Source organism: Solanum stenotomum, chromosome 3 (assembly GCF_019186545.1).
Source record: "Solanum stenotomum isolate F172 chromosome 3, ASM1918654v1, whole genome shotgun sequence".
NCBI classification, from domain to species: domain Eukaryota; kingdom Viridiplantae; phylum Streptophyta; class Magnoliopsida; order Solanales; family Solanaceae; genus Solanum; species Solanum stenotomum.
In genome coordinates, this window is record NC_064284.1 from 7,670,486 (window position 1) to 7,793,923 (window position 123,438).

At 32.0% G+C, this 123,438-nt stretch overlaps 13 protein-coding genes and 1 pseudogene across 17 annotated transcripts; 11 read left to right on the top strand and 3 right to left on the bottom strand.

Moving 5' to 3' along the window:
* Positions 1–18,923: 18,923 nt before the first annotated feature.
* On the top strand, positions 18,924–24,437 carry LOC125858600 (MADS-box protein EJ2). Of its 2 annotated transcripts, none has more exons than XM_049538427.1 (8): positions 18,924–19,290; positions 20,994–21,072; positions 21,845–21,906; positions 22,088–22,187; positions 22,867–22,908; positions 23,012–23,053; positions 23,203–23,348; positions 24,082–24,437. In XM_049538427.1, exons 1-8 carry the CDS (start codon positions 19,106–19,108, stop codon positions 24,164–24,166), a joined length of 741 nt encoding a protein of 246 aa, XP_049394384.1. In that variant the 5' UTR covers positions 18,924–19,105; the 3' UTR covers positions 24,167–24,437. The 2 variants fall into 2 exon arrangements, with proteins under 2 accessions (XP_049394384.1, XP_049394385.1); XM_049538428.1 differs by having other exon boundaries at positions 23,207–23,348.
* A 5,021-nt stretch (positions 24,438–29,458) lies between these two features.
* Positions 29,459–30,543, top strand: LOC125857857 (uncharacterized; annotated as a pseudogene).
* A 6,813-nt stretch (positions 30,544–37,356) lies between these two features.
* LOC125858599 (agamous-like MADS-box protein AGL8 homolog) lies at positions 37,357–44,381 on the top strand. The gene is made up of 8 exons (XM_049538426.1): positions 37,357–37,704; positions 42,942–43,020; positions 43,126–43,190; positions 43,276–43,375; positions 43,451–43,492; positions 43,660–43,701; positions 43,793–43,908; positions 44,020–44,381. The coding sequence occupies exons 1-8, from the start codon at positions 37,520–37,522 to the stop codon at positions 44,132–44,134; spliced, it is 744 nt and encodes a 247-aa protein (XP_049394383.1). The 5' UTR covers positions 37,357–37,519; the 3' UTR covers positions 44,135–44,381.
* Positions 44,382–47,832: 3,451 nt separating this feature from the next.
* LOC125859740 (uncharacterized) lies at positions 47,833–50,003 on the top strand. Its single transcript, XM_049539554.1, has 3 exons — positions 47,833–48,363; positions 48,512–48,597; positions 49,683–50,003. Exons 1-3 carry the CDS (start codon positions 48,027–48,029, stop codon positions 49,965–49,967), a joined length of 708 nt encoding a protein of 235 aa, XP_049395511.1. The 5' UTR covers positions 47,833–48,026; the 3' UTR covers positions 49,968–50,003.
* A 1,089-nt stretch (positions 50,004–51,092) lies between these two features.
* On the top strand, positions 51,093–56,433 carry LOC125858498 (hexosyltransferase GAUT11). The gene is made up of 2 exons (XM_049538287.1): positions 51,093–51,785; positions 54,587–56,433. The coding sequence occupies exons 1-2, from the start codon at positions 51,630–51,632 to the stop codon at positions 56,039–56,041; spliced, it is 1,611 nt and encodes a 536-aa protein (XP_049394244.1). The 5' UTR covers positions 51,093–51,629; the 3' UTR covers positions 56,042–56,433.
* A 1,423-nt stretch (positions 56,434–57,856) lies between these two features.
* LOC125860433 (flavonol 3-sulfotransferase-like) lies at positions 57,857–63,592 on the top strand. The gene is made up of 2 exons (XM_049540392.1): positions 57,857–59,022; positions 63,482–63,592. The coding sequence occupies exon 1, from the start codon at positions 57,902–57,904 to the stop codon at positions 58,952–58,954; it is 1,053 nt and encodes a 350-aa protein (XP_049396349.1). The 5' UTR covers positions 57,857–57,901; the 3' UTR covers positions 58,955–59,022; positions 63,482–63,592.
* Positions 62,320–63,592, top strand: LOC125860434 (flavonol 4'-sulfotransferase-like). The gene has a single exon (XM_049540393.1). It carries the CDS (start codon positions 62,362–62,364, stop codon positions 63,397–63,399), a length of 1,038 nt encoding a protein of 345 aa, XP_049396350.1. The 5' UTR covers positions 62,320–62,361; the 3' UTR covers positions 63,400–63,592.
* Positions 63,593–66,726: 3,134 nt separating this feature from the next.
* On the bottom strand, positions 66,727–69,428 carry LOC125860460 (isoaspartyl peptidase/L-asparaginase). The gene is made up of 4 exons (XM_049540419.1): positions 69,218–69,428; positions 68,257–68,490; positions 67,769–67,855; positions 66,727–67,354 (listed from the first exon to the last, which is right to left on the bottom strand). Exons 1-4 carry the CDS (start codon positions 69,377–69,379, stop codon positions 66,890–66,892), a joined length of 948 nt encoding a protein of 315 aa, XP_049396376.1. The 5' UTR covers positions 69,380–69,428; the 3' UTR covers positions 66,727–66,889.
* A 565-nt stretch (positions 69,429–69,993) lies between these two features.
* Positions 69,994–87,588, bottom strand: LOC125858507 (uncharacterized). 3 transcript variants are annotated; one of them, XM_049538300.1, is made up of 27 exons: positions 87,382–87,583; positions 85,801–86,541; positions 84,967–85,063; positions 84,749–84,846; positions 83,623–83,754; positions 81,124–81,192; positions 80,742–80,864; positions 80,511–80,660; positions 80,180–80,311; positions 79,971–80,050; positions 79,707–79,801; positions 79,532–79,599; positions 77,734–77,835; positions 77,580–77,650; positions 76,165–76,272; positions 75,998–76,073; positions 74,799–74,935; positions 74,562–74,721; positions 74,267–74,446; positions 74,054–74,170; positions 73,618–73,773; positions 72,159–72,326; positions 71,938–72,050; positions 71,710–71,833; positions 70,499–70,594; positions 70,349–70,411; positions 69,994–70,259 (listed from the first exon to the last, which is right to left on the bottom strand). In XM_049538300.1, exons 1-27 carry the CDS (start codon positions 87,538–87,540, stop codon positions 70,206–70,208), a joined length of 3,669 nt encoding a protein of 1,222 aa, XP_049394257.1. In that variant the 5' UTR covers positions 87,541–87,583; the 3' UTR covers positions 69,994–70,205. The 3 variants fall into 3 exon arrangements, with proteins under 3 accessions (XP_049394257.1, XP_049394258.1, XP_049394259.1); XM_049538301.1 differs by lacking the exon at positions 87,382–87,583 and adding an exon at positions 86,637–86,734; XM_049538302.1 differs by lacking the exons at positions 69,994–70,259; positions 70,349–70,411; positions 70,499–70,594; positions 71,710–71,833 and having other exon boundaries at positions 71,938–72,067; positions 87,382–87,588.
* A 2,105-nt stretch (positions 87,589–89,693) lies between these two features.
* LOC125860136 (protein BREAKING OF ASYMMETRY IN THE STOMATAL LINEAGE) lies at positions 89,694–91,116 on the top strand. Its single transcript, XM_049540039.1, has 5 exons — positions 89,694–89,824; positions 89,902–90,236; positions 90,347–90,466; positions 90,629–90,792; positions 90,903–91,116. Exons 1-5 carry the CDS (start codon positions 89,737–89,739, stop codon positions 91,045–91,047), a joined length of 852 nt encoding a protein of 283 aa, XP_049395996.1. The 5' UTR covers positions 89,694–89,736; the 3' UTR covers positions 91,048–91,116.
* A 143-nt stretch (positions 91,117–91,259) lies between these two features.
* LOC125860642 (protein MICROTUBULE BINDING PROTEIN 2C) lies at positions 91,260–96,357 on the bottom strand. The gene is made up of 5 exons (XM_049540640.1): positions 96,054–96,357; positions 95,801–95,884; positions 92,372–92,713; positions 91,758–91,976; positions 91,260–91,578 (listed from the first exon to the last, which is right to left on the bottom strand). The coding sequence occupies exons 1-5, from the start codon at positions 96,261–96,263 to the stop codon at positions 91,423–91,425; spliced, it is 1,011 nt and encodes a 336-aa protein (XP_049396597.1). The 5' UTR covers positions 96,264–96,357; the 3' UTR covers positions 91,260–91,422.
* A 3,039-nt stretch (positions 96,358–99,396) lies between these two features.
* On the top strand, positions 99,397–100,673 carry LOC125859837 (uncharacterized). The gene is made up of 3 exons (XM_049539668.1): positions 99,397–99,953; positions 100,070–100,377; positions 100,469–100,673. The coding sequence occupies exons 1-3, from the start codon at positions 99,612–99,614 to the stop codon at positions 100,578–100,580; spliced, it is 762 nt and encodes a 253-aa protein (XP_049395625.1). The 5' UTR covers positions 99,397–99,611; the 3' UTR covers positions 100,581–100,673.
* Positions 100,674–102,194: 1,521 nt separating this feature from the next.
* Positions 102,195–107,128, top strand: LOC125860541 (uncharacterized). Of its 2 annotated transcripts, none has more exons than XM_049540525.1 (6): positions 102,195–102,655; positions 103,361–103,461; positions 103,972–104,069; positions 104,948–105,153; positions 106,220–106,267; positions 106,784–107,128. In XM_049540525.1, exons 1-5 carry the CDS (start codon positions 102,253–102,255, stop codon positions 106,261–106,263), a joined length of 852 nt encoding a protein of 283 aa, XP_049396482.1. In that variant the 5' UTR covers positions 102,195–102,252; the 3' UTR covers positions 106,264–106,267; positions 106,784–107,128. The 2 variants fall into 2 exon arrangements, with proteins under 2 accessions (XP_049396482.1, XP_049396481.1); XM_049540524.1 differs by having other exon boundaries at positions 106,791–107,128.
* Positions 107,129–117,199: 10,071 nt separating this feature from the next.
* On the top strand, positions 117,200–120,493 carry LOC125858165 (rhamnogalacturonan I rhamnosyltransferase 1-like). Its single transcript, XM_049537852.1, has 8 exons — positions 117,200–118,117; positions 118,546–118,613; positions 118,741–118,829; positions 118,923–119,088; positions 119,181–119,470; positions 119,547–119,751; positions 119,839–119,996; positions 120,235–120,493. The coding sequence occupies exons 1-8, from the start codon at positions 117,775–117,777 to the stop codon at positions 120,488–120,490; spliced, it is 1,575 nt and encodes a 524-aa protein (XP_049393809.1). The 5' UTR covers positions 117,200–117,774; the 3' UTR covers positions 120,491–120,493.
* Positions 120,494–123,438: the final 2,945 nt, after the last annotated feature.

Genomic DNA, 123,438 nt, shown 5'->3' on the forward strand with positions numbered 1-123,438 from the left:
TATATTTTTTAAAAACTGAAATCGCTGCTCCAACAACAATTTCCTAAAAAAATAATAATTTCTTGTGTTAATTACATTGGTCTGCTTTCTAATATGGAACATTCTTTTTGATAATGCTAAATAATGTTCAAGTAAAAATTGGTCTACTCTCTAATTACATTGTCGGTGGTTAATTATATACTAATATTGATTGTTTCATGTGGTAGTGTGATTTTGTATTTTGATAAGAATTGATTGGGTGTTTGAGTTTTATATACTTTGTCATTTTTAATATTTAACCTCACAATTTTTATTTTTATTTTAACCAATGTTTTTTTTTTTTGGCAAATTTACTACTAGACAGTGTCTAGCGGTCTTTTATTAAACACAAAAAATATCAATATGGACAAGTACAAGCAAGGGGGGTTAGGCCTTACCTTACTAATCCTAATGAAGTACCTAACTTCTGCTACCTAACAAGCATGAAGAAAATAAGAGCTAGAGAGAACAAAGTATTTTTTTATCATCACAGAGTTTGTAATACACTCCATGATGATATTACAAATGAGAATGCTTAAATAATGTAAATTTACTACCAGACAGTGTCTAGCGGTCTTTTATTAAACATAAAAAATATCAATATGGACAAGTACAAGCAAGGGGGGTTAGACCTTACCTTACTAATCCTAATGAAGTACCTAACTTCTGCTACCTAACAAGCATGAAGAAAATAAAAGCTAGAGAGAACTAAATATTTTTTTATCATCACAGAGTTTGTAAAACACTCCATGATGATATTACAAATGAGAATGCTTAAATAATGTAAAAATATGTCAATCAAGAAGAAAGTTGAGTTACCAGCCTCAAACTTTCTATTACTAAAACATGAATTAAAAAAGATTGATTGTCCATCAAAAGTAACTTGAAGTATTTTTTTTTGTCTTCTTCTTCAAACCTGTCCAACAACACTTGATGATTCATACCTTCTTTATTGATTTATTGGATCTAGTTGAACCTATTGATACTGTCAAATGGTTTTGCTTTGCCTGTCGCATCAGTAGGTGCCTTGGAACAAACTCTTCAGTCATTTTACCGTCCCAACTATGTTGCCTTCCATGTCTTCGTTTTGCTTTTGTTGTTTCCACTTCTTTGTTGTTTAGGTGATATATCCCCTTCCCTAGCCACTCTATCAAAGCAAATGTCCAGCATATTTTGTCAGAAGGAAATAGCTCCTGACGGAGCGATTTTGCCCTTTTGGTTAAAAATAATTTTGATATGCTGTTTTGGTTTTTTAAAAGAAAAAAGTTACCCTTTTGACTCCGGACTCGAATAATGATATCACATGTAGTGACACAACTCCGTAATAAAGGTCTTCAGATCACTTGAATATTCTTTATCGACACGAAAAAACATATTAAGTGAATTTTAAACCTTTTATTATTATTTTGAAATTTATGATGGATATTTGGAATTTTATCGTATTTGTCCTTTCCGTTGTTGAAATCTTATATTAATTTTTAGGAGATAAATTACACTACGTACAAAGTTACTCTTTCCTTCGTCCTGTATTAGATAGGCACTTTTTATTTTACACGATTATTGAGAAATCATTAATAGATTGATCAACTTTACTATTTTGCGATTTGTTTATATTAATTAGCCTCTTGAAAAAAAAGAAATTTTAGATCTTCAAAATTTGTTTAAACTTACAAAGCCATATTAAATATTGTAGGGGTAAAATGGGGAAAAAATTAATTAATTCTATCTTGATTTAGTAAGTACTTCAAGTAAAATAAGACATATTTTTAGTAAGATGCCCGTCTCATTTGAAACAGAAGTAGTATATTTATGATTTCACAAAGAACAATAGTGAAAATTATGATTTAAATTATGCTCATCTCATATGAGACAAAAGTAGTATATTTTCACGCACACATTGCTTCATAAATTCAGTTGATATGAAATTTAAGGAGTACTAAATATTTTTATATTTTTAATATATAGGTCAAATATTAATCATTCCATTGCTTGATCGTGAATGCATGAGGTTGCAACTTGCACCAAATCAATATTATTTCATTTAGGGTACGTAAATTTCATTACCTAATTAATTAACTCTTTCATTCATTTGTCTTAAAAAGCATTGTCGTCAATGAGAATTATGGTGTTTGATGAACCAATTGGATATATTAATGTAACTTTATGATATTTATAATGTCTATCTTAAAGATATAGTTAAAAGGAGACTACCTAGTTTGACATGCATGCTTCAGAAATAACTAAGCTAATGACTAACGTTTAACATTTGTGCTTTAATTATATCCTCAACTAACTTTACATTCCAAAACCAAATACATAACAAAATCATGTTTTATTTGAAGAATTAAAACAACCCCACTTGTCTACTTTCACTAACATCCATCATTTTCTAATTGGTGTTTAATTTATTATATATAATTTTAAGATATTAATTTATATGAACTCAATATTCTCCATAGATAGTATAAATATATTACTCTCTCCATTTCAAAATAAATAAATCGTTGAGGCCAGGTACATTCATTAATAAAAAAATAAGTATGACATAAATTGAATATTAGTTTTTACAATTGTCCTTTTAGAGCTATTAATGAAAATATAATTAATTTAAAGCAACGTCATAAATATAAATATTTAACTATTTTGAAATTATCACCTAGAAGTTGTTATAATAAGGGACAAAAATAGAAATTTCAAGTAACTCTCTTCAATAGTAAGCAATTCACTTATTTTAGACCAAGAATAAAATTTTAACGATTCAAAATTGAACTTATTACTTTAAAAGTACAAACTAAGAGTTTGAGTGGGGTGAGTGTGTGTGGTGTGGACAATTCAAGGAAGGAAGGTCCCACAGTTATAATAAGTCAAAAGCAAAGAAAAGGTGCAACACTTGTAGGTTAAAATTTAGTCGCACTGATATTTATATCAAATCAATATATACATACATTGCTAATCTATATTTAAATATAAAGTTTGCTTGCTTAGTCACAAATAATTGATCTACATTTTTACTTTATTAAATTTGTTATTTGATTATGAATAAATTATATTATTTTGATATAAACATTGAATAGGAATAATTTGTTTACTCGAATCTAAGTATGCTATCTTTCCATCTATGTTGGATTATATTTCGTTGTTTTATATGAAGCCACGTCTACCCCAACCAATGAAATGGAGTTGATTTGTCCCTTTCTTTCCCTTTATGTGAATGTTCCCCCATGTGAGCATATAAATGTAATCAACAACCACAACTTCCATATGGTTATGAATATTCTACATCTCTATGCTACTCTTTTGATTAATTGAGATTCACATCGTATATGATCGGAGAGCATAAGAATCTAAGTTATAGGAGTGATGGAAATGATCCATCACACTCTCGAGTGATTTTACTATTTTTAGTATTCATTTTAAATGTTTGTACTTTCTTCGTCTTAAATTATCTGTTGAGTTTATGTTTAACGTATTGTCTTTTTTTTTTTTGAATATTTACTCTATTTATTTGTCATCAATCCATAATTAAGGTGTTTGTAGTCTTAAAAAAAACTATTTATTACAATTAAGGGTAAAAATGGGAAATTGATACTTAATTTTATCTTACACTTCTAAAAATATAAATAATTTGAGACATCTATTTGTAGAGATCACGACATATGATTTGAGACGGATAAAATAGTTTTTTTGGTTTATTGTGTGGTAAAATAATATCGGACATGCTAATTACACTACATTTTCATAGGCCCCATCTCATGTTACTTCTTCAATTCTTAGCAAGATTCAAGAAGGGCTTTGAATATAGGCCTAAATGTGGGTTCACCAAACTAAGATGCTAAAAGCCCAGGATCATGAAACTAAGCTTTATCATTTCCTGGGCCTTCAACATGAGAAACAAGCAAAGTAGGAGTAGCCCAAGTCGGAAGTGATAAAGGAAAAATTATCAAAATACACATCTTATTTTTATTATAATCTCTAAAATTTCCTACAATTTATAAAGGAAATACAAAATTCTTCTATTGGATACCTCACTATCCTCTTTCAGATACATCTCTATTTCCTCTCGGATACATCCCTATCCCCTCTCGGATACATCTAGTAGCTATGTATCCGTAGGTTTCCCCTATGTATCCGAGATCCTATAATTATGAGGGATTTCTGTAATATGGGGTAGAATACGGATAAGATATAATTAGATCTTAACACTATGAGATTTATGTAATTTTTACGTGATAACATATACCACCGAAACTTTCAGATCTCACAAAGAAAAAACTGATTTTTTTCTCTTACTTTCTTTCTCATTCGCGGAGCAAAGAAAACGAGTTTTGCCCTAGCTACCCGCTACCCTTGGGAAACCAAATGAGATGGGTAGTTAACTTACACAATCTTCATTTTGGGGCTTTTTTAGGTTTCAATTACTAACCTAATTTCTGGCTAATAAATTGTCACAAGTTGTTGGAAATTGTATATTGGTGTCAATTTCCTAAATATAACCCTAATTTATGGTCAATATAATCACTATATATTTCGTGTATAATAAGTTTTGATACACTATGGTATACACTGAATATATACCGATGATAGTTATAAATTATTACGGCTAGACGGGTAATCTTTGAAAAAATTGCTGCTAAAAACGTTAAAAATTCAATAATATCAACTGCTTGGGATCTCAAAATTGGCGAAAGGATCTATTCTATTCCTTTTCGAATAACTATACCTAATCCCAATTAAGCTTAGACTATATATTAAGTAAGGCTATGAAAGATAATTTTGAAAAATGACAATAATTAAGTAAATATCAGCCGTACATTAAAGGTACCATGAGAGAGGCAATTCATCAACTAAAAAAAAAACATTTCTGAGGAAATTGTAAGTAATGTTATAAAATGTTTTTAAAACATTGTTATATGTCGATGATCTATCGAAAATAACTTCTCTACTCTCACGAGATAGGAATAAAGCTTGCATAGACACCATCATTTTTTTTTAGATATATGTAATTATACTGAATTTATTGTTGTTGTCGAGTTAGGAACAATGCATATCACAAATTGAACTCAAAATTGTCAAAGGTGGTCCTATAACAAGTGACACCAATAGCTTCATCAGTACTAAACTGAGGGATCCGCTCACCTTATTGTAATTTCTACATCATTCTTTTTTTAAAAAAGGGACTCTTACGTAATAAATTAACAAGTTCAATGAATCACCAATAACATTACGCACCAATCACATAACAAAACATCACTCTGAAAATAAATTACTATATTTGAAACGAAAAAAATAACGATGGAGACACTCCTTTGAGAGGGAAAAACAAAAAAAGAAGCTAAATTAGAGAAAAATCAATTCTTCAAAAAATTGACTTACATCATTTTCCCTTTGAAAACAAAATGACGAGTTTGGACTGCATTTGACGGTGAATTAATCTGATTTTGAAATTTGAAAATTATAATTAATAGTGAATGAATTTCGTGGATGATTATGAAAATTGAAAGCTAAGCTATATATATGGCTGATTATAACCTGACATTAGCCTAATTAATAAGTATTAATTTATTTTTCCCCAATTTACTGTGTGGGGACTGTTATTAAGTTGATTATGATACTTTATAAAATGGGTTAAACAAATATGGTTAGTGGATATTCTTGTGTCGATGGTTATTGTTGGATCTAAGTCAATTTATGTGAACGTACTACCTTATTTTGATGTCATCATTTAATCATTTTACATAACATTTAACTAATATTAACACAATTATAACAATCAATTTGGGTGAAAATATATAGGTATTAAAATGTGAAAAACGTTAGGCCGAATTAGTAAGAGCAAATAATTTATAAAAGTGTGGGATAATTTTGTACATGAGCACTTAGAAATATAGTTTTGGATTAATTTGATAAAAGAAGATTTTTTTTTGTTATGTTGGATTCATGGACTTACGTTTCTACCTAAATATAGACTAAGTTCTTTCAAATATGTTTGAAAAAATTAGGTATTAAAATATGAAAAATGCAAGTTCGAATTTATTAGACTGAACATATTATGATATTATGAGCAAAAAATGTCATGTCGCACCTATGAGAGTGACATTTGTGAAAACTCATAGAGTTGATTTATACATATACACTGGATTATTATTTTTTAGATATATATTAAGATCCGTAAATAATTAAATCGTGGGATTCAAAGCAAAAATAAAATAAAATACATATCTATTTATTTGAAATATTCAAGGACAAAGTTGTTTTAAGTGTATGAAAGGTAAATTCTAAATAGTCTACATCAATAATAAAAAAATAATTAAAATAGGAGTAGAATTCTATGTGTTATCCTGATGTATATTAGGTCTTGAAATAATATGTGAAGCTATTTGTTTTTTATAATTTTTAAAATATACGGGAAAAAAAACTCGTTCATAAGTTACATGGCTTAAATCGACCAACATTTCACATCGTCTATGAAGTTATATTCACATGCATTCCCCTTATTGGGACCTTGTTAAATAAAGATAGGAAAGGTTTTTTATTTAGGGATGTGGCCTACATATATATAAATGTACCTAATGGGGGGACAATTTATAAGTGATTTTTTAGCATTTGGTTATATAAATTTAAGGGACATGCATGCATGAAATATATTTGGTGGTGATTTATGAGTGAAAAAAGATATCGAATGCATTTTAAAGTTGTTTGAAATCGACTATACATTTCAAGTTGTTTGAAATTGATTATACGTTTCAATTAATCGAGTGATATATGATCCTTTACATATATTAAAAAATAATTTAATATCATTCGTAGACATATAATATAATTCTCACAATATGTGGTGTTATACTTTGCCCTACATTGGCACAATATATGCGCCACGTGAGGGATTTAAAAACACACATTTCTTGTGGAATCACACTAGTTAGTTAGTTATATTATGAGGGTTGAGGTAACATTAACATAGATTTAGCTAGAATTCGTATATAGATTATGAATCAAATTTTGTAAATTTATCTTTAAAGATCATGAAATTTGATTTTAAATATTTTTGAACTCCCAAAAAACTAGGAGTACTAGCACGTATTTGGATTTTTGGGACTTTCACTCACAAATCTTTAAAAATAATTTCAATTAAAATGCATGTTCAGATAGAACTTTCAAAAATTCAAATTTCCACTTCAAAATCCATGGTCAAACATAAGCAATTCTAATACTTTTTTTGTTTCAATTTGTTTATCATACTTTCATTTTTAATCCATTTCAAAAACAATATATATTTTTCTTTTTGACAACTTTTTACATCGTTGTTTGAGACTACCAGATTAAACGATATTATGAAACATTCCACATATCTTTAATTTAATATCATAAAATTCGATATCGAATCAAAACAAGACAATCAAATTAAGAAGCTACTCCAATAAATAAATAGAGATCTTGAAAAGGTGCAAATCAATTAGATAGTCCAAAATTAGTGCCGGCAAAATGAGCCCATATTTTGGTAACCCGTCCTATCCATCCATATTTTAATGGGTTGGGTGAGTAACTTTTTACATGGGTAAAATATGGGTTGATACCCATATTAAATCCATAAAAATATGGATTAGCCAAATGGGTTAAGCTTCTAACTTTTATTTACTCAAAATTCATGATATCACTAAAAAAATTGTAACTATTCTTCCTTTTTATGTTCTTCTATAGAGCTAATTATTTTTCTCTATAATTGAAAGGTGAAGTCTTTGGCCCTCCAAAAATATACATTTTAAATGTACATTTCTTTTGTTAATTATAATTATATTTTATATTTGTTTAATTTTATATTGTATGATAAATAATAGTGTAAAATAAGCAAATCATGTATTAGTATTGACATTGCTTAAGCCTTATTAAAGTGCATTAAGCATGTTTTAGTCCTAAAATGCCACTATTCATTTACTTTGAAAGTAAAAATATTTTTCCCTTGTTATTACATAAATTTATTTTATATTGAAAAGTTAGGATTTTTTTTATGACTTTTATGATACAATAAAACTAAATGAAGCATTTTCAACATTTTTCATCTAAAAAAAGACTAAAATATTTTTTCCATGTTGAGTTTTTAAGTAGAGTACTATTTACTCATGAAAATATGGGTAAACTAGTATTTTACCCAATTCATTTGTTACCCAATCCAATTTTAGCCATATCAAATATGAGCAGATTGAATTATAACCACTTAAAAATAGTCTAATTACGCTCCATAGCTATAATTTGCTAATTACGATTCGTAGCTACATGTTATGGGGAGGAGAGTGGTGAGAGAGACTGCGAGAGGGAGGCGAGAGGCGAGCGACAGAGGCAGAGAGTGGGAGAGAGGTAAATTGTATACGTATATCGGTTAGATAATTGTTTATTATATATATGCATTTGTATATTCTAGCGAGAGAGGTTGGGAGAGGGAAGAGAGAGGCGAGTGAGATTGGGAGAGGGAGGAGAGAGGCGAGCAAGATTGGGAGAGGGAGGAGAGAGGCGAGCGAGAGAGGACAATAATTTGTATAATTCACAGGTACGTTTGTATAATTGAGTAATATAAAGTCTGAAATTATAAAAATATAATAAAACTGGAAATAACTAATTGATACAAACATAAACATATAAACTTTAAACAATTATACAAATTACAAAATATATTATACAAATTACATTATATAAAATATATTATACAAAATCCGAAAATAATATATTTATACAAACTTTATAAAGTTATACACAAAAAGATTGAATGAATATGATGACAAAACTGAAAAACCAAAGGAAATCATCGTCATATACAAATACAAACCATTGTATACAAATACAAATCAAACAAAAATTGTTAGTTGCGAATTATACATATACAAACGTGGCTAATTATACAAACTCGAAGTCAACCAACGTAATTAATAGTTAATGTTATTCGCAAGTGATAATTATAGCAAATTATAATTATGATAAATAATTAAGTAGTATAAATTTACTTAACCGCATAATTTTCTCATTACAATAAAAAAAATAAAAGTTATAAGCTAAAATGTCTTATGCTTATAACCCATAAGACTTATCCAAACATGCCCTAATTAATTTGTCTATTTGGAAACAGTGCAAATCAACCCACTTGAAAGATTCAGTTGACTGGAGCTACTTAGAAGTAGTACAAATTTAAATCATAAGAGAACTGTTATTGAGCTCTATGAAAAAATTTAAAAAGAAAATAAGTGTTCTTCCAGAGTAGTAGATTAATCAAATACAAATTATTGTTCAAAACTATTTTTCAAAATTAATAAACGAAACTATCATGTTTCGCTAAAATTACTTCTTTGAAGAAAAAAAAAACAATTTTCACAATAAACTAATACTAGAATTTGGTTTTAATTTTTAACTTTTGATAGAATAATTGTCAAACAAATAAATAAAGTTTCGAGACAAGTAATTTACGACCCATCGTTAATCATAATCCCAAATGGCGCAACACATTTTATAAAAGTGCATGGGTGGCATTTAATTGGACAAACTAGTGAAAATCTTTTGGCTAAATTTTTTAAATGAATATTGTAATATTTGGATATTTTCAAAATGAACTATTTAAATATCAAGAATGTATTAATTATTCTTTTTAAGAATTATCCTTTTTCTTAACGGGATTTTAAAATTATTTTTAAATCATAATTATCTCTAAAAAAAAATTAAAAAAAATTCATAAAGAATCAAAAGGATAATATTAACAGATTATCTTTTAATTAATATCATTTAATATTTTTCTTAAAAAGTGTTCTACCATCTCAGTAATTCATTTATTAGACTAAAGAAAAAATCTACAATTGCAATAATTCATTTATATTAGACCAAAGGAAGTACTTTAACATTTTTTCTTTCAGCTAGATTTCATTTTATTTCAATGTCCCTACTCCCTACTTTGTTTCCTTTTCCCATCCCATCATTGTTTCTTCGTTGTCTTTTTTAAAATATATTGTTCTCTTCCTTTTCCTTTTCTCCTTAAAGTTTTCGAGAACTACTCATCAAAAATCAAATTTTATTTTAGAAAAACAATTAGTATTAGTTTATTTTTAAAATTAATTTAATTGTTTCCCCTATAAATAGAAATGATTCTCACTTATTGTATTTTCATCTTTTAAAAGAAATGGAATATTTTTTCTCTATGTACCTTTGTCTATAATATTTTATATGGGTTAATACCTCATATGGTCACTCAACTATTTAGTCTTTCCTCGGAAAGTCACTCACATGATGACTTTTTAGTGAAAATTAAAAGTTGAATGACTTTTTGAGATAAAAATGGATAATTGAGTGACCATCTAAGATATTAACCCTATTTTTCATGTAGCATTATTGATACTGTGTTTTATTGTACTGTTTAATTATACTGTGCGCAAATGTCACTCAAAGAAGAGACCAATCAATATTCCTTCTTATTCATACGTCTAATCACATCAATCACTAATGTTTCTTTTTTTAAAAAAAATTTCTGTTTAGTACTTCAGAATATTTTCTTCTACTACTACTACTAAGACCCGTTTGGATTGACTTAAAAAAAGTAACTTTTAAAAAATAACTTTTTAAAGTGCTGAAACTTATTTTTAAAATAAGTAGTTATGTATTTGGATAAAGGCGCTGCAGTTGAAAAAAAAATTGTTGATGTGTTTGGCAAATAAGTGCTGGTAAACACTTTTTTTTATCAAAATGTCTGAAATACCCTTTAAGTTGTTAACATGATAAAAAGTTGATTAATTTAAGGTTTTTATACTTAAAAAAAAATTAAAACAAAATTAATTTATGTTTTACATCCATAAGTAATAATATTTCTCTATCATTCACATATTTCTTTACCACCTTATAAGAGGAATATAAATTCATATTTAAGAAATAATAATAATAATAATAATAATAATAAAATAATAAAATAATAATAGTAATAGTAATAGTAGTAATAATAATAATATAATAATAATAATATTTATAATAATTATTATAATAATAATAAACATAATAATAATAATAATNGTCTTTTTTAAAATATATTATTCTCTTCCTTTTCCTTTTCTCCTTAAAGTTTTCGAGAACTACTCATCAAAAATCAAATTTTATTTTAGAAAAACAATTAGTATTAGTTTATTTTTAAAATTAATTTAATTGTTTCCCCTATAAATAGAAATGATTCTCACTTATTGTATTTTCATCCTTTAAAAAAAATGGAATATTTTTCTCTTTGTACCTTTTCTATAGGGCTAATCCATCGGTGACCCACTAAACTTGGCACGAAGTTTCACTTAGGCACCTCAAGTGGGCGATGTTCATTTTAAACACCTCATGTAGGGTCTCGCTGTGTCATTTTGACGCTTTTTATATTTTCAAAATCGCATTTTAAGTGCGTACATCCAGACGCCTCTTATGTGGAAAAATAAACGAATTGGTATGTGACACGTGGAAAATTTATTTTATTTTTAAAAATCTCAATTTTACTTTCTTTTTTTCTTTCTTCCAGATCCCAAACCCCATGCCCCCACCTCTTTTCTTCTTCTTCTTGCGCCTCCTTCCCCTTCATCTGTTCTTCTCCATCAAAAAGGCAAGAACATAGGTTAGTTTACAAAATAAAATACGTTTTGGAGAATAAGGGAAATCATACCAAATCGAAAAGTTTTTATATGACATTTAAAAGAAGATGATTTCTTGTGCTACTATGATTGGGATTTACAATGAAGGATATGTAAAATAAATTTCTTTTTTTTTCATTGGAGGTTGTTCTTTATTTCTTTTTTATTCCTTGAAATCAATTTAATTTTCAATGGAGAAGGTAAGAATGTAAATCAGTTTTTCCAGTTGAAAGAAATTGATTTCTTTTTTTGTTCCCTTGAAATCGATTTTGTTTTTGAATATGAATCAAGATGCAAATTCGATTTTCAAAGAAGATGGAAGAATCAAAGAGTGTAACCTAGTAAAATATTGTAGAATTTTTTAAAAAAGTTGTGTGGTGATGGAGGATGGTTGAAGGTGGGGAAGATGGAAGGGAGAAAGCAAGGAAGAAGAAGGAGAAGAAAATATTTACAAAAAAAATTCAGAATATTTACAAAAAAAAATTCTGACGCGCTCAAAATTTGTGTAGCACATGTACTGTGCTTAGTCAGTAAAAAGTGTCAAAATGACACAGCGAAACTCTACATGAGGTGCCTAAAATGAACATTGCCCACTTGAGGTGCCTAAGTGAAACTTCGTGCCAAATTTAGGAGCTACCATGGGTTAGGCATTATTGATACTGTGTTTTATTGTACTGTTTAATTATACTGTGCGCAAATGTCACTCAAAGAAGAGACCAATCAATATTCCTTCTAATTCATACGTCTAATCACATCAATCACTAATGTTTGTTTTTTTTTTAAATTTCTGTTTAGTACTTCAGAATATTTTCTACTACTACTAAATAACCCTCAGATAATTCACTGTACCCAAAGAGCAGATTAGTAGTTAAATCAGATGCTTTAACTTGCTTTCTTTCGTTTTAATTTGTTTAATTTTGACTTAATATATAATTTTATAAAAAATAAAGAAGACTTTTAAATTATATGTTTATAAATTAAAAATACATAAAATATACCAAAATGTCTTACGAGTACAATTTAAATTATGTCACGTAAAAAAATGAAATTTAATATTCCCTCCATTTAAAAATAATCCTTTCTTTTTTGACAACACGTTAATTTCAATTTTCTGCATGACATATTTAAGATTACAAGATCAAAAGACATTTTGATATGTTTGACATAACGTTAAATATAGGATGATATAATTAATTTTTTTAATTAAATTTTGTGTCAAATTAAACTAGATTGTTTTTTTTTAAACGAAGGAAGTAATGTATAATTTCTCCTCATTGAGCTTATTGTGGCATCAAATCATAATGGGGAGATATTGGTGATGTGGTTTTATGTTTTATTTTCTTCTGGCCGATGAGTGTGAATTCAACACTTAACAGTGGAGTATGCACCGTTACAAAAGAGAAATGTCAACTTATTCCTTCTCGGCTTCTCACACCCCAAAAAGTTTTTTGCTTAACGTTTTGTCATAAATTTTAAAATATTTTTATAGATCAACGTAGTATTAAAATTTTAAAAAGTGTTCTGCAATAGTTTTTAAACCGTATTTTAATTTTTAAATAATATGAAATATGATTTATATTAATATATTCTAAAAATTATGAAAAATATTCAACTGTAGTAAACAAATATACTTCTTAATTCTAAATTATGCAGATCTTTCATTGAGGATATTCGTTAACACTTAACATTATAACAGATCATAACCCTATATATAAAAAGTTTGTAGAAAATCGTCATTTTTATTATGAGCTACATAATATATTATCCTCAAATTATAATATATTAAAAACTACTAATAACACAATTACTAATGATTACAATTCGTATAATTACAAATAGCTATTAAGATCTATATAGGTATTAAAATCAATAATAACAAAGATGAGAAACGCATATATCGACAACAATTTATAAATAAAGATATACGGACTCGCAAGATCGGTGTTGACAAATTAAAATGTTTGAAGCGAGACTGAAATGATTCAAATATTTGAAGAGAGGGAGCAATGCATAAATGCCCTTGTTAGGAGGTGCGAGAGGTTAGCGGTAATAAGTTTGATAAAAGGTAAAGGTAGATTGAAAAAGGATTAGATAGAGCTAATTAGAAATGACATAATACGTCTTCAACTCACTGAAAACAATGATCCTAAATAGGAGGGTATGAACGTTAAGAATTACCGTAGACCAGTGTTCTAGTTTGGAACCCTTATTAGTTATTTTTACCTTAGGAATATAACTATTATGTCAGAATTTTCTTATATTTCAATTTTATCGCCTATGTTATTTCTTTTACTTTGCTTCTTTATACTCTTGAACACTCATTGTGGTTAGTAAAATAAGTTTGATAATTGACATAAGAACTACTACCAAATAATGAAGAAGGAAAAAAAAAACTAATGTAATACGGTTTCTAATAGTACCATAAATGTTCCCTCTCTTTGACTTTCGTTTCATAGTTTAAGCATTTTAATGTAGATTACGATATTGTTTCCAAATCCCTGTAAATAGTTGTAAAGCCATTTATCTCCTATTGTTTGAGGAAATGATTCAATATAATAATTATTATTATTTTTGTTTTTACTTATCTAATCATAATACATTCACTTTATATCAAGAGAAAAATAATTTTTTTCATGATTTTTTCCTTCGCATTAATTAATTATTTTAAAATTATTTCCCAATACTTACATCTAAGCATCAGTTAATATGCATATTATAACAAAATATGTGTATTAATTATAAAAAAAATTAAAGACAAATTAAAATAGAACATTACTCTCTCTTCTCAATTTATATGATTTACTTTTTCTTTTTAGTATGTCTTAAAAAAATTAAACATTCCTATATTAAGTATTAATTTAACTTTGAAATATTCATTTCACCCTAAATGAAATATGATTTATTACCATACAAATATTATGATTTATTTTAGACCTCAAATTTTAAAAATATTTTTAATTTTTTTTTTTTTTTTGTATCAATTCAAACTTAACTTATGATTTATCTGAAGTGAAAATGTCAGTGAGGAGGTGGTTCATATCCAATAGTTATAAGAATGTGAACCATAGTTTACCCAAAAACAAAACGTCGTAAAAGAGATAAATACATAAGATAACTCGATGCTCGATCATCTCTGCCTTTTTAGCGTTATGTATTTTGTTTTGTCACCTAATAAAGTCATTCGTTAAAATTATAATCGAGATGAAAGTGAGTTTTGAGATATTAATAATTAATTGAGTGATCAAATAAAAAATCGATTAAAAAAAAAGTTCAAGCCAGAATTCTAAATGTAGTACTATCACTTCAACCATGTGATATTATGTGTAACTCACCTTCTAAACGTAATATTACTTAGGGAGGATTCTATATATTTCTGGCTTCTGGTTTCTGGCTTGAATTTTTTTGATAAAAAAGGTTGATTTCTTATTTAATAACTCAACTAATAATTAATATCTCAAAAATCATTTTCTTTCATCATTAGAATTTTAACAAATCCTTTTTTAAGTCCTTTATTTAGGGAATTCTCTATAAGTAATACCATGTTTGGTAATTGAATAAAATATAAGTTATTCATGTATATAATTAATACGATACTTGATTTGAAAATTTAAAAACTCGCATAACTAATTAATAAATAAATTATGAGCTATTTTTGTATCATCTTACCCAAGACAAAATGTGTAATAACTAAGGGTATTTTAAAAACTACAATAAATGGCCAGAAAATTTGGCCAGAAATTTTAAAAAACTATAATATTTTTTTATTTTAAAATAACTGATATTTTTTCCATTTTTTAGTTAAAAATTATTAAAGTTAAAAGGGTAAAAATATTTAAAAAGGTAAATTAACATAGTTAAAATATCATTTTGGCCAAATTCTGGCCAAATTTTGTGGCCAAAATGATTTTTCCAATAACTAATACTATTTCCGCCGCATATTAGTTGATCAACTTTTATTTTGCACGATGCTTAAGAAATCATAAATAAGAAGATAAATTTACTAATTCACCTCTTAAAAAACTTCTTGGAATTTACAAACTAATATGAACACTTTCAAAAATAATTAATTACAAGGATAACATAGAAAAAAATTAATTAATGCTTGTTTTTGTTTAAGTAATTAATATTGAACAATTATTTTTAATATAATAATCAATTAATATGAGATGAAGAAAATATATAATAATTAAATCATTATGCATATATAAAATAATACTACATAGATTTACTTGTAACTAATCGCGATATTACTTATTTCTTCATCACTATAACTAGAAATTACAACATTGGGAAGGGGAAATAGTAGGTAGGGAGAGAAAGGAGTAATAAAGTATCGACACGGAGACGGAGGGAAGAGTAAAAGGTCACTGTTTAAGGTTGTTGTTCATGTCCAATAGATATTACGATGTGCTGAAACATTAATCTACACAAAAAGCTAAGTATCTGAAAAGTACAAATTCAGTATTTTCTCCCTCCTATAATAGTCTTTCTGACTTTACACATTTTTTAATAAACTATAAATAGAAAAATAATTTTATAATATCTTAAAAAATATAATATTAGAAAAATAACTATAATTAATGATAAAAATAAATTAAAAATTACAATATAAAATTATCTATTAATTTAATAAAATAGACAAGTATTATTGAATATCTCTATATAATAAAGTGGATAACTGAGTATTATAGACTTACTAGCTAGCTCGTAAATCTGACTATAAAAGTAGGGTGCACTACTTCAAATATATAGACTTGTATTTTATTGACATAAAATTGCATGTACTGATGGTATAAAGTTTATTTAACAAACTATCATGTACTACTGTATTAATTTAGAGTGAGTGTGGAATACATTTTAGGGTATGAAGGACGAGTTGACTCTATTAAAAATAAAGGTAAATTGTTATTTCTATTGTTTCATTATATATGATATAGTTTGATTTAACATAGTGTTTAAGAAAAAAAAAGAATGATGTAAAATAAATGATAAATTATTACTAAGAGTAAAATGGGAATTTTAAGTTAAAATATTACTCCCTCTGTCCACTTTTATTTGTCATATTGCGCTTTTCGAAAGTCAATTTGACTAATTTTTAAAGTTAAATTAGATTACGTTAATTCGATATTTTTTTTAAAAAAATTAGATATTCAAAAACTATACGAAAAGTACTATAAGTTGCAAATTTTTGCATATCAATATGATGAAAATATACATCGTAAAATGTTGGTCAAAGTTCTTATTGTTTGACTCTAAAAAAGGAAACCATGACAATTAATTATGGACGGAGGGAGTACTAAATATAAATTATTTTAAAAGGGAATTTTAAAGTAATATGTCCGATAAATAATTCAAAATTGTATAGATTTACTCCTTTCTCTTATCGTTGTGGTTGTATTAGATCACTTCTCTCCAACTCTCTGTACATCATTTCTCTCAAACTCGTTAATGCACATCTCATCAGCATTCAATTAATGTTGAAAGGAAAAAGGATAAAAAATGCCTTAAACTATATGCTCTCAGTTTATAGTTTGACTCAAAATGTGTTTACCGTTAATATTTTGGTTCAAAAATGCCCTTAAACTATGCGAAAGGAACAAAAATGCTCTCCGTTTGTAGTTTGGCCCAAAAATGCCCTTGTCGTCAATATTTTGGTCCAAAAATGCCCTTATTGTTATTTAATGGGTGAGAATGCTCATTTTCCAAATAAAATATTTTATTATTTTCTTTTTAACACATTCCTTTTCTAATAATGTTTTTTAAATTAGCAAATGTTTATCTTACTTCAATTCAGAAAAAAATAAAAAATGAAAATATTTCTTATTTTATTATCATTATTTTTTATTGTTATATAAATATAAATTAATGATGAATATACTATGATCTTATATATATAACATATATTATCTATTGAAAGGGTATATGGAGTTATTCTATTTTAATTGATAAAATGAGTTTAAGAAGAAAAAAAAACTACATTGTTATTTGTTAAAGTGATTTTAGAAGAAAGAAAACAAGAATAGTGTTCTTTAATAATATTTTAATTAGAAAGAAGATGTGTTTAAAAAGAAAAATAATAATATATTTATTCGAAAAATGACATTTTTGACTCATTTAGTAACTATAGGGGCATTTCTGAACCAAATTATTAACTGCAAATTCATTTTTGAACTAAAATATTGACGGTAAAGACACTTCTCTCAATTATTGGAGCACTTAGTTCTCTCCAATTTTTGTTGATGACTTCTAATTAACATTTAATTGTTGGGTCACTTTTTCTCCAATTGTAATTTTTTTTGATGCACTTATCATTGATCTACAATTGTTGAATCACTCATCTTCAACTTTCAATCGTTGTTTGCTCCTTTTTCTCTAAGAATTCTAACTCTTGGAGAAAAAATTCTTTCACCTCTGCCATATTTATTTATACTTTTTTAAACTTGTACTATTTTTTATACCATCCTCTCATAATGATTATTTTTCATGCATATATTATTAACCTAATGTTTATCGTTATAATCATTGGCTAGGGGAACCGCACACCTTGATTGTTGCCGCCCGATGACAAAGATAACTATTTCGCTATTAATATTGTAGAGGTTCTGATACCAGTTTAAAAAAGCATATTTATCAACTCAAATAATCCTCTACTACTTTTAACACTAAAAAATTGCTAGCAATGCCTCTATTTAATTATAGTAGCATTGCAAAACCTAATTTAGCTTGAATTAGAGAATATATATTCCTAGTGAATTATTTAAACAAAAAATCCTATAATAATATATGAATTAAATAAATACCCAAATCAATTTTGACTTTAAATTATTCTATCGACATGTAGAATGTGCTAACTGAAATTAGCTTTGAGGAACAAATGCGTTAGTTCGTAACAAATCGATTTTCATTCTAGTTTTTACTTCAACATAAAAACTACATTTTAGAAAAGAACGATGTACTATGATACTCTCCGTTACTTTGCTCTTTGGTTTGATAGATATATGTGCTAAGTTCAGTGCGAACAAAGTTTGGAGTTATTGAGTCGCTTCTAATATTAAAATATATAAAATAACTGATTTGGACAATTAAAAATAGCGCTTTATTTGCTTTTTAGACGAGATGATCACACACGTCAACATAGTATTAAAACAAATAGAGATCTTGAGATTGAATCTAATTGACACGCAAATCAAAGAATCTTTTCAACAACTACTACAAATACAATACATTAACCTATTTTATTTTTTTTTATTTTAGCTTTTGGGTTTTTTAGTGGGGGTGGGGGGTGTAAATGGAAAGGTACCAAAGATAGAGAAAGTCCCAGGGTTTCCATATTTCCAACTCTCTCTTTCTTTCATTTATTTTAATTTGTACCCTCTTTTGTTATCCAAAAGTAGTTGAGCTTGTAACCAATAATCCCCCTTTTTTTTTATAATCTCTGGAAAAAATTGAAGAAAGATTTCAAAATGGGAAGAGGAAGAGTTGAGCTTAAGAGAATAGAAAACAAAATAAATAGGCAAGTCACTTTTGCTAAGAGAAGAAATGGACTTCTCAAAAAAGCATATGAACTATCTGTTCTTTGTGATGCTGAAGTTGCCCTTATCATCTTCTCTAATAGGGGTAAACTCTATGAATTTTGCAGCACTTCAAGGTATTTTATTTTATTTTATTAACAACAAAGATGTTTTTTTTTTAAACCTAAAGTCATTTATTACCAAAACCCTTTACTAAGTACTTTCATTAAATTTAAAATCAATTTTAATGCAAGATCTGAGTTGTCTTTATATGAATTGAATTATATATGTACCGTATTTTAACTATATTCATATAAGATCTTTTTTTTTCTGTCTCTTTATATAATATATTTTAACATTAGATTTTGAAAGATCTACTAATTAATATTTGTTTTTTCGAAATTTTGTGTATTTGGAATTTATTTATTTTGATTATTTTTTGTTTTAGTTGTTTTAAAAGTCTTTAAGATCAGAATGTTCTTGATTATTTTTTTAGGAAATTGATTCCCCGTATATAGAGTTGTTTTTTGATCTGTAGATTGATTTTTTAATGAGTTCCGATAGATTTTCGTTCAATTTTTCAATGAAACTACCGAGGGTTAATGATCAGATGATTACTCGATTAAGAGTTATTATTTGTAAAAAAAAATATATTTCTTCTTAATTTTTATATTTATGAAATGACTTAGTTTAGTGGTTATATGAAAAATCGTCTCAGATTATTGAGAATTAAAACTCAAAAATTCTGAAAACCTTACTATCAATTTTACTCATTACAATATTTTTACTGTTAAGATTTGATTTGCAGACAAGTTGTCATGTTTGACAGTGGCAAAAAAAACTGTTATTTTTGTTCTTTGATTCCCAAGACGGATGAGCAAAGGCTGCTTATTATGTTGGTTTCCAATAAGCAGCCAAAATTTAAAATCTTTTTGTAAAGATTAGAGAAATTAATAGAAATTATTTCCACCAGATCATTGTCAAAATTTGTGACCCAGAGTTCATATAAATTGGTAATTTTTACTTCTCGATACAACAACAATAAATTCAGTGTAATCTTATAAGTAGTATATAAAACGGTGATGTATACATAGTCTTACTCTTATTTTTTGATGATAGAAAGACTGTTTCTTATAAATCCTGACTCAAGTGTGCTAAGTAAAGTATATTTTGATTAAAAAGAATTACATTTTCACTTATATGTGTTGAATTAATAATATATTTTGTAAGCCAATAAATCTAAATAACATGAGTTAATCCAGACCCTTAATTATGCACCTTCATTATCAATTTTTTCAATCCTCTCCCAAGAACAAATGCTTCTCTATTTTGTGCACGAGTCAATTAATTCTTCCTTTTCAATAATGAAATATGGGATTTTTGTTTAGCACTGATTTTTCTGTTAGTTAATTGATAATTGAAAAAACCTCTTTTTTTTATGGTAATTAGTATAGTCTTCATTACATTTAAAATGACCTACCATAGAACTTAGGAATTTTTCTTCATAATAATGACAACTTTTGGTTGTGCAGCATTGCACTGCAAAGTGTTCCCAAAAATAAAAATAAAAACTATATATTTAATTGTTATAGAGTCACATGAAATTAATAGATGTTTACCAACCAAGATTGTGGTAGAGTGATAAGTATTACTTCCTCCTTAACCAAGTGATCTCGGATTCAAGTCTCCTTCGATAAAAACTTACCTTTGTTAGAAAATGTTTTACCTCTCAATGTGAAATTTTTCACTATAAATTCTAATGGCTTCAATATGGATATCAGACACTAATAGAAAAAACCAAAAAAATCAAAATAATAGATGTTTCATTTTGTTATTGCAGCATGGTGAAAACAATTGAAAAGTACCAACGTTGCAGCTATGCTACTTTGGAAGCCAACCAATCAGTTACTGAAACTCAGGTACTGCTTTACATTTCAATTTATTTGCTTCTTTTTTTAAAAAAAATCAGTTTCAATAAGAATGTATTTTTTTTATTTTTTGACAACTCTTTACTAATAAGTTATAATTTCCACATAATATATTTAAAGTCACAAGATTTAAGAACATGTTACATGTTTTAGTTTTAAACTACTATATTTAAAAATCTTCTTTAATTTCTTTAATATTCTTGTCAAATCAAAATCAAACAAATAAATTATAATTATTCATGTACTCTCTGATTTGTTCACCTTCTCTCTGATAATTTCATTCGATCAGTTCCATCTAACTGAAGGAAGAGTTTAGACAAGACTCCTAACCTATATATTTACCAAAAATATAAATTACATGGAAGAGGACATAAATCTTAGCCTCAATAACATTGTGAAGGTCGATAAAATCAACTTTTAAAGACATTTGAGTCAACTAAAAAGAGTATATATTCTGGTGAGTATCACCACATAAAGACTTTTTAAGGGGAATATCTCCTTAGTAGAATATTTCATACCAAATACCTTACTCTATTACCTTTAATTAAGGTGAGAGAATCCTATGAATTCGACGCCTTAAGTCAATGCCAGACAAACATATTTATCGCATTATAATCCTTGATATTTGTTAGTTATTGATTTATGATTTTTATTAAAATGACGTCGTTGTTTTCGTTTTTATTGTTATTTATCTCCTTAATTTGTCATCATTTTTCATTTTGACATTTCAACAGACCTTTTAAACCAATTATTTTCCTTATAGAATAACTACCACGAATATCTGAGGCTAAAAGCTAGAGTTGAGCTCCTCCAACGATCTCAGAGGTAAGTTTTGTTCACTATCCATGTCTTAAATTAGTGAGTATCATATTTTATTTTTCGAAAATCAAATTCAAACATTTTGAAATATAGTTTGATGTATTACTAACTTAAATACATTATCTAATATGGTCCGTAGGTATACCCATTGATTTAATTTGGTATTTTTTTTATGAAAATTACACAGAAACTTTCTTGGTGAAGATTTGGGGACATTAAACACGAAGGACCTTGAGCAGCTTGAGAATCAATTAGAGTCGTCCTTAAAGCAAATCAGGTCAAGGAAGGTAAATTATTTAATCTAATTATACGGAAAAGCACCCCCACTTTCAACCTTAAGTGACTCTGATTCATTTTAAATCCTTTAAAAATTACCTTGATTGCTAGCTCAATAGGTTGTCTAATTGATCCCACATTATTTTAATAACAAAAATTTACAATACCTTTCTTTTTATTTGAGTTTGAGGTAAAAATTAAATAGTATCCCCTTAGTTTCACACTATCAGATCATTTCAAAGATTTTTTTACAAGTAATACTCTTAAAATGTAAAATTTGAAATCTTAATAATAAGATATATTAAAGGCTACCATTGATCCTTGCAAATTGCAATTATGGGTAGATTGCGAATTAAACTATCTTGTCTTTGCTTACAACATTTATTTGGTTTATAAACTAATAATACATAAATCCTAACTTATAATTGTTTATGGAGGTGAATAAATAACATAGGTCTTATATTAAGAGAACTTAACAAGCGGGTTGAATTGGATATGAGCGAGTCAAAAACAGACTTAACAAAAATATATATAATATTCGATTTGTCTATATTTAATATAGAAAAAACTGAGTTAATCAACATATAATATGAATATCTATATTATCCACTAAAAATAGGTCGGATTATATGATTACTTTTTTTAGTCGTTTTGCCAATCGTATCCTACAACATTGTTTTTAATTTGCAGACACAATTCATGCTGGATCAGCTTGCAGATCTTCAACAAAAGGTACTCATTATAAAATTCTACAAATTTCCAATGAATAATAAAGGGAATAATTATGCGCGAGAAATTGATCTATTTGAAATTTACTATGAATTTTAATTTTCAGGAGCAAATGCTGGCAGAATCTAATAGATTACTCCGTAGAAAGGTAAAACCCTTTATGGTCGTGTGTAATAACTAACTTGTCTTATTTTTAAAATTATAAATCTCATAATTTAAGATACTTAGGTAACTTAATAACATAAGAAAGTTTTTATATTGACGATATATATTATTGGTGTTGTGTTTTTTTTTTAGCTAGAAGAAAGTGCAGCTGGATTTCCACTTCGATTGTGTTGGGAAGATGGAGCTGAACATCAAGCTATGCATCAACAAAATCGTCTCCCTAACACAGAGGGTTTCTTTCAGCCTCTTGGATTGCATTCTTCTTCTCCACATTTTGGGTAATTACTTATTATTATTAAAAATAATTTCGCTATTTTTACTTTTATTTCGATTAATAGATCAATATGCACCAAGGTATGGTCTAAATATAAATTAAAAAGTCGAAAATGATCTTAAAGCCCTGATAAAGTTATTTGGTACATGTATATACTAATGTAAGGTAATATATATCTTAATTGATAAATGGATGGACAGTATCATCCAATTGACACGAGTTGATTCAATAACAAATGTTATAAATAAAAAAAGGCAAATATAATGTCCAAATTGACTAATTAGGGACCTGCACTCTCATTAATTCATATTAAAAATTAGGTTTCTACTAGAAAACATGGAATTGGATACGAAATTCTTAGATAATTTGTTGCTAAATAGCTCTTAGCTATTTGAATTTTTATTTAATCTGTAGCTAATACATAGCTAAATGAGAATAACATGAAAATTTTGTTGTTTAGCAACAAAATTTTGTCCGTCTCTAAATTGTTATTATCTTGTAAGTGATCTTCAAGGACATCTCCCCAATCCATTCTTCCCGGCGCCTCTCTCAATCAAATCCATAACTTTAGTCAAAATAAATCCTATTTTGACTTTTACCTTCTCCATTACTATGTTCTCATACTCAGGAATACTTGTTGCAAATTCTATTTGTTTTTCGCCGCTTGGGTTGTGGTAGTGACAATTCTCATCTAATTATTATGACATTTGATTGTTTTTCTGTTTATCCTTTTCTAGGTATAATCCTGTTAATACAGATGAGGTGAATGCAGCAGCAACTGCACACAATATGAATGGATTTATTCATGGATGGATGCTTTAATCTAATAATTCGAAGAAGCTGATCCATGTTTGGTTCAACCAATATACAGTAATAATGTATTGCATGTATTATCCTTTTTGTTTTGTTGCAAATTATATTTACTTCAAGAATTATCGCGGCGATCGATTAATCGAGGACAATAAATGTAATGTATGCATAAGTTGCTACTTTAACATTTGAACCCTCCTGACTATGCATTTCTGATTGTATCACAATATGTAATTAATTGGAATTGTTGTATTTTTGTATCATTGAATCATATGTTTATCTTGTACTATATATCAATGTTGCACCTCCATGAATATTTCGAATGTGCATATCTATAATACATTACAGGATTCAATTGAGCGATGTACGTTGTGAATTATGATTGATCTAATTTTTGTCGAAGAGAAGAAAATAAAAGGTTTTCATAAGTGACTTTGGCCCTAGTTGTGGCTTTTTGTTATTTGTGGACACTTTGGGATTTGACGTCAACAACAAGGCTTCAAACAATGGTTAAGACGTCGTTTCAGTTTATGTGATACTGTTTAATTAGATATTTAATTTTTTACTAACAATGAAAAACTTTTGAAACTTATATCTGGTCTAAAACAAATATTTGGGCTTATTTGGTATGCGGAATTGTACACTAACAATCTCGAGAGTAAATATATAATTATTTTATCCTGCGTTTGATTGATGAGATCATGTATAATAATCACATGAGATATGTACTAACATGGTGGAATTAGTTATCACACCTACCATATAGAAAGCATGATAGCTAATTTCATCCCAATCCTTGAGATATTATTGTTTATCTCATCCTTCTTATCAAACAAGTCCTAAATATTTGTATGTCTACAAATTATATTAAAACAAAAAAAATGTATCAAGTTATTTTAAATAACTTAATATAAAAGAGTATCAACTAAATAGAAGCGGAATAAGAAAGATGGATAAGTTAATGCCATGGACAAATTAACAAAGTGTAAAGAAAACCACTATTTTATCCCCAGTACTTTAAATAGGTAAAGAATAATTCGAACGAGATTATGACGTTGGAATCTAATTCATTTGCAATCTAGGCATCAATATAATGGAGACAAGATATGCACTTACTTATCGACGCAACATTTGCGTTTAGAATATGTATGATTTAAAGTATATATCATTCAAATATAAGTAATCCGTCCAAATATTACGTCTATAAGCAATGTAAGCTTGCAATGAAAACATCTTAAAAATTTCATAATTAAGGAGTAAAGGAATTCCCTCCTAATTAACGCAAAGCAAATATCAGATTAGAGTGATAATTAAGTACCTGTCTTTATTTAAGTGCTACTAGCAAAATACTAATTAAAAAAAAATGTTTGAAACTTGGCTTCCAATTGGTTCATGATTGCCAACCACACAATTAATAGCACAAATAGTTTCTGTTATGTCTGCTCAAAAAATAGTATTGATGTATATAAGAAGAATTCACAAATTCTTCGAAAAAATAAAAAAATTCTTCTTAAATCCTTTTTTTGCCAAGGCATCAATTACTTGGTTTTGCTTCTGATACACACGTGTTTACTTGTTTGGGCTTTGCAAGGCCTATAACCCCACCTACTCCAACTAAATTTCACTTTTTTTCAACATCCTTTAGACATGAGATAAGATTCTTATTTCATCTTCTTCATCATCGTATCGAAATACGTATTAAATAACAATAATAACGTACTCATAAAAAACTTGATTGAAAAACTATTTTTAGAAAATGATTAGAAATAAATATATATAAGAGTAAAAAGCTTAATGAAAATATTGAAAGAAAGAAAAAGAAAAATGCTAATAGTATAAATATTGAAGAAGAAGATGTATAAAATAAATTTAATGGATAAAAAATTATAGGCAGAATGGTCTGGGAGACCCTCGTACTTGTCTCATTTTGTCACCTAAGCCCTTATAATCTAGACTTTGCCAACTAAACCCTCGAACCCACTGAAATCCAACATTTTAAACCCTTTTTTTGACCACTCAGTGGTGCGTGAACTACAAACGCCACATGTAGCTTTCCACGTCATGTAAAAATGCCACATAGGATATGACATGTTAAAAATAGGCTAATCCTTTTCTTTCAAACATTTCTTTCCTCTCTCCTTTTCAACTAGACCCTTCTACTCCCTTAATCCCGATTTACATTGTTGCTCACTGCGATTTTTTTCGATTTTGTTAAGTGTTTGAGTTCGCGTTTCACTCCATAGTTGTAAGTTTCTTGACTAATTTTCATTCTCTTTGTTTTGCAGTTGTGTTTTTGGTTTTTCATTTTGAATTTTGTTGTTTTGAGTTCTTGTTAGGGCTTAGTTGTTGTAGAGGTCGTGGTGTGATTTTAGGGAGGATTTTGATTTTTTACATGCCTAATAACAATTTGTAGAAGTATTATGCATTCAATGGCATTTGTCGTGAATATCTGTTGAATTTAGGGTTTTTTCGTATCTGAATTTTTTATTTTTTTTATCAATTGCGTTGGATTTCTTTCTTGTTAGTGCTCCAATTGGATTATATCAGATTATTATAGAGGTTTTTGTTGTGTTCCATAAAGAATTAGTTTAAAATTAAGTTTTTTTTTGTCGATTAGGGCTTTTTGGTCATTTAGGGCTTTTTGTCAATCATCTAATTGTATTTTCGTGACTTTGCAGGCATGGTAAGAATATGGGTTCAACAATTATTACACTTCAAATGCATTATGGGGGCTATTTTTTATCAGATCCTGAACTCAGGTATGCTAATGGAATTTCTGATCTTGAAAAAATAAGAATCGATATGGATGAGCTTCATATTATGTTTTTTCATAAATTAGCTAGAGAATTAGGAGTTGAACAAGTTGAAACCTTTGGGTGCAAAGTTAACAAAAGAGGTGGTTTTTATATGTTGAAAAGTGATGCTGATGTGTTAAGATTTATTAACAACTTAAAGGGTGGGGACTTTGTTGATGTGTATGTGGTACATCAAATTAGTACTCCTTTAATTGTTGAGGATCCTACTGAGGTGCAAATTGCCCAATTGCTTACTCCCAAAAAAAGTTAGCCCCCACTACCTACTGTTATAAATGTTAGGGCTGATGTGTCTTCTCCTCAACCATCTGATAAAAATGATACAAATATAAAAGAAGATCAGCAACCTAGTGTAGACAAGGGTAAAAATAAGGAGGCTGCTGCTCCTGAGGTTTCTTTAGAGGACTTAGATGACGATGAATGTCAAGGTCAAGGTAATGACTTTTCTTCCTACCACCTTCATACATCTGATGAATCTGATGTAGATGTAGATGCTAAACAATCTGATTCTGAGTCACTTTATGATGTTGATGAGAACATTGATGACTTAAGTGACTTGGATTCTGAGTTTGTTGAAGCTAGGAAGTCTAACATTGAAGAACAAGTTAATAAAGAGAAGGATGCTAGAATAAATGTAGATGAGATACCTTCTGGTCCTGTAGGTATAGATGCTGGTTTTGAAGATATTTATAAGAATAAGAGGGGAAGATATGAAGGAAAATTGGGTGGGGATGACCTGTATTTTGATAGCTCAGATCTTGACAGTGATATTAGTGAGGATGAAGGGGATCCTGTTGATTCTGATGAGGTTGTAGATCCACCAGCTAGAAATTCAAGTACAAAGGTCTATTTTGACCCAACTGCCAAAAAAATTGTATTTCAGTTGTATATGGTTTTTGTGAATAATGTTCAGTTTAGAGAAGCACTATAGACTTACTCTATTCAGAAGGGTATGAACATTAAACTTAAACCTAATGAAAAGGAGAGAATCAGGGCAAAGTATAATAAAAAGGGTTGTCCTTGGCATATTCTTAGAAGTATTGAGGGTAATACTGGAAATTTTATTGTGAAGACATATTTTCCTGTCCATAAGTGTTTCAAAAGAACAAGAAACAAGTTGTGTACTCCAAACTGGATTTGTAAGACTTACAAAGACAGAATCATGAGTGAGCCTAGCATCAGACTCCATTAGATTCAAGGCTTGGTACAAAAGGATTATGGATTATATGTTAGTAAAACAAGTTATAGAAGAGCAAAAATGAAAGTCATGAATGAGCATATGGGTGATTTCATAGAGGAATTTGCTAGATTGTATGACTATGCTGAGGAGTTGAAGTCTACAAATCCAGGAACTACTGTGGTTGTTGGGACATCCAAGAATACAATTCCTGGAAAAGAGGTATTCCAAGGGATTTATATTTGTCTTGGAGCATTAAAAAGTGGTTGGATTAAGGGGTGTAGAAGGATAATTGGTTTTGATGGTGCATTTCTGAAAGGTGTATGTAAAGGTGAACTGTTGTCTTGCATTTCCAAGGATGGAAATAATCAGATGTACCCTGTAGCATGGGCAGTAGTTAATAAAGAATCCAAGGACATATGGTCTTGATTTATCAAGTGCATCAAATATAATTTGGAACTGACACAAACTGAAGGTGAAGGACTGACAGTTATGTCTGATATGCAGATATGAGAACACTTTGTAGTATTTGTTTTACTTTACTATAGCAATTTCTATGTTACACTTATGTTCCTATTGTTTTTCCTTGGCATGCCTTTTTTCTTTGATAGGGTCTTAACCTAGCACTTGTTGATTTATTACCAAATGCTGAGATTAGATGGTGTGTTAGACATATATGGGCCAACTGGAAGAAGGTATGGAGTGGTGAAGAAAGGAGGAAGAAGTTTTGGTAGGTTGTCAGGGCTCCATTTGAAGTTCATTTACAATCAAAACTTGATGAAATGAGTCTGTTGGGAGAAGGTATTGTGGAAGCTTTGTTAAAGTACAACAAAAATGCATGGTATAGGGCATTATTCAAGGACCATAGCAAGTGTGACATAGTTGAGAATAATATGTGTGAGACATTTAATAGTTGGATCTTGGCAGCTAGATTCAAATCAATCATTACAATGTTAGAGGAAATTAGAGTCAGTCATGGAAAGAATGACTCAAATGAGGGAGTTTTCTGAAAAATGGATAACTGATGTGTCACCTATGGCTATGCAAATTCTTACTGACAATGCTGATCATGCAGCCATATGTGAAGTTAAATTTAATGGAGATAATGGCTATGAGATTAAGCATCCACCATATAAACATGTTGTTAATCTCAAAAAGAAAGTGTGCAGTTGTAGGTCATGGCAACTGAAGGGGATTCCTTGTGCACATGCAATTACTGTAATGCATTACAAAGATCTAGATATTGAGTCATTTGTTGATCACTGGTACAAGAAGGAAACATATTTGAAGGCCTACAGTAGGTTCATTCAACCTATGACAAACATGAAGATGTGGCCCAAGAGCACAAGGTCATCCATTGAGCCACCTGAAATCACTCCTATGCCAGGAAGACCAAGGAAAAAAAGTCTAAAGATAGTGATGAGCCTAGTAAGAAGAAGTTTGGAAAGGCTACAAGGAAGGGGAGAAAAATGAAATGCTCTTTGTGCAGGAATTTTGGACATAACAAGAAAAGATGTCCAATTGTTGTAAGTTTTGCTTTAACTTCTTCAACTTTGTTAATGAAATTTATTTTTATCAATACTTCTTAATTCAATTTGAAAAAATTTTGTATGTAGAAAAATGGCTATACTACTGGAACTGCAAGAACTGCTACAGGTGGAAGTAGTGGTGCAACTACTTCAGCTGCTTCTACAGGCGTAACTGGTGGGGCTACTGGTGGTGCCACTGGTGAAAGTGGTGGTGCAACTACTTCAGCAGCTTCTGGAGGTGCAACTACTGGTGGAAATGGTGGTGCAACTACTTCAGCAGCTTCTATAGGTGTAACTACTGGTGGAAGTGGTGGTGCAACTACTAAAAGACCAGCCACTACTTCAGCAACTTCTGGAGGTGCAACTACTGCTGCAACAACTACTGGTGGACGTGCTGCAAATATTTCTTTAAATTTTACAAGTGTTGCTCAACCAACAAGTCAATTTAGTACTCAACAGTCAACTACTAGTGCTAGTGGCTCAAATAAGAGTAGCAAAGTTAAAAGAGGCGGTGCAAATCCCGGATATAAGAGCCCAAGAACAGAGAAGTCAAAAACAGTTGGTTTTGGTGTGCTATTTGGAGCAAATGGTAGTGTGATTGAGAGGGTAAGTATTATCATTTAGGGACCTTTAATTTGATTCTATAGAATCTCTCTAACTAATATCATTATTGCCTTTTAACAGTCTGCAACTACTGATAAAGTGTTGCATTGTGCACTATTGAAGAGTTCAATGCCTACCAATATCGATCTTGGTTACAAACCCAATGGACTAAGGTGGAAGGGTGGAGCTGCAGTTACTCAAAGGCAGCTACAAGAACAAAGTTACAAGCGAGCCACTCAGTCCACACCAAGCACTCAAGATACATAAATTTCATAGTAAAGACTCATGTTTTGCCTAGCTAAATTCTCAATAACATTGTCTATGATACTTTTCACTATTAACTTAATTTTCAACTGTTGTGTTAGCTTGTTATGACAAACAAGTTATTTTTGCTTATGAATTTGCTATGATAATTATAAGTCTTAATCTGGATATTTTCATACATTATCATAGTACTCAAATGAACAAATCATCAATACATCTTAAATACAAAAGATAGAAACCAAATGACAACAATCACAACAACACTGATATCAATACTAATGCTCGATCTCCCCTGTCTTCCATGCCTTCTATGCTTTCCATGCCTTCCCTGCCTTCCATGCCTATGCCTTCCATGATCAACATTTGTTGATTGATTCTTCATGTAGTGTTGTTCTTGGTAGGTAGGATCAGCTATATCAGCCCATCGAAAAAATCCACATCCATTACCATTTGTGTATTTTTGACAGCCCCAAAACATTCTTCCTGGATTTGTTGATGTTCTTGACATCTTAAGTTCAGCATGAAGCCCACAATAGCAAAAACAAACAGTCATTGTGAAGAACAAAAAAATTAACGAGTAAGAAAAAGGCGAGAAAAATAAAATATAGACAAAAAAGGCCTGATCAATTATGGAGAAGAAGAAGAAATTTGGAGAGAGATAAACTAGTGAGAAAGAGAAGACATTTTGGATATTTGAAGAAGAAATTAGGGGAATTTGGGGAAGATGGCCAAAAATGACCGTTATTGGCTTTTTAAAAGCATCTCACGCTCCTAAACTGGGTGTAATTCACGCACTTGAACTACTTTTGCCACATGGGATGACAGGTCAAAAAAAGGGTTTAAAATGTTGGATTTCAGTGAGTTCGAGGGTTTAGTTGGCAAAGTCTAGATTATAAGGGCTTAGGTGACAAAATGAGACAAGTACGAGGGTCTCCCAGACCATTCTGCCAAAATTATAAGATTTTTGATATTTTATAAATTCAAATAAAACTCAATTTTTTATTTTTTTCATGATCAATGATGATTTTCAGTAAAAGAAAAATTAGATGAAAAAGTAAAAAAATCTCATAACAAAAAGGGATATTTAATTATGAACAACTTTCACATATAACAAACACAAAATTCATATTTGTATGTTATAGCAAATTTGCATAATTGTGCTCCATAACAAACATAAATATGTATATTTCGCTATACATATACAAAAGAAAGCAGTTGTATAATCTGCTTTGATATATATATATACAAAAAGATCAATTGTATAAAGTGAGAGAGGCGAGTGAGCGAGCGAGATCTGGGAGAGTGGTGAGCGAGATCTGGGAGAGGGGAGAGAGGGAAACGAAAATATAAGTATGTATACAATTTTCACGCATTTTATACATTTGCGTTTTTGTATAAAGTGAGAGAGGCGAGTGAGAGAGCGAGATCTGAGAGAGTGGCGAGCGAGATCTGGGAGAGGGAAGAGACGGGAAGAAAATATATGTATATATATATATATATATATATAATTTTCTCTCGTTTTATACAAACACAAACACATTTTATACAATTTGCGTTTTTTGTATAAAGTGAGAGAGGCGAGTGAGAAAGCGAGATCTGGGAGAGGGGAGAGAGGGAAATGAAAATATATGTATTATACAATTTTCTCTCGCTTTATACAAACACAAACGCACTTTATACACTTGCGTTTGTATAAAAAACGAGAGAGGCAAGGGAGAGAACGAGAGTGACGAGCGAGATTCGCCAGGAGAGAGGTGAAATAGCAACAGTTTGCTATGAGGTACAATTAAATCAAACTATATTTATAACATTTAATTTAAATTAATAATTTGCTATTATATACAATTTTCCTTTCAGTTATAGCTACCAAGTTTAGACATCCTTTAAATGCCTCTCATTCTTACTTGATTCGGCCAAGCAAAAGAATTTGTCAAAACTTATGATTACCTAAAAGAGATAAGGGCCCATTAGTGCAACTTGCATATAAATCCAATTTCTATTGGGCCCAGCCCACGTGAAACCCCTCTAAATGAATACTGTTACTACTGTGTAGTCGGGTAAGTCGAGGGTCTTTTTGAAACTGTTTTTTTTTTTAATTTCTATAAGATAGTGACGAAGGTTATGTATACTTTATTCTTTCGCAAATTCTTTTTACTGAAATTTCACTTGATACTATTGTTATGTTTTTCTTTTATAATTCTGCTTTATATATATTTAGTTATATTATGTTTATGATTTTAGATGATGGATCAAATATGTTAACTGATGCTTTATATATATATATATATATATATTTATTTTTTTTTATTTATTTTTTTTACTATATGTTGTGTGGTAAAATAAGTCGTTTCCCATTTGAGTGGAGACAATATTATTGAGTTGTTTACATTATTATTGTTCTTTTCCTATTTTTCTTGTTTCCCTTTTGGTGTATTTGGTGGTTATTATAATCATGACTTATTTTGACTTTAATATCATAACACAAACAAGGCAAGTTATATCCAAATAATGTTGATATTAAATAGGAGTAACATTTATGTTACCACTTTTGATGTGTCAGAATTTAATTACTCTATTTTCTTTGATCCAATTGGTGCAATGTTAAGTGAAGGGATTTGTACAATAATATAGCAAATTATTTATAAGTGTACAATATATATTTTATAATTTTACATAATATTATGTATCAAGTTTAAATATTGTTTTTTTTTTTTTTTTGCATACATTGTATATCAAATTGTGTTTTGGGCTTAAAAAATGTAATGTAAACTTTGGATTATATTTTGAAATGTAAGTTAGATAGGTAATTATGCTTTTATGAAATTTTTCATTTAATTATGAGAGAATATTAAGTTAGTAATATAAATAATTTGAGCATCTATTGTTAATATCTTTTTATTCCGAGACAAGTTTTTCTTAATTCCAACTTTGATTTTTTATTATTTTTTTTGTCAATGATTCGACCTCTAATTTTAAAATTAGAGGTAAAAATAGTTACCATATGAGTCGAGACGACTACAGGTATGTTTGGATTCTATTTTGGTGAAATAAGAGACGTGAATTATTATAATATTAGCTGCCTATTTTGTCATCGAAGTCTATCTGAGAAAAAGACAAATATTATAAATTCATGTCTTGTTTTGACTTTTTGATGTCTGTAATCACACTTTAACAATTTCAGACCAATTCCAAATTCAGCCTATTATTTCTGCTTTTTAATTTATTTATATTACCTTTGTTTAAATCTCGGGAAAATCGATAAATATAATCTCGAGTAATTTAAATAAGTGGAGCAATTTTGAGGGAACAACTAAATTTGATTTGATTATAATTAGGACACCAAAATTTACGCTTACAAATCATATACTTATTCATTAAAATATTTGTACGTTTCATTTTACTTGATTTTTATAATAAAAATAAATAATTTTATTTTATTTGTCATTTAGCAAATTAAGACAGTTTTATTGCTTTTTTCTATACTACTCTTAATATTAAATAATAGTGATTAAATTTAGAATTTAAAAATATTATTAATAAGATTAATTTGATAAATATATCTCTAATTAAAATTTTATTAAAAAATAAGTACAAAGGTCAAATAATATGAAACGAAAAAATCCTATTTAAAATTCAAGTTCAATATTTTCATTTGGTATTTCAAGAAAATATGTTATGAACCCAGTGCATGGGGGCCCTTAATATTAAGCAGAAACTATACAACTTCCCATCTTTTGTTCTGGCCTACTTGCCCTTTCCATACTTGGTTGCAATTCCAACTTATTATTTAAACTACTATTCATTTCACAATATTGAAATTCTTATAATAATTAGGAGTGGTATAGTAAAATTATCATATATTTATTATTTTTTAAGAAGTGTGTCACATTAAATATAGACAAGTACATGTGAATGTAATAGTGATGGGTGAACTAGCCGATGCCCAATAGGAATTTAATCTGATCTCTTCTATATACATAATAAATAATTTTACCATTCATAAATAGTGCTCATTTTTCGTCAATCCGGACCCCCTAAGCCCAAGTTGTCTACTACTCTATTGATCTACTATTAATTATGTTAGGTTCTTGAGAAGCAAAAATTACACGAGTTTTCCCTGTGAGGCTATGAAGCATACGCAATGTCAATGGTGTCTTTTAGGCCATTGTGATTGACTAGTGAAGTGGTAAGGAAAATATAGTGACGATCCACCACGTTATCATGTTACATAAAGTGTCATATGGTACAAAGTTACGTTGTTCATGTGGAGGATTTACATAGAAAAAAGACTAGTCTTTGTGGATGATTCTAGAGAAATATGAAAAATTTTCATGAGATTATAGAATTGCATAAAAGGTCCCTAAAATATTCTAGATATGTAGAAATTTCTAAAAAAAGGACATATGTAGAAATTATTATTTTCACTTTAGCCATTAGATGAGTAGTATAAATAAAGGAGCATCCATAGTAATTTTATCAAGTAAAAATCAAAGCTCTGATCTACAATACAATTATTTCTAGCAATTCTCATGAGTTCTCTCTATCATTCTCTTAGCGATTTCTAAAATATTAGACTAATTTGGCATAGCAAAATCGTGAGTAGGACCGACTCAACAAGATTGAGGGCCTAAAGAGAAACTTATGAGAGGGGTCCTAATATATTTTTTTCATCATATATACTTTATTTAAATCTACTTTTCTAGCTTTTTTAGATGCGAAGTCATTAATTACTGTTTTATGATCAATTTATTTTAATAATTCTTTTTTAATTGATTATATAGCTAATCCATTCAATCTCTCTTGAGACATTGCTGACCTTAAATAAGATTTAATCAATTTTAGTTTCAAAAAACTTATTTCGACTGCGGCAACGATTACATGAACTGTTAATATTATTCTATAAGCACTATGTGTATTTGGAAAATGATCAAGTCTTTTATTTGATTGAGTATTTTCATTAGATCATTATCTTCTACTTGTATTATTTCTCTTAACATTTTTTATTCAAAAAATAAATCTAAATCATCAATATCAGAATAACTACTATGTGNAGGAATTTAATCTGATCTCTTCTATATACATAACAAATAAGATTTAATCAATTTTAGTTTTGAAAAACTTATTTCGACTGAGACAACGATTACATGAATTGTTAATATTATTCTATAAGCACTATGTGTATTCGGAAAATGATCAAGTCTTTTATTTGATTGAGTATTTTCATTAGATCATTATCTTCTACTTGTATTATTTCTCTTAACACTTTTTATTCAAAAAATAAATCTAAATCATCAATATCAGAATAACTACTATGTGTTAAATAAAGTTCAAGGTTAAGACAATGTTTTTTTTAAATTCTCATTAATTAATGATTTCAATTTTTACTACTAAATAAGAAATCAATTGTTTTTTTTTCTTCTACCATTGCATTAAGGTGTATGTGTAATTTTCTTAGAAAACTATATGGTAAAGTGTTAGTAGTGAGAAAATTAAGATTGAAAAGTAAGTTTTTCAAAATAAAATAGGCATATGATATTTCAACTTTATAGTCGATTGGTGAAAGATGTGAAACATAAGAATAGGGATGGGAAGGTGTACAAATATTCTCTCTCAAGAAAAAGTAGACATAAGAAAAGCTATTCCTAGTTGAGTTTTTGCTAAAAACAAACAAAAAATTCCATCATTACGCCTAGGTGAAATTGAAAACCATTAACAAAAATTAAGTTACAATATAAATTGTACTATGTTCTTTCATTATTATCATTGGATTTTAACATGTGCTGCCATATTAGTCAAAAAGAAGTGATTTTCTAGTTGTTTATAATTATTCATTATATATTACATATAAAAGCTATGAGATACGTAATCATTTTCTTTTGTTCAAATATAAAAGAACAAAAGATCTTATTTCCATTATCTAGTTACCTAAATTTTTTAAAATTATTTTTCGGATGATACTAGTGTTCGGATTAATTTTCATACATTTTGACTAATTTTATAAAATATTTATCACCATCCTTTAACAATATGTATCAGACAACTCTATCCATCAACACTAATACATACAAAGAATCATTTAATATTTTGAGTACACTTAATATTTTTATGTCTCTTAAAATTTGAACATGAGACCTCATCCCCATCACCTATTTAAATCAAGATATCAATTAATATTTATCTAAAGAATTTATTTAATTTCTTCTATTAAATAATTTGCTTTATACTTAGATAAGAAGTAAACATCTTTTTTCTAGAAATCTCCGATGGAGGGGATTAATTAGACATTGACCCTTTTCAGTTTATTAATGGAGCAGAGTTCAAAAGTCATTGATCATCCCACCCTTCGCCACCCTCGAACCTCCACTCCCCATATCGTCCCATTTTCATATTTTTATATATGAAATTTCTAGAAAATTTATAAAATATAAATAGATTCCTTCATACTATCTCCGTCAATTTTTAACTATTATAATTTCATTTTTTAGAGTCAAACGATAATAACTCTGACTAACATTTTACGATGTATTTTTTATCATATTCATGATATGCAAAAAAATGAAATTTCTAGTATTTTTCTTATAGGTTTTGAATATTTAAATATTTATTTAAAATATATATTAAATTAATATAATCTAATATAACTTTAAAAAATAATTAAATTATTTTTTAACATGACAATTAAAACAAATTTATACATATATGCGACGAGTATATGAAAGGGAGAGAGGGAGTATAGTACGGAGTATTAATTATAAGGACTGAAGAGTATTCTGAACCAATAAAAACTCGACAACACTTTTGACGAAACAACTATGGTATTTATCAAAACCTCTCCTTCTACCTGGGGAGATCCTTCCACTTCCCAATAATAACGATACAGTTTTTTTTTTCTTTTTCTTTTTCTCATTTGCCAAACAAAGAAATACTAAACATTTTCATTACGAAAAATACACAGAAGAAAGAAGAAGAAGAAATTAATATGGGTAGAGGAAGAGTAGAGTTGAAGAGAATTGAGAACAAAATCAATCGTCAAGTAACTTTTTCAAAGAGGCGATCTGGTTTGCTGAAAAAAGCTCATGAGATCTCTGTGCTTTGCGATGCTGAAGTTGGACTCATTGTTTTTTCAACTAAAGGAAAACTCTTTGAGTATTCCACCGACTCTTGGTACGTATCCTCTAATTCTAATTATATATGTAGTTGTTTATTTCTCAAATTTTTCCTGCACCACTATATTTTGACTTTTTTTTTTTTTTTCAATTATCTTCTAGTTTTTGTGTGCTGAAGTAGATTTAAATAAACTCAATAATATTGCATACAATTATACAAAACTTATTTAAGTTGATTTTTCGACGGTTTAATTTTGATAGAATTAACAACGTATCTTTTTCTACCTCGTTTTGTTTTTGAATTTGATCTTAAAAAATATAGTGTACAGATCTATTTGAAAATGGATACAAGATTTGTTTTTGTTAATTAAATCTGAACAGATCTATTTGAATANACAACCTCAATAATATTGCATACAATTATACAAAACTTATTTAAGTTGATTTTTCGAGGGTTTAATTTTGATAGAATTAACAACGTATCTTTTTCTACCTCGTTTTGTTTTTGAATTTGATCTTAAAAAATCTAGTGTACAGATCTATTTGAAAATGGATACAAGATTTGTTTTTGTTAATTAAATCTGAACAGATCTATTTGAATAATACAAGAAATAATTAAAGCTTACATCTTAAATAGAAAATGGAGATACGTATGTAGAACTGGAATGAGGTCATTTCACTAATTACATAAAACAACTATTGTTATATATAATTAATTATAATACGATAATAATTAACATAATCTTTCTCTTTTACGTATATTAACAACCCCAGTACTGTGTGATGTTGTCGACCCAGCTATTTTCATGACGATTCTTTAAAAAAAGCTTTCTTGTGGGCATGTAAAAGATATCTCGTGAAATTAGTTGAGTTGGTAAAACGTACTAATTGCAGAACGTACTCATGATCCACGTCAATGGTTATACTCAATGGTTGTTTAATGTATTTTCTGGGTACAAGGGTGAACCCAACTAGGGCATGCACTAAATGATACTTTAACAAGTTAAATTTAATTAGTACTGGAGAGTATTTATATATATATATAGTACAAGTGGTAAGTAAGAGGTTTTAGTTTAGAATTATGAAATATTCAGCTTTTTATGATGGAGGTAGTTAAAAGTTTACTTATGCCAAAAAGAACTCTGCATTATTGTTATTATTATTTGGTTAAAAGGGAAATTTTATAATATATATTTAATATGCATCCATACAAAGCCGGTGGGCCGGAATATTACTAGTATCCAATATACTATGTCGCCTTTCATTTCCAACAAAAAATGATCCATCCTTGTCCGCTTCTAGAGTCTTCAAAACAAAAATTGGTGGATCCTTTCATTCCACAAAAGCTTGATTCTGATTTAATTGAGTCCCTTATTCTTTTGCTAGCAAGTCCGCCACCTGTTCCTTTCGACTATGGTTGATCTATGGGCTCCCTCCCCATCTGCCGGAGCAAACTCCTCACGATTCAATTTCTCGAGTCATGATGACACCTACTATATCCTATCAGTAGGTAAGCCAATCCATAACCCAGAACATCAAGTAATGAGTGTAAGGGCAGAAACTAGCGAAAACAATAATCTAAACAAAGACAACAAGGTGGAAGCAACCCAAAATAAATATATACAGAAATCCCTCCCAAAGTCTGGAAGTCACTAGTACAGAGCTATCTAATAAAGAGTACAAGTCCCAAAAGTGGACCACAACAGAGCGTGTCTCAAAGGCAACAAGACTAGCTAAAACAAAAGAAGGAGACAGGAAAAATCCAAAACACCAAGTGCTCTCCCTCGTCTCCGAATCACAGCTACAAAAGAAGGTTGAAGCTAATTACCACTGATAATTGGTACTGAAACCTGCATCACGAAATAGATGCAAAGATGTTATAAAAGTGTAGGTGAAAATACAAATTGTACATGCAGTTGAAAAGTAGAATAAAAGAACTAAGGATGCAGGCTTTGAGCTTTGCTCTCTTTAAGGAAATTCAGGTCATTATTGAAGAATCTTTCTTCAGAATATGACTCGAACAAACCTTAGACAAGTTATTAATTTCAAAGCTCAATCAAAAGAACACATTACTTCAACAAAATAATATTCATCTTTTGTAGAGAATGATGAATTGGAGACTATATTTCTTTCTCTTTTCTCAAATTGTATTTTCTTTTTCACTACACCAACTTTCACTTTTTCAAACACAGTGCAAATACTTTCCTACACCTCTCATACTTTTTTTCCCCCTTTTTAAACAATTAAGAAGTCTCTCTTTTCTTTTTCCTTTTTGGCAAGGACCCCTACTTGTTCATCAATCACCAACAAAATAGTACATAAGAGAGAGGGATATAAAGCCTAACTTCTTGTCAACATGCTCATCCCTTCTCAATTGTGAAGATAATTAATGTAGTGCTAGCACTACAAGAAAAATGTGAATTACATGGGAATTTTCCTGGGAATTAGTATGAAAATCCGTAGGAAACTTATTTTCTTGCAAATTTTCATACTAATCCTCAGAAAAATTCTCATGTAATTCACACTTTTCTTGTAGTGTAGCTATACATGGATACATCTTGACTAAAAAAATTTGCTCAACATTTTCAATATTTGAGCATATTTCATAACAATTCTAAAAAATGCAATATTGGAAGTGGTTGAATTATATAAGTTATGTAATAGTATAACGTATTTAACATGATCTTTGATATTATATATATTAAAAAATAAGGATATCATCTGGGTTTTCATATTTCCCAGCAAATAACTAAGGGAAGACATTCCATCATTACTTCTAAAATCTTGTTGGTAGTTCTGTGCAACAATCATTGCATCATATTTTGTCTAATACAAGGCTCTGTAGTGACTCCGCAAGCATGTGCATTTTAAACCTTACAACAAATAAAGGATTTTGCGTCAATTATTTAGAAACATTATCGTTATATTATATTTAGTGTTAATAATAAAAATGAGTATTTCTAACCAACACTTAATATAAATATCTTTAAAATTTTTAGCGATTTTGAATGTAATGACAATAACTCAAATACCACTAACAGGAAAAATATATTGCCGCTAACTGTCTTTTTTTGTTGTTATTATATATAAAAGTATGTCTATATATTTCTTGTTATGTCATTGTCACTGAAAAATTGGTTTTACACTTTTCTCATAAGGTTAATTCCAAGCACTTTTCGTAGTAAACAAATCTGTCTGGTTAATTGTTCAAATAAAGAGATCTTTCTCATTATTAGAGATCTCAATATTAATCATAGTTTGCGCAATCTGTCTATTTATAGGTGTTAGAATTCTTTCGTAGATTAATTAGCAAGGTAGTGAGATAATAATATTGTAAAACATGAGTTGATGGTTATATTATTTATGTTTGAGTAAGTTGTTAGTGGTAAAAATCGTGATTACACGAGTCACACCAAGTAATGAACACTATCTCATTAATTTATACACATCAAATTAAATAATGTATATTATAATTTTAATAGTAAAAATGCACTTGTTCCAACATGAAGCAAGGCTTTATATTTATCAATAATTTATAACAAGTATTAGAAGATACAAGTTCAATAGCTATTCATGTTGTTAAAGCTCGTTGCTCAAGTTTGTGGATTTTCGGGGAGAGGGAAATTTAAATGTCAAGCAAGTTTTATATAAGGATCTCAACATTAATTTAGGATCTCAATTTAGATGTATCACTATTTTGTTTGACCATGATATTGTTCTTGTAACCAACAAGGGTTGTGGTAGAGTGGTAAGTACTCCTTCATCCTTAACCAAGAGGTCTCGGGTTCGAGCCCCTTCGGTACAGAGTCGCCTTTGTTAGGGAGCGCTTTACCCGTGGGATTTTCCGGCGCGAATTCAGATTAGTCGGGTTCCAATGTGGGTACCTGATACCGAGTGGAAAACCAAAAAAAGATATTGTTCTCATAGTTATATGACTCCTCGGACTCTTTAAAAATATCGATGGATATGTGTTTGTTTCTCCAAAAGTAGTGCATTTTTGGAGGATCCGATACAGATCCTATAACAATTTTGAAGAGTCCAAGCAACTTAAACCGAGTGAAACAAATGATGCTACATCTTTTTTTTTTTCTTTGGGTGGAGATATAGATCATAAAAGGGGTCTCCTCATAACACTTCTATTTTAAATAATTAAATGTTTCAAAAATATTGAAGCAGCAAAATTTTATTATCTTTCAAAAAATAATAATAATCAACTTTAGACATATCATGTTGTAATTTGAGGGTGATTATATACTAATACAAGTTGATTTTTTTTAATGGAAGTGTAAATATAAAGCTTTAATTTTAACAAAATTAAACAATCTTAGCTTTTAACAAAATTAAACAAATTTTAGGGTGAGAGGTTCTCACTAGAACCTTTTATTTTGCGGACTATCCAATTCGACCCATATGGGTTGGATTGATGACTATCTAGAAATGGATTAACATATGGATATTATTCATATTATCCACTAAAAAATGGATATTCAAATGGATTATATAGATATTCATATTTATCAAATATTCATTTGAAATGCTTGTTTAGGTAAGAAGGCTGAAAAATAAAATAAAATATGTTTGTTATTTTCATGAATTTTTGTTCCAAGAGTTTAAACTTATTTTGGCTTTTAGTTTGTGTCTCGCATGACTATTTCTTAATTTAGCTGTTAGTTAATACATTTCTATCCATTTAAAATATGGACGAATTTAATATTTTATTCATTTTATTTTGCTGATCCAACCCATCCAAATTGCCATTCCTAGTGATAAGTGCATATATATTAAGGAGAATCATGTCTGAATGGATAATATATAGTTGTGGCTCGATAAAGGAATATATGAATAATAACATTACATTGCTTGAGTCTGGAATAAGAACAACCCGTCGATCGTTGAAAAATTACGTTGTATATATATGTGTCAAATTCTACATTTAAATAATATATATTTAAAGTTTGACACCCTTAACAAAAGTAATGCATTTTGCGCAGTGATAATGGTGTCCATTTGAATGAAGGAATTTCAGGATCGAACCTAAAATAGAACAATAATATTTTACACACCATTATTGTTGAAGCCCCTTAATTAAATTTTTTGTTTGTTAATCATTAAAACTCACATAGCTCAACATAATATATTAAAACTAGTCCGTTAGATTACGCATTGATATGTGCTAGCTTCTTGGTACAACCTGATTATTGCATGTACTGTGATGCAATTTTAGATACAATAGGCCAAGAATATATATATATATAGTTTTTCTTTGATTATTGTCGTTTCTCTTTGTCATGTTAGCATGGAAAGGATTCTTGAAAGGTATGAAAGGTACTCATATGCTGAAAGGCAGCTTAATGCTACTGATATTGAAACCCCGGTATATATGCCTGCCTACGTCTTTGTTAAATCTCATTTTAATTTATAAATATTAATAGATCTAGGACTAATTTTGGATTATTTTTTTTTTAAATACTTTTTGCAGGGGAGCTGGACTTTGGAACATGCTAAGATTAAGGCCAGACTTGAGGTTTTGCAAAGAAACCAAAAGTAGGTATTTTCCTACGTACTCAATTAATATAAAAATGATCCCTCGTTCCTACTGACCGATCGACGTATATATGATTATTTACAGGCATTATGCAGGAGAAGAGTTGGACACATTGAGTATGAAAGAGCTTCAGAATCTGGAACACCAGCTCGATTCTGCTCTTAAACACATTCGATCAAGAAAGGTACAATCATGTACATGTGCAGTAGTTTCTTTAAGAAAACATTTTGAACTCAAGACCTTTTTTTCTTTCTTGTAGAACCAATTGATGCATGAATCCATTTCTGAGCTGCAAAAGAAGGTATGGAGCCTTTTCCTATCCATTCCATATATATAAACTTGCCTTGTACTTGTGTGTCAGAAGATTGTTCATATAATCTAGTAGATAATAACAATTTTTGTACAAGAAAAAACAGGGAAAATTTTGTTGCTTCTAGCTAGCTATAGCTTTATTTTTACATGACACAGGACAAGGCATTGCAAGAACAAAATAACAATCTTTCAAAGCAGGTAATTAATAACTAATTTTCTTGTAAAATGTTTAGATTTCACTCAACAATTCGCGATGCTTTTAAGATGTTTGGAGATATTGGTTGAACAGGTGAAGGAAAGGGAGAAAGAGATGGCCCAACAGACTCCGTGGGAGCAACAGAGTCATGATCATCTCAATTCATCTTCGTTTGTTTTGCCACACCCCTTTAACAACCTTCACATGGGGTATTTTCTTTGTCCCCCATCCAATTTTATAAATATTACTTTCCGTTCTACTTTCATGTTATTCATACCCTTTATCATTAGCTATTTGATTTTACGCGAAAAAAATTGCAGGGAAGCATACCCAACTGCAGGAGACAATGGAGAAGTTGAAGGATCATCGCGGCAGCAACAACAAGATAGTTCTTCTGTGATGCCTCCATGGATGCTTCGCCATCTCAACGGTTGAATTAAAACTTATCAAGTATAAACCAAGCGGACAATATTATGCTATGTTATGTTATCTATTAATCAGATATAGTATATGTACATATATTATATATATGTATGTTACATATTAGACAAACACAACTTTCATATCTAGTTAATTGTGTATTGTGTATATATGGCTGTTGTGTAACAATATCCAGAATATATTGTAGTAGTACTATATATCATCCTTGGATATTTTGTCTTAAACATTTTACCACTAGTACTACTTCCTCTCTCCCAATTTATGTGGCACTTTTCGTTTTTCTAGAGTCAAACAATTTAAGTTTGATCGGGAATTTGCACATGAAATCTTCAATTTTTTTGAAATGAAATTTATATATTTGTAAACTACGTAAAAAGTACTATAAGTCACAACAATTGATAATTCAAAATGTTTAAAAGATCTATGAAAAATTTACGATCAAAATTAGACTTGTTTGAATCTCGAAATTCGAAAAGAGCCACATAAAATAGAACGGAGGGAGTAATATTTATTGCTCATATTACTTCTTTTGGTTTTCCACCTGGTGTCTTGGAATCCACATTAGAGCCCTGCTAAATTTGAATCAATCACTGCAGGGCCTATTCTTCATACCCAGAGTTTGAACCCAAAACCTCTAGTTAAGGGTGACGAGAATGAGGATTTCATTTTTTAATCTAAATAGTACTATATGTCAATTAGATTCTTACATATATATGTTTATATGCTATATAATATTCTGATTATTCATTTTCCTTGTCTTCATCAATATACATTTCATGCCAGATTGCTTCTCAATAATTGGATTAGATTTTCGACAACCATATATATGAAAGTGCTAAATGACCAGAAAATTTGGTCAGAATTTGGCCAAAAAATTTAAAAAACTATAAGATTTTTTTAATTTTAAAACAAACTGATCTTTTTTCCATTTTTTAGTTAAAAAGTATTAAAGTTAAAAGGGTAAAAATGTTTTAAAAAGTAAAATAACATAGATAAAATATCATTCTGGCCAAAATTATTTTTCCATATATTTTGTATATCTTTTTGGCCAGAAAATTTGGCCAAAAAACATAATAATTCCAGTATTCCAATTAGGCTTTTGTTTTTATATTGGATTTCTGGGGTCATTAATAGGAGGGATATATTCATTTTAGCCATGAAGGGCGCAAGAATTTTCATGCTTCCAGAATATTTACTAATCAAAATATTGACTATATNTGCACATGAAATCTTCAATTTTTTTGAAATAAAATTTATATATTTGTAAACTACGTAAAAAGTACTATAAGTCACAACAATTGATAATTCAAAATGTTTAAAAGATCTATGAAAAATTTACGGTCAAAATTAGATTTGTTTGAATCTCGAAATTCGAAAAGAGCCACATAAAATGGAACGGAGGGAGTAATATTTATTGCTCATATTACTTCTTTTGGTTTCTTGGAATCCACATTAGAGCCCTGCTAAATTTGAATCGATCATTGCAGGGCCTATTCTTCATACCCAGAGTTTGAACCCAAGACCTCTAGTTAAGGGTGACGAGAATGAGGATTTCATTTTTTAATCTAAATAGTACTATATGTCAATTAGATTCTTACATATATATGTTTATATGCTATATAATATTCTGATTATTAATTTTCCTTGTCTTCATCAATATACATTTCATGACAGATTGCTTCTCAATAATTGGATTAGATTTTCGACAACGATATATATGAAAGTGCTAAATGGCCAGAAAATTAAAAAAATTATAATATTTTTTTAATTTTAAAACAAACTGATCTTTTTTCCATTTTTTAGTTAAAAAGTATTAAAGTTAAAAGGGTAAAAATGTTTTAAAAAGTAAAATAACATAGATAAAATATCATTCTGGCCAAAAATATTTTTTCATATATTTTGTATATCTTTTTGGCCAGAAAATTTGGCCAAAAAACATAATAATTCCAGTATTCCAATTAGGCTTTTGTTTTTATATTGGATTTCTGGGGTCATTAATAGGAGGGATATATTCATTTTTGCCATGAAGGGCGCAAGAATTTTCATGCTTCCAGAATATTTACTAATCAAAATATTGACTATATATTAAGTGATTGTCATAATGACATTGACTCCTACAACAGTATTTTGTCCAAAATTGTCCGTGGCCAATCATGTATATTCTAGTCCTAATTAATCCACTTAGACTTCTTGAATCTCTCCCATTTGTTTCCAATATGAAAAATTGACTCCATCAGTGGAGAAAAGTTGATTATTCATGAAAATGAAATTTATGTTTTGTATATTGTTAGTGTAATTAATTTATCCGCAATAGGACAAAACATTCTAATTATATTAAGTTTTATGTTTTTTATATTGTTGGTGTATGTAATTTTTTACACGATCAAGTCATTCAAAAGATATTTACATATATATAATGTTGAAGTGTGTAACCATCTCATTTAAAAGTTTAAGCTGTCGCAGACCTGATTCTTTTTCATGGTCAAGCACGTGGAAATTCTTTTTGATTTTGGGTGACGGTGAGATTCAATCTCAGGACCTTTGCCTGCTCTGATATCATGTTGAAGTGTGAGCTTTTAGATGAGATGGTCACACACTTCAATATATAAGATCTAAAATCTTAAAAATATGATATGTTATTTCTACTCAAATCATGATTTGAATATAGTATTCCTACTAGCTATTCTCTTTCAATATATTGTATTTTTCAACTTCGAATATTAGAACATTCCACTACCCAAATTGAGAGTCTAATTTTACAATTTTCTTTAAAAATGAGTGGGTGGGGGTTGGGGCATTTAGGTATTTGACACAAACAAGACAATCAAATGAGAAATGCATGCAAGTCCACATTGAAATAGTAGTATATAATGGAATTTTGCCAAACTGCAAGAACCATTTTTCTCCTAATCCAAACAAAAAACACAATCAATTTAGGTTTATGTGGTCGGGTAGATGATAGAGTTAAAAGTTGACATTGTTGGAACTAAGACTAAAGTTTCTTGGAAAAAGAGAATGAACACTATTTAATACTCCTAAACTACAGCTTGCAAATAAAGTTGACTTTTTTTTTGTGTGTGTGTCATAAATTCAACAAATTGATCAAGTTATCTTTATACGTGGGGCTCTACCAAATTCCATAGGAGTATATGTGGCATCAGATTTGAACTTAAAAATATTTTTTTTATAACTATGTTTAATTATGTTCCTAATCAGCATCCACGGATTTGTATACATAATATACAATAGAGAAAAAAAATAATGAATTGTAATCTTGTGATTCAAACCACAAATCTTGCCCACGTTTAGAGCATTAAAAAAAGCTTCAAACAAACTGCCCCGCACGTTACAAATAATCCGAACACCATTAAATTCAATAATTTGAAAAAAAATATTAACCTAATTGGGTCACACAAACATTATAGTAACTTGCTTAGTAATATAGTGACATTTTCATTATAGAAACTCGTGTTATCGTTCCTAGACTATCAATGACGTAGCCACATATAGTGAAGGATGGTCAGTTGAACACCCTTTGTTAAAAAAAAAGAAAACTGTATGAAGTGCTAGTTAACAAAAACTGTTAGGTCGTCCACTTTCATATTTTTGGCTAACAAAAATGTTAACTTAAATCATTGATATTTAATTCAACAAACTAGTCAGTATGGGTCTACAAAAACTTCATGCTAAGCACGTCAAAACACCAAGAACCCCACTTTAGAAAATCTAAGACTGAAGAAAATGATTTGGCATGACATTTGAGTCACTACATATATAAGTTCACACCCTTTTCTCCCTCCCATTCTTTCTAACATATAAAAGTTAGTACTCTTTCAATAAAAACACCACCAATTACCAATCCATTTGTGGAACAAAATTATCAAACATGATGCGTGTCCGTGTTAAATTACCAGGATTTTGTATGAATCGAACTGCAGTCCATGTTCGAGCGCGTAATTCGCCTTCTCAGCTGTACAAGAAGGCGATTGATTTGATCAAATCCGATGACAACAAGTCTGAATTTTCCAGCAAAAACAGCATTGAGATGAATTACAACACTGATGAATCGAAGACAGATTCTGAAAATGGGATTAATAATAGAGTCATGGTTATGGTTGACACTAGTCTTGAAGCCAAAAGTGCTCTGCAATGGGCACTTACACATACTGTTCAAAGTCATGACACCATTATTCTTCTCTCCGTAATCAAGCCCACTCAACGAGGTAAAACTTTTACTCCCTCCGTCTGACATTTTTAAGATCAAACGTCTTTTTTTTTAAAACGTCATGTTTAATCAAATTAAGACACATGAAATGAAACAGGTGTAATTAGTCCTTCATAACTAATGTCCTGTTTTTGTTACTTGTGTAGGTGAAAATGAGAACAGTGAAACTAATCAGAGAGCCTATGAACTTCTTTACTCCATGAAAACTATGTGCCAAACAAAGAGACCAGAGGTAAGTTCTGAAATTGCTCTGCATTTGAATTTGATTGATTGGTCAATGAAGCTACTAGTATATAACTATTTTTTTCCCGTCTGGTGTCTGGTACCCACATTGGAGTCTAACTAAATTTGGATTTGCGTTGAGAAATCCCACATTAGGGGTAAAACACTCCATAACACAGGCAACTCCATACATAGGGAGATTCGTACTCAAGACTTTTGGTTAAGAATGAAAGAGTACTTACTACTCCACCACAATCCTTTAGTATAAAACTATTGTTTTCACCTAATAATGTTGTAGCAAGTCCAAATGGCCAAGTTAGATAATGGAATGGGAGAAAAGTTAGATACAGAGTATAGTGTCAGGCAAAATATTGTCCGTACCAAATCACATGGAAAGTTACCAATAAATATAATTAAAAAAGTGCTGTCAAGTATTTCTGGTTGGCATAATTAAGCCAATTAGTAGGTAAAATAATCTTCTTCTCTAGGCAACACTGCAACATGACAAGTAAATTAAACAACTCCTACTTTTTTGGCTTCATGCTAGCATGTGTTTACTTGCTGCTAAGCAATTTGTCTCATTGTTTAGTTATTTAATCATTTTTTTGAGTGTGTGAGAGAGAGAACTGTCATGAACAAAATGCATTTGATTTCAATATGGATGTTAATTAAAGGCGAATTCAAAATTTAAAGTCAATAAGAGAAGTCTTGGGTAACATCAATATCATGTCTATGGCAAGACCCAGTAGGGGGCTAAGGTGGCCCTAATCGGAGTCATGATCAATATACACCTCCTTGGTGGACTTATAGTTAAGAAATAAAATTGGCTTTTGATATGATGATAAACGCTTAGTCATGCAAGAGTCAATGTCATGAATTTGATTCGCAAGCATGAGGTAGGTGTTGGGAGGAGGATTCTTGGGTAACACCAATATCCTGTCTATCCCAAGGCCCAGAAGAGGCTAGAGTAGCTTGGATTGGAGTCATGATCGAACATAACACTTGCTAGGGTGCATTTTCACAGACAAAGAGATGCTCTTCTTGCGGTGTATTCATTGGAAAAACTGTTAATTGTGATGATTTGTGTGTTAACAGGTGCAAGTGGAGATTGCAGTGGAAGAAGGGAAAGAAAAAGGCCCTGCAATTGTAGAAGCAGCCAAGCAGAGAAAAGTATCATTACTGGTATTGGGACAAAGAAAAAGATCAATAATGTGGCGTTTACGCAGGATATGGTCAGGGAAAAAGTCTAAAAACAGAGTTGTGGAACACTGTATTCAAAATGCAAAATGCTTGACAATTGCAGTAAGAAGGAAGAGCAGGAAGTACGGAGGATATCTCATTACTACTAAACGTCACAAGGATTTTTGGCTCTTAGCTTAATCATATTGTTTTTATCATTCACTGTTCAGATTTATAAAATTTGGTTTTCTTAATTTCTGCTGTAATCTGCACGAAACGAGTAGCTACTTCCTCCATTAGAAAATGAATTGTACAAATTAAAACACAAAAATGAGAGGAGTTGAATTTCGTTGGACATGAATGTTGTATGTTGTGCTAAATCAATCCAAATATATTCTTAACATGAGGTCATATGCACAGTTTTCCTCAAAAGATCTCACATCGTTAACAAATGTAGACCTTATTTGTAGCTTCTCAATTTTGACTTTGTTCCCACATTGATCATAGAAATAGTCAAATTGTAACGAGCCTAGCTAGTACTATTATAATGTGATTTGGTCCGGAATATGAATCTTTTTTCTTAAATGATAGAATGAGTTAAACCTCAACCAACTCTAGTACTGTTTTGGATGTAATATTTAGGTACATGTCCAAGTCAAGTTGCTATTTGCTATCAAAATTCAAAACAACAAAATGAATGTACATTTACCTAAGTTGACCACTGTAGCTATATATATATGAACCTACTATTAGCTAGTCTAGCCTATGAAATACTCTAATTACATATGTCTTTTTTTTTTCTCTAATTACATATGTTAGCTTCAACGAATGAGAGTTTTTTGGTGAGAAGATGATTAAACTTAAACAATCCGAGAAAATGATGCAATTGAACGGAAGATGTATTATTTAAATAGGTAAGTAAGAACAAATACAAAACATTAGGTGCTAAATAATTAGGAAAGAAAATAAAGGACGATTTCTACAATGGATCTGACTAGACTTAGAATGACATGCATCTCAAATCATCCATGTGTTGGGTCTAATACACGTAGTATTCACTCTATCCTAATATACACCAATGCGTTTGACTAGACATAAAACTTATGATAATTTGTTTTTTTTTGAGTTTGTAGTCTAAAAACACACCATATAAAAGTTTAAAATTAAATTACTATTAAATATAGAACAATGTCATTTTTTTGGACCGACGGAAACAAAAGAGTCACGCTTGGACAGAGTGAGTAACAATATTTCCATTGGGAACAATATCATTCAATTTTTACACAATCTTCATAAAAATCTTAATTTTGATGTGATATTTGTTTCTTTTCAATTTGTTATATACTCAGTTGACAAAAGTCTCTGAATTCTCTTCACAAGAATGATGGTGGAGATATGTTTGTTGTAAAGGTTTTCACTAAACACAGCGGCACATGCTCCTTTATTAATTTGTTCAATTGCCTCCTACATGAGCAAAAAATAGATCCTCCCCCATCTCCTTATTTTCCCCCTAAAAAAGGCTTCTCCTCTTCACACAATCTTCTATGATATACTCTTTAAGCTGCTTGAATCTCATTGAGGTTTGATAAAAAAGGTCACTTTTAACATTTTGGCCGAGACCATTTTGCCATCCGTCATTGTTTAAGCTCATTCTGCATTCCATCGTCTTGCTTGATTGAATCTGACCAATGGGTTTGTTGCAATATTCGTGATTCTTGATTGAAATAAAGGGACGGGTTTTCTTTCAATTCTTGATTTGGGGGTCTCAGATTTGGGTTTTTTTGTGTGTGTGGATTCAATCTCGGGGATAGGCTGTTCTCATTTCTTGTTTTGGTGGTGAATTGGGGAAGATAAAGGTATAAGATGCGGCGGCGGGCGGCCGATTATCGGCGCCCGGTTCGAAGGAGGCTATCTTGTTGGATCTGGTCGCTTCTTGGAATATTCTCAATTGTAGGTTTCGTTTTGTTTGTAGTTCATCATCATCATGACCACGAGGATCACGTAGAACAACCTGTTTCGGTAAGCCTCCAAATCCAGACCCAGATCATTCATTGCTTTTCGTAAATTTTATTGCTTTCTGAATCATACTAGTTCAAGCTTAATGAGCTTGCTTTTTTGATAAAGTAGAAATCCTCCTTGTTCATTTTCCATTCCTGGGAGTTTCTGATCTGAGAATCTGCTATCTTTTATACTACTGGTGTGAGGATTACTTTTGTAGTTTTTCATTGATCGATTTTTGTTACTATCTGTTGTTTCTTCTACTTTGATTATAGTTTTATCTTGTTGTAGATACTGTTCAACATGCCTTGTTATACTTTCACATAAATTACTTCTTTTCTTGGATTGCTTTGATTTGTTTTTCCTTGAACGACTGTCTATCAGAGAGGGACTCCAATCTGTGGGACACTGGGACTACACTCAGTATCTTGTTGTTGTTGTATGTTTGTTTCACGAATTGTTTTAGGTTTTTGACAATACTGGTTGGTAGTTTTCTAGTAGGATGGTAAATCTGCACTTAGTTTTCAACGCATTAACATCAATTCATTCATGTTTTGGTTCTTGTAAGTGATACTTGTCGCTTAAAAGCTTAAGTGCGGTGACTTTCTCTTAACTTCAGCTCTTATAATGGAAATTTGTGTTGCCCATTTTTCTTTCAGTTTGTAGCTCATGTACCCTAAGCTAGAATGTGGAACATGTGGATCGCTTCTATATTGTTCCAGATCTATTAGATGTGCCTGTGGGGGACTGAACGTTCTGTTTTCTAAATATTGTTGTCAATAATTTACTTGTTGTCTCTTTTGATCTTTGTGGCTGTCGGTGTGCTTGTGTCCCTGGTGACTTTAATCTTTTTGATTGTGCTAATTATTTTGAGGAGATGGTGGTATTAGATCCTATGCACTTAACTACCACTGCTGCTGTGCATTATACACAGTTCATCCTTTTTTTTTTATGACAAGGGAAACCCACAACCGCTACCCTTTGGGTATGCACAGGGTAAAATCCGGCTCCTATGCAATAGCTTGCAAACCACACAAGTAAGATAATCTGCACTAGGCAAGCCCGGTGCAACGAGCTCAACCCAGAAAGCAAATCTCTTGCTTTCGCTGGCATCGAACTTGAGACCTCCAACATGGAAGTTCTAAGCCCAAACCACTGGGCCACCCCGAAGGGTAGCTCATCCTTACATCTATCTATACCTAGTTTTGCTTCCTGTTTTCTACCATTCCTTTCTCCCGTCCGCTAGAATGGCAACAATCCACCTCCAACTTATTTCCCATCACACCAGCAATTGGTCCCTGCTCCCAACATAGTCACAGTTTTGTCTTCTTAGTTTCCCTCTATTTTCTTTTTTCTTTTTTTTTTATGACAAGGGAAACTCGCAGTCGCTATCCTTTGGTGCGCACGGGATAAAACCCCCGCTCCTATGCAATAGCTCGCAAACCACATAGGAGAGGTAACCCGCACTAGGCAAGCCTGGTGCGACGAGCTCGACCCAGAAGGCAAACCCCTTGCTTTCGCTGGCAAGGGGTTTCGAACTTGAGACCTCCAACATGGAAGTCCCAAGCTCAAACCACTGGGCCACCCCGAAGGTTTTTTTTTTTTTCTTTTTCTGAACACCCGCTTCCTGAAACAAGCATTTAATCGGCATCCACTTCAACTTCTACCTTGACCGTCACATGGAAAGAATATATATGGCTGACATGCTTGCTATGACAGTATATCTGATAAAACCAACACAAAAGTATTGACGGTAGAAGTGTTATAGATTTATAATTCAATATAGATTTTTGGGTATGACTTGTTTAGATTACTTGACCTAAATTGTAGTCCCATTTTTCATTTGGTGCACTTCATTAAGGAAAAGTTTCTACACAGGGAAGCCATATCTTGGCTTTTCCATTTTTGAGGGATAAACGTGGGAAAAATGTGTCTACAGAAAAGTAAATGGGTTCCACGAGAGGCATATACAGTGCATTAAAAATATTTTTTAAGTAAATCAACACCATTTCTGATTAACTAAGGATGAAAAATTGAAAATAGGACCTGTTTTGGGTCAGAGGAAGTAAATAAAGTGTTAACCCCATTCAGTAATTCGATGGTCTCTTATTACTACCTCACCCTTTGCCGGACATCATTATAAAATGTAACCCATGTTCCTAATACTTAGCTTTGTAAGTGATAAAGCTAGATTAATCTTTCCACTTCACTCCACTTGCTACTTTCTAACCCTTTTCACCTATTGCTGTTTTTAATTCTTTTCGATAATTTCTCAAGATAAATGTTAAATGTCCGTTTGTTAGCAATTTTAGTTCTTTTAATGTTAAAATATGCAGAAGCATAGAATGTGCCATGAGTCCTTGTTGTTGGCACATCTGTTTCAGTTGACAGGTCTTCTAAGTCTTGTATAGAGAATCTTTCCTGGAATAACAATATCCATGTAATTCATTACGTGGTTTAAGAGCAAGGACTTAACAATTGGTAAAAGTAACTCAAACTATTTTAAGGTCTTTTTGAAGTTGCATTCTATAAACATAAAAGAACTGCAATTATGGATTAGTTTGTTAACTGTGTAATTGTTGACTAACACCTTTTTACGCGATGCGTCTAATGAGAACTGCGATGTCATTTACCTATACTTTTGTATGGTTTGTTGTATTTACCGATGTACGATTATACAGATAGAGATCCAAGTTCAAAAAAATGATTATACAGATAGAGTTAACCTTCACTGGATGGATTGGCTGAGTTCCATCTAATTTTATTTTAACTCTAAAGTACTTTGATAATCACACCTGGCTTAATGTTTTTCGTTGTTCCAGGAAAGAGAGTCTAGGAATGAGCAGGTTGTGCATGAGCGTATGAATCTCACACAAGAGATGTTAAGTGTTAATTCATATGCCAGACAAATAGCAGAGCAAACAACACTAGCCAAAGCTTACATCATTATAGCAAAAGAGCACAACAATCTTCATCTTGCATGGGAGCTGAGTACAAAGATAAGAAGTTGTCAACTTTTACTCTCAAAAGCTGCAATGAGAGATGAGCCCATTTCTCTAGATGAAGCTGAGCCAAACATAAGAAGTCTATCTTCTCTCATCCTTAAGGCACAGGATGCCCATTACGATATTGCTACCACTATGATGACAATGAAATCACATATTCAAGCTCTTGAAGAGCGTGCCAATGCTGCATCTGTTCAAAGTATGATGTTCGGACAGTTAACAGCTGAGTCTCTGCCAAAGAACCTGCACTGCCTAGAAATGAAGCTCATGGCTGATTGGCTTACAAAAAAGTCACTGCAGGATTTTGCTGATGAGAGGAGAAACTCACCTCGTTTAGTAGACAATAACCTGTATCACTTCTGCATATTTTCAGATAATCTGTTGGCAGTTTCAGTAGTTATCAACTCAACTGTGGCCAATGCTGATCACCCTAAGCAGCTAGTTTTCCATATCGTAACGGATTCAATACACTATGGAGTGATGCTGGCTTGGTTCCTGAACAATGACTTCAAAGGTTCTACAGTAGAAGTACAGAATATTGACAACTTCACTTGGTTGAATTCATCTTATTCTCCTGCTGTAAAGCAGCTAATGTCTACAGATTCCAGGAAGTATTATTTTGACGGATCTCAAGATACGGGTGTCGAGCCAAAGTTCCGGAATCCAAAATATATATATTTGTTGAATCACCTTCGGTTTTACATCCCTGAGATTTACCCCCAGTTGGAGAAGATTGTTTTCCTTGATGATGATGTTGTAGTTCAGAAGGATCTGACACCTCTCTTTTCACTGGATTTGCATGGAAATGTGAATGGAGCAGTAGAAACTTGTCTTGAAGCTTTTCATCGTTATTACAAGTATCTAAATTTTTCAAATCCACTCATCAGCTCTAAGTTTGATCCCCAGGCGTGTGGATGGGCATTTGGTATGAATGTTTTTGATTTGATTGCTTGGAGGAAAGCAAGTGTTACTTCCCGATATCATTATTGGATAGAACAAAATGCTGATAGGACTATTTGGAAGCTAGGAACCCTTCCACCTGGACTATTAGCTTTTTATGGAATGACGGAGCCACTTGATCGGAGGTGGCATGTGTTGGGATTAGGTTATGACGTGAATGTTGACAATCGGCTGATAGAGAGTGCAGCAGTGATTCACTTCAATGGAAACATGAAGCCATGGCTTAAGCTACGCATTAACAGGTATAGGCCTTTGTGGGAACGATATGTAAATCAAACGCACCCACACCTTCAGGATTGTGCTACACATTGAAACACTATACTTTTCCAAGTACGATCACATACTCGATCCCATCATTGTAGAGTTAGAAATAGACAATTTTGCCCTATTAAGGATTCTTCCCTAGTCTTCTTATCAGTTTAGTAGTGTGAAAAAGGAAACTGATATTATACACTGGAACAAGCATGCATTAAGATAAAAGGGTTTAGGGGAATCACTTATGGTTGAGAGGTTTTCTCTGTCTCTACAAATGATAGAACAAATTTTTCTAGCAATTTTTGTAATAATCTTGTTCCTTTTAATTTGATCACATCTAGGTTAGATATTTGTCTTTGCTTTTTTGTTGTTCTGTACGCGGATCCAATTATTTTTAGTTGCTGTAACATATAACTACTGCAACATATGTAAGTGATTTATACTGATGACTATTATGTTTTTTCGCCTTTGGTACTTCATTGCAAGAAATTGCTTCTCTAGTTGTTTCAGCATGTATTGAGGTTTTTGAACAATATATTTACGGTCTTTGATTCATATGTATGTCCATTCATGCCAATACAAACCCAAAACGCTCTTTTAGTGGGAAATGAAATTGGGGTGTTGTTTGATCTACTTTCTTTAGTAGTTTGGTCATATGGCACATTCCAATAATGTTGCAAGACAAATTGATTGGTATGAATCAACTTGTCGTTTTTTAAATAAGAATATTATATTCATCGATTAAAATAATGGACAACCAATCAGAATCTAAAGTATGAAAATAATTGTTATACTATATGTATTGTCGGTGGTGGATTCAGAAATTTTGTATTATGAATGCTCAACTATCTTTAGCTCGGAAATTGGTACATAAAAGGGGTGCTCAATCAATATATTTCAATATATTGAGTACTAATATTGAGTACTAGTAGATTTTGTACATAAATGATAATGTTTGTCGCAAAAAGCAATGGAGTACCCATAATACATAACAAGGCAGTGGAGCAGCCCTAATACACAACATAGGTCCGCGCCACTAGGACTGTCGTAGTACATCACGTGTTAAGAGAGTACGTCTGCAAATCATATATTATTAGGGGCGTTTGGTAAATCGAGCAAGCTTGAATTGACATAACATAAAATTTATCATGTTAGAAATTTTACGGAGAGCAACAAAAATTCACATACCCACCAATCCAATCTTCTCATGCTAATGTCATATTTGGTACCCAAATAGAAGACAAATTATTCATGTATAAAATTAAGGAAAAATTGTGCTGAATAGCAAATATATGAACGATATTAAATGATATAACTACTATTTTGGAAAATTGTGATTCGTAGTCATAGTCTCCTTAAATCTTGCTATTTGTTTAATTTGTATAATTCGCCCAAAGTTGTATGATTCGCATGATCGGAATTTTGTATGATTCGATTCTTGATTGTATAAATCCCTAATTTGTATATTCGCAAGCGAAATATACAAACCGCGAGAAATATACAAATCATTGCCTCCATAGCAAACGAAACTATAGTTATGGTCTTATAGAACGCAATTATCAAAACTATAGCTATAGAACCTTATTATGTTTGCTATTTCTAAAATTTACTCAATTAATATTGTGTGTGATTTGCTATTTAGAAACTCACATAACTAACATTACGAGGGGAATTATGTATTATCTATGCAACATAAAAGATGGAATAACTAATACATAAATAAATATTTTTTGCATAAAATAATATATAGATTCTGTTATAATTAATCATTACATTACTAATACTTGCATAACGCTGACTAGTTTAGTGTATAATATATGATAGTACTATATTTGGCCTAGCAGCCTATCGCCGTTGTCTTCCCCGTTCTAGCAATATTTTCTACTTTCTACTCCCTTTGCTCCATTAAACTCAATAATGGCAAGTTTATTCTCTACCCCCTTACTCACAACTGGTGTCACCAAAGAACAAAGCCACAAAAATCAACAAAAATCCCCTAACATAATACTCTCTGAGCTACCAAAAGAAAGAGGTTGGCTGAGTGAACATGTTCACCAATACAAAGGCTTTTGGTATCCCACAGGAATTCTTCAAGGTCTGCTAGCACTTCAGCAGCAACATTTCAAGCCAAAACCAAACACTGTCTTACTAGCAAGTTACCCAAAATCTGGCACTACATGGCTTAAGGCCCTTCTTTTTGCTATTAAAAACAGAGCTGAATTAGATTTCAACACACACCCTTTGCTCTCTTCAAATCCACATGAGTTAGTACCACAGTTAGAGGCTTATGCATTTAAGCACCCAACAAATCCAACACCAAACACTTGTCTAATGCATTCACATCTTGCTTTCAATTGTTTACCAGAGTTGGCTAACTGCAAGATAGTATACGTCTTTCGCGACCCGAAAGATGTGTTAGCTTCTTGCTGGCATTTTATACAGAAATTAAGACCTAAGGAACTTCCTTTCATTTCTCTACCTGAAGCATTTGATCAATTCACTAAAGGGTATTCCCCTTTTGGTCCATTTTGGGATCATGTAATGGGATATTATAAAGCCAGTTTAGAATTTCCAAAGAAAGTTTGTTTCTTGAAGTATGAAGAATTGAAGAAAGATCCAATCTTTAATGCAAAGAAATTAGCAGAGTTTTTGGAGCAGCCTTTTTCATTGGAGGAAGAAAGTGAAGGAATTGTGAAGAGAATAACAGAGCTATGCAGCTTTGAGAAACTGAGTAATTTGGAGGTGAATAAAGAAGGCGCACACACTGGATTTTTCCTTCCTACTATTACTAACAACATATTTTTCAGGCAAGGGAAAGTGGGTGATTTCAAAAACCATCTTTCAGAGGAAATGATTGAGGTTCTTGATGAAATCACAAAGCAAAAATTGGATTTTGATTTGATGAACACATCTGTCACTCCCCTGCAAAATGGTAAAGGGATTGAGTCAGACCAGAATCATAACAACTAGCATGTATTTTCTTCATGAGGAAATTGAGCCGGACGATCTTTTGGAATCCATCTCTTTACTCTGGAGAGGTAGTAGGAAGGTCTGCGTACACTGTAGCCTTTCCACATTACACTTTGTGGGATTTCACTCATTATTGTTGTTGTTATTGTTGAGGATATTGTCCAACAAATAAAAATTTCCTTTAATTGTTTTGGTTACTCTATGTAAGTTATGTTGCAAGGTTTGGTTCTTGATTCCAATAAATGTTCCTTTTTGTCATTTCTAATGATTGGCAAATCTTTATCTACTTCCTAGCAGGGTAGAGCTAGAATATAGATTATGAGTTCGATTAAACAGTAATTTTTGTATATTTATGTAAGAAATTTATGGTACATATATATAAATTATTTACTTAAAACTCAATAACTTAAAAGAATTAGGATCTAGAATACATGAGTTTCAATTCTTGATTTCGCCTCTACTTCCTAGCTGTTAAGTAGTTTAGCTCTTATGTTCTGATGGATCATTCTGGTGGAGGAAATGATTTGGGGGAAGCTTTTTAGCTCAAGACAATAAGAATATGTTTTACTTTATATTTTTTAACGATTGTAGTTTAACAATATGTTTAGAAACCTTGAATAGTAAATACAACAGACTAATTAAAATCTGAATATACTTCGTCCTTTTTCATTTTACCTGACTGATACATAAAAAATAGATATTTCATACTTATTCAATAAAGCAAATCAAAAAAGTTCTATTAGTATTTTTTACTATTATACGGAGTATTATTTATCGTATTAAATAACTACATAAAATGTAGAGTCAATTCCCTAAATGATCACCCAAGTTTAGGGAATTGCCTTGAAATATTATTTATGTTTCATTTAGGACCAAAATATCACTCAACTATCACTATTTTCCTCCAAATATACTTGACACTCCAAAAGTCTCACTCTCTCCTAGTTGGCATGGCATGTCATTAAAGTTTTTTTTTAATAATATACTAATTTAATTCATTAAATCCATTTAACTAAAATAATGATCATATTTTTTTTAAAGATTTATTAGTTTATTAAGAATAAATTTTCATACTTAAGAATCATTTATCATAATTAATTTTTTTTATTTTTTTATGTGATGATGAATAGTTTTTTAAAAATTATCATAATGTCATCAATTTTGAATAATTATAAACACATATATTCAAAAAAAATATTGATATATAAATCACTTACGAATGTCAACTTACATCAATTAATCATATATTATATAATGGATCAATAATATTAAGGATCAATTAACTACTAAAAAATAATTAATTGGGTGCTTTGAAATTCATATATACTTGCAATATCTTTTTTTTGAAAAGAAAATAGAAAGTGAATAATATTTATATTAGAAAATAAAATTTGATCTTTATTTATCAGTATATTAATCTCATATAATATGTATATTATTGAATTAAAATAGGCAATTCAATTAATTATTACTTGTATTTCATAAATTTGGGATGAGATAAGAATATATATTGGTGTTTAATTGTATGAGAAGTTAAAATATAATATAATATAGAATAAAACAATAATAAAAAAATTAAATTTAAAAAAAAGCTAAATAATATTTTTCTCTTTCATACCAATTTTTTTTGTCAACCTTACAAATTTATTTGAATACTTTTATGAAAAAAATTTCTTAAAATTTTCAAATAATTTAATTAGAAATTTTTAAAACTACCGGGTAATAATTATGCACAGAGATTTTTTCATTGAATTTTGTTTAGTAAAAATATATAAAGGAATTAGATTTTTTTAATTTTTTTTATAATCTTCACAAATTCATGTAATTTATATATTTGTTTTGTAGAGACATAAGTTTGATGAATTAAATAGGTCTATTATTTTTTAAAATAATGATTTAATGACATGACGTATCCACTAGAATAGAAGGAGACTTTTGAGGTATTTAGTATTATTTTTGGATCAAAAATATAATATTATTCACTTTCTATTTTTTTTAAAAAAAATATTGTAAGCATGAATTTCAAAATACACAATTAATATTATTGTAATAGTTAATTTACCTTTAATATTATTGATTCATTATACAATTTATGATTAACTGATGTAAGTTAGCATTCATGCGTGATTTGTATATCAATTTTTTTTTTGAATGTATGTGTTTATAAGTATTCAAAATTAATGATATTATAATACGTTTTAAAAATCTATTCTTCATAACATAAAAAAATAAAAAGTTTAATTATGATAAAATATTCTTAAGTATGAAAATTTATTCTTAATAAACTAATGTAACTTTTAAAAAAATATTATGATCATGGCTAATTTTAGTTAAATGAGTTTAATGAATTAAATAGGTCTATTATTAAAAAAAAGACTTTAATGACATGTCATGCCAAATAGGAGAGAGTGGGGCTTTTGGAGTGTCAGGTATATTTGGAGGAAAATAGTGATAGTTGAGTGATATTTTGGTCCTAAATGAAACATAAATGATATTTCAAGGCAATTTTCTAAACTTGAGTGACCATTTAGGGAATTGACTCTAAAATGTAGTACTCCTTATCAACAAATATGAAGTAATATGAGGTGGAGAGAGTACAACGCAATCAAAAAGTTGTTGGACTCGATCTGAATGATTGCTCCTTGATCTACTTTCTTTAGTAGTTTAGTCATATGGCACATTTCAATAATGTTGCAAGACAAATTGATTGGTATGAATCAACTTGTCGTTTTTTAAATAAGAATATGATATTCATCGATTAAAATAATGGACAACCAATCAGAATCTAAAGTATGAAAATAATTGTTATACTATATATATTGTCGGTGTTAGATTAAAAATTTTTGTATTATGAATGCTCAACTATTTTTAGCTCGGAAATTGGTACATAAAAGGGGTGCTCAATTAATATATTGAGTACTAAATTTTGTATATATTTACCCTATTTGTATATTCACAAGCGAAATATACAAACCGCGTGAAATATACAAATCATTGCCTCCATAGCAAACGAAACTATAGCTATGGAGCACAATTATCGAAACTATACCTATAGAGCCTTATTATGTTCGCTATTTCTAAAATTTACTCAATTAATATTGTGTGTGATTTACTATTTAGAAACTCACATAACTAATACATGTATATATTAGGAGGGAAATTATGTATTATTTATGCAAGATAAAAGATGAAATAACTAATACATAAATAAATATTTTTTGCATAAAATAATACATAAATTATGTTATAATTAATCCTTACATTACTAATACTTGCATAACACTGACTAGTTTAGTGTATAATATATGATATTATATTTGGCAGAACAGCCTATTGCTGTTGTCTTTCCTGTTCTAGTCTAGCCAGATTTTCTACTTTCTACTCCCTTTGCTCCATTAAACTTAACAATGGCAAGTTCATTCTCTACCCCCTTACTCAAAACTGGTGTTACCAAAGAACAAAGCCACAAAAATCAACAAAAATTCCCTGACATAATACTATCTGAGCTACCAAAAGAAAGAGGTTGGCTGAGTGAACATATTCACCAATACAAAGGCTTTTGGTATGCCACAGGAGTTCTTCAAGGTCTGCTAGCACTTCAGCAGCAACATTTCAAGCCAAAACCAAACACTGTCTTACTAGCCAGTTACCCAAAATCTGGCACTACATGGCTTAAGGCACTTCTTTTTGCTATTAAAAACAGAGCTGAATTAGATTTCAACACACACCCTTTGCTCTCTTCAAATCCACATGAGTTAGTACCACATCTAGAGGTTTATGCATTTAAGCACCCAACAAATCCAACACCAAACACTTGTCTAATGCAGTCACATCTTGCTTTCAATTGTTTACCAGAGTTGGCTAACTGCAAGATAGTATACGTCTTTCGCGACCCGAAAGATGTGTTAACTTCTTTCTGGCATTTTATACAGAAATCAAGACCTACAGAACTTCCTTTCATTTCTCTACCTGAAGCATTTGATCAATTCACTAAAGGGTATTCCCCTTTTGGTCCATTTTGGGATCATGTAATGGGATATTATAAAGCCAGTTTAGAATTTCCAAAGAAAGTTTGTTTCTTGAAGTATGAAGAATTGAAGAAAGATCCAATCTTTAATGCAAAGAAATTAGCAGAGTTCTTGGAGCAGCCTTTTTCATTGGAGGAAGAAAGTGAAGGAATTGTGGAGAGAATAACAGAGCTATGCAGCTTTGAGAAACTGAGTAATTTGGAGGTGAATAAACAGGGCACACACACTGAATTTTTCATTCCTACTATTACTAACAACGTATTTTTCAGGCAAGGGAAAGTGGGTGATTTCAAAAACCATCTTTCAGAGGAAATGATTGAGGTTCTTGATGAAATTACAAAGCAAAAAATGGATTTTGATTTGATGAACACATCTGTCACTCCCCTGCAAAATGGTAAAGGGATTGAGTCAGACTAGAATCATAACAACTAGCATGTATTTTCTTCGTGAGGAAATTGAGCCGACGGTCTTTTGGAAACCCTGCGTCTACTCTGGAGAGAGGTAGTGAGAAGGTCTGCGTACACACTTTGTGAAATTTCACTGATTATTCTGTTGTTGTTGTTGAGGATATTGTCCAACAAATAAAAATTTCCTTTGATTGTTTTGGTTACACTCTGTAAGTCATGTTGCAAAGTTTGGTTCTTGATTCCAATAAATGTTCCTTTTTGTCATTTGTAATGATTGACAATCCTTTATCTCCTTCCCAGGAGGGGTGGAGCTAGAATATAGATTACAAGTTGGATTAAACAGTAATTTTTGTTCAAATTTTATATTTATCATAAGAAATCTATGAAATATGTATAAATTATTTTGGTCTGATTAAGTAGTTTAGCTCTTATGTTCTGATGGATCATTCTGGTGGAGGAAATGATTTGGGGGAAGCTTTTTAGCTCAAGACAACAGGAATATGTTTTATTTAACGATTGTTTTTTTTAACAATATGTTCAGAAACCTTGAAATAGTAAATACAACAGACTAATTAAAATTTGAATATACTTCGTCCTTTTTCATTTTACTTTGAAAAAATGCATAAGTACCCTCAGCCTATACCCGAAATCCCAGAGACACACCTAATCTTTACTAAGGTCCTATTACCCCCGAACTTATTTTATATGTAATATTCTACCCCTTTTTGTCCTACGTGGCACTATCTTGTGGGTCCAGCGCATGTTGACATTTTTTTCAAGGATAGTGCCACGTAGGCCGAAAAGGGGTAGAATATTATAGATAAATTAAGTTCGGAGGGTAATAGGACTTTAGTAAAGGTTAGGTGTATCTCTGCGATTTCGAGCATAGACTGGGGGTACTTATGCATTTTCCCTTTTACTTTACTCATATAAAAAAATTTAGATATTTCATACTTGTTCAAAAAAGCAAATCAAAAAAGTTCTACTTGTACTTTTTTACTATTATAGAGTACTATTTATCGTATTAAATAACTACGTAAAATATAATACTCCTCATCAACAAGGATGAAGTAATATGAGGTGGAGAGAGTACAACGCAATCAAAAAGTTGTTGGATTCGATCTGAATGATTACTCCTTGTATCTCGTGAATCTGGTTTTTAAATCAAACACTTAAAACAGTTGAGATATATAAAAGAAGATATTCTTCAAAAAAATATTTATATATTTTTCTGTCACACCATATGTAAATTTAATTAAGTTATTGTCCTGAAACGCGTGCCCACATGACTAGATAAATTAAACGGAAGAGGGTTGGAAAAATATCTCAACTTTGGTCGAATTTACTGTTGCGATACTAATTTTTTATGAAGATCTATTACCTCCCTAGACTATTTAATACCGTATATTAAATATATATATTTGCCCACGTGGATATAAAAAATAATGCAAAATTATAAATTGTAATGTGTCCACGTGGGCACATGTATACCTTTAAAATACACTATTAAATAGTTCAAGGGGTAAAAAATATGATATTAAATAGTCTAGAGAGGTAATAGGTCAAGTTTAGTATCGAAACAACAAATTCGACCAAAATTAGATATTTTTCAAACCCTTATCCCTAAATTAAAGTTAGAAGATGTCCCTGTAAGAGCAAATCTATACTTTACTGTAATTTTTTTCGTTTACTTCTACAATATCTTAAAACTTAGTAGCTTAGTTTCATTACATGAACTATCGATGAGTTTTTGATTCTCCACACAGTAACCCCAACATAATTTTACGACTTACTAAAAAAGACGCTGCAAAGTAGCTCGTGGCATACATAACTGTGCCAGCTTCAAAACGCCACAATTCGTTTTGTGGTGGGGTAAAATATCTCCAAGTTGACAAAATAATAATAATCTACAAATTGAAAAGAGGTATAAAAACAATATTCAATTGTTACGTTAGTGGAGAACACTTGCACCATTTCTCTCTCTTACATTATGCACTCATCATGTAAAGATAAAGATAATTACATTACACATCTGTAAACTCAAATATAAATATTTGCAACAAAAGAAAATAAGAAAAGTACTAATAATGCAGTAATGTAAATATGTTATATTGAAATTATTGTGTGGAGTTTATAGTTATGGGAACTAGATAATGATGGGATTCAAAAATAGATGCTAAATATTATACGTTTGGTATCTAAAGTTCTAAACCTATGATCCCACTAATTCTTTTAGGGGGAAATGGTATATAATAGCAAATTATTAATTCAAATTAAATGCTATAAACATAGTTTGATTTAATTGTACCTCATAGCAAACTGTTGCTATTTCACCCCTCTCCTGGTGAATCTCGCTCGCCACTCTCATTCTCTCCCTCGCCTCTCTCGCTTTTTATACAAATGCAAATGTATAAAATGTGTTTGTGTTTGTATAAAGCGAGAGAAAATTGTATATATACATATATTTTCGTTCCCCTCTCCCAAATCTCGCTCGCCACTCTCCCAGACCTCGCTCGCCAGTCTCTCCCTCGCATCTCTCGCTTATACAAACATAAATGTATAAATTGCATTTTTGTTTGTAGAAAGAGAGAGAAAATTGTTTATACACATGCAAATACATATATCTTCGTCCTATACACTTATAATTATACAATACAAATATTCCCCTGCCCAGTTCTCTTTTATCTTTTTCTCTTTCTCGCTTTATACAAACACATATTATACAATTGATCTTTTGTATATGTATACCGAAACAAAAACAGATTATATACAACGGCCTTCTTTTGTCTATGTATAGCGAAATATACATATTTATGTTAACTATGGAGCGTAATTATGCAAACTATAGCTATAGCATACAAATATGATTTTTGTGTTTGTTATATATGAAAATTGCTCTTCTTTTAACCTCATTTACGCTACACAAGAATCCTATACCAAACCCATGATCCAAGTAATTCTTTTAACCTCCTTTACACTACACAAGAATTCTCTTTTGACGGTATGGTTCTCATGTAGAGTTACTGGTGGAAGAAAAAACCCGCTATTCATTTCTTCATGAATATTTGACTAGTTGAGTCTATTAATAGAGACTATATTGTGACTTACAAGTAGTCAATCCCATGCAAAAAAAAAAAAACTAAAATCACAAACACTTGAACTTCAAATTTTGAATCTGTCTATATTGCGACATACAAGTAGTCAATCCCATGCATGTGCACACAAACACATAGTGAGAGAGAGTTGACCGGGGGGAGCTTACCGGCAAATGTCAAACGCAAAAGAGATCCAATTTCCTCTTATTGTAACCATTTAATTCTGTCACATTTCCTTGGTGTGATTAGAAGTTAATTTTTAGACCATACACTATAGGAATTAGGAAAATATTTCAGTAAATTTACAGAACACTTTAATTCTCGAAACACAATCACCATCTCAAATTTTAAATGATTTGCAAGAGCAAGAATATACAACAAAGACTAATCTATTCTAATGAAAAGTTACCAAATTGCTAATTCTGTGTGACCATCTTCAGTTGCACAAGCTCTAAACATTCCGGTTGTATTAAATGGCATGCTAACTTCCCCAGTGGCCGATACAGCAATCAGGCCAGTGGTTCCTTTTGGCGCAGATTCCGCTATAACGTAGTCTGCTGCTTCCTTGAGAGAAAGCCCTTTATACTCCATTAGAGCAGCCACATCTCTTGCTACAGTTGCACGGATTATTGCTTCACCTTGGCCTGTAGCAGAGACTGCACATAGTTTGTTTGCATATGTACCTGCACCAATAATGGGAGTATCTCCTATCCTTCCAACCATCTTGTTTACTAGTCCTCCAGTAGATGTAGCAGCAGCTAAATGTCCAAAGCTGTCAACAGCTACACATCCAACTGTTCCAAGCTGACTATCTCCACTTGGAGCTGGTGTTTTGTCATCTTTTGGTATAGGCCGTGTATTATAATCAACCTGCAAATTGGTAGCAGCAATGTTAACCAAAAATACCAAAGCAGAAAGCATCTCGATGTTAAGAATTACAGAAGAATTGAGCCTTGAATCACGAGACTGAGTTGACAAGAAGGGAATAGAACTAAAAAGCTCTGTTAGAGACATAGCCACATGACTACATTTAAGCTATTGAGGCCGACGCCATAATCAAACTCACTTGAAGGCCACAAGAGGAAGACCCAAGTACAAATGGATAATATTTTTGTTGATGCTTTCCAAAAACAAAACACCAAAGCTCTTAAAATTCACAATCAAAAGGTTAGATAAAAACAGGTACAATAAGAAAACACTGGACTTCTATCAATATCAAGGCCAAAAGCATGAATATGCTATCTTGCAACAAAGATATAACAATGAAGAGATAGGGTTATATACCTGGACTTTGTTTGCTTCTTTTGCTTGTTTTAGTCTCTCGATATTTCTTGGCGTGATAAAATGGCTTGAGTCCGTGGTTTCAACCCCCTTGACAACAGAACCATCATAGTTCATCAAATAGATTCTATGTAAAAAAGGATTAGAAAAATGAACATAATACAATCATACAACTAGGGAGTTATATTATCAGAGGAAGTTAACTAATAGTAAGTTTAAAATGAATTAGTGACCTATGCCCGAATGGTCACATTAATTAACCAGAAAAACATAGAGAAACTGGTAGCTGCTTGAAGTCCATAAACAGACCATCAGAAATTAGAACTGTAATTAAACAGTATTAACAGAGAGAATAATCCGTCAAGTCTCTGCATCATCCAGTTTCCGGATACAAGATATCATTCATCAGCATTAAGTACTTCAATAACTTTCTTAACTTTTTCTTCAGGCATGTCCATAAGAGAGAAGACAATTAGAAAATTTTTACAGACCTGCTCCCTCGCAAATGCTTCCGCTCCCTCAAATGCAAGATATATATGTGGAGTTTTTTCCATGACCAGCCTAGCAAGAGATATAGCATTGACAACAGTGGTTAGGCCAGAAACAGCTCCACAGTTTTTCATATTCCCATCCATGATACATGCTTCCATTTCTACTGTGCCATTGCTGGTTAAGACAGACCCTCTACCAGCATTGAAGTATGGGTTATTTTCTAGTTCCCGCACCTGCTTGATCCAAGACAGTTAAAAGCTATCATAATATCAGTAAAAGGTAAAATAAAAAAAACTCATTATACAGAAGGCTCCCGGAGGACCCAAGTTTTTCAGGAGCGTTTCTACGCACATATATGGAATGACACTTTCCCTTGCACGAATTGAAGCAGTGGAAGTATGTGTTTGTAAGAAAAACTAAAGCAGGGAGCAAGAGCACTGTTAACAAAATTAACAATAGTATCATCCTGCATGCTAGTGAGAGGTGACAACTTAGGGAGACATCACAAGAGAATGTTATTGAATATTGAGGTGAAAACTCCTACTCAATCTCAGAGGATCAAATAGAGAGATCATGTTTCCATAATCTTTTTGAAGCTTTAAATCAGGAACTCCAACTTGCAGAAGCTTTTATAGCTGATGTCATGTAGATCCATGAAATTACTAGACATCCAGTAAGTCAATTATTTCATAAACCGTAGTCATCCTAAGAATCAAACACTAGTCATCCTAACATAGTATTAATAAAAAAACAAGTAAACAAAGATCCTCCCCCAAACAACCTGACGAGAATAAGGAGTACAAAAAGAGAGAGAAAATGAGTCGAACCCATATTTTTTCCTCTAATCATGGTAACAAGTGATATCCATCGCGAGTCTTGATGAGAAATTGAACAGATGCAAGGCAAAATCCTACATTCTATACTTTAAGATATGATAGGTAAGGTTGGTAAGTAGTATACCACGAGTTCAACAACGTCCAAAGGGGATTTTTGGGCCTTGATAGCATCGACGCCAATCTGTAAGCAATAGCGAAGAGAGGCTTCTCTGGGCTCACGAAGCTCCGGCGGCAGATCCTTGGGTATGTCACCAGCTCCGCCGTGCAACGCTATAGCCCAACCCATAATTCTCTTCTCCCTCTCGCTTACACCCAAATTAGTGTGATTGGTATTTTTTTTTTTCCTGAAATTGGATACCCCTGATTAAAATAACCATTTTTTTAATTTAAATATGTACTACTAATTAAGATTTATATCATTTAAACACATACCTCAATTAATATTTGTATGTCATTTTGACACTTTTTGCTTGGCAAATTGTGTTTCTGAGGAACGTATTTTTTTTCTCCTTATACTTCACTTTTTCTCCCTGCCACTTACTCCACCACACTAATGTGGAAAATCTTTGAAGAAGAAGAAGAAAAAATTACACTAATTTTGAAAAACCTTGTATAATAAACAGGAAAAATTGAAAGAAAATTGGTAGAAGACTCCTATTATCTTTGTCAGAACCTCGTCGGAAATCGCTACCGGCAAAATACTCCTCCTCGGTCATTAGATAAAATCTCTACAACAACAATGAAAAGAGAGTTTGGCAGTGTCTCTTCACTCTTGTAGGTGGTATTTAATAAGTTCAGTGTTTGTAAGTCATTTTTTAAGTGTACACTTGATAAAACTTATGGTTTTGAAGTTGATCATGTTACCAGATTGAACCTGAAACTGATATGAGTTGCAAAGAGATGCAATAGGCCACTTGCTTTAGAGACGAATTCAAAATTTGAAACGATTCAATGCATGTGAACAACATAAGACAATAAATCTAAATCAAAAAATGTCCACTTTAGTGTTGCCTAGTTGTCGGCTGAAGACACAAACATGGAATCTTGACTTATGTAGAATGACATCTAAACATACTGTCCCATCTCTAATATTGGGATTGGGAAACAAACACCTAAGACAACTCTGATATACTCTTGAAGTAGGATTCTTCTTCCTCTATTACACCCTGCATGAACAACAAGGCTCCGTATTAGCAGGTTTTAAAGAACGTCATGATGCATCTTTAACTTCAAAACAAATTTTCTATCGTCAAACCTTGATTATCATTATGGCAGCATCCTTGTGCAAAACCTCATTGTACTCGTGACAAGAAATATTCTGCAATACTTAAATAGTTATGACTTTCTGATCATTTCATATACAGGGAAAACGATATCATAAACTAATTGTCAATTAAGTACTAACTTGTACACAGTTAGGGCAGCCAGTATCGCCAGAGCAACAACATGATGCAAGAAGTTCCAAAGCAGCAGTCAGCAGCTCACTGAATATATGCTGCACCTGCCAGATCAAATAGTACTTTTTCTCAAAAAAGGTTGTGACAACACTGCATGTCCTAATTCATGCGGTAAGGCATTATTAGATAACTTTTGTCCATGGTTTAAGATCACAGACAAAGTTGCTTCGCATTTCCACTTGAATAACAGCCATTGGTTTTTGGTTTTAATACCACATCCCCTATACCAAGTAGCAAGCATAAGATTTACTTTGTTCATTTGCTAACCATGTTCAACCACAAAAATAATCAAGAGTTTCAATTGCTTTTTTAAACTTTATTCTTATTGTCGCTGAAGAGACTACAGATGAGATGAATTAAATGTTTTCAAAAGTTTCCAAATAATAAACAAATGACTAACTTTCTTATGTTCTAGCAAAAGATGCATTTGAGCAAATTAAGTAAATGCAGGTCAAGTGTGGGTTCTTTTATAAATATTTGTAAATATTCTCTATGATGAAAAATCCACCTCTTACACTTGCAGACAAAAGCAGTTTCTCAAATGCTTTACATATTTTGGACAGTCTAAGTGGTTCCCTGACTACAAGTTCCAACCACATCATCTTATACAAGCCATTGCATGCTCTTCAGAGAAGCTCTGACTAACTTGATGGTTAAATATAATGAAAACCATTTCATCTTATTATTGAAAATTTCCTTAATTCATTACTTCAATAAATAACATCCTAATGAACTTCACAATCTATTTCAAAGCCTAACCAACTAAATACAGGTCCCTTTATCATAAGTTTCCTGGTATTCCTTCGAATCTTTACAAAATGGCACAATCGTCCAATTAGCTTGCAAAATACTCCCTCCATTGCAATTTGTTTGTCCTATTTTGACTTCACTCGGAGCTTAAGAAAGTAACGAAGACTTTTGAAACTTGTGGTCTTAAATTAAAGATATGTTAAATGTACAGAAATGTCCTTTAATCTTGTGATCTTGAACATGCCATGTGAAAAATTGGAATTAAAGAGTTGCTAAAAAAGAAAAGAGACATTCTTTTGAAACGCACTAAAAAAGAAAATAGGACAAACAAATTGAAATGGAGGGAGTACCATAATATGAGTAAAATCAAATCATGATAGAAAAGGAATCAAAAGCAGGCATAGTTCACCTGTGCTGAAATGCCAGTCCCTCCAGGATGTGGATCATAAAGTAGAATTCTTTCTGGAACATTGCGGGAATCATAAGGGTTTACACACTCTGAGGCTAAATCAGATGAATTGCAAACTATGTACCTTCAGCACAAGTTTCAGGAGGCAATAAGAGAACAGTTCTAATATGTTAACTCAGACAGAGAACATGTTGAGCCAGATTCAAAACTCATGTGGTTGAAACTTACATAGGAACAACATTAAGAAGAGCATGACCAGCAGCATGTAAGCCTCCTCGGAATGAATAATTTAAGGTCTCTACAGCTGTCTTTATGGTCTGAGGAACTTGAATCCAGACAGCCTACATGTGCATTAAAGCTACAAAATTACAAAGAAGAAAAAGTACTAAAACAGTGTTGAACAAACATCACACAGAGGAATTTCAGAAACAGTTCAAACTGGTATTCACCTGGGTTTCATATGTGTAATTAGGAAGTGAAAGTTCAACAGTGTCAAAGACTTGGTTGCTCTTTTTCCATATTTTGCGGAAACCGAACCACGTGGTCGTTACTCTACAACTTTGTGCTTGGGCAGTTGTTCTTGGAAGTTGCAGACTAGTAGTCCTTGCTGGGTAAGCCTACATAGTGGTAAAATATGTATCATGTCAATCCAACATTAACTGGGATGTAACAGCTGAGTTTATAAATGACCTGGTATACAAAGAGTAACTTCACAAGTAGCATGCAATAAGCAATATGGGAATTTTCTTTTTCTTAAATAAGACCAATAAAGCATTTGTATTTCAAGATTAGACAGTTAGTTAAGGATCTCTCTATGACCGCAAGTGCATTCGAGGAGTTCTTAAGATGAAAGCATGAAAATCTACCTATAAGCAGTAAACATGAAATGAAAAGGCCATGCTTCTTTAAATATCTACAATACTTTTGATGAGACTGGAAGTCCAGGGTTTTCCTCGACTAAAAATCTATTAACTCCGTGTATAATGAGAAGGCTAGCAGGACACATGTAATAGAGAAACAAAAAATCACATGAGAAGTAGTTGAAGAGGAAGGAAGAAGATGCAGAAAAGGTTGATCGAGAACACTCTGGATTACCCCAAAACATGGCCATGATCAAGTCATAGTGTTAAAAGATGAGAACTGGCAGCATTACCCAACTCTTAAGAATGAACAGCCGCAAATAAGAGAGTCAAAGAACTTTGTTCTTATGACTAGTCAGATGCGCATCTACTTTGCATCACGGTCTGAACACACCTTATTGCCAAGATGAAACAACAATACCATAAAGATCCCTCTTTGGAGGACAGAAACTAAGCTTCTTTGCTGTCACTAATTTGGGATAATGTACATCACACCCAAGTTAGACCAGGATTATAATACGAGGATTAGACAATAATGGGATTATTTTGGATCTGCTTTTTTCGGTAGATGTTTGGTTCATTGTATTAAAACTGGTATCTACAAAGTATAATATAAAACATGTGTATGTATTAAAATATATAAACTTGACTTTATTTCCAATTTTAACCTTGGCATTCTTAATATTTTGGGAGAAGAGCTTTGAAAGACATTTTGGCTATTTGATTGCTTTATCCCGTGATAGCTAATCCCGAGATTTTTATTCCACATGGAATCTGGTATAAAAATAGTACCAAAATTTGTGGTATAACTAATTCTGGGATTTTTCCTATACCAAAACAAAAATCCAACCGAACATGGGATTGAATAATCCCAAATTCTATCCCGGGACTGTTATCCTTTATTCCATGGACCAAACGACACCTAACTAGACAGAGACCAAAAAACACCCATCATGAATTCTAGGGGTTAAGTGCTTTTTTTATAAAAAAAAATGAGGCTATCCTTGAAAAACATGCAGAAAAATGAAAAGCACTACTTGAGACATACAAAGTTGGCACCAGTGACTTGGACATCAGTATAGTCACGAGTTTTGGTATAATATTTCAGGTCCGCTCGTTGGCACCAAGCAATTCTGTTTGCCACATCAAGCTCCTTCACAAGATACGTTTTCCCTTGATTCATATAATTAGCCCCTTCATAAACCTGTAAAACCATTTGGGCCTGAACTGATTAATTTGAAAAGGTAACTTCAAAAGAAGCCAAAAGACAACCTCAAGAATTGAAGAGTTCTGCTGCACCAAAATGATACACACACACACACATGTATTTTTGAAAACTAATATACACACACATGTATGAATATAAGCATCACGATGATGATCTCTCTCTCCCTCTCTTTTTTCCTATTTATGGTTTTGTTCTTCCGCCTTCTGCCAATAGGAATAATCACAAGAACTTGCCGAATATAGTTAATATTACTTACCTGAAAGAAAGCCTTGCTTTCTTCAATTTCTTCCAGGAGTTCATTCTTTTGAATGTCAATCACTTTGTACCGCTCAGTTTCTATGGCTCGAATGCTAATGGCACTTGAGGGCATCTTCTGGTAACAGCATAGAATGGTTTAGAAAAGCTAATCAGACCCAGCTCACAAGCACAGTATCGTTTAACAGTTAACACTACACTCAAAGGATCATACCTCCAACCCGATGTAGCTCCATATTCTAGCTGTAGCACTACGTGATATATCTGTACTCAGGATTCCCTTGTTTTTAAGTGCCATTAGGATACTCTCCAAGCCAGAACCAAAGTATTTCTCGTCATCAGACAAGTTCAGTGGATGTTCAAAAGCAGCAGCAGCCAGATGCTGTTCAAGAACCTGCCAGTCATATGTTTTTCAATGTTAAGTGAATTCCCTACTAAACACACGGCTCAATCACTAAAACTGAAAATGAGAGCGAGGTCAAGAAAGCCCAAGAAGAAATCAAAACAACCTGCCGGTTTCTTGCATCTATATGACAACATTCAATTGGGCCCCTGAAAAGTTTCTGGGGGAATTTCATGAAATATTGATCCAAAGGCCCTTCAAAGGCAACATAAATAGCAAGTGATGCATTTCCCCGTCTGCCTGACCTTCCTGCTTGTTGCCACAGACTTGATGAAGAAATATACAATCTCAGTATCAAAATAAAAGTGTAAACCTTCGGAGGGACACAAACAAATAGTACTACCTAGCTATACTGCCTGGAAAGCCTAGATGTAGGGTGGCATCAATATGTCCTACATCAATACCCAATTCAAGAGCATTTGTAGCAGCAATACCGCATATACTACCATTGAAAAAGTCATGCTCAATTCTTCTTCGATCCTGCTCCACGAAGAACTAAGGTCAAACTATCTTTTTGCCAGTATGCATAATTAATCTATATGTTAGAAAAATAAGCATAAGTGCCAAATAGAAACTACGGAAGCGAGAATTAGCTATTATAACGAGTATCAAATTTTCACATACGGCAAAGAAAATAAGGTGACAGAAGATTAGATTTTGTATTTTATATTTTTAATTGGGGGTAGGGAAAGGGGAAATTGGAAATGAGGGAGAGGATTACAAGGTGGGGGAACCCTCACCAACAAGGTGAAAATTCAAGTAGCCAACCAACTGATTAGATAGAGCCAATAAAGATGTTGGGGTAGTAACATGACTTAACATGGAATCAGCATATCCAAGGCTTTGAAATGCTTAGTAGAGATAAACTTTTTTTTCCTGTTCTGATAGGTAACATAACTAACATTACTTTAAACCTTTGCTTACAAGAAAGTTATCTGTGAAGCCTGGTAAATTTCTATAACTAATTCGGACACTAATTTCGAGCTTAAGGATGCAATTTTATCAAACTCGACTCACGCAGGACCCACACGAGTATAACAAAGCCATGGGAACACTTGTAATTAAATTGTATAGCTTGGAATAAATTTTAACTCCATGGAATAAGTGTTAAATTAATTAAATGAATCAATATTATTGGAATTAGGTGTAGTGCTTTCTTTTGGTTGTATCTTGAGAAAGTTCTCTAAGTGGATTCTTAGGTCTAATGAGAAAAAATAATTGTAAACCTCCTTCAACTCATTCATTTTCAAGAATCTGAGGCAGAAATCATTTGGCAAATTTGCAGACTAGTTTGAAGTATACCATTAGCGACAAATTATTTTTATTTATGAAGAGCATCAGCCACAAGTAAGTTATTGAACAAGTGGGATATGGGTGCTTTAAAACGGATGAAAATGAAACAAAGTTAAATTCATTTTACAAGCCAGTCCCGTAAGCAAGTTTAGAGCAACATGAAAAATACTTGTTTAAGCAAATTTCCTTGGTACAGATTAACTAAAGAGGATGAACAAACTGTCCTTAACCCAAGTTATAGATCCTAACCTCAGCAGTATAACCAGCTCGGTAAGCGCATATAGTATCAACTAAATGAGGTGCTGTTTCCTGAAGAATCTCACGCCTTAGGACAACAAAATATTCCAGCATATTAAACTGTTAATAGAAGATAAATGAGAATGAACAATTTAACTATATAATGGAATTTCACTTACGTGTAACATAAGACAAGCTCACAAAGTTTGCGTGTTTTACAAAATGCAATACAACGAAGACCATGCTGCATCATTTCTGCAAAAAGGCAAGAAACCTCCAAAATGGGACTGCGACAGACACGGACATGATGCTGTTAGCTATTAAGACACTTCTCTAAGATCATGAAATAACGAAAGAAGAAAGAAAAAAAGGGAAGAAAATGCATGGGGAAATAAGGTAAGAGCATCCCTGTTAGGTCCAACTTCCAAGAATCTAACATATTCTCAAGCATCCAACTAATGGAGTGATGAAGTGAATCACATGCATAATAAGGACAAAAGTGGGAGATATAAGGAACATATGAAAAAGTCAAGGTGCAAGATTATGGCGAGGTACTGGGCACTAACTAATAATCCAACATAGCCCTCTTAGTAAAGCAGAAGAAAAGTTTGCTAATGCTAGTTTGAATACTTAATATCTTTTTGCAATGAAGGCAATAGCTATTCTTACATGTTCAGCAGTAAGAAATCTCATAAAAAACTATTTCAGAATATTTGTCAGTAAACCAAATGCCATTACTAATTAAATGCAGTAGCCTTATCCAGTTTAATCTAGTTTTATAGGTTCAGATGTTCATTTACTCCAAAGTAGCAGTGGAGTCAGTATCTTCATCACAAATTTTTTTTCATACGTAGAATATTCACATAAGTTACAGAAAGTATTCCTGCTACTACCCTGCCAATGCATGGTGACAATACACAATACAACCAGTCTCTGCCAACAAGTTATCAAGATCTCATATACGTGTACAACATCCAAACAAATTTGCTGACATGGGGGTATAATAACCTGCCTCATGTTTGACAAATGCATATAGTGTATGCCTTGCATTTAGTTATCCTCATTGGGAGCGTTCTTTACAGTGGGCTTCAGTAAATTTCAAAGGAGAACTGATGTCCTAAGCTTTACCCTAATTTCTTCAGAATTCTTACAAGTTCATTGCTTAATGTAATATCTAGATGTATTCTCTCCACATAGCCTACTTGACTCGTAATTTACTCAGCCAATATCTTCTCATTCAACTTCTTTATAGACAGAGTGTTATCTTCCTTGTATTTAACCACTCATTCACTTCCATCCAAACAGGCATGTAATTGGTAATATCACGTTATATGTTGTTTCCTGAGCCTACATCTTTTTTTCCCTTTCAAATTTCTTAACAAATTGGTCACGCTTTGAAGAATAAAGCCTGGTATATATTCTTGTATGTCTAGAAATGAAACAGCACTTGCTTCCGTCCTGATGCAGTGAGGATGATCCACTTCATAGGGAAGAAAAGATACAGGCCTTTTACAATATGCATCAAATTCTTTTTGGGGGGAACTGAGATCTGTATCAAATTCTCAGTGGACATAAAGCAGCAAATGCTTTTTACCTTGATCTTCTAGCAATCAGATGATTGTCAACAGAGCCATCATCAATGTCAGTCTTAATTCTCTTTGAGATCTGCAAGATAAAAGTACCTCAAAGGACGGGAAACAGCTTCCAATTGAATACACGCGAGCTATAGGTCTTTATCAGAAACCTACCTTTTTCAGGCGCAAAGGAGGATTCCAAAACATAAAAAGCTTTAAGCCAGATGGACTACCATCATTCTGAATCAACTCTATTGTTGGTAGATTTGAGAGCTCCTACATAACCCCACAGCTATGAGATGAGATTTTTAAATGATCAACAAATACTAACTAGTCTGAAATGATAAGAGTATATACATGAGAACCCTCTATTTGAAGTATATAACATGCAAGCATTTACGAGGTTCATCATAGACTTCAGCTTTAGATGAATTCCACAGATAAAGGTGGAAGCATCTGCTTACGCAAAAGATAAAAATGGCTTAAATTTTGAGAAAAATATTATATTATATTATATTATACATACACAATATAAGTGGGAAGCCCCAAAGGAAAAGGTGGAAAGACCAAATTGCCCATCAAAAGTTGAACGACTTTTTTACCATTCAAGTAAATACTGCTACTATAACATTTTTGTACAAAACTGAAATTACACATTCTAATAAAAAAAAACAGCACATTGAAGCAGCTCTCTTGTAATGTGTTGGTAGAATTACTGGGTGAGCTTTGTCTATAATTCTTAGCCTAGAAATGAAGGGTTGATCCATCTAACCAACCCACCCACCCTCCTGGCATGTAGAAGAAAGTCTCTTCAGGAGGATTTCCCAGATCTGTTTAGAATTGCTCAAGATCCCAATTCTGTTATTGCTGCTAATAGAGAAGGGATCAATTGGGATCTGAGATTTAGAAGGAATATGCACGATTGGGAAGTGAATGATCTGGTAGACCTTTTTGCTAGACTACAGCATTGTCACATTAATCTCCAGGCAGCTGATAAGCTCAAATGGGGACACCAGAAAGGAGTTTATACAGTCAAGGAAGGGTATCAACAGTTGTGCTCTAGAAACCCCGCGATAGCTAACTGGCCCTGGAAACTCATTTGGAGGACCAAGCTACCACCTAAGGTAATTTTTTTTACCTGGATAGCTCTATATGAGGCATGTCTCACCCAAGATAACATAAAGAAAAGAAAAATCCAGTTCCCAAACAGATGCTATATGTGCAAAAAAGAGGCTGAAACCCCCAGACACCTTCTTCTTCATTGTGAGGTGGCCTCAGAATTATGGAGCATGTTTTTTTGTCTCTCTGGCATCAATTGGACCACACCCCTCACTGTTAAGGATGCATATGAGAGTTGGAGTCTATGGAAAGTTGACAAAGCCATCAAGAAGATCTAGATTATGATACCTGCTTGTATTTTGTGGTGTATTTGGTTAGAGAGGAACAAGAGATGTTGGATGGAGAGTCAACTGCTTTAGGCATTTTGAAGACTAGGTGCATTGAAAATTTGTTTAGTTGGTCCAACTTGTATCTTGCTGTTAATGCAGAATAACTTCAGGATTTTACTAACTCATTAGCTCTGGCTTATATAGTTTGTATAGTTAGCCAGAGATTTTTTTGTAAGCTCAAATGCCATATCTTGTAAATTTTGCATCTTCTTGATGCTGTTATTAATACCACTTATCTTATCAAAAAAAAAAAAAAGTTTTGTGATTGAATTTTATAAGTGGGTCTTAGCTATTTAGAAGAAGGTTTCTTCTAGTTTCAACTCTCAACTCCTTTTGTATATTCCTTAAGGTGGCGAGTTTGTTCCTTTCTTGAGTGTATGTTGGTGGTACCACATCTCTCTTCACTTATCTTCTTCATTTCCCATGTCATAATGTAAGCTACACAGATACAACTGTAACTCTGTAAGCACTACCTAGAATAGTTAAAGATTATTTTTAGTAAGACTATGCATGCTATTGAATACCTTTGAGTGCTCCACAGGATTTCCAGAAGTCGCAGTAGAAAATATAAATGAAGGATTACTGCCATACACTGCATGAGAAATCAATAAAAGGCAGACTTTTCATAAAAGGCACAAACAAAACATAGAAAAAGATAAAGAGGTCTCATGGCAGCAGTAGACAAAAGGGAAAAGGTACCATGAGAACAAAGTCGGTGAAGTCTCCTCAAAATAAGAGCAGTATGACATCCAAACACCCCCTTATACGAATGAGCTTCATCAACAACGACAAACCTGAGACATGCAAATGAGACTAAAGTGTCAAAATTTGACTTAAAAAGGAAAAAAGAAGAAAAGATCACTTCCAGGGACACTCAACCAAAGAAAAAGAATGGACCAGGAAACATTCAAACACAGTAGTAACGTGAAACAAAACTAGGACCAAATGATCAAGAAAATTTACCTAAGATTTGATAAAATTCGACTGAATTGTCTATGACATGGCAAGATTGAGACATGCAACATATCAGGATTTGTTATCAACTGAAAAAAACAGATGAAATTGCAGTACTTGCATAAGAAAAGGGAAAGGAGAGATAGGAAATAGACAAACATAGGAAAGGACCAGAACAAAAATCTCAACCTATCTAAACATCAAAACTTACTGAATACCAGTCTAGCATTATCACGCAGCCACTTCCTATCCATCTGAGAAGTGTCCCCATCATATACACCAATTCTGAGGTCAGCACTAAACTCGTTGGTCATGTTTAATAAAGACCTTAGTTGATCTTGTGCCAAAGCCTGCATTGACAACGCAAACAATGTAGAAGCTGCCGCAGTGGTGCTAATGACTACAATGGAATGAGGCATTTCTTAGCAGATGCAAAGCCTATCCAACAAACATATGCAGAATATATAAAGGCAAAAGACTTCTGTGAGACTAGCATTCCCAAAGGCTGAATGTTCAACAATTAAGCTTGGAAAGTATAAAGCAAAGAACCTTTGTAGGAAAGAGGTATAGAGCACATGCTGACAAATTCTGGGATAACACTTCCAGAACTGGCACATTGTAGCAAAGAGATTTCCCACTGGATGTCAAGGTAGCTACAACAACATTTTTTCCCGCAAGAGAAGCCTGGATAGACTCAGCCTGCAGATTTACAATGCTTAGAGAGTTTTGGATAAAAGTTTTGTTTAAAGGGAAACTATATTAGATAGACCAGCATATTACCTGATGGCTGTATAATCTGGTAATTCCAATATTTTTCAATGCCAATACTGTGCTTTCTGAAAGTGCACTTGGGATCTCAACATAGGTGGCATTGCGGGCAGTGATATTTTCAATATGAACAACCTGCACCAGGAACAGAAATAATGGTGGATAACCGTGGGTTAGCTCTTACAGCAATAATTGGCCGTACAGTAGCTAAATTGAAGTCATTCACAATTGAAGTTCATGTCCACTGTAGTGAGGGCTTCCACTTTATCCGACAGCATCGCAATGAATCGCTCTCTTGGGATAACTCATCCATAAGAAAAGGGAATGGAATATATGTAGTTGCCAAGAGGGGGAGAAGAATAATGTGAAAGAGAAAATGCAACAAGGTAAAAACCTGTCCATCAGATCCAATCCCCTTTCTCAGATGTTCCACCATTTCCAAAGGTGTCATAGGATTTGTATCCTGCATGCCAAAAGCTTATCAAAATTGCAGAACTTCTCAGGTCTTAAACTTAAATCATTTACAATTCTTTGTCATCTATTAAAAAAAAGGACCACAATAACCAAGGGAATCTTGCACTGATAAAAGGTCATTCAAGACACATTAGCTATACCAACACATTAGCTGTACCACTGAAACAGGCAACTACAAGTGTTCCTTTTTATAGCCTTCACCTACCCACTTCATTGAAAATTCCCCTTTCTAGAAATATCAGTCACTAAAATATCCAATTGGAATTTGTTCTAGCAAGAGAAGATATCCATCGCTAGCATCTTAAAAGGTGACAAATATTTAGAACAAAAGAGCAGATGCATTCTGCTAAGTTCCCATCATTTATGTGCCTATATTGACAATGACCAATTCCTTCATAAGCATGATTGACCTCTGAAGAAACAAAGATTAAGTTATTCGTAGTGTTTGTTAGAATAGGAATAGGTTTATACAATCCTATTAGAATAGGAATATGTTTATACAATTTTATTAGAATAGGAATATGTTTATACAATCCTATTAGAATAGGAATAGTAATAGAAATAGAAATACTAAATAGTATCCTACTTGGTAAAGGATTGTATTCTAGGGTCTATAAATAGGGTCTCAATGTAACAATGTAAACAACAATAATTCAATAATATTCTTTTCCTATATTTCTCACATGGTATTAGAGCCTCTACGATCTTGGTAAACAATTAAAGAGCTTCTGCTGTCGGCGGGCAGCTATTATCCATATATGCTGCCCATCCGGCCAACGATTATGTTAGCAAAAGTTGGGTCACCGTGTGATCTTTTCGGTGACTATTTTTTTATATTTAATTTGTGTAGCACCGTGCCATCATTCTGGTGACTACTTTTTCATATTTAATTTGTGTAGCACTGTGCTATCATTCCAGTGACTACTATTTTATATATAATTAGTGTAGCACCGTGCCATCCTTCCGGTGACTATCTTTTTTTGCATATTTGATTTGCGTAGCACCGTGCATCTCTCCAAACTACTTTTCATATATAATTTGTGTAGTACCGTGGATTTTTCCGAACTATTTTCTCATATCTAAGTTGCATAGCATCATGTGTCTTTTTAGTGACTCCTCATATTTGATTTGCATAGTTCCATTCGTCTTTTCGGTGACTCCTCAAATCTGATTTGCGTAGGGTTGTGCCATCATTCCAACCCTACCCGTGTAATTTTTCTTTTTCAGTAGGGTTGTGCCATCATTCCGACCCTACCCATATTATTTCTCTTTTTCAATGGGGTCGTTCCATCAATTCGAACTATCCTATATAATTTCTATTTTCTAGTTAGGTCGTGACATCATTCCGACCCTACCCATATTATTTTATTTCTTAGTTTGTGACCACTTTTAGCCATCAAATCTAATACTTCGGCATATGAGCATGTTCTGGCTAGTTTTTCGGTGACTTGTTTGATATCGACTCGTCTATTGATTCCAACATGATCCATATACTTTATACTAGATTTTGAGCACTTACGACCGCTGCATTATGAAGAAGTCTATATGGAGCAACCACCTAATTTTGTTGCTCAGGGGGAGTTTAGTAGCCTTGTATATTGATTATGTAAGTCACTCTATGGTCTGAAACAGTCTTTGCAAGTTTGGTTTGGAAAGTTCCAACACTGTAATTTTATCACTCTGTGTTTTATCGGCATTATGCATCAAATTCAGTATTTCATGAGAAGACCAAGCACATTGAGATTGATTGCCAATTTTGTGAAGTCAAGTGATCAACTTGCATGATATCTCACCAAGCCCCTCATCAGTCCTCGTGTTAATTACATTTGTAACAAGCTAGGTACATGAATTGTATGCACTAGCTTGAGGGGGAGTGTTAGAATTGGAATAGGTTTATACAATCCTATTAGAATAGGAATATGTTTATACAATTTTATTAGAATAGGAATATGTTTATACAATCCTATTAGAATAGGAATAGTAATAGAAATAGAAATAGGAATACTAAATAGTATCCTACTTGGTAAAGAATTGTATTCTAGAGTCTATAAATAGGGTCTCAATGTAATAATGTAAACAACAATAATTCAATAATATTCTCATGCAAGCACTTCTAGTGAAGAAGAATTACAAAGTAAAAAATCAAATGCAGAGAAAGTTGTGAACTGGAGACTCTCACAACCTATGTTGCTCGGACTCTTCTAAAATGTCAACGGGTGCGTGTCGGATTCGTCAAAAGTAGTGTATTTTTGGAGAATCCGACACGGGTGCGACATCGAAAGTGAAGAGTCCGCGCAACTTAGCTCACAACTGCAAATGTACCTAAAAAAATAAAAAAGATTTGCATAGAAGTAGCACGTTATGATGGATTAAGAGAGCATCAATTACAAAAGGCTTAATGCACGGTTTTAAGACTTACACAACAGTTTGCTTCAAAGGCATGAGAACCTGCTCGTTTCGTGTCAATGCCTGTAGCACCAATACCACCTTGCTTCACAAAGGTAATGAAATCTTCCAGGGAAATTTTAGAGAACTCATTTCCATTTTGACACTGCATTACAAAATTAGTAATTTACTAATTTAAATCATACAAAAACTGTCACAATGAGATGGTCAATATCATTCAACTCTGCTTATGTGAAAGACCAGCAGGTTCCGTGCCCAGATAAAAAGAAGTGGCTAAAACAGTCAAACTATGAAGGACCTCATAACATTGAACAATCAAAATGAACAATGGATATAAAAGGATCAACAACTTAATAGAAAATAAATACAAATAAACACTTGCTTGAGCCCAAGCGCTCTGGTGCATGATTACCTAACTTGTGCATGTCGGTCAGACATGCTACCTGGTTGATTAATCGAGATGCTAGACACCACTGATATTTTATTTAAGAAAAAGTAGCAGTAAGATTTGCAGCACTATAAAGAGATTCTTATGTTTGTGACAATTAATTCATCTACCTTCCAGACGATAAAAATTAAGCTAAACCCAGAACTTCAGAATATTACCCACCGTATAATACCTAAGTAATTTCCAATAGAAAGAATCTTGAGATCACAAGTGCCAAACAATTTTACTTGCTAGACATTATATTTCTTCAGAAGTTCCTTTCTTTGAAAGGTAGCTGCAACTTAATACACTAGTGAAGGACTTTTAGCTTAAACACAAATTAAATAAAGTTCAGCCAAAAATTGACTCTAGTAAACATTTGCATACAGTAAGAAAGAACAGGATGAAAACCCCATCTTTTAAATTGGTCATGAAGTCATCAGACAAGAGTCCTGTAGTCTGAAACACCAAGTTAGATATGCCAACACATCCATAGACAGGAAAATGTAGTTGAACTTACAAGATAAATACTCAACACAGCATAAAACATGCATGTCATGATAACACATAGGCATAAAGAAAAATGTTTCACGACTGCGATTCTGCATCTTAAGTGCTTGAATTTCCAAACATTTGGATACTGCACAACACCAAAGTCAACTTTCAAATTAAAAAATTTGAGGATGCCTAGACAAGGTGAGAAATGGCATACCTTTAACAACTTGACTAACTTCAAAAGACTTGTTCGGAATGCATACTCCCTTTTCTTCATTGAGCGGAGAACATTTGATATGGTTACACCTTTTTTAGCTACTCAGCAGAAAAGGAGAAAAATAGACTTATTCAGTGCTCAAGCAGCCATTTTCCTAAATCAAAGAGCTAAACATGAACTAAACATACTACACTCTTTTTTGAAACTGAAAAACATACTTGCACTCTGTTCATCCTTTGTTGTTGAGTTTCTGAAAATATTAATACCATCCTTGGAATTTTTAACCACGGTATCATCATCAACAATGTGTACAACCTAAAAGAAAATAAGGCATAAGTGCTTGAAAAAAAAAGTTCATAGTCATGATAAGTGGTCTAGTCAGACGTCAAAGTTGAATTGCGGTAGCGAGAAGGGGGACGACAAAGCCATTTCTAACTGATATATCAACATATTTAGCAAATTTAGAAGGGAAAGAATATAACTTCAAAAGATAGTGGGGGGAAATGACAACCTGACACCCCTCAAAATCCATTTGGATATGGTGATACATAAAGAGAACTGAATGGGATAAATGATTAGAAGCATAAGCGAAATTAAGAATATAAGATCTTGTAAATTCCTAGAAGGGATACTGAGATCAAATCGTGCATTCACTAAAACAAAATATGCAAGTAGGGTAAGTGAGATATCTTTTAGCACCACTGGTGTTCTCCAGAAAGAGAAACCCCTACTCTGGAAAGAGTAAACAGAACTCTGTAGACTATGGTAGTCCTCCTAAGTTCATAAGTTCAACTTGAGTAACTATTCAGACTTTATTATTACAGTACTTCCTTTCGAGTTGTAAGCTCCCTGTGACATACTTGTGATCATCCAGAGGCACTTCTGCAAGGCCCTCCAACATTTATCCGTTGTCAAAAATGAATTGAGTGACGCCACAGCTCAAAAGTCAGAGTGTGACAAGAGTATGTGAAACTAATCGATAAAATGCTGAAATATATCAAAGTAGGTAGTGGATGAAAACTGTTAAACTAGCCAGAAGTTCAACGCAGTACCTTAGGACAAAATAGGGAAAGTTGCTCGATGTCTGTGACACCAGCTCGAAATCCAAACAGACAGAGACGATCGAGTGCTCCCTTCAGACTGGAGTAGGTAACTTGTCCCTGCTGAAGTTGTAAGGAAGCTGAATAGATGCTTAAAAAAGAAAATATATTGCTTATTCTCCTCAACCACGTCGGACACCCGCACGAATCACTACCACTCGAACATGGATCAGATACGTTGTCGTTTCTGTTGGCTTCCTCCCACATACAGTTGCCTGAATCCGGGTTGGTAAAACAATTTATAGACGCTAAAACCTGAACAAATATCTTAGCTTTCTCGTCATCCATGTCATTGGAAGATGATTTTAGTATGCTAAGGACTAGCTCATCTGCATGTCCTTCCATCTTATCATCCTTGATGCTTCTCTTGCGCTTAACCTGTGAAGAACAATTCATCGGAACACTGCAATTGTGTCCATCTGAATCTCTATAACGTGTTTCATCCAAAAGAACTTTGTTCTGATTTTCATTCCTAGATATGCTCCTCAAGTAAGACAAGTCTTCCATCATATCAGACCATGCTGTCTCAGCTTCTTTCAGAGTTGAGCCACCAACTGGGACAGATGAACTTGCAGGTGTCTCAGTTTTCTTGTTCTGTTGTCTGTCTTTCTTTGTATAGGGAACAAGTACAAGAAATTCCCCACTCCCAACTGAATGGTCACTTATCTTACTCTCTAAACCTAATTTGACACCCTGATTCAAGAAAATAGCACAAAATATGAATATGAAAGGAGAAAAACAAATGAGGCAAGGTTTCAAGAAAGAGTGTCTGTTGTGTGGGGGTATACCATAACTTTCAAGAAAACAAAATACGAAAACACGCCTACATCATAGTTGACAGAAATCATCAACTGGGATAGATGAAGTTGCAGGTATCTCAGTTTTCTTGTTCTGTTTCTGTTTTTCTTTGTATAGGGAATAAGTACTAGAAATTCCCCACTCCCAACTGAATGGTCACTTATCCTACTCTCTAAACACAATTTGACACCCTGATTTAAGAAAATACCACAAAAATATGAATATGAAACGAGAAAAACAAACAAAACAAGGTTTCAAGAAAGAGTGCCTGTTGTGTGTGGGGTATAACCTAACTTTCAAGAAAACAAATACGAAAACACGCCTACATCATAGTTGACAGAAATCATCAACTGGGATAGATGAAGTTGCAGGTGTCTCAGTTTTCTTGTTCTGTTGTCTGTCTTTCTTTGTATAGGGAACAAGTACAAGAAATTCCCCACACCCAACTGAATGGTCATTCATCTTACTCTCTAAACCCAATTTGACACCCTGATTCAAGAAAATACCTCAATATGAATATGAAACCAGAAAAACAAACGAGACAAGGTTTCAAGAACAAGTGCCTGTTATTATGTGGGGGTAAAACCTAACTTTCAAGAAAACAAAAAAAAAAACAAAAAACAAATAGTAGTAAAACACGCCTACATCATAGTTGACAGAAATCATCAAGTAGCAACGCAAGATTCGTAAAATTTGTAGAATAAATGAAAGAGATGAAGAGGAGTAAGAAATTGCCTTGTGAAAGAGATGGAAATTTGGGGAAATTGAAGCCGGTGGGAATGTTTTCTTGAGGAGTTGCTTGAGTTCTTGAATGGTTTTGTTCGGCAAAATGGAGACAACTATGGATTCACCCGTTAAGCTACGCACTTCCATACTCGTCTCTGATTCTTCCATACTCCGGTGGTTCTCGTTGGATTTATAAGTTGGAGCAAAAAACCTAATATTGGCGGGGAACTGCTGCTCACGTGATCTCATTATTTCCAGAAATATAAGAGTAGATGGAAGATGTTGTTTATAAAATCAAATTTAATGAATTAAAGGGAATGTTTGGTACAAAGAAAAATATTTTTTTAGAAATATTTTTTTGAGAAATAAGTGGATTTCTTATTTATTTTCTGATATTTGTAAGTAAATAATAAAAAATATTATCATAATAATATTTGTATATAATCTAGCAAAAACATTACAGATATAGATTGAATATTAAGGGAGAGAGGTGTGTAAAGATCAAGGGGTGGGTGTTGATGGCGTAGAGAGGGTGGAAAGAGGATAATGAACTTCAAATGTTATTTTATGAAACTTATTTTTTTAGAAAGAATTTTTTTTAATTTTTTTTTTTTTACCAAACATGAAATAATTTAAAAATATTTTCATCCGTACAAAACACACCCTAATTAATGGAGAATTATTTTATTTTTTTGGAAATCTCAAAGCATCCTACAACATCTGTCACAATCTCTACCCTTTGAGCTTTGGATTAGCAATTAGCGATAACTACTCATTATTCAATAACTCACACATCATACAAAAAAATGTAAATCACATTAAATAAACCCTATACACCCAGCTCTTGGGTAAGTAGCACACAGAGGTCAAATTTGATTTCAGATCTCCCACATGGGAGAGCCACCTCCCAATCACTTAATCATGCCCTCGCGGGTAAATTGAGAACTGTTATAAATAGGGTTGTGTATCGGTCGGTTCAGTTCAATTTTAAGTATTATCGGTTCGGTTTATCAGTTTTCAGTTTTTAAATATGCTATCGATTTTTGGTGTTTAACAGTTCGATTTTCAGTTTAATCAATAAGAAAATGTTTGCAAAACTAATATATGACTTGTCCAACAATTTGACGCGAAATAAAAAAGAGAGAAATCAAATAACTCATTGAATGCAAATGTTCTGCTTAGTGTAGTAATAGTATAGCAAATACTCACAATTCACAACCCTAGTCGTTGCATAACCCTTGTCATCGTCGTTGCAAACCCTAGCCGCCACCGTTCTTAGCTCTTAACGTTTTGACGTTGTGAATCTAAAGACTAATTAAAGTAATACTAAAACCTAAAGGGTAAATGTAGAGATCAAAGTTAAGTAGTGTTAATAGTGTAGGGTCTTAAGCTATAGTCTAATATAATGATTATATTAATATTTTTTGTTTGATATTTATGTGTGATTAAAAATTAAAATAGTGAATTATTATATTCTTAATGGGTTATCAGTTAATTCAATAACCCAATAATAATAAACAATAACACTTTTTTCGGTTCGATTTTTGCACACCCCTAGTTATAAGGGTGATATGCTACAAAAGAATGACTATAAAATCTACGTAAATTCTGCAGAACAATTATAAGATTAATAATGATACACAAAATGAATATTGAGCCGCTAAAGTTTAATATATCTACAAGATAAATGTACAAAAATCTGAACGTTAAGATAAATGTATGGTCATATAAAATAGAAATTATTACATTCGCGAAAAAATTCAAATAATATGCATGAAAAATAAAATTAATTTGGTGTAAAGTATATTTACTTCCGGTATGAATAAATTGTTAACAAAGTAGACTTTACCGTCTTCCCTGCATATACAATTTACACATTATGACCAAAAATAAAAATTTATAAATTTAGCAATGAACTTCATGAAAAAGAAAAATATAAGTACATACATGGTTTAAACTTTTGAAAGAAGTGAAACTCAACACCTTCACGAGAATATGGTGATCCTAAAACGACAGCACGTGTAGCATTAAAAGCACAACATTTTCTTCTCTTTTATTTTTTCGTATTTGGATTATATTAAAAATAATCATAACATTAAAAGTGAGTGTTGAGAAGTTGCCATATATATCTCCACATTTTACTCTCAATAAGTAGCATGTTATAAGAAATTATAACCGTCATTATTATGGGATACTAGTAGTTGTATATACAACTGTAATTCTCATGCTTCCATCTCTTCCTCCTTTAATTCTTCTTTTCAAATTCAAAAAATCACATAACTCCCTCTCCTTAACATTCTCCCTTTTTGCTTTCTTCAAGGAAAAAAATAAATCAAACTTCCCTTATTTGTTAATTGAATAAGAATGAGCAGTCCATACACAGTAACCAAGCTTGTTAGATGGCGAATTAGAGATTGGGTATCTTGTTTCTATGCTTGCAGGTTCCCTTTAGGTAATTTTATTTCTTATGCTCTGCACTAATTTTTTTCTTCTGTTAGTACTATAATTGATCTATTAGTACATTTGTAGAGGAAGAATCGAATAAGTTTTGCGTAATGACGCCTCAGAAACCGAGTAGGAAAATGGTTTTCGATCCGATTGGTGATAATAGCAGGAAGAATAGAAAGAAGAAGTTGAATAAGAAAATGGAACAGAGGAAAAAGGAAATAGTGAAAGTTTCAGCAGAGAAGGGTGATAAGGAAGGAGAAAATGACTCGACCTGGCCTCGATTCTCAGAAGAGGATTATATAGTGTTTTGCTTTGAAGACGATGGAGGAATACATATAGTGGAAGATAGAAAATCGGAGGTATTTCACCAGAAAATTGATCATGCTAACGTTAATTCAAAATCTGTTTGTAGGAAGGTAATGAATCTTCTTCAATTCACCTTTTTTTCGCGTAATTTCCTGTTTGTAAAAATATTAATACTCTCAATGTGATCAAAATATTTTCTTGTTGGATTGTTGAAAAACAGCTTAAATATGTAGAGAATGCACCAGAGTTCCTTCCTCAGAGTAAAAGCGACACGATCAGTGTAGATGGAGAAAATAGCTTTGAATCAGCTGAAGAACAGATCCCCGTTATAGACGATAAGGTAAGTCCAATCTGAATGCACATTTTGGAGCATACATTAGGTGTTTAGTTGTGACAATTTGAGGGACTGTCTTATGTATTTGGCGCTTTTTGATCAACAATATTCTCACTTATCCTCTACTCCACCTTTTAGAATTCAGAAAATGTTACATGTGATTGGCAGGACGGGGGAAAAGGAATCGATGATATGGAAGATGAATGGCCACCGGCTGTTGTTAAGGAGATCAGTCACATAGGTGAGGTTAGTGATGGCAAAACAACTCCATCTGCGGAATCAAGTGATTCTAATTACTCCACTGGTAGCACGGGTTCCTTTGCCTTCCCTGTGTAAGTATAGCCATTTCTTCAAAATTATGATACTCTCTTGTTTAACAAGTATCAATGTACTTTTGATTGATTTTAGCAGAATAAGTAACTGTATTTCGCTAAAATTGCAGGTTGGGCTGGGAATTGATGGGCAGTCCAGCTCAAATGCCAAAACCTGAAGAAGACGATGAAGACGACGACAAAGAAGAAGAAGGCTCGCGTTTTGGGAAGCATAAGGCTTGGTGCAGTGTGCGTCATCACTGTTGCAAATTTTGACACCTTGTTCTCCCCCTTTTCCCCATAGGACATGTTCTTACTGGATTCATCAAACTCTTTAAGAATATTTATATAGATCGTTCTTTCATTGATCAACATTTTTTACCTTGTTTAGTATGTTTTACGTATTTCCAGCAACAACAAAATTGAGTAATGAGAAAGAGAATTGAAATGTCAAATGCATACACCAATATAGAAATGGGAACGTCAACTATAACAAGAAAAAAGTGGCATTCAATAACACTGTTCAGAATACAGCACATTACTAACTAATTATACTTGAGAAATTTACTGTCACCATTAATTATTTGAACAACATCATTTGCATAGTAATAATACAAACTATAGCAGACAATTTCCCAATTAGAATCCATGTTATGTTCTTATAACAAGTGACTGCAGATATAATCTTGCTTTGGCAGCTTCGGAAAAAGATGCTTCATCTTGATTTTCTTTAGCAGCAGCAATTGCTGCAATATAAGCTTCTCTTGCCAACTCTACTTCCTCCATTCCTATTTCATTTGGCTGATCCTGTACAAAACAAATCTGAGAATTACAATGCAACATAAGAAGCTGAAAAGACAAATATATCAAGTCCTTAATAGCATTGACCTACCCAGAAATTGGGCAAGATATGTACATAATAATTAGATATATAACAATGTTAGTATAACATCCAAGAAACCAGGTGAAGGTAATTGTTAGCTTACGTTTTCAATGTTCTTGCTGCATAAGTAAGGGATAACATCATAATCTTCAGCTAAAGTCCTAGAACCATTCTTTGTCAATTGTTGAACAAACTGCATGAACCATGCGATTTCTTGCCGCACCACATCTAAATCTTCCTGTAGTTTCTCCACTTTCTTGCTGGAAGTCATAGCTTCCCATTCTAACTTCTCCACAGCTGCTTGCTTGTCAGCTAGCTTAACCTAAGAAGAGCAAAAAAGAAGACAACGAGTGGGGGTTCACCCATCAAATTATGGAGATAATGGACAACATCACGGAAAATCTGAGCACAATCTAGTAGGAGTCAGTCTAAAGGTGCAGTAATGTGAAAGTGAACACGTCAGGAAAGTTAACCATAAAGCATTGCTTGAAACTTCTAGTTGGCATCTGCTTCGATACTAAACAGAAAATTACGGATATTTAATCTCCATTTTCTTAGTCTGTCTAACACAGGACCAAAGTTGAGCTAATTGGCTAAAGAGTAACAGAGAGACATTTAACTGAAGCCACACAATGGCTTTCTAGAAAAACCTGCATCTTCCGCTTTTCTATTTTGTGGTTGGGGTTGGAGAGGGTGCAGGATGACATTAAATATTACCTTTGCATCTGATAGTTGCGCTTGAGTCGATTTGAGTAAAGAGTCCTTTTCTGCATATTCCTTCTTCATTTCATCTAGTTTAGCATAAATAGAAGCCATTTCATTCTTTGAGATCTCTACTTCCTTCAAAAGTTCATCTTTCTCCGATAATTTCTTTTGCAAATCCTCCACTTGCCCCCTCAAAGCCATCAATTCTTCTCTATCTTTTTCTGACAAATATGATCTTGAGGACGTCATTGAAATGTTATCAGAGCATCCATCTTGGTCACCACCAACATTTTTATTTTGGTCCCTATGCTTTTTTGTTGATTGAGCTGCATTTCTTCCTTTTGCTTCAGAAGTCTGCAGCAGTTGTCAACGTTAGCATATGTAATGGATCAAAACAAGCCAATGCTAGTTTGCATGCAATCAAGAGATAAGCAAGGAAACTTGCTTTGCATAACAACCTTACAAAGAAGAATATGCAAGCAATGAGAAGTTAATTCACATACACAACAAATCCAACTGCAATGCCTATAGGAGTATCATATTTGATCAATTTCAGCTGAAACAAAGCTGACTTCTTATTTATTGTAGCAAGTTGATGGGGATGGCTTGACCTACTAACCTGAGAGAAGAAATGGAGCTGGAGAAGGGAACTGGTACATTAAAGGCAATTATAGAGTAAGATATTAAACCCTTTTGATGCAAACCCTAATTAAGTTCGTTTAGAGGAAACTGCAAATTTAATTTGAGCTGGCGTGTATGGATCTGAAGGATGTCTGGCATTATTGTTCCACACAAATAGTAATTATCCACAAAATCGATGCAATTGAAATTCCAAGAAGGTTTATATTTTTATTTTTCCATGCACTGGTAACACTCACATTGCCATTGCAGTGGTAAGTTGGTAACTAGCATTTTGAACCTTGCTTTCCAGCCTCTAATTTCCCATCTTTTAACCGTAGCCTAATTTCATATCCCAAAAATGGATGACCACCAACAATATAATCATCCATTGTAGTAGTCAGGACAAGCTAAAAATCCGGCATAAATAAACAAGCAAGACTAAAAGCATCTCCAAGACAACCACTTGAAAGATTAAACACCAATGATGAGTGAGTACAGGCAATTTACCTGCACGACAAACTGACTTCTAGGCATTATTAGTATTCAAAAAGAACCTCACACACTGTATCTGTAAAACAAGCACCCCACATAAATGTATTATAATTTACTTTCTTAGTCTTACGAAGATACTAGTTGCTAGAGCACCCAAGGGTGTGGCTTATGGGTCAATGAAGTGGGTTGAGAACTATGAGGTCTCATTTTCAAATGTCAAAAACAAAAATTCTACGTTATTTCTTCCTATCTGTCGTAGCCTTGGTGGATAGAGTTACCTAGTACTCTCTCCGTTCCTTTTTATATGTCATCGCTTTCTATAAATAGTTGGTTCATAATACTTGTCATTTCATAAAATCAATGTATAAATTACCATATTGTTCCTTTTTTACTCTTGTGAGTTATTAGCCTTGAAAATATACATTTGACCAACTTAGAAAAGCTAAGTAAATGATTCATGTTCATTGGTTAAATTAATTAATCAAAATAAATTAATACATATTCATTGATTGAAAACTTGAGTTCCAAAAAAATTAAATAAGGGTAAAAGGGTAAAGTTACATAATTTCTTAATGCATTTGCAAAGTAAAAAAATGACATATAAAAAGGAACGGAGGGAGTATTTGTTACTGGTGGAGGTGATAAGTTGGCCCAGACACTATGGTTGTATGAAAAAAATTAGTTGCTAGACAGAAGCAGTGTTTTACTTGCTACAGTTGCATAAATATATAAAAGAAAAGTGAGAAATGCAATTTTCANNAAATTAATTCATATTCATTGATTGAAAACTTGAGTTCCAAAAAACTTAAATAAGGGTAGAAGGGTAAAGTTACATAATTTCTTAATGCATGTGCAAAGTAAAAAAGTGACATATAAAAAGGAACGGAGGGAGTATTTGTTACTGGTGGAGGTGATAAGTTGGCCCAGACACTATGGTTGTATGAAAAAAATTAGTTGCTAGACAGAAGCAGTGTTTTACTTGCTACAGTTGCATAAATATATAAAAGAAAAGTGAGAAATGCAATTTTCAGAAGGATTGCAAGGAATTGCATAAGTAACAATCTGATTCTGGTTACTTTATTGAACTTTCTATGATTTGCTTGACTGAGATGTCTTCTGTCTCCCAACAGATTTCTCCATCGAGATATGACGAAGTAGATTTCAGATGAACACAAATCGTTTAGTCAAAATACTAATCTTATGACTTCTAAGAACTGTATCAGATATATGTTTCCTGACTAGATTGTTTGCAATTGACCGTGAGGTACTTAGGAAGAGATTCTTTTGCACTGATTGCAAAGTGGCAATACTGTATCATATCCAACACCTCTAGTACTTCATCTCTATCTTTTTTTCAGTTTGAGGGACTTCCCAACAAAAAAAAACTTTCTCATCAAGTGGGAAAATCCAAGCACGGGATTAGCCTTCAGTATCAGGACAAAGCCAACATTGGGATAACAATACCCTATGCCTGGCAAGTCTAGAAGTTCTGGTACCTCACTTGCTCACACAGAGACATACAAAAAGACAAAAAATGGGACCAAATGAAAGTTATTCAACTGTCAAGGAGTCCATAACAATGAGAAAGCAGGAAACCAAAATACAAAAGGTTCCATGTATTCGAGAATAAATCTGGGTCTATATTGCTGTCAACCTGGAAAATAGTTTGGTGAAAGTACTCTTAACAATATTTGAATAGCCATTCAATCACTAGTTTAATGAGACCTAAGTGAAAACTGGGTCTGAGACTTAAACCAAACTGACATTCTGGTTTAGACATCATTTGATCTAAATCAAACTGCATCCTACTTTTAACTTTGAAGCTACTGAAAAGATGTCATTAAAGTAAAGATACTTCACAAAATGCGTTCAGTAAAGAATTTGAAGCATTCTGTGAAAAGTGGATGAAGTGCTTAGTATCTACTATTTCCTTTTCTGGTATGACGCTATGAGCAACCTGAAAATTGATTTATACATAACAATAACCATAAATTTTTAAGTTAACATCTCTTTGCAATTTCAGTCCAAAGGTAAGTCAAAATTCAGTCCACCCGGACTTACTTGAACCTCCAAATGCTATAAAAGGCTGCAATTTCTATATCCTATGCAAAATGCTGCCAGGAAGGTAAAGCATTAAATAAACATAATGTTATAGGAAAAGTTTCCAGGGAACTGGGGTTTTATTAATCGTTGCTTCTATCTATATACAAACCATTAAAAAAACGAAATTTACCCACGAAAAACTGCAAGCAAGTTGAAATTAAATCATCATTTCTAGATTTCAGACTAAAAATATGCCCAATAGGGGAAAGTGGGAGAGGGAATTACCTTCTTGTAAAGAGACTCCCTTGAAGGCGTTTTAGTGTAGGTCATTGATCCCCTTCTAGTAAATGAAGACTTCGCCTTTCGATCCTGTAAAAATCACATGAATAAAATTCAAAATTCACACCCAGTTCAAGATCAAAGAACAACTCGGGTCAAGCAAAACTTTACTCATTCGGTAATTTTAGAAATTCAACATAATACACCAGATAACCGAACTGAAAAAAGCAGACCCAGAAAGAAAGAAAAAAAGGATTACAATGAGAGATTGAACAAGGGGGACGATCTGGACGAGGTCATTAAAGAGGGTACGGTCAACAGTTCCGGCAGCCGAATTAGAGAGAGAAGAATCAGTTCGCCGGAGAGTAGGAGAGCGGTCCTCGCCGGAAAGCCAAGACCTGGAGTCAGCTCCGGCACCGAAACCGCCATTGTTGTCCTGCAAATCTAGTAACTGCTGAGGCTCATACATTGTCGGATTTGTCGATTTCTGAGAATATTGAAATTTGAAATGCTTTTGGTTCTTCTTAGACTTTATTTATAAAAGGTAAATATACATTCGCTATTTTTTGGCTTTTAAAAAATAACTTCATTTCAATATGCTTTAAGGGACGTTACAACTAAAAAGAAGGTTTAATTTACTAAAATACCCATCAATTTCTAGCTAATTACGGTTTAATCTTTCTATCCATTTGCCGGCCTGGGCCTTGAGAAAAAAATTGAAGAATCAGTATATTTTTTTAAATAGATATTGCAAAACATGTTGACATGTTGTTATTAATGAATTAAAAATTGAGAATCCGGAAATTAATAAGTAAATCCTTACGAAAAAACCACAAATTCAATTGTGAAAGTGAAAGATTTCATTTTAAAGATCACATGCTCAATCAACTCGATCATTCTTGCCAGTATTATTAATAATTTTATGTTAAGTACATGAGTAGGATAACTTTTCGAGGAAATTATTTAGGCTAGGTAACATTTCAGTGATTTATTCTCGACGGCTTGTTAATGTAGTAGGTTCTACCTGTACCTATCTTAGCTGCTACATTACTAGAAATTCCCAACTTTAGCTTTAATAAATATACTTGGAAGTCTATGATTGGGATAAAAAGTTGCTTGGTATAGGATGCAATTGTTGGTATAAGAAATGAAAGTGAGTTTTTTTTTTCTGCTTGATCTGGTATCCACATTAAAGTCCGACTAATTCTGAATTCACGTTGAGAAATCTCATATTGAGGGTAAAGCGCTCCCTAACAAAGGTAATTTTGTACTCAAGAGAACTCGAACTCGAAATCTTTGGTTAAAAATGAAGTTTTCACCACAAACTCTAATTGGTGAAAGTGAATTAAACTTGCATGGGTAATAAAAAATGTATAATATATATATATAACAATATCGAGTTAGACATCTGAAAAATAAAATATTACTTAAATGTAATTATATCACTAGTGCAAAATATCTTTTATTATTAACTTAAATCTAAAACAATCGCTCACTTCTTCCTAATTTATATCATTTTGAGACATCTCAAATATTTAATATACAATTTCAGTAATCATCTAATATGACATTATTCCTTCCTAGGGTGAAATACTTTTTCTTAGTAAAATTTGAACCGCCAAATTCTTCTATCTTTTCACTTCTTCACCTAGTTTATTGAGATTAATTAAAACATTGAAATATTGTGTACAATCTAATGCATTTTATATCATCAGTTTCTTACTTTTCAATCGAAGTTTCTTAAACATGAAATGGTCCTTAAAGATAAATAAAATTTGTGCTAAGCAAAATTTAACAATGCTTCGATAAGACAGAAAATAATAACAAAACATGAAATTATTGAGCAGGTCTATATGTCTCAACGCCCGACCTTTTTTGTATTTGCTCAATTCAAATGTCGAAATCAAGATACTCTATGTAAAGTTATAACAATTATTTTACTAATAAAATGAGCTAATTATCTTGTCCCTAGTATGCCGAACCAAATTAAGGACCCCTACAAACTATAATATCATATATTTTAGAGAGTCAATTATGAAATGTCAATTCTATGATTAAAAAGGTTGCACTACTTCTAACTAACAAAAACTGCTATCGTCGGCTAATTAATTTAAGCATTCCCCACGCAAAGAATTGTCCAAAAGTGTCAGTGAAGGATTAATTTCTTATTGACACAAAAACTAAGAAAACTTAAAACGTAACCATTAATTTGATTTTAATAACAAATTGCATTAATTGTACTACCAAATAAGAGAGTATGTATTTCCCTATAAATCCACCCTTCTTTTTTCCTAATATATGAAATTGATATTAACAAACTGAATTTTTGGTACATGTATATGGCTTGTTTGCAGGTTACGATCAGTTGTTGATTTAAAAAGGTATTTTTCTTCATTTATTCAAATGTTCATTTTCCTTGTGTAAGTATTTATTTGTTGTTGTCATGAATATTTATTGTATTAGGAGATGTAGTTGTGTGAATAATCAACGATTGTTGAACTATCATTTCTGGGCAACTCCAGAAGCATATATATATATATATAAACAACACACCAGGGGTGTGACCTAGTGGTAGTGGATTGAGAACTATGATCGAGGTCTTACCTTCAAATCCTAGCAGAGACAAAAGAACGTTAGGTGATTTAACTTCTTTCCATTTTTCCTACTCTTAGTTGAGGTGTGAGTAAGCTGGTACGGACACCATTTATATATCTGCAACTGCTACATGAGTATTTTGATCATTGTGAGGTTTTCAATCTAAAATGTGTCTTTAATAAAATGGCATAAAATAAGAAACAGTTGAGACCTTGTAATATAAGGATTAATTAAGGTCATCTACTCTGCCTTAGTAGTTGGTTCTCCACTTTCACTGGTTTGGTTTGTTGATTGGTATCATATTTTTCTACTTGTCCATGCTTTTCTTTTTGTAATCTTTATTACTTCCATTCTTGACTTCTTGGTGGTAGGAAATGTTTGAATTTATTTATGTGCAAATTATTTTTTTCCCATGAAGATGTATGTCACTTTCTGGTGATGTAGATATAGCATAAGCCCTCTTGGTATGTCACCTATGATCTATGCAATAACATGGAATTTGTTTGTTAACTAGTATTCACCATTTCAAACAAAATCAAGACGAAGAAAAGAGGTCTTCTTTATTTTTCTTGATATTCTTAGCTGATTTTGACTCATTAGTCTTCTCCTTTCAATCAACTCCTTGCTTCTTGTTGGCTGCTAATCTCTTAACTGAACTTCATATGACTATATTAACCACACTTTTTCTTATTTACTTTAAATATTTGCAATTTTCTCGAAGCTAATACTCAAATCGAACATTCATCTATCATCATGTAGACATATATATGCTGAAGTCAGATTTTAGCTTCTTTCCTTTTTAGTTTTTGGTCTATAAGATGGATTCTCAGATGAGTGTAAGACTCTGATCTTCCTGTAGACATATATACTGATGTTCCGTGACCCTGATTTTCTATTCCCAGTAAACGTTGCTTGTCATTATCATGTCCATCTCAGGAAAAGAAATGTCAAATGAAGCAACAAAATTTGAACCTTTATGCCTAAAGTTATCTTGAAATATCACAAAAGAGTTGGTGAATTTCGCGTTATAATGAGCTCTTTTCTGTAATTTTGGTGCCTTATGATGAGCTCAGTCTTCCCTCAACTTATTCAATATGATTCAACCTTTTCTTTATGTATGGTACTGTAGTTCTTTCATGTAATTAAATGCTGTTATGTTGGAACATGACAGTTCTTTTATTCACTGCAGAGAAAGAAAGATGCAATGTAAAATCTGAATTCTATGGAGTGCAAACTACCTGAGTTAGTTGTTTTTCTTCAAGACAGCAACCATCAAGTTTTCAAGGACATATGTATGGAAGGAGAACAATGTTCTTTGGAAAATTGTGAGTTGAACCACCATAATATTTATTACATGCTCAAGTATGAACTGGACAATAGCGCAGAATTAGAGAACAGAGTTTCTGAATCGTACGAGGGCATTGTTAAGCAGTTTGACGACTCTAAAAATCTGTTGATGGAAGGTAAATCGGATACTGAGATTGCTGATGCCATTTCCTATAGCCACGATGTTCCAAAACAGCCGAGTTTGGACAGAGAATTCGTTGATCAAAAAGAGAATCAGGTATTCTCTCTATACTTTACAGTTCCTGAATCCTGACTTGTTCTGTTTCAGTTTTTTTTTTTCTTTTTGGGTTTGAAAGTGTCTCTACCCCCATATGTTGTTACCTCTTTTTATAGGATCAAGAGCTGAAACTAGTTTCGATGATGTCTAAGTTTGTCTCCAAAGAAGTATCTTGTAACAAAAGTAGTATATCAGATTCAATCTCTAGAGAAGCATCAGCACAAAATACAAAGGCTGAAAACAACACCAGCACTGAAAATGGAACGCCAAGAAATTTAGCGTCATTGTTTGCAGATCAGAACACTGAAAAGTTTCCAGATCGTGAAGACATGAATCTTGTTGTCATAGCAACGAAGCAATGTCATGATAACATCTCTATACGCTCGAGTAGCACCAACAGCACAAAATCTTTTGCCTTTCCTATGTAAGTAGTTTCTGCATGCTAAACTATTTCTAACACTTGACCTCAATATCTCATATGTTTACATACCGAAGTTTAACTCTTTATCAAACAGACTAACCTCAGAGTGGCCCGGCAGCCCTGTCAAGATGGTGGCAGCCGATAAGAGAGAGTTTAAAAGGCGAAGTTGTCACTGGAAAACGTGCTTTGGTTGCTGCAAATTTTGATTTATTTAGTTTTCGGAGTTGTCCATCATCTTCACTCTTCTTGGTATATACACCATACACTATACATGTTGAAATATTATTGTGGACATTTAGCAATCAATTGTTATTTCATACAGAAAAGATGTTTAAAGCTCAAAGTAGCAGATCTCAAACTTTTTGAATGCTTAATAATCATAGTTATTGTGCAGATTAACCTCCATTGTTAATAAATCACAACACTGAAGATTCAGAATAGAATTAACTCAAAGTTTGTCCGGATTGTTCTTCTCTTATTAGAATATAAACTCATAATAGGTGCTTTTAACCCGTCACATTTGCAGGATTTTTCATATGGTGTGTCTCACCATTTAAATAAGTGAGCGTAAGAAAAATGAGGCTGAGAACTTTGAGCATGAATTTGTGTTATTTACTGTTTTCACTTGCTTTAAAGCTTTGCTCCCAATTTGGTTTCATTTGTTTCTCAAAATCTTTAATTAACAAAGAGAGAGTTTGGGAAAGAAGAAAGAAAACTTTGATTGTTTGGAATATGAGACCCAAATCAATCCACTTGATCATGAAATTAAATAGAGAAATTTTCATAATAATAGGAGTAGTAGAATTTTGAAACCTATTTTTCATGCATTATGCATAGCGATATTTTTTATATCTATCCAACGTAACAAGACTTTCCCCAATTACTGATGTGTGATATAGTTAGGGGCGGCAAATGGGTGGATTGGATCGGATTTTGATAGATTGAATATTGATTGAGTTAAAATGAATTGGATCACAATTCACCCATATAAAATATGGATTTGGTCAAATATGGTTTGGGTAAATGATTGTAACCCACTTTAATCTTCTAAAGCCAAAAAATATTAAGTCAAATCTAAATTGTTAATACCTCAACCCCTACCACCCAACCCCTGTACCCCCACCAACACCTCCCCCACCCCATTTTTTCTTTTTTTGCCAACCCTACCCCCACCCATCCTATACCCCAACCCCCAATTTTTATTTTTATTTTCAAAAACAAATAGTGCAATTAGGGATTTTTATGATAAGTGAGTGATATATAGGTATACATGTGTTCTCATGTTTATCCATTTTGTCCATATTTGTATGAGCTTAAATAAGTTGAAGTTCATATTTAACTTTTTAAGAAAATACGTGTGATCCATTTAATTTAATATGAAAAAATGGATCAATTTCACTTATATGGACTGAAATTGTCACCCTTAGATATAGTGTATATATATCCTCAGCGGGGTTTTATTTATGATATAGACATCATGAAAAAATAGATAATTACGATAAAACCATTTAAAAAATTGAAAACACATCAAATATGGGAGAAAATTAGGTTAATTAGGCTCGTCCGTACATTATCATAGTCCACTACTTATCATAATTTTTAGACTTCTCTTCCACCATAAGAATATGCGAAATTGAAATTTTACTTCGTAAATAAACATTTATATTTCAAAGTCAACTATCATTCGTATCTGCAGCTCGTTACACGCTTCCACCGTCAATAGCGTAGACTTCACTCCAGTCTATCATTCCGTATTATTTGGGTACCCTGAATCTAATAAATATAGCAAAATTAGAATAAGTAAATTCTATTTCATTCATTCACTATTTTTTCTCATACTTCCAAATAATCCTCTTTTAAGATTCGAAGTGGTTGTTAATGGATTTGTGGCTGAAGGCACGGAGCTTCGCGGAGGAAGCTGCGAAGCGATCACAGGAGTTCACTGTTGAAGCTGCTAAGCGTACACAGGAGCTCAGTATTGGCTCCGCTAAGTTATCCGACGTCGTTTCAGAGGCTTCCAAGCGTTCAAAGGAGATTGCCGCCGAAGCTTCTAAGCGTTCTAAGGAGATCGTTGCCGAAGCTTCTAAACGCGCCGATCAGATCAAGTTTCAAATTCCCTCTGCCGCTGCACTCTCTAGCCTTGTGGATTCCTCAACTTCCCCTCAAACTGCTTCGGCTATTCCTACGCCGGCTGATCTCGAAAAGTTTGGAGTCACTGACGACTTGAGAGAGTTCGTTAAGGGCATCACTAGGGAAACATTCCAGAATTTTCAACTTCAAGGTACTTGTTCTGCTCGCTTTCTCTCTCTCTCTGTCGCGTGCTCATTCTAATGCATGCATTGCTACCAGCATCTCTGAAAATGAGTAGAAAAATGTAGTACATTGTCATATTAGCAGATTGTTATCATTTAATTTGTAAGTTTATTCATTTTGCTGTGCTTAATCTGCAAATTCCTGTAGTACGTTTTCGTGTTTGCAGATTGTTATTGTTTAATTTGGAAGTTTATTCATTATTGTGCTTAAACTCCAAATTGGAAGAAATCAGATCTAGCCGTCTCCGATCTCTCAATCACCAACTATTTTCATATGATCACGGTGGAAGGGGTGGGGGGAGTACTTTAATTCTGGACACATTTTTTGAAGCTCAGGAAGCTTTTCATGAGCGGCTATTCTGTAAGCAATCAGAACAAAATGAAGATGTAATTAGTTACTGAATTTTCTTGTTAAAAACTTATCACATACATACTGATTTACCAAGGTTAAGTCATAAGTTAAGGTGAGAATTCGTATGAGTTTACTATGCTTTAGTAATAAAAACATATGTGAAGACATACGTCATGCTTCATTGGTTGGAACAAATACCGAGTGTGGATAATTTTTAACCAATTTTCATTTCCCTGTTCAATTATGTGCACCTTCTTTCGATTTCTTGTGTCATCCATTGTGAGAAGATACTGGCTTAACTGTAACGTTTATTGGTATGCAGATGAGTCAGAGATGTCTGATATTCCTACAGTCTCAAACATTCGGCAGGATCTTACAGAATTTCAGGAAAAACATGCAAAACTTGTTCTTTCATCTGTCAAGGTATGACTCTCATTGTCATTACTTGGTCAAAGTTGGTATAGAAAAGATCTCTAGTTTCTTATATTACTTACGTGGTGCTTAATCGAGCTTAAATAATAAGGCATCTTGACTGCCACTTCTCTTATGGTCTATTGAGTTTCAAACACTTAACTAGTGTTGGTCATATTTTTGTTGCTCCTAGTGCTAAATCTGACTTGTTACGTCAATGTAGATCATAGTTGTGTTGAGGGCTGCACCCTTTTCAAAGATAAAAGTTACTTCTCAAAAATTGTGATGAAGGCTACTATGTTTCACTGGACCTGCTCGGTGGAAGTGTTTACATACTGGTTCAAATAAGTTCTAGCTCTCTTTCTGTTTTTCCCGTTACAACCTTTTTGATTTGAGGGATAAGTGACAGGGGTCAAGCTGTTGAGAATTATTCTGTTCTGATAAAGATGAATTTGGCAGTTAGTAGAACTAAGTCAACTAACAGCATTTACATGTTTGTTTCCTTTTTTTCTTTATGTGCAGGAAATCTCAAAGTTGAGGTATGAGATATGCCCACGCATAATGAGAGAGAGAAAGTTTTGGAGAATCTACTTCATTCTAGTTAACAGTCATTTGGCACCGTAAGTACCTTTCTGGAAAAATAATCTCTTCTTCCTTACATCAAGCTGAATGTGTTGCTTATTTTGTATTGTTGGAATATATTGCAATAACATGCGCCGATAATTAAATATCTATTTTGTGCGTTGTTCTGTAATTTTGGGTAAAGACTTTTTGTATAAGAAAGCTGCTGTAATATCATTTGGTCAGGATTATAAGATGAGTTTTTGACAAGTATTTAAGAGAATATAGCTATTGTTAAACCTTCAATCATCGAAATGGAGATATGAACTGGGCTGGTCATTTAAAGATTACAGCTTTCTGTCATTCTCATTCCTATGAAACTGTCAAATTGTGTGTGCTGAGCTAATACTATTTCCTCTCAGTTTCATAAAATTTGGTCAAATATGTGCATGTGCAGATTTTTCCTGTTAGTTCAGTGATGAAGTAGGAAAATTTATAAGAAGATAGCAGTATTATTGTGGACGCACAGTGAATAAAACTCTGTGAATGATAATTTTAATGGAAGCTTCGTATTTCCTTGACAAATCTGAAGAAGCATTTTCATTAAAGAGCCCAACTTCTTTACACCATCAGAAGTCATATACTCCCTATGTTAAAATTTGTTTGGCCTATTTTGGCTTAGCACGGAGTTCAAGAAAACATAGAAGACTTTTGAATTTTGTAGTCTTAAATTAAAGATATGCCAAATGTACCAAAAACCCACTAATCTTGTCGTCTTAAACATGCCATGTGGAAAGTTGAAATTAAAGAGTTTGCTACATTTTTTTTGGAACGGACTAAAAAGTAGGCCAGCCTAGGCACAAATAGTTGAACATGCATTTCTTTGATTTCGCTCCGGTAGTTAGCTTCATTATTTAATCAACTACATTTGGTGTAGGTATGAAAAGAAATACATGGACGAAGAGAAAATAATATCTGCTGAAAAGGCAAATGTCGAGGAGGCAAAGGATATTTCATCAGCAGGAACAACTTCTAAACCAATGATCGGGGCAACAACCCAGACAAACAAGAAGGCAGCCTCATCAACTGCTGACCAGGATTTGGATGTTTTTCTTCTCGGAGAGGAAAGCGATGAAGAGCCAGGTACTCTGTTTACCATCTCATGTTTTTGCCACCTGGTGTAAGGAGTGATAGTATTTAATTTATTTGTGGAAATCAGGAAAGATACTGTTCAATGTTCATCATCCTTCTTTGCTCTCTGTCCTCTCCCACCAAAGAAAGCAAAAAGAAATGAATAAGACACAATTATTCTGAACCTGCCATCTTTCATTTCTTTGTACTCTTCCTTAACTGTACTGTATATCGTTGACTTACTAAAAAATGTATTTACAGTTTGGGTCATCATAATATTGTCAGTCTATTTCAGTTATTTTAATCGGCAGGCTGTCCATTTGCCCAATTCTGTCAAGATCACCATAATCAGTAGCCAAATGGTACAAAGCTAGAGGACAACTATTTTACGTGCTTAAATCCAGATTATCATCTTTCCTTGCTGTCATCTAGTTTATGGTATTTGCGTAGCATTTGAGGACAAATTGTACTATAGGCAAAGATGTATGTACACATAAGAGATGTGAAACACAAATAAGATGACCAAATCAAAACATCATTTACCAATCAAATTATAAGTGATGGTTTCTTGCATCCACAAATTGTCAGTGTATATTCTCTTTCAGTCATTTGGCTTTTGTTCTCCAAGCAGCATTGATCTAACGGTTAGAAAGTAGCCAACAGGTCTGCATATTACAAGTGATCACCTGAGAAGTCTTTATTTATTTCTCAGAAGCTAAAGATTTATGATCTGATTACCACCAACAAGAAGTCTCGATTTTTGGTCTTGAAGAATAATGAAGTAATCAAAGCGTAATTTGTCCTCATATTGCAAGTCTATCCTTCTTCCAAGTTATCAGTTGTTTAAACTGGTTAACTCATCAGATTTTCTGTATTTCTTGTTTCTTTTTGGTTTTATTTTCTGCCTTTTCTTTTCCTTCCCAAAGCATTTATCTTGGTTTTTCTTCAAGATAGAAAATACAGGATCATTTCTAGATATAGCCTTTGTGCTGCTGTTATTGGATTTCATTTGTATTATTCTCAAATTCAAGGAGAATAATCAAGCTGCTATGCACTGACTATCTGTTTTGTTGTTCAGATGATGGGGAGAATGCTTTTGACGATGATTTTGACAAGATATAGATAGGTGAGCACGGTTTTGTTCTTCGATATGAATTTGTATTTTACCAGTTGAATTTTTGTATTCCTCCACTCTCATGAGATGCTGAGATCATAACTAAGTTAGAAATTTGCATTCTGGTATAGTTATGTCAACCATGTAATGATGTATATGTATTTTTTCATGAGAGGACACTTACTATATGTAACATATTTGAACATCCCACATACAATGTACAAGGTGGATGTTTTGTTCATCTCGTTTCACAAGCTTTTCGTTCTTGGGAGGGGGACAGTTGGGTGACATGCTCTCCAGTACTCTAGTATTGGAACTTGAATGTGTATATCATATCAAATGGAATTATATGTTAAATGCCCATGTTATTAGGTTACAGTAATATAGAGATCTCACTTGGAGAACTTTCAAGAGTATTTTGACCAAGTATGATCTGAAAAGTTCAGCTCGAGTCAAGGTGTTATGGTACTTGGAGTTCTTTCTAGAAGCTCGTTCAGAGTGGTAGATTCTGATGACTTTTTGTGAAAGCCTGCAGGACAAGGTGAAACATCGGCTACTTGCTGCTTTGAGAAGTTGAAGTTGAAATACGTCAAGTAGTTCACACATGCATGCATGATATAATCCAGCTCATATGAAGTAGGCATATACTCGCATACTTGCTACCTTCCTCTGCATGCATCTTGTCCATTCCTTCAACCTTTTTCTTTCTTTTTCAACTTTTATTTCCTTTGCTGGAGCTGCAGAAGATAAGGTAGGTGACCGAGGAGGTCCGTTGGTACGTAATGCTGTTCGTTTTGGAGGTGTAAATTTAGAATTCTTTTAGTGACCTTATTATTCACTTTTTATTGAGTTGTTGGTTACTTTTTAGCTCTACATCAGCTGCTCTACATATAGTTTAAAAGTTCCGGCTGCATGTTGAGTTTCGAATTTTCAAGTTGCTGGTACGTACTCTGAATGTAGTTTTTTGGTCCAGCAGCTGCTTCTTCGACAATCTTTTTGCCTGAAAAGGGCCAAATTATTAGAAGTTAGTTTTGGATGTCAAATGTAAACGAAAATAGAGAGGATGAGTAAAAATTGGAAGAGTGAAATTTAGTGCTAAGATAATGATATCATATTATTACTATCACCTTTCTGATAAAGACAACAAAAAACAGATTAACGGACATATATAATCAATCACATGTAGACATATGAAGGAGTACATATTATTTGAGTGGTGTTTGTGGGTAACGGTAGGTGAAGCTGCAGCATTTAATTTAATAGACATCCAGTGGACCATTGGTACTTGTTGAAATTGCCAAAAATTACATGAGAAGTACTTAGGTTTGTTCCTTTCTCAAACATCAATTTACTTTCAGTACTATATACAGTGTATGATTGCCCTTCTTAGGAATAGAAGTTCAAAAAAATATTATGATAGCTGATTGTTTGTCTGGGAATATCTTATACCATGTCAACAGAAAGTCTAAATTTTCATGCGTTACAATAAATCATGTTACACTTTTTCCAGAAATGTTTATGCAAAAGAAAATTATATAAATGTAATTTCATTGCATAGTTCTTTTGAACACAGAACTATTAATTCTTACCAAATAACTTCTATCTACCAAAAGTACTTAAGTACTTGTTTTGAACATTTTATGTGTAAAGGATTCTCAATGAAAAAGATATATTACATATGTTATTCTTCATTTTAAAAATAGATAAATAAATAATATATATATTAAGAAAAGTGAAACAAAACAAGATCTTTTAAAGAATAATTGCAAATTTTTCAGTAGCATCTTAAACAGAATAATCACACATGGATATGTAGGGCGGCGGACCTAATTTTCTTCGAACCTTGTTTTTTATTTGAACAGCAAACGTAATGATTTATGTTAGTGTAGAATTTTGAAGCAAAGAAGTTTGATTTTTTTCATTACATATTATTTATAGGATATTATTTGATATGTGTTTCATTATTTATATGAAGCAAAATTGATTGGAGACTAGTCAGAGCTCATTTTGTCTCAACTATGAGACATATATTGTTGTTTGTTTGGTATTATTAGCTGAGTTGTCTTTGTTATGGCATTATATGATGTGCTAGGAAGCAACTTTTCTTCCTTCCTTGTATTAATGATTTATGAGTAAATAATTAATTATTTGATATATTATTGATTCTGTTTTGTCTTTAAATAATAATACTCTTATTATATACCAGGCAGGCTTCTTTAATCTTTACAACATATACTGGTTCAACATCTATGAGATTCCAAAATTCTATACACGTGTCATAATTACAATGATTAAACAGATTAATGGGTGCTAATTATTTTGGTTCCAGTTAATTGCTGTTCGTATATGGTAAATTTTGTCCATAACGTAAATATACTCTTTATCTTCCAATTAAGGAATAATTGTTGCATTACCTTTTTAGAACTATTACACGTTCTACCTTGTGTCATCCAGCATTGGTTCCTTTCTCAATCATCAATTTCCCTTTCAAATATATATCCAAAAAAGGATTAGTAAAAGATATTATTTGACTGCAACACCTTGATTATAAATAAACTTGGATCTACCTAGGTTAAGTCTTAAGTGTAACATCTTTTAACACGTCAACCACTTTTGTGTTATACTTCTTACCTTATTTATCAAAATATAAAAATATCAAATCTTTCTTGCAAGAAGGATATAATGAAAAAGAAATCTTTATATGGAGTATCAATTTTTTTTCTATTCAAATCGTAAATGGCTTTATTCATTTCCTTTCTGGCCAATTATATGACAACTTTTCATTAAGGTGTTGTCTGATCTGGACAATTTTGAAGAAAAAACACATTTGAATTTTCTTTCAAAGTAAAGAGTAATAAGTGCAAAGAAAAAATGTTCTTATAATCGTGTCTGATTTTGACTTGACACAAAAATTAAAAAATATTATGATCGATATGTAGAATGTGTCAAACAGCCCTTTAATTTAATCTTGTAGTTTAAAAAGAAAAGGGAAAATATATTTTTTTAATAGACAAACATGAAAAATATGACCAAAAAAATTAGAACCATGAAAATATTATGTTAGAATAGTATTTTGAAACAAAGAACATTTGTCATTTCATATGCAAGTTGTTCAAAGATCCTAACGTTCAAGATTTTAGTTTGTCTCAACCATGTAATATTTTTTATTATTTTTTGGTATTATTAGCAGATTGAGTTGTCAAATTCGGAATTGTCACTATTTTGTGGCATTATTATATATTATATTATGTGTTTTCTCCCAAGCCACTACTTAATATATTTTCTTTCTTTATATTCTAATAATTTTATTTTTTATGATTGATATAATTTCTTCCTTCTATTGTCCAACCTTATAATATATATCTTGTCGATTATTTGTATATGATTACAGACGTGCATCGATAATGATTAAATGGATATTTGTTTCTGATTTTGGCTTCATTAAGTTGATCTGTACATTCTTTTCATAACCTACGCATTCCGTTTAAGTATTTCTTTTTCTTAAGAAACTGCATGTATGTTGACCAACTTATAAAAATAAAAAAAAACCGAATCATATGAACCCAACATTATTTATACGAAAAAATAAAAATATATATGAAAATTAAATTACTTAAATGTTTATCCTTTAGTCTCAATTTATGTAAAAGTGTTTGTCTCAATTTATATTTCTATTTAAATATGTGATTTACAATAGAAATAAGGTAATTAATTCATCTGTTTCAATTTGCTTGTCTTAATTTCTTTTTTAATTCGTTTAAGAAATATATTTTTTACAATTTAAATATCTGATTTTTTTTTTACTAAATTTACGTGAGTCTAGACATCTCTTATGGGTAGATATAATGATATATGACTATTATGACTAAGGTAGATGAAAATAACTTAAAGTGACAATTTAAAATTGTCAGAAATGATTTACGTGAGTCTAGGCATCTCTTATGGGTAGATATAATGATATATGACTATTATGTCTAAGGTAGATGAAAATAACTTAAAGTGACAATTTAAAGTTGTCAGAACTGATAGGTGTAACTGGTAACAATAAATAGAGCTAGTGTATACCATGCTAGAAATTGGTACATTTATTTTTTTTTTTATGTAAGAAAGGGTTACTCATTACAGTTAGAATTAAGTTACTGAATCTTCACGTGGTGGAATTTACTTTCATTTTATATTCCCCTTTCTAGAATGGAAAATGAGTTTATGACAAAAAAGGAAATCAATAAATTAAACGACAGTTTGGTGCACCTCTTTTGGCTATGTTCAGAGTTCATAAAATATCCTAATCATAAAGATGTATTGTACGCGGTCTTATTCTGTATTATTTTACGAAGTGAACTTGAAGTTAAAAAAATGTCTAGTTACTGAATCAGAAATCTTGATATTATTACTTTTTATCTTGACAAACCATAAAATGACTTTTTATCTTTCACTTTCTTTGTAGTTATGGCTGACCTAATGAGTTTGGTGAAAAGAATAAGAAGATGCTAGCTAGACGAGTATAGTTTACTCCAATTTCTAAGGCCTCGAGGCGAATTTAGAAATTTTAAATTTATGTATTCTGGATTAGAATTTATTTTTGCTTAGTGAATGGCTGGGGTAAGAATATAGTATTAATTTTAGATACTCTATTAAATAAATTTCCAAATATAAATAAATACATGATTTAAATTAAAATTACTACGCTCAACCCTGACCACACCATTGTCTAATAACATTTATATAAAGTTGGCTTTAATAAGCTTGGTTCACAGTTGATAAATGATGTGAAATATAGACAAATCATTGTCTAATTAAATTGATATATTAATGTATCTGTACGACAAGTTGTATTAAGTATTATTTATTGGTATAACGACAATAGATCATATATTGAATAATGGCCCATATATACAGTAAAACCTTTCAAAATATTTTATATATGGAAGAAAACTGTACACCATCCTCAAAGACTTTAATTATTTAATGGTCTTAATAATTCAGTTTAATGATGATAATTGACAATTTTATAGATGAAAATGTAAGTAAGAAAAGTGATGCATATTATAATTTATATATGTAAGTAAGAAAATATACGATAGAGTTGTACAATTATTAGAATATATATTACTACCATGTTTCATTAATGGAGTACCAATGCAGTCGATTTTTATTTGGCAACTCTAACACATCTGATACTTGATTTGAACTATTGATTCACTTTTACTATAAATTAAAATTCAAAATTACTCAATTCCTTTAACATTTTAAGAAAAGATGACAATATATGTGCTCATATATGTATTATAATAATAAACGCATGATATGTGTTTTCTACGTAAAATTATTATTTATTTAACAACTAACTAATAGTCATAGATTGAGTTGAGGACATAACACATAAATTTTGACCCTCCTCATTAGAAAAAAAATTAAGATACATAGATTTTCTTAAAATATATTGAGTAATTTAAGTACTCCGACAAACCTGTATAAACAGTGAAGAAGTATAAAGTACTTTGGTTGGTTGCTGATTAATGTAAAACATAAAGAACGAAAAAAAGGACTAATAGAAGGATAAAATGCTAATTAACTTTGACACTTAAGTGTAACAAAAAAAGATGGAAAAATTACAGAAATCTCACCTTTTAATTTATTTATTACCATTATTCCTTATAAGTTTTACAAATTTCCAAAATCCCTCATTTTTGCGCATCAGATTAGTGTATCTCGCGCATCAAATTAATGTATCAGCGCTTATATTATTGTATTTCGCGCATCAGATTAGTGTATCATGTATAAAATGTACATCAGATTAATGTATCATATATAAAATGTAATGTATTTTACTTAATGATTAATATATCTCGCGCATCAGATTAATGTATCAGCGCTTATATTATTGTATCCGTTTGAGGGATTTCTATAATTATAAACTTTTAAGGGATAAATTGTAATTGTCTTAAAAGTATGTGATTTCTGTAATTTGTCAAAAAAAATAATAGTACTAGTGTAATTTAGCTTTTATGAAATTAACTATAGTGCTAGTTTAAAATTAATTTTTACTTACACAAGTGCTGCCAAATTAATTGGGTCTAATGTCTAGCTTTTTTAGGCTAACCAAAAGGTACCAATTATCGGGTACTCAGTTTGATTATAGGCAGAAAGAGAAAAGTGAAAATGAAATTTACCAAATATATAGAGCAAAATTAAATATTGTACTTATGTAATTCAGCCTATATATAATTAATTATTTAAACCAAAGAATTGAAGAAGCCAACGAATCAAATCAAAGTAAACAACATATTTGACAAAGACAGACAGCTATTCGCGTGATTGGTGCATCAAATCATTTTTCCACACATACTATATAGTTGGTAAATTTATATTCTTGTCGTCATTTTTATTTGTCCATTCTATTATTATAAATAAATGTTAATGTCCATTTTGATATATCTTTATTATTAATTATAGTCATTTTCACAAAATATTAAATTTATTATATATATTTTAAGAATAATATAGTAAACTTATTGTTTTATTTATTATTTCTTAAAAAATATATCTAATGAAACATGAATAAGTAATCAATCGGAGGTTTACAGAATAAAGAATTTTGGTTAAGATATATACAATATGGAATTCTAATATTCTGTCAATCAATCGTACTCTTATAGGAATTAGAGTAGTTGATTAGTGATTATCATTTAATCGTAGACCTCTTTAAGTCTTAGGTGTAGAATATCTTTCGCACTAATATTTTTTTAATTTTTAAAATATTTTTATTCCCAACTATTCACGACTTCACTCATTCCTTTTATATTTATAATATATTCAATATGACATTCCTAAATATTATTTAAAAGTGTGTAATAACAAGAGGACGGAACTAAAAAAAAAAAATCCACTAAAAAAATTCATGCATTCGGTGGCAATACGATTAAAAATTGCCACCTCCCGTTTGATGTTAATATTTATTTAAATTTCTCTTGTTATTTAAACTTTATTAAGTGTCACTATTGCACTAATTAATTCGTCAGTACTACATACTTTTCTGTCCTGGTGATTTTTGAAAGTTTTTTTTGTTTGACTATGGTGTTCGGGTGTCATTTTTTTTTGTGCATTTTGAATAAAGTTACGTAGATGCGTATTCAGAATTTTAAGATGATAAAAGTACTAATTAAAAAAAAAATCTAAGATATAAATTTAATGGTTAAATTCTTATCATTGAAAATCATTAAAATCTAAAATTATATGTCCAAAATTAATTTTTACCTATCCAAGCCACATATAGAGGTATTACCTAATTTTTGAAAGAAAACTAAAACAAGATAGATAAAAAAATTCAAAATTCTTACTTCACTTAGACTGGAGCACCCAATCATCATCACATGACATTATATGATACTTGTGGGTTCACTCATCTATATATAGTTTTAAAAAAAATAGAAAATATAACATTACTATATACTCCCTATGTCCCTAATTAATTGTCCACTATTCCTTTTATAGTTGTTCCTAATCACTTGTCCATTTTGACAAATCAAGAAAGGACAATATTATACCCTCAATTAAATGACCAATTATTTGAAAAATGTAGAACTTTTCATCAACTTCATAATTAATAGGGGTAAAATGGTAAACTTACTATGTCATTAATTATTTTCTTAATAGGTGTGTCAATTCAAAAGTGGACAAGTAATTAGGGACATAGGGAGTATGTTCGGAAGGAGAGCATGGATTCAAATGAACCATGTGACCCCTCCTGCATATGCCCCTGATTTTAAGATACTTGTCCTCTCCCATCAACAACATATATGAGATAATTCTATTCATTAAGATTATAATAGATGAAAAAAATGACCTAATATTCTTATCAAGATAAATATTGCATCTTCCAATAGCAACATTCTTTGATCTCTTTGAGTAATATTCCTTAAATTAGCATTGATTATAGTAAAAACAACTTCTTATATCTTTCTTAAACTTTATATTAAATTAGAATAAATCAAAAACATTTTTTTACTTCAAAGTAAAATATACCAAATGAAGCATGGTAGGGGAATGATTGGTAAAAAATGATAAAGAGTGTAACATATACAGAAAGTGGACCATAGAATCTGACACGACCCATATTCACATTGCCCCACATAGTTAAAAAACAGACCCGATACGAATCGGGTTATGGGCCCACATTCTCCAATAGGGTCAGCCCAAACAGAAAAGCCTTTGGTTCATTTAACCCGTGACCCCAATCGACCGTTCTGACACGCCTTCCCACCTACTCTATACTCTACGTTAATTTTGCCGTTATAACGGCGGTACCGACACTCTCACGGTACGGCCGTAGCATCAAAAGAAGATCCAGTTGTCGTTTCTTGTCGTTTTTCAATTTATCGCCACCGTACTTTTCGCCTACGATATCAAGATAATTACCCGCCATCCCCTCTAACGATTAAGGCGATTTATTTTGTTTTTGCTTTAAAAATTAATCATCTCTATTTACTTGTTCATTTTTTATTTGACATATCTATTAAAAAAATAACAATTTATATAATGAGTTTATCATTTATTCTTATTAATTGATAGAATTTCAAAATCAATTTACTCATTAAATAAGTTCTACTCTTTTTCAAAAAATATTAACTCTCTAAATAAATTGAGAATATAATAGATTAAAAAAATTATCTTTTCTTAATTTATCAAAAATGATAAATAAAAGTAAACAAGTAAAAGTTAAAATTAGACAAATAAAAAAGGACAGAGACACATAGCAATAAAGGTTTTAAGTACAACTTTCTTTTGTATTTAATGTTTTCCCACTATTTTAAGAAATCACGAATACACTTTATTATCATAAATAATAAGATGTAAGATAAATTTGGTTGATTTGTACTACTTTTATTTTGTGTTTTTGATGCTCTAGTAGTAAAAAATTTATTTTAATCTTGTTGAAATGATTTCCAATCACATATATATCTAAAATTATTTTCGATTATAAAATGAGATCGAAAATGAATAGACTATGGAGTAATGCAGATAAAAACAAAATTTTGAACAGCCTTTGAGAAACAAAAATTAGAATACTCCTTTGCTTTAGTTAGAATATCTATGATATTTACTGCATATCTTAAAGTCTCAACCCTCAGATCTTATATTTCTTCGTCTCTTAAATGATTACATTAAAAATTCCTCCCCTGGCTCTTAGCTGCTTTCATAAAATATAGTTAAATTGGTCCGTCGGTCAGTGCTAACTGCAATTTTGTTGGCCTGTGCCAAGCCCATGAACTCCTATTTTCTTTATTACTATAACGTAGTGTAATTCACAAGTAAGATTTGATGAGAATATGATGTACGTAAGTTTTATTGATATTAAAAGATTGTTTTCAATAGATTTCAGCTTAAAGAAATCTATCCGATGATGGTAAGAAAAATAAGATAATAATTCATCAAGATACAAAACAAATATAACTATATATTGAAGAATAAAAAACTATGTCAATAAGTAAATAATACTAAAAAGAAATGAGAAGAGAATGCCTACTCTCTATCTCTTTCACACAAAGTGCAACAACACTTTGGTACATATATATTACTTCGTAACTTTTTATCCTAATTTTCAGATCAATATTTTCTATCTAAAATCGTGTTATAGTCAAATAAGTTATGTCATGTCTAGTCTAATTATTTATTTCCTTATCAGTAACTCTTCTAACTCTTGTTATCATTAATACGTTAGTTACACCTCCTAATCGATACATCCTTACACTTTCTCTTCACACTTTCCTAAAAATTCGATGACATATTTAAGCTCTTTTTCCCTTTTACAAATGTACGTAACAACAAGAAATACCTCATAACAAAGTCAAAAGGAATATGGATAAAAGGTAACACAAGATGGTGAAAAGCCAAAAATAAAGTGTTTTTTTTTTCTAATGTATCGCGAGATATTGTCGGTGTCTCTATATGCTTATAAAATTCGTCGATACAGACTACAGAGGTTGTTGTACAGTCATCTCAGGGAGCCACGTGTAACATTAATGTGGCTCGATCTTTGACACGTCTGACTGAACTTTATGTTAGTGGGGCCCTAACCGATAACAAATTAGCTGGCTCTCATTTATTGGTTAATTATTTTTCCATTTTTATCGTAGTTTTCAATTAATGAACACTATTCATCATGTGGAGGAATCTAGTGTATCCGGTTTCATACTCCAAAGCTTGCCCCCTCTTTTATATTTCCTCTCATTGTTTTATTTATTGAATAAATGTTGTAGTTTTTTTTCATAGGTCCCCACTAATATTCTTTTCAAAAAAATAAAAGATTGACAGCCAATGATTTACTTTGCTAGTAAAAAGTCCAACCCTTAGCTTAAAGGACCTACGTTCAAATTTTAATTCCTCAATTAATTTGTACTAATAAACATGTTTGATTCTTGTGAAGAGAAAAAGACAAAAGTTATGTAGTAAAAAATGAAAAAAATATGATATATATTTTTTGCAATAGAAAAAGGATTTCTATGGACCAACTTCAGTATCTCATTTTATCTGACTTATTTTCATTAGTAAAAATATATTGAACTAAACATATTACAATATATTATTCACATCAAAATAATATGCTTTTAAAGGTTGTATCATTTTTTTTTTTCCATATTAGGAGTTGACATGACATAATCAACCAAAGATAAAATGATTTTAAATCCAAATAAGGAAAAAGTCAAATACACAACTTAGTTTTAAAATGAATCAAAAAAGAGGATAAATTTTAGATTATACAAATAAGTGAATAACAATTGCCAATCCTTCAAGTTGTGCTAACAAAGTTGAAAAAGGCAAAAATAATAAATAAAAAAAAGTGTAAAAGGGAAAAATAACAGGAGGGAAATTGTGGAAGTTGCCGCATGTGATAACCGCTATAACCACACCACACACAAGCACTCCCTAAACCCACCACGCTGTGCGTGTTCTCATCTCTCTCTCCTCTCTCTTTCTCTCTCCACATTCACATTTTCTCTTTTTCCCTCTCTCGTCGCCGGCGGCACCAGATTCCGGCGAAACGTTACCGTCTCGCCGGAAAATTCTCCAAAATCTCCGATACATTTCACATTTTTATAGATATATTTGATTGATCTCTCATCCATAAGGAAAAAAAGCTGAATAATCAGTTAGGGTTCGTTTTCCGTTAACACTCAAAGATCGAACTTTTGGTTGATTTTTTCCCCTAATGTGGTTGAGATTTAGGGTTTATGGTGCTGTTTTGGGAATCATCACTCTCTGGAAGATCTAACTGTTTAAGTTTTGTTTACGTTTCTGAAGGATCAAATTTCGTCCTGTTTTCTCTTGGTGCTCAGATTTGAAGGAATCATCACGCTCACTTTCTTTTGTCTTTGAATTGTGAGTGTTAGATTATTTCTTAAACTTATTTTGGTTTAATTTCTGACTGGTTTTGGATACTACATTATCGACGAGGGAAATTCATTGCTGCCAGACTGAAGGGAACTTACAAGAAAGTAAGATAAGGTTTTGGGCGGGATATGTGCAGAATAGAGGGAGAAAAGAGTGAATTTGACGGCAGAGAGAGGAAGAGAAGGAGGTGGGGATTGAACGTAATGGGATTCAAAGCAGCTGCTTTAGGTGATAGTCGTGTGGAGAAACTGAAAAGTTCTATGGTGTCGCGGTCTAGAATGAAGTTATGGATGATAAGGGCAGCAACTTCGATTTTGTTGTGGACTTGTGTGGTTCAATTGATGACTTTAGGGGAGACTTGGGGTCCTAGAGTTTTAAAGGGATGGCCTTCTTGTTTCTCACAGGAATCGACTGCTGCATTTGCTCTCCAATCGTCGCCGGAGGTCCCTGCCAGAGTTCTTCCACCTAAGAGTGAGTATTTTTTTGTAATTTACAGGCGTGGCTTTGTCTACTCGGTTTACTTAATTGTGTGACGAAGTTGGTTAGGTTTGGTGGGAAGCAAAGAGATCGCCATATTATGTTTTTAGTGAAATTGTGAAATTGCCGTTGAGTTTTATTGGCCTGATGCTAATTATAATTGAGATACCTGTAAGATATGTGGTTGAATTGTTCGAGTATATGGCTTGGGAATCTTAGTTGAAATCACCAAAAGGCTCATGGTCCTATTCAGGCTATTCTAGCTTCTTGTGTAAACATTAATTGGAACAGCAAAATATGTTGAGAATTTGCTTCCTTGGATATTTGTTTTCTCCATTGTTGTGTTATGGATTTTTGTTTTATAACGTCTATTCTCGTGAATTACTGAGTCCTGACAGTTGTCTTAATTATTTTGAAACCAGGGGTTTACAAGAATAATGGTTACCTTATGGTTTCATGCAATGGAGGGCTGAATCAAATGAGGTCTGCGGTGAGTGGCTTTCTTAAGATAAATATCAGTTTAGTGGCGCGTATTGAAGTATTTCAAATGGAGAAACTATTGCGAGTTCAATAGCTGATTAGTTTCTCCTCTCCTTCCTCTGTTTTTATTGTTGCAGATATGTGATATGGTTGCTATTGCAAGATATTTGAATGTGACTCTCATAGTTCCTGAGCTGGACAAAACCTCGTTTTGGGCTGATCCAAGGTGTGTCTCCTTGATTATTATGATTTTGGTCTTCTAATTACAGATTGCTTCCTTAAAATATAAGCGTGATGATCTGTACTTTTTCACTTGCAGTGAATTTCAAGATATTTTCGATGTTGATCATTTTATAACATCCTTAAGAGATGAAGTCCGAATATTGAGAGAGCTACCGCCAAGACTTAAGAGGAGAGTGGAGCTAGGAATGCTTTACACGATGCCTCCTATCAGTTGGTCTGATATTTCTTACTACCATAACCAGGTTTGTAGGTTTAGGCCGCACTTCTTTGATGATGTGTGTTGTTAACTCATCATTATTCCGTGAGTACTCATGGTCACATTTTCTGATTACAGATTCTCCCCTTAATTCAGAAGTACAAAGTTGTTCACTTAAATAGAACTGATGCTCGGCTTGCTAATAATGGTCAACCGATGGAAATGCAAAAACTGCGTTGTCGAGTAAATTTTGATGCCTTGAAATTCACCCCTCAAATAGAAGAGCTGGGTAGAAAGGTCATTCGACTTCTCAGGCAAAAGGGTCCTTTCATGGTTCTCCACCTGAGATACGAAATGGATATGTTAGCTTTCTCTGGCTGTAGTCAGGGATGTAACGAGGATGAGATTGACGAGTTGACAAGAATGAGGTAAACTTATATCCTTGTATTTGAGTGGGTGTCTTTAATAGTCTCTCAGTGTTGGGCTAATTTAATCGTTTTGCAGATATGCTTATCCATGGTGGAAGGAGAAAATCATAAATTCAGATTTGAAAAGGAGAGACGGTCTCTGTCCTTTGACACCTGAAGAAACTGCCCTTACTTTAAGGGCATTGGACATTGATTCCAGCATACAAGTTTACATTGCCGCTGGCGAGATATATGGTGGACGAAGGCGAATGGCTAGTCTTGCGGCAGCTTATCCCAATCTGGTAATTAGAAAGTTCAAACTAGTTTTTCAGCTGTTTATGTTGCCTGAATTTGTTGACTCACATGTTACAATATTTTATGTCGAGCAGGTTAGGAAGGAGACACTACTAGAACCTTCCGATCTTATGTTCTTTCAGAATCACTCTTCTCAAATGGCTGCATTGGACTATCTTGTTTCATTGGAGAGTGACATCTTTGTTCCTACGTATGATGGGAACATGGCCAAAGTTGTTGAAGGACATCGCAGGTATTTCCATTTGATGAAATTGTTTCTGTGCTAATGCTTAAGTGATATCCTTTTATGTTGTGTTACCACTTACCTCTCCCGCTTTCGATTGGTAGTCATCAGTCATCACCCATTAGTAATGCCCAACTTTAGCTACATGTAGTGTTTTCCTATTGTTTTGCTGTTTTTTTCAGTTCAAGTTTGAAGATTTGATTGTGGCTTTATGTCATTATGTTAAAAGTATCACCATTCTATGCAGATATCTTGGCTACAAGAAAACCATCTTGTTGGACAGAAAGCTTCTAGTGGATTTGATAGACCAGCATACTGCTGGATCATTGACATGGGATGAGTTCTCTACTGCAGTTAAGCATGCTCATGCTGAACGTATGGGCAACCCAACCAAGAGGTTGGTTATTCCAGACCGACCCAAAGAAGAGGATTATTTCTACTCAAACCCATGGGAGTGTTTAGAATCATCTAATGAGGATGAAACACGAAGTAGCATCATTTAAATCATGTTGGTACAACATCTGGTCAGAAAAAAAAAACACTTCCACGCAGTTTCTGTGAATGATTTATAGAAGATAGCTCTCAACACACTGAGTCAGTGAGAAAGCAGGATTTTGCTTTTTGCTTCAATGCAGCTCTTGAAGTTAAGTAGGAGGGTGCACTTCGACAGGGCTGAGAAGACTCGAGAACATGCTGGAGAGAGTACATTTTATAAAGTTTTTACATAAATTAATAATCGATTTCCTGTATAGAAGCTTCCCCTGCCATTGCAGGGTTACATCAAACTCTACGGCAGTGCACACAGAGGGGTGAAATATAGAAATTTGTTTTACTGCAACTATCTTTGCTATTTGCTGTTCTGCAAATTTTATTATTGACCCTCATCATCATGATAGTTACTTAAGCAGTTTATAATAGAATACACAAAATTCATTTGGTCCAATAGTGATTTTCATTATTTTAGTGCTCAAGACATGACCTATGCGGTTGGTAAGATGTGACTGTAATGGGGGAAGAGATGCCAATTATTTTCTAGTCAATGTTTGTTATTTTTCATATAAAATTTTGGGCTTACTCATCTGTTCATTCTTGAAAAATAATATTTATAACATAAAATGTATATGAATGTGATTTGCTTTCTGCACATTCTCCTGATGTAAGAATATTTGAAAACATTCCTAACCATTTATTTAATTACTAAAAAGCTATGTACCATCTACCAGAACTCACTTTAGAAGCCTCTACCAGCTTAAAGCTGTACAGTTTAAGTATACAATGGTTTTCCAGTGCAATTTATTAAACAATCAGGGTCGTTTGATTGGGAGTAAGTTATTAACTATCTTATCATATATATGAAATAACTTATCTCATCACTAAGGTATAAATGGTGAAATAAATAATCTCATCACTACCTAATACCTCCAACCAAACGTAGAATAAAATAATCCTATATTTTATCCTGAAATTATTATATCTTATACCTCAGTGCGATGTTGAAATATGTTAAACGTTTTAAACTCAGTTAACAATTGCTATCCAATTGTAAAGGTGCTTACGTGTCTTTACTTTTCTGTTTTGCTTTTCAAGTATTGACATCAAATGGACTTTTATAAACACAATTTGTAAAAATATTGCATACATTGATTTAGTCGGCAATTATAAGCAGACATGGAGAGTAGGTTTACGATACTCCTTCTGCCTCATATTTCATTTTTCGAAAGTCCATTTTAACAATATTAATTAAAATCAATATGAATTAACTCTCATAAAATAAAATCGCAAATATTTTGGGAGAGTGGGAGTTTATGGAAGTGGAAAAGAAGGTGTGCATCACTATTATTTATTATCAATAATTTATGTGAAGGTCGGCTAATACCTGAATTTTATGGAAATTAACTAAAATTTTGTAATATTATAGTCATATTTTTTTCATTATAATAAGTGGAGACGACTAAAAGAGTTATATAAAAGGCCAAAAATAAGCCACTTTAAGCACTTAAATAAATCTCGAATAATATAATAATGTTGTGGTACTAATCATTCCTCTATTCACTAGTGCTTTAATGCGTCCGTTCTATTTCTACTTGGAAGGATCATATAATTATTCAACTACCTTTCAATTATTCTTAGCATTATTATTCATTTTGCCAGTGGCCTTATTCAACCAAGTTTAAAAATGTCAATTGAACAACCCAAATTTACTGGCCTCTTAATCTTCTCCTTCTTTTTTTTTTTTCAAACCACTTACTTTATTTTCCACTGGTAAAAGAAAAAAAAAAGAGTCTAATTAATTGCTTTGAATTTTTTGGAGTTGGGAATAGTGGCATATGAGAAATTCAAGATAGGCAATCCCAAGAAACTATAGCATGTACTCACTCTATGTTGTAGGTTATATTGGATTATTAATTTTTGGTAGAGTAATTATTTTATCTACTTTGAATGATCCAAGAAAAGGCCAATTCTCGATGGAAGAAATATTGGATCGTTAATTCAAATTATTCAAGTGCATTTCTCTATCTATATATATATGCAAACGTTTTTCTCCGTTTTATTTTACCTGATTCATATTAACTTGACATACTTCTTAAAAAAAGTTATTATTAAATTGAAATAAAAATAATTTAGTCAATTATATTTTTAGTGAACCTTTTCTGAAGAAAACGTATAACGAAAAACATGACGAATAAACTAGATTGGGGAATAATAATTTTCTATTACATGCAGAAAAATTTTTGTAACGATCGTTGCTTTCGTTATACATCACAGCTGGCTAAAAGGTGTATATACTTTAGATAAGGCGGCATTCTACACCTTGCTTTTTGCTGCTCTCGTGGAATATATATATTACTTTACTTCTTATTTAGAAGTGAGAGTTGGAAAGGACCAACATTGCATTAATACTCTTGTACAACATGCATACAATTTTGTACATTAATTTTTCACTGCATTAATTAGTTGTACAATGTGCAAAAACAATTGTACATTAATAGAAGGACTAACATTGCAATTATTATTATTACTCATTAGTCCTTATTAGAATTATTATTATTACTCATTAGTCCTTATTAGAATTATTATTATTACTCATTTGGCTTCATCTACTTCTACTTTTTCTACACATATTTTTCTTTAATAAAATAATTATTGCCTCCATTTTTTTTTTAATTTTTAAAATTTATTTTTAATTTTAAAACATTGGAAATTTTATGTTAAAAATTTAAATAATAGAAAAAATGATTTATTTAACTTTTATCATCATCAATACAACTAATTTATTTGACGTTTTTTCTTAATCTTCATCTCATCATTAATGTTATTTATATAATTTTCTTAAATCACTTATTTTTTCTTTTTTAACTCTTTTTTTATATATATAAAAGTTGGATATGTAAATGATGATGTCACATTTCTTAGAAGCTAACATTACTATTTATCTAATTTGTCCAAATTT

Excerpts from the sequence above, each read along its gene's own strand:
- LOC125858599 (XM_049538426.1), top strand. The coding sequence starts at position 37,520 with ATGGGTAGAGGAAGAGTAGAGTTGAAGAGAATTGAGAACAAAATCAAT. Across the intron at positions 43,191-43,275 it reads GTTTTGCAAAGAAACCAAAA|GCATTATGCAGGAGAAGAGT; the intron begins GTAGGTATTTTC and ends GATTATTTACAG. Across the intron at positions 43,909-44,019 it reads TTTAACAACCTTCACATGGG|GGAAGCATACCCAACTGCAG; the intron begins GTATTTTCTTTG and ends AAAAAATTGCAG.
- LOC125860434 (XM_049540393.1), top strand. The coding sequence starts at position 62,362 with ATGGCAAGTTCATTCTCTACCCCCTTACTCAAAACTGGTGTTACCAAA.
- LOC125860433 (XM_049540392.1), top strand. The coding sequence starts at position 57,902 with ATGGCAAGTTTATTCTCTACCCCCTTACTCACAACTGGTGTCACCAAA.
- LOC125860541 (XM_049540525.1), top strand. The coding sequence starts at position 102,253 with ATGGATTTGTGGCTGAAGGCACGGAGCTTCGCGGAGGAAGCTGCGAAG. Across the intron at positions 104,070-104,947 it reads GTTAACAGTCATTTGGCACC|GTATGAAAAGAAATACATGG; the intron begins GTAAGTACCTTT and ends CATTTGGTGTAG. Across the intron at positions 105,154-106,219 it reads GGAAAGCGATGAAGAGCCAG|ATGATGGGGAGAATGCTTTT; the intron begins GTACTCTGTTTA and ends TTTGTTGTTCAG.
- LOC125860460 (XM_049540419.1), bottom strand. The coding sequence starts at position 69,379 with ATGGGTTGGGCTATAGCGTTGCACGGCGGAGCTGGTGACATACCCAAG. Across the intron at positions 67,856-68,256 it reads AAGCATTTGCGAGGGAGCAG|GGGGTTGAAACCACGGACTC; the intron begins GTCTGTAAAAAT and ends TCTGTTGTCAAG. Across the intron at positions 67,355-67,768 it reads AAGAAGCAAACAAAGTCCAG|GTTGATTATAATACACGGCC; the intron begins GTATATAACCCT and ends ACCAATTTGCAG.
- LOC125860136 (XM_049540039.1), top strand. The coding sequence starts at position 89,737 with ATGAGCAGTCCATACACAGTAACCAAGCTTGTTAGATGGCGAATTAGA. Across the intron at positions 90,237-90,346 it reads CAAAATCTGTTTGTAGGAAG|CTTAAATATGTAGAGAATGC; the intron begins GTAATGAATCTT and ends GTTGAAAAACAG. Across the intron at positions 90,793-90,902 it reads GGTTCCTTTGCCTTCCCTGT|GTTGGGCTGGGAATTGATGG; the intron begins GTAAGTATAGCC and ends CTAAAATTGCAG.
- LOC125860642 (XM_049540640.1), bottom strand. The coding sequence starts at position 96,263 with ATGTATGAGCCTCAGCAGTTACTAGATTTGCAGGACAACAATGGCGGT. Across the intron at positions 95,885-96,053 it reads CCCTTGTTCAATCTCTCATT|GATCGAAAGGCGAAGTCTTC; the intron begins GTAATCCTTTTT and ends TGATTTTTACAG. Across the intron at positions 91,579-91,757 it reads GCAGCAAGAACATTGAAAAC|GATCAGCCAAATGAAATAGG; the intron begins GTAAGCTAACAA and ends TGTTTTGTACAG.
- LOC125859837 (XM_049539668.1), top strand. The coding sequence starts at position 99,612 with ATGGAGTGCAAACTACCTGAGTTAGTTGTTTTTCTTCAAGACAGCAAC. Across the intron at positions 99,954-100,069 it reads TTGATCAAAAAGAGAATCAG|GATCAAGAGCTGAAACTAGT; the intron begins GTATTCTCTCTA and ends CTCTTTTTATAG. Across the intron at positions 100,378-100,468 it reads AAATCTTTTGCCTTTCCTAT|ACTAACCTCAGAGTGGCCCG; the intron begins GTAAGTAGTTTC and ends TTTATCAAACAG.
- LOC125858165 (XM_049537852.1), top strand. The coding sequence starts at position 117,775 with ATGTGCAGAATAGAGGGAGAAAAGAGTGAATTTGACGGCAGAGAGAGG. Across the intron at positions 118,830-118,922 it reads TCGTTTTGGGCTGATCCAAG|TGAATTTCAAGATATTTTCG; the intron begins GTGTGTCTCCTT and ends TTTCACTTGCAG. Across the intron at positions 119,089-119,180 it reads TTTCTTACTACCATAACCAG|ATTCTCCCCTTAATTCAGAA; the intron begins GTTTGTAGGTTT and ends TTCTGATTACAG.
- LOC125858507 (XM_049538300.1), bottom strand. The coding sequence starts at position 87,540 with ATGGAAGAATCAGAGACGAGTATGGAAGTGCGTAGCTTAACGGGTGAA. Across the intron at positions 83,755-84,748 it reads AGTTAGTCAAGTTGTTAAAG|TGTCAAAATGGAAATGAGTT; the intron begins GTATGCCATTTC and ends TTTGTAATGCAG. Across the intron at positions 72,327-73,617 it reads AAGTCACTGGTGCCAACTTT|GCTTACCCAGCAAGGACTAC; the intron begins GTATGTCTCAAG and ends ACCACTATGTAG.
- LOC125858498 (XM_049538287.1), top strand. The coding sequence starts at position 51,630 with ATGCGGCGGCGGGCGGCCGATTATCGGCGCCCGGTTCGAAGGAGGCTA. Across the intron at positions 51,786-54,586 it reads ACGTAGAACAACCTGTTTCG|GAAAGAGAGTCTAGGAATGA; the intron begins GTAAGCCTCCAA and ends TCGTTGTTCCAG.
- LOC125859740 (XM_049539554.1), top strand. The coding sequence starts at position 48,027 with ATGATGCGTGTCCGTGTTAAATTACCAGGATTTTGTATGAATCGAACT. Across the intron at positions 48,364-48,511 it reads AATCAAGCCCACTCAACGAG|GTGAAAATGAGAACAGTGAA; the intron begins GTAAAACTTTTA and ends TTACTTGTGTAG. Across the intron at positions 48,598-49,682 it reads GCCAAACAAAGAGACCAGAG|GTGCAAGTGGAGATTGCAGT; the intron begins GTAAGTTCTGAA and ends GTGTGTTAACAG.
- LOC125858600 (XM_049538427.1), top strand. The coding sequence starts at position 19,106 with ATGGGAAGAGGAAGAGTTGAGCTTAAGAGAATAGAAAACAAAATAAAT. Across the intron at positions 21,073-21,844 it reads AATCAGTTACTGAAACTCAG|AATAACTACCACGAATATCT; the intron begins GTACTGCTTTAC and ends TTTTCCTTATAG. Across the intron at positions 22,909-23,011 it reads TTGCAGATCTTCAACAAAAG|GAGCAAATGCTGGCAGAATC; the intron begins GTACTCATTATA and ends TTTAATTTTCAG.